At 30.8% G+C, this 116,916-nt stretch overlaps 2 protein-coding genes across 8 annotated transcripts; one reads left to right on the top strand and one right to left on the bottom strand.

Moving 5' to 3' along the window:
- The first annotated feature begins 4,015 nt into the window (after nucleotides 1–4,015).
- Nucleotides 4,016–23,828, top strand: LOC113393094 (uncharacterized). The gene is made up of 5 exons (XM_026629794.2): nucleotides 4,016–4,218; nucleotides 21,013–22,476; nucleotides 22,552–22,736; nucleotides 22,813–23,027; nucleotides 23,519–23,828. The coding sequence occupies exons 1-5, from the start codon at nucleotides 4,191–4,193 to the stop codon at nucleotides 23,748–23,750; spliced, it is 2,124 nt and encodes a 707-aa protein (XP_026485579.2). The 5' UTR covers nucleotides 4,016–4,190; the 3' UTR covers nucleotides 23,751–23,828.
- A 1,112-nt stretch (nucleotides 23,829–24,940) lies between these two features.
- Nucleotides 24,941–95,447, bottom strand: LOC113393095 (sex determination protein fruitless). Of its 7 annotated transcripts, XM_026629797.2 has the most exons (10): nucleotides 95,348–95,447; nucleotides 52,198–52,226; nucleotides 51,647–51,750; nucleotides 40,554–40,705; nucleotides 38,603–38,740; nucleotides 38,420–38,521; nucleotides 35,056–35,283; nucleotides 34,759–34,980; nucleotides 34,265–34,379; nucleotides 27,025–30,445 (listed from the first exon to the last, which is right to left on the bottom strand). In XM_026629797.2, exons 3-10 carry the CDS (start codon nucleotides 51,663–51,665, stop codon nucleotides 30,129–30,131), a joined length of 1,293 nt encoding a protein of 430 aa, XP_026485582.1. In that variant the 5' UTR covers nucleotides 51,666–51,750; nucleotides 52,198–52,226; nucleotides 95,348–95,447; the 3' UTR covers nucleotides 27,025–30,128. The 7 variants fall into 7 exon arrangements, with proteins under 7 accessions (XP_026485586.1, XP_026485582.1, XP_026485583.1 ...); XM_026629801.2 differs by lacking the exons at nucleotides 27,025–30,445; nucleotides 51,647–51,750; nucleotides 52,198–52,226; nucleotides 95,348–95,447 and adding exons at nucleotides 24,941–26,450; nucleotides 41,197–41,501; XM_026629798.2 differs by lacking the exons at nucleotides 51,647–51,750; nucleotides 52,198–52,226; nucleotides 95,348–95,447 and adding an exon at nucleotides 41,543–41,698.
- Between the last annotated feature and the right edge of the window lie 21,469 nt (nucleotides 95,448–116,916).

Here is a 116,916-nt window from a genome sequence, read left to right as displayed (position 1 = left end):
TCAAATGAATTTTTACCTTCCTTACTAAATTAGTTTGAGTTGTATGCTCTTTTCTTGAAGGTCCCTAGTCAAATCAGTTTGGAAAATCCGCTAGCGAAAGTTGGTTTCAAGCAGTGGTTAAAAATTCGGCTTTTGAAGATTTCCAGAGATCGAGTGCTGTGGATAGATTTTCGAATTCTGACGCGATGTCTTGAATGATGTAATTTAACGGCCGGAATTAATCCAAACAATTCCTTGGTACATTGCCCGTGAAAAATGCTGTATAAAATGCAAAGTGATCGACCGGAAAGAGCTTAATCCTCAAAAATTCTTAGCTATATTACGTTGAACGCGGTCAAATGGAAGAAGCTGGTTTTGGGCAGCTCCCGCTCAGAGATTTGAGCAGTACTCCACGTGGGGCTGAATTTGCTCCTTGTAAAGTTTTAGGCGATGCGCCGACGTGAAGTACTCTCGCCTTGCAAAGTACACCAAGATTTTTAGAAGTCATTCTAGGTTTTAGCTTTCAATTGGCCGCGGAAGTGAATGACGCTCGAAATGTCGACGCTAAGTATTCCAATACTTGGCGTGTGGCGACTGTGGCAGCCATGGAATGTTACAACCTTCCATAGTTGCAAATATGTATTATAAGGTGAGATGTTGCTAGCAATATATATTTTTTTCATTATGTTATATATATTTTTTATTATAATACTTTTATTATTAAAAAAATATATGTTATTTTTTTACCTAGAAATAAACAAGACGATATTACGTGATTTGAATCATATTACAAAACATTAAAAAAAATAGCAAAGGTAGACAGATATTTTAATATACCCGTATATATGTACCTATATAAAAAGCAATGATTTTAGTTGTGCCTAACCTATTTTATCCACGGTCGGGGCTTTAAACTATAAAACATACATATATAGGACTTGATAGTTCGAAAAGACCCTCGTTTTGTAATGTATGCGCAATAAAAAAAATTAACGAAGTTTAATTGCATTCCCATACACGATGCACTCCTTCTTAAATTTTCGGTAAGACACCGACCCTCCGAGGAAAAGCTTTTAATGGTGTGTTAGTCTTTTGCCACTGTGCTTGATTGATGGATGCGCTCAAATAAAAATATGGTGGTTGTTTTTGTTTAATGGTCAAAGTTACCTACCTAATTACCTGCCAACCTACCTGCTTGCATGCGGTCACAGGGCGCTACTATCACGATAGGAACATAATCGTCAGTTATGGTGCCCCTAAAGTTGAACCTCGCTTACAACGCAGTCTTGCTCTACCTTCACGATGTCAGCATCGTCTGCTATACGGACGACATATTTTTGCTTGCATCGGGGTAGAAATTCGAGACGACCAAACAGATTTATGCTTTCTTAAGCGAGCTCCACTGAACTACGTGGAGTGCAGTCAAATTTTTATTGTTGCAATAAATAATTACACGTTTTTTCTGTTTCTATGATATGTAACTTATTTTGCTTATACTCCGTATAGTTTATGGCTCCGGCTACTAGACGAAGCTGACCGATTTTTCGATCCAGCTATAAAAAAAATACAAACAAATATAAATATTAACCTATAGTAATTATTAAAGGTTTAACCGAATAATATTCGAAAATTTTTGTTTGATAAATTAATCATACGCAAATATATTTGAATCTTTAACAGCAGTAGAGTTAAAATATACCTACAATGTTCAAATTCATTTATTGAACATAGAAACATTGTGGTTACGTATTAATATTCAAAGTAAAATACCTTTAAATAAAATACTTGAATACTTTGTAAAACATGTCCAATTAAATTTGACATGTTTTACAAGACAACATATAGTTTTACTATCACGTCCTGCATAACGAATGCGCCACAAAAAACATATCTATAATGTATTATATTCTCTATAATATTATACACGATTAACGTAAAATATTCTTAACAGCTTTTGGTATAAAAAGGTTTTCGTAACTCGAATCTATTATCAGAAAACCTTTATGACAACATAAAGGGTCAGCAGCACACACTGCTACTGCTTTTTATTCTAAGTGGAAGATTGTCTACTATGGTGATGTTGAACGTGTGGCTATCCATGACGTAAGGTATTATGTCACACATGTTAGTATACAATAAACAATACATTACATCATTGTTTGGATACGGAATATATTTAGGTCAATAGGTGTTAATTCCCCAACCGTACCTGCACTTGGTACCTACTTTGTCCAACATCGTAATAAGGTCGTACTTCGACTCGTTTCTATGTGTTGTTTGTCATGTCCGTTAACTACATTTGTCATTTTACCAATCAAAAAGGAAAGTTAAATAGTTGAGTCGGAACCTTGTAGTCGAAAAGAAATTTCAAATAATTTAATTAAAAAAAATGTTTACAGGGTTATTCAGATATGTCAGTTCTTATTTCATGGCGTTATCGGATATTAAATTTGTTTTTAAAATTCGAAAAGTATTTGGTGCAATCAAGAAAAATACGAGTACCTGTATCGTTATTATCGTTTATTGATGACTGCAATGCAAATAAGACTGTGAAGGCACTTTCATTACTAATCTATATCGTGAAGTAAATACATATATAATTTTGTAGATTAAGTTCTTACCAAACTAGTTTTCTTTAATTAAATAAGGACTTCCTTAGGATTTTTATAATTACATATATTTTATGAAATTGATTAGAAAAACAGAAACTAATCATACATTAATGACCAAATTTCACAAAACTTGTTCTATAACGACAATTTTTTTAGGTAACTTTCTATATAAAAAGTATTCATTAAATAAACGATATCTTTACTTTATTCTCTTATTTTTTGGTTAGGTATAACAATGACAATTCATAATCAAGTAGCGTCTGGTATTGTCCTCTAAAGTTAATTTAAGTGTGGGAAAGAGGCACGCTAGTATGAATTAATGTTGATATTGTACACATGGTCGTATATGTACATACCTTCATAATACGTAAATCCTTGCACTTCTCTATTGTTTTACTCTAAAAATTGCTACATATTTTCGACTACGCATTATAAACAAATTATTTTTGATCTATGAACATTGTAAATACTTGAGTTACAATCCTAATTTTAAAAGATTTTGTATTTTTTATAAGGATTCAATGATACGTATCTATAGAAGGACTTAGACGGATTTTATGAGGATGATGTCGTCCTGGCCATTTTGGCCATGAATGTCAATCTCGAAGAAGACCAGCAGACTACGCGGAACATAACATAGTGCACAAGTGCGTTTAAAAACGCAGGTTTCTCATAATTCTTTGAGATCGCAATACCTACTCGACTGGAAAGAGTTTAGACACAGGAAGGGTTTTACGTGTTTTCTGAAACTCACTTCCAATTTCCAGACTCCGGGCTATTACTGACAATTTTTCGACAATTTTTGACCTGGGGTACTATCCCAGTGACTCGGGATTAGCAGCCCTATATCTAGCCAACACGTGTTTTTGTATAGAAAAGATTGATAATGATAAAAAAAATAAGAATATAAAATATTTAAGCCTTACTATACTCGTATAGTTGCTAATTGATATAGTTATCAAGCTACCCATAATGTGAAAGTTCAGTGACATACAAAAGATCTGTAAGTTTAACTTTAATCAAAAATTATTTATTTTTAACATTAGTATGATAATTAAAATTACTTTCAGGCTATAAAAGATGGGTATTATAGATGCATATTCGAGATGTTAAGAGTTGATGGGACGACAATCCATCATGACTAGTAACTGAGAATGACTTTACCGGCATTCAAACTCAGGACCTTCGGATCGAATTTTCAAAGGGACCGAATAGGGTCACATTATAGTAATGAACCTATGATGTAAATAAAATAAATTTTTAAACTTTGAATTACTGTTCTTTAGTTTCACGGAAATAAAATAAGTTTAATCTAATTTTTATAAGCATACAATTTTAATTCACTACTTAAGTTATATAGGTATATTTAAAGCTGTCAAAGCGAGAAAAAACTTAATGTTCAAGAGCCAGAGTGTACCGCGTTAAAGTGTTGAATCATTTAAAGTCATTTCTTACGCGAAGCGCGCCACCCGCACGCGAGTTCGTCGCCTTTCGTGTTGCGATTTCTTGATACTTTATTTACGTAAATAAAAAACACCTTCCCAATTAACAGTTTTTGAAAATCAATAGAACATTGAATGTTGGATACAATTTTTTACTATGGAACTCTGGATATTAATATTATGCGGTAAGTACGCGTTTTATCTTTTTATATTTAACTTATTTGATATATGGAAAAAATTAAATAAAAGTAATAAATAATAATAAAAAAGTAATATATTTTAAAATATAAATTTAATTAGACTATAATATGCTTGTCACAGCACATTATAGCAAATCATTTTAAAATATAATGAGCTATTTTTTCGTTATGACTTTCCACTGCGTGACCTTAAAGCGAAGTAAAAAGGCATGTCGAATTAAAACAATCTCAATGCCAATGTCTGCAGTCGAAATTTATTTAAACAAAACAAAGAAAATTATAATATCAGTTAAGATATATGTAACTTTAAGTAATCAATTTTCTGCTGATCACTTCATTGCAATAATGAAAACTAATTAACTTACCTTGTAACAATTGTGTTCTTTTTTTCATTGTTGCAACAAAGGTTTTATTTTTTATATATGATTTTGTAACGACATATATTTATAGAATAATGGCCATATGATTTTTCTATAAATAATTTAATTTATGCAATAAGATTAACGAAATAAAAATATTTACCATGCAGTATACACTTAGTAAAATCCTGTCTAAACGGAATCAAGTACATAAACATGTTATATTACCTTGGTATTTCTAACCCAACTATATAGATTGTTTATTTATCGTGTATTTTTACTATGAGAAATGTAACAGATATAGCGTTTTAATAATCAGTGTAACAACTGTGCTGCTTCGAGCGCGTTGAAGTCGATCACACGTGTATCGTTTAAATCATAGAGCTTATAAGTAACTAAGTACCTATAATCATAAAACAAAACTTACATCAAAAGCAAATTTTTAAAAACAATTTTTTAAGCATACATATATAAAATTTTGCGCCTTAGCAGTTGACTTGCCGGATTTCTTTCGCCTAGAGCATGGATTTAGGCAGTAGAATCAAGTCACGCTTAACATAAAAATACATATATTGTCATCGGAATTAAACAAACACGTGAAATGTAATTCCATAGGATAAGAGCTAGTGGTTATTATTCAGCTTGCAAGTTTTGACTTAAATACCAAACACACGGCAAGTTAAATAAAAGTTTGCAACAAATAGTTATTAATAAACCGTTTCGCCATCAAATATTAAATATACATATTTATTTATCTACAAGATATCTAATTATAAAGAATTAGAGTTCTTTGTTAGAGCGCGTCGGTAACACACTTGACCGGTCCTCTTCGGAGAAAATATTTAGAAATATTTCTCATGTAACATGAGTTACCGAAGAGGTTACGATTTGGCCGGTTAATTATTGCGTTATCTAATTTGTTGGGTTTGTAATTTATTAACAGTGATTGTGGCTTATGAAACTCATTTTAATAGAGATACTAAGACGTAATTCGCGCTCCATCGCTCACAAAACATATTAACGTAGGTAACGGCTATTGATATGTAACGTGGGTATTAAATTTCAAATCAAAAAAATCCATTTAATACAATTATTCATGTAATATTTATTTTTCAATAAGTCTATTTCAAAACAAATACATTTTTGCTTATTCATGCTCATTTCAATTGATGGCTGTTTATTTTAAAAATAGTGTCGCTTCTTTATAGGGCAGAAATAAAAAAAAAAAACAAATTATATACCTAATGTATATGTTGGTAGGATTGAACTTGCGACATTGAGAAGCAACGTGAATCCATTTTACCGTCGAGGCTTATACACATATATCATATTACTTTTACATTTTGCAACTCAAATCTGGATTTGAAGATAATATTTCATCATAGAGACGTTTCTTCACCGACATATCGATGTTTTCTAGTGTTATAATATTCTCATAAGCAGTGCTCTTAAAGTTCATAATATCATAAAAATATTACACTATTAGTAGTTTATTAAAAATTACGTTTAACAGGATGCTATTTTTACAGTATTGTTATTTGTTTTGCCATTTCAATATATGAAACCGTAATGAAAAAAATGTATAATAAGGAAATAATTATAAGGAAAAACAATCCAATGTTTAGATCATAACTATTCTAAGAGTTTTCGAATCTGTTCTTATCTGTTACTATTATCAAATGACTATCAACGTATTTATGGACTATGAATAACAGCAATCGCTTATTATTAAATCGCTATAAAGACAACCCAAACAATACCATAAATTAGTTTTATAATTATTCGTTATTTCGTGTTTATAATTATTCTGATTATGCGTGACCTAATAATTTTAATGACTCATAATTTATATCCATGATTCCGTTTTCATAGATATGATTCACTATAGCACGTAAAAATTAAAAATATACATATAAGTTACTAACAGCTCATAAATGTCCCAGAGTTGGACAACTACTCTAAATATTATTTTTATTTTATTAAATATAAATATTTTAAGCTTAGTCTACCACGAGAAATTGTTAATACTATGTTCAATGCGAATGGACGCGTTTCACTCGTACATACTCTTATGGACTATGTAAAGGTTAAATAGGAATGTTATCGTATTCGTTGTGTAGTGCGCTTTCACTGTCCGTCTACCGTCGTCCGTTACTTTTTTATGACCCTGACGACCCATCGGTGATCACCGATTATAGTCAGTGAAATTGAAAATTAATGACTTAAGAATATTGAACCAGGAAGTTCTTTCATTTTCGGACAGACAATGCATCGATACGGATAATGGAACTAAAATAAACTTAAAAATTATACCGCTATTGTAGAGGAAATTATAAAATGAAAGTATATAGACTTGTGGTCCTTGAATTTACACATTATTTTTAAGATCAGTCATTTTTAAAATATCAGTTATGTAAATACGACAATGCTTAAAATATATGTTGTGAATTTAAAACAGTTGAAAATGTAGTCTTTATATTCTTATTCTATAGATATGTTTGATGATATATCAATTAGGAAAATACTTTTTTATTAAATCGTACATAAAACTTAAATAAAAAAAGTTATATGCCATATTTAATTATTATTAATTTATCAGCACAGTGCAACGATGTGTAGTTTTTAGCTAAGATTTTATTATTAGTCTATTAACATTTAAAGAACGCAATGAATTATCGAATGACGTCATTTAAATTAATATTTGCATTAAATAAAATATAGACTTAAATAACAATTATGTACTTTAAAATGTCTTTTTATTTTGAGTCTGCCTGTAGAAGAAAGTTAAACGTTTAAAGATTTTTTATCGCGCTCCAACGGCGCCAGCGTATGTATTCAATCTCCTTTCGCGATACAATTTAAATGCCTATAATTTTGCGTATTCATAATAACTTCCGCGTCTCGCTTTAACAGTTTTTGGTTATGCAATCATCTCATTGGTTAGGATTGTTATTTTGATTCTCTATTGTTAAATATGAAACAAAGAAATTGTTTTGATGATACGTTCCAACGTTTAAAAAAGCTTGTGTGTAATGATGATACAGATAGATAAGAATAAAATGAAAACCAATATTCAAAAATTCTGGGTATTTTCTCTGTTTTTTTTTTCCAATACGTAGTCAGCTAAAGAACTATTTATTAATTAATTACAACATAGTATGGGCAAGGCGCGTTTGGAATACACTTAACAAATAGTCAATTGCTTCAGCTGTGCCTTACAACACCCTTTACTAGTCCTTAAGTACGAGTTTTATAATTTTTATCAAGAAATTTAAGTATATGAACGATAGAAAAATATTGTGTATATTGTTGATTTAAAAAGGAATATAGAATTTTTATAAATAGATACTTTCGAAATAACTATAAGTAAAGCTAGTAAGTACGTATAATCAACTCGAATTAGTATCAGCCCTAATGGCTGAGTAGGTATCACTTAACTTACTTAAACTTAGTAGCTTTTGTTATCATGTTTTTAGACTAAAATCGATTTAACATTCAGGACCTTCCTTTACTTAACTTTCATTTTCATTCCCTTAATCACAAGGAACAACACATACAAATGATTTTACTGCACAATATGCTATATGTATAAAATAAGAATATCAACACAAAACAACAACAAATTTTCATCGTTTCTCACTGAGAGTAAAAATATAAAAACGTCGAAATTTCTCAAAGTTGGGCCCATTATTTTATAAACCATATATGTTTCTGTGTATAAACGGTACATGAATAAAGTTTTCTGTTATAAGAAAATGAATCAGTAAGCACTGATAGACAGACTTATTATTAGTCATATCAGATTAAAAGGAAACGGAATCCTAATTAGTGCAAATCCAGATTGCAGTTACATATTTGGTTTAGATACTTGATTTGGCATATTTCACAACATCCCGTGTTCTAAACCTGATTCGTTAGTCATTGATATATTTTGAAATAATAAATAAAACATTATTTGCCGTACGATTTTGTTTATAGAGTAGTAAAGGGCACAACTTACCTATTTACGCGTGTTAGTTCTAGTTCTATAATTTATTCGATCTAAGCTCTAACATGTGTGTCAAGTGAATTGACATGCGTATAGTAAGACATGACACCTATTTCATTTTTTTATTAATAAATAATATTAATTACTTAGATCAAAATAATGTGGTTAAAGTCAAATGAGATTTTAGAAATACTTTGAATTAATTTTTAAAAATATAAATATTTATCGCTCAATTAACTGCAGCTAATTAATTAAATATGAGTGTATTTATAGGAATACCTTTTCTGACAAGCCAAGTTTGTACGTTCTCATTCATATGCAGCCTGCAAAATGAAAATGAATGTGACCTCGGCTACTTTATTGCATACATATGTATGAGATTTCGATTCGCTCTCTTGATGGAAGTTTGCTATTAAAACGGTCATAATTAACCCTTTAAGCGGTTTGATACATTTTGGTGTTATAATTAAATATTTATATCTTTTCCAGGACAAAAAAGGAAATAGATTAATAATTGAAAATATATTTAAAACACACATTGACAATTAACTAGCAAACTTTATGCAAAGAACGACGTTATGTTAAAGAAATATTAGTGAAACTAATTATAATAATAATCTGCAAAACCGGTCTTATTGCTTCTTTGAGTCTTAACATCCGGATAATAGCTTTTTTATAGAAGCAAGAGATGAATAGATCCGGTAAAAGTGCGTTTAAAATAACTAGATTATAGAAACTGATAAAACACATAACCATATGTCACAGGAAGACTCAGTTCCACAGCATATGCAGTTAGGAAAGTTAGGCAACTAAATGTATATCCACGAGAATGTTGATCATTTAATGTATCATAATTAATTAACAATATTATCATAATATTATTTAATTACATTACAATTTATTTGTCGTATGTATGGATATCACTCAGTTTCTGATTGGTTCTTGTCGAAATTTATTTCCAAGCCGATGCCCGGTAACTTTGATTTAATGAATTTCTTCGAAATAAAAAATTGAGCAAATATATTCATTATTTAAATTTTGTATTAAATTTTATTTTTTTATAATAACCATTTAATTTTTCACGTAACAATGTAAATGTTATATTTAAAACAATTTTATGCGGGTAAAGAAGCGACGATGTAAACATGGATCACCTTGAACCACTGTTAATAACTGACTTACATCTTATCTGTACATCGTTCTTGATGAGAAAATTAGCATTTCTCACGGTATACTAACAATTAGTAAGAGATATATTTGTGTATTAATCATTTTTAAGGTCGGTAAGGTACAATATGAACTTAATTACATACGTTCCTAGTGTAGCTCGTTTAGTATATTAAACATATATGATTGATTTTGGTAAAGTCAAATGTGCTAATAACAACAGACAAGGGATATATCTGGTTGTGGTGATCGGTGGCGTATTAGTGATGGTTAGTATATCTTACGGGGCAAATATCTCACTTACCATATGTCAATCTATTCTAAAAAAAGGCGAGCATATAGTTCGACCCAGGATTTCAATCTCAGCATCTCGCAATTAGCAGACTTATTAGATATCCAATACACCATACAGTATATGTAATAAGAAAAAATATTGTTTATAATATGTCTATCATAATATTAACACACACTCTCTCTCTCTTCCTACGTTACATTATAACAGGTTGCACTAGTACTCACTAATTATTCTTGCATACAGAAGTTTTTGCTTGTTGATACGTAAGGCCAGTCGTAGTATTTTATACCGCAATTAAATACCCTGTGGGTGATGACAGTTTAAACCATGGCGTTATTAACTATCCAATTATTAGGATCTCTATTTTTTTTGTGTTATATGTACTTATGGTACCAGGTCTCTTTTTTAATAGTCTTTAAATTTAAACGTCCACGTCTTTTGGAGCAGAAGTATTAATATCTTGTCATTATATTTTTAGAGATAATTTTCAGGCTTAGACGTAGATCACAGCATTAATATATATTTTTTGTGTCTACTTAATTACATATAGGCATATTGAAAATTAAACTTGTAACAAAATGGGTTTAATTTTGTACGTAATTACAATTTAATTTAACAATGACTCATTTATGACTATCGTTAAAGCATCTCGGTATGTGTTAATTGTCATGAAATAATCTATTGTAAATAACATCTCGGATTAATTCCCACGCTGACGTAGGTATGCAATGCAACTACAATGTCAACAGTACTACAATTTATATATATTATTATCTCAGTAGACATTTTAACATTTGATGAATGACCTTCAAATATATTTGGAAACATTTATGAAATAACCATTTTTGTACCTACCAACCACCTCGTGACTTTCTTTCGTAAAAAATTAAATCTCACCCACGTGATTTTATTATCACAATGATTAGTATATAGTATCTCTCTTTACTACAATTACGCATTAGTTACTATAATAGTATTCAAATACATGATGATGATCTCATAGATAATTACTACGATAACTATTTAGACTGTCCTGTCCGTGCTTTTGATGATTTATATTATACTGAGTTTACAGAGTCTGCACGTTTTATTTCAAGGTAAGTATTTCCATTTCAGGATTACGATTTTAATTTTACTGCAGACTTACAAGATGAGTCCAAGCCAACTAGCACATACTATTTGGAACTATCTTGTGTTACCACATACTTATATTTTTAACATTACATTCATATTCGAAACAGCTTTTTAGGTATAGATTGAATAATATATGAAAGTTTAGCAATTTCCTCTTTCAAGTGTGAATTAAACGGAAGTTATCTGTAATTGGATATATTAAGTTTGGAGAAATCTAGAATAACATATATGCTGTTTCCGCTTCGCCGGATGAAAGCTTTACTCATTACCCATAATTTGTCTTATATAATTTTATAATATAAAAAAATAGCTTATACTGCAATCTTATCTATTTTCTAGTAGACCTATTCTCAACGAAAGAACTGGAATCTCACCGCAGTAAAAGTTCATGAAATGTTAGATACAAATTTTACGTATATTTTTAGAAAATAGGTGATATTCGAGATAGAAGAGATCGAAAGACAATATCCTGTAAGAGTTACTTTTTTTTCTTCGATGTTTACAAAGCACTAAATTATTTTGCAATGTAATTTTAAAAACATAATACGCAACATAAATTAAATGTAGGTGTTACAGTAGCCGCTCAATTATTTAATATAATGTGGATCAGATAAAGCAGAGTGTTGCTGCGGTGACAGTCATCGACCCAGATGCCGGTTGCAACAACGGGCGCGACGACAGCTGGCCGCTCCACTCTCCTGTTACGTACGTCCTTAGACTCCTTGTAAGCGGTAACTGGAGTACCTTTCGAATCATTTGGCTTCTATGTAAAGGGCAAATGTTTGCATTCATTTTAACAAATTATCTGAATTAATCAGTATTTTTTTATTTGTGTTACTCATCCGAATAATAAATATATTTTTACGACATGGAAATAAAATGTTTTGAAACCGTGTTTTTTTTTGTTTCTAATTAATGTAGGTAATTAGTGTTATTAGCATTGCTCGTTAAAATGTATTTAATAACGACCATTCTTTATTAAGTTGTATTATATTGCTAATTGATCGCGAATGAGTGCAATGTTTTATATGGTGTTACAAAAAAATATTATAATTGGTGATAACTGTGTTTACCAATAATAAATATTATTAGTATGTATTTAATGGTAAATATATCAACATAGGAAAATCTTATAAATTTTAAAAAAAGCAGAGTTTATTTAAGTAACTTATGAATATTTAGTTTATAGTCCGTATCAGAAAATCAGTGTAAACTACTAATACGGCATAAACCCTTAAGTTTTATGAAAAATTCCTATTTTTTTATGCATTTCCTTATTTTTTCTTTCTGTGAAAACCTTCTACAAAGTAATACAAAATTTCAAAGTAAAAAATGAATCAAATCAGTAAAGTCGTTCTCAAGTTTGTCGTGACCAATGGAAATGGGATTCATATATATTTATTTATAGATAAGGGATGCTTATACTTATACTTGACAACAGTCGAGAAATAGAAAAAACGAATAAGTATGTAAGTGTCATGAGAAGACTAAAAAACAAAAATAAATAAATAAGCCCTATTAAGCTAGAGGCCAAATGGTTAAATAGTAATTTGAAAGTAAATAGTAATATTTTGAGTTCTAGTCAGCATGATGAAACGAAATCAAGACAACGTATTTTTGTATGTGTGTGAAACTAAACATATTTCTTGCAACAAATATCTAACAAAATATTACGGTCTAGTGCCTGGCAACGTAATTATATTTCCATTGTAAAACAAATAAATACACGTAAGATATGCAAACAATATTTCGCTGTTTCGATGGCCGATTGCCGTATGTCTGTTTAGCCGCGTATTTGAATATGTAAACGGCATTTAAGAGAATTGCGTTTCGACATCAAGGCAATATACACAGGAACTATGAAGAAAGAATGATGGTATGTCTAATTGTACTCCTCTGAATCTATCAATTAAGTAGTGCCTCTTAGCACACACATGCGATGTGTGAATATGTTCTGAATAATGATTAAGAGATAAGATATATAAGAGTCGAGATAGCCCAATGGTTAGAACTATTTTAAAAAAAAACTCTGATGTCCATCTTTAGCTGAAAATTGTTACATACACGGTTATTATTACGAAATTATTTCCCTTGGCCCGGTTTGTTGGATATGATGCTGCGCTAAGAATGTTTAAAGAAATTTCTTGTTAAGAAATATATTTTTTAATACTGACCTACTTAATTATGAAATAGATGTATTTTAAATATGGGCAATATTTTATAACAAAAGGTACTAAAATACATATAAGTTATTTACGTCAATTCAAATTGATTTGCTTTGATAAAAGGAAAAATATATTAAAACTTAGTAAGTATATATATAAATGACGTAGAAACAAACGTTAATTTCAATAATAATCTGCACGCGACCATTGCAATGCATTGAGTTAAGTTGTGCTCTCGTACAATAAGATTTTGTATGCAATAGAGGTAGATGTCGGGAATCTGGAATTGAACGAAAACCATTTCACTATAAACAAATGTAAATTAGAGAGAAAGGCTATGAGGTAGATGATTTCGCAAGCTACACGAATACTAATCTCGCAAGATAGATGTTATAAGCTCGGCCATAGATAATTCCAAGGCAAAATCCAATTTATTATATTATTCGCTTTCAAAATGGACACAATATTTTGATGGCACACTTAAAGGAATAAATTAATACATATCATTGCTTCATTTCATAGAAATAAACCCGATTATTATAATATAATGTTTGGTGTTTATAGCAATGGGGAAAATTTCAACTATATTATGTATGTACAGCTTATTTTTAGGTAATTTAATGTCAAACTTCGCTCTTGAATAGATTTGACCTTAGTGTTTAATTAAATATATCATATAATTCGATTGAAGCTTATATTTTAAATTTGATAATATTACAGTACAACTATTAAGACACATAATTTTTCCATAACTTTTTGTTATTCATTTGTATTTTAATGTTAAGTTTATCAATTTTGTAATTAACCCACCGTTAACATACTTATATAAAAAAAGGTTCGTGATCAGCTACGCGTTGCTCACTATACACAATCTCACCTAATCAGTAAACACGATTTTGTTTATGTAATAACTTTTGGCGTCTGTTTCCTGCCATAGTCGTGCTTCGCTTTCACCTCAGTAACATGCTTTCTATGCTCTTATTTTACGTGACAATAGTTTTAATTTATTATGTATTTATTTATAGAATAGTTCTCTTCTGCAGAACAAAAATCCTATTAATGTCGACAGCGTTACTCCAAAGGCTATAAGACATTATACTGTATCTATATCGGTCAAAACTTTATTTATTTTTTTGCTACGAAGGCTGCAGTGTTTTGTCTCTCCCCAAACTGTTTATTGAGGGTTAGAGTCTACAGCGATATTAAGGGATTCGGTTATTTCTAAAACTGCGAATTCTTCACAATTTAAAATTATGTATTTTTTTTAAATCTATTTTACAAATCTTACGTTCGGAGTAGTAAATTTTATCTATTTACTGTTTAACAATATCTAACTTATCAACACTAAATGAATGTCCTTTTTCAGAAAGAGTATTGTTCTCATCGTCATATATTGAAAGACGTTTTGTTGACGTTTTTCAGAAGTGACATAGCTGCTATCCTTTTTGACGTCATAGAGAAGAATAAGATAGCCAAATGTTTATAATGCACTCAAAAATTATTGGTTATTGTACTTACTATTTCCTTACGTATTAACTTACGTTTCCAAATTTCTGTACACTTGTTGGGAGTGAGTATAACCCATCCACTCATCAAATATTCGAATAAACAGCAATATTGCACACCTCGAACGTGAAGCGGAATGGTACATAGTTCTGACGGTCGTCAGTTTGTCGTTTGAAGGGGTAACGAGTGTAATTATAGGCGCAAGGGACACAACATCTTAGTTCCAGTAATTTGTGACGCGTTGATGATATAAATTCTTTACACGTTATATTTCTTAGTGTCCATGTCTATGGGCCTTGGGGGCCTCTTATCATTAAATAACTTATTAGATACATATAGCTTTCAAACAAATTGCGTTATCTATTTAGTTTTATGTAGATATAATATTTATGTCATCATTACATTAAACCCGACATGTAAAAAAAAATATTTTAATTAAACTTCTGCTTAATTTATCTCGTGACGAGAACGTTTAAAATAATCATATTAATACACTATCTATATAAAGAATACATATTTAGGTATTGCCGAAAATAGGTTGAAAATTATATCTTATATGAATGCACCGGTAAACAAGACGGACGCGTAATAGGTATCTACTAGGCAGTGCGTGAGCTCGCAAGCCGTGACCGACAAGCAGGGCCGATGTACCGAGTTATCTCCTGTGTTACTCGATGCATCGTGCTCCTAGTTACACTGTACGGTCACACGGATCTTACCAGTAAATATTACTAGGTAAAATACGATACTACTAGATTTAGTATTGATTTGATTGGGCATTCCATATTGTCTTTCGAAATATATGAAACAGCACCAGAGTAAAATAGGTTTTAAGTACGTTCCGCATTCTAGTTTATTTCTAGGTTATTAGATACTTAAGCTTCTGATTAACTACCTATTTTATATTCAAAAATTGCAATTTCAAATTCTTGCGAAATACCACTGTTTTTTACGTTCTTCATTTATACTTATCAAAAGAAAGTATCAAAAGAAAGTCGGCATGAACATACATACATATATTAATCAATTCTATTTAGCCGTCTGATATTTGATCTTATATTTTGATAAGAAAGTATCGACCGCTTCTAATGTGAGAAAACCAATGAAGAATTGATTATGAGCGTTAGGTAATGTTAGGAATATAACAATTGGTAAGAAGTAGTATTTGTCCATGTCTAAATTTTACTGTAGAGTACAGTATATTCCGGAAGACTGTAATAAAAATACCTATTTAGTGTTATTAGTAGATAAAAAAGACAATAACTTTATAATGATAATGATACAGGTAATATCTTTGACTGCGTCGTTGAATTAGTGGCTAGATATAAGGTTGCATATAACGAGGTCCTGTGTTCATATCCCTGATCGGGCCGATAAAAAGTTATTAGGTTTTTCAAAAGAATTTCTCAGCAACAGCCTGGAGCTTGGAAGTTGGAAGTGTGTTTACTCTCGTGCCTCGGAAAGCATGTTAATTCGATGGTACTGCACCTAAACTCTTTTCAGGCGAATCGGATTTGTGGTCCCATGATGAGAGTGGAGAAATAGCGAGTGCACCTGTGTGCGCACGCACTGATGAACTATAATATATGACTTGACTGGTCTCCTATGAGATTGTCGCAGTGCACAAAATCGGCTAGGACGACATTAAAACATCTAACAAAATGTTAGAATAATGAACATAGTATAATAATTATATCTCAGAATAGTCAAATGTATGTTTTATCCTTCATCGAACAATCTTTACAATTAATCTATATATATAAAAGCGAAATACCACTCACTGATTAATTTTTTTTTAATGTTATTGGTGGCAAACGGATTTTAGGAAACTCCACCCCTAAGGAGATAAAACGGGGGTTGAATGTTTGTATTTTATAAATTTTAAAAACGCGCGGGTAAAACTTTTCAGATATATTTTTATGAATGAAAATGATATTATAATAATCACATACTGATACTTTTCCACTAAATAATAACTCTATATTTTTCATTAAAATAAAATATATACATTAGATAAGTGTATCAGTTGGCATAAAATAATAAGATTAATAAAAAATAGAATAGGAAGTCGTAATCAATTAATATTTGTTTAATTTTAATTTTGTTCAGATATTGCATTAGATATTATTAACAAACTAATTGAAATTACGTTTCTTAGTACTCGCGACCATTCAAATCCGTTTCAATTTATTCGTGTGATTATTCTTTAGTTATAATAACAAAATAAACGTCCTCGACAATTTGCCATAGTTCGTGACTGATTGGAAGACAACCAATAGGATATAGGATTGTTTTGTTGTCTATGATATTCTAAAGCAATTCACAAATACAATAATCAGATTTTAATCTTTAATATCTACTCTTATTTATTTCATAAGTATTTATATAATCGGACAAAACGTAAAATACTTATATCAGCTATGTATGTAAATATTATAAGTAGGTATTCATGTAAAATTACACAATAATAAAACCTGATATGATATGTAATTTAAGTTCCGCCAATATAATAAGTAACCAAATGTAGCACTTAATGTTGAATTGAATTTTAAAAAGGAAATATGATCTGATACTATTATGATTAATATGGCTTGTTCGACTGACATTTTTATTATAAAATAACATTCGTTGGACCTTGGCTACCACGATTAAAGAACAAATGCTTTTAATTCCGCCATTCACCGAATTACCGTCATATATTTTGATATATCTAGGTATATATTTCATAAATAATAGGCTCTTAAAGAAAACAAAGGTTTTTCTTAAATATTTTTAGTATATGTTATATTGAACTTTATTGATTCTTTATACTCATTCTTTATCCTACGCCTTAAGGCTCACAATGATGTCATAACTCTTACTCGGCCAAGCAAACGTCTTCTTAAACATAATCTTTGTTTCATACCATTTCTAGAAGAAATGTTTTGTCAATATCCGTTTTGAAGTAGGTTAATAAATATAAGTTATAAATATATTTTAGATTAATGGCATCCACGCTGTTATTTAGTTGTGTTCATAAATAACAAATGAATAAAGTATATGAAACAAAAATATTTTGGATCTTAAAGTTTATACAAAATATCTATAATTGTGTTTTCTGTATCTACCTAATGTGGCTTAGGTTATTCTTATACATATAAACTTCACGTTTAGCGTTTATATATATGACTGTTAGCCTTAAGTCGTGATGAGAGGTCAAAAGATCATGTGTACCTTTGAAGCTTAATAACAATTGGAAATGTCAATATAGATACATAAACCGATATGTAGTATATAGAGCAATATATGTCTTATCTTATCGAAGATTTTATTATAGCAATAATTTGTGCAATACGTGATTTATTTATAAATGTTGCCTGTTACTTACTTAATTTTATATATAAAAATAAGTGGCATTTTTCGTTGTCACTTTACAACTCAAGAACGGGCTCATCTATCCTAACCAAATTTTCAGGGTTTGTTCGGACTATTTAGTAGATGGTTTATGTGAAGTTTGCACAAAATCGGTCGAGTGGTTCTTCATTTATCACATTTTTTGTAACAAATGATTTCAATAAATGCCGGGTCATTTTGTTAATGGAGATTTTTTAGACGGGGGTCTGTCAAATTAAAAGTAAGTATCAATTAAAAATGAGTACACTCATCCACCAGTTTCAATAGGTAATACGTCTTAATTCAATTTATTATTTCCAAATAACCCATGGCATACTGCATTAAATACTGGTATGTAACACAATTTCTTATTTTAAAAATGATTGAGCTGTCATTAGAAATAATACAAAAAATCAATGAGTGAGTTTTCAAAACAATTGTTAGAAATTGGTGATGGCAAAATACAAATCTACAGGACCAATGGATTGATCGCTATACCGAACAATTTTTGTACTATTGTGCAATCGATAGATGAATTGATTGAATGTGTTTTCCGAATATTCTTCAGAATTATATAAATCATGATTGGTTGAGAGAACGCGTCATTTTAGCATCAAAGAACATTCTTATCAATGCTATTAATTTTCAAATTCAAGAGAAACTGCCAAGTGTATTCACGACTTTGATCGAAGCTACGATCTTAACTGGTAAATCTAAAGGTGAAGTTTGTTTGATACCGCATATCCCTATGATTCAAACTGATATGCCATTTGAGTTCAAACGATTACAATATCTTGTTCGTTTATCATTTGCGATGTCCATCAACAAGGCCCAAGGGCAAACACTTCACGTTTGTGGTGTGAATTTGGAAGAATCATGTTTTTCACACGGCCAACTTTATGTTGCCTGTTCCAGAGTCGGTACCCCCAGCCGTTTGTTTATTCACACTCAAAATGGAAAAACCAAAAATATTGTCTATCCAAATATTTTGATTTAATTTTTTAAATAGCTAGCAATTAAGTAAATATATTTATTTAAGAAATGAAGCGATGTTCTAACTTATTTTTGTATTATATCACTTTATACGTAGCGAAGCACGTAGGTACCGGGCCGCTAGTTTAATATAAATTTGTATGCAGAGAATCGGCAAACTTAGAAATTCGATAATACTGTAGTTGAAAATATCAGACTGCCTAGTTGATATTCGGTTCTTTGGTATAAACCTTAAGATTTAATTCACTTTACCTTTAGTTTACCAATAGCTATATATTGGTAAAATTCAATAATATGAACTGTCTTTTTTTATTAATCTTATTTCATCAAATAACTAACGATCAGACGTTAGTTATTTGATATCTATTTGGAGAACACAATTTTAAATAGCATATCATTTTGAGCTAGCGCAAATTATATTACGGCTTTTGGTAACAATAGCTTTCTCGTTTTTATTATGATAAAAAAATGTAAGCGACAATTGGGTATAATCTTAATAAAAGATTATCTGTAACTACTATACAAGCCACATAATCGATAAATGTCCCAACGGAAACATTTGATTAATAAAATTTTAAAATGACTGACATGCCTACAATGCACAGCCTAATTCAATCAGAGACAGATTTCTATAATTCTAAACTTAAAACATTTAAACTTTAAAAATGACGAATTTCAAATAAACATTCATTCTAATTTTCACCTTATTGGTAATTAAAAAAAAAATAACATAAATTATAAAATATATAAACATAAGATTTATATCGTTTTTCATATTTATAACATTAGAAAGAACGAGTCCCTATACAAGTATATGTTTACCATTTATCTGCCTCAGGAGATGTACCTAATTAAAAAATCCTCTTACCTCACCTCACCTAAGGAATTACTATACAAATTGTGGTCCCGTTACTCACCAGAGAAAACCATGCGTTGCATGTCATTTTAAATTTTTATATGATAGTAATATATTAGTGGTTTTCTAGAAACTATAGGAACGGAAAACGTTATTAATATTTCCGTTACTCATGCTACACGGACACTACAAATGTCTTTGTTTTGATTACCTATTATTATTAATGCAACTCAGTCTTGGTTATATTATATCCAGGATACGGATCTTATACTTCTTCAAGGTTTTCATTGCTTAGAAAAAAAACACTACTACCATTCTAAATTTAAGAAAATCGAACACTAATTTTAATTTCAGCTTTATTATATATATTTTCTTTGTGTTTCGTGGCCAAGTAAAGATATGATAAGATATAAGCAGAAATATTTGGGTACCGTCAGTTTACCTACTAGTTATTCTGTCGCCAAAGCAATTGAGTCATAAACAACCGTTGCATAATAAGTAACTTCTAACGCAAATACAGCAATACAAGTACAGTAGTTTAGCAGCGCACTTCACTGTGTAAGAAGTAGTTTATAATTCTTTCAGTGCCAGTGTCTATGGGCGAATACGATCACTTACTATCTGGAGATCCATTTGCTTGTCGGCCTTTCAAAATAAAAAAAGACATTATAACATTTATTATAACTTTGGTTTAATAGTATTGAATTTTTAGATATATAAATTTCTCATACAAAGCGACTGAACCAAAATTTTTCTTTGCGCGGGGATAATGAACGATAATTTAAAAAATATAATACACAACATATTGAACATGTTACAGTTCAGTTTATGTTCATTTCCAAAATCAACTCAACTCTTTAAAATACATATATTTTAATTTGGTTTGTAATTAGTTACAGTTTTGAAATGAATGTTTTTAATAAAATTACTTATTTTTTTTTCAGTGATACCAACAATCGTAACAACAATAACAATCTCACCAAATGGAAATAGTCCAGAAACGAAAATGATCGGTGGAATGATGGTCGATACACACAAGAAAAACACGGAAACTATTGTTAGGAATGAAGCTCCTCAAAAAAATAATATTAAACCGAACAATTTATTAAAAGCTAATTCTTCAAAACTGGCGATTAATGAGAGATATAGGAGACTTATACCTTATATGACGTTTTATTATGCTAACGATTTAGTAACTCCTACTACAGAAACGTACAATAAAAATAATGTTGAAGTTGAGCAAGCGAAAATCTTTGAAGCTGGAACTATCACACCGAACGAACGTCAACCAAAAATAATTTACACGTCACAAAGGCACAACAATAACATTCCAAGATATCATGGGAATCGTCTAACTCAATTTAATATAGCATCATCGAATCCAACTAAATTATTTTATAAAGACTCTTTGGTTCCTGGTCATTATCAAAATCCACCTAAGATAAGTCACATTCAGAATCCTTCTTTGTTAGAACCTAACGTTTATGATAACAGAGACATTACATATGACCGATTTATTCCAAAACAAATTAAAGCACCGAGTGCTCCTTTTAAGGCTCCTACAAGAAATCCATACATAAACTTATATCAGAATGATGATTACCTTCCAAATGTACAATATTTCTCATCTGATGAGGGGGGATCATATAAGTTAATTCCTTATGAACAAACTCCACCTGTTAAAACTTCTAATGTTTTTACATCAAAACAACAATACAGTTCTCCTACATTAAACCATAAAGAATCTATTTATATAAAACCAAGACCATCACTTCACCCGCAGCCTTTTTACACTAGTCAACAAGTACAAACGAGAAAACCACCTGCAACTATATCAGAAATATATTATGAAAGAAGACCGCCGGTGACTAAATTGGTTGAACCCGTTATAGAAAGTGGGTTTAGGCCTATAGTTAATTCAGTGTTGACAACCGAAACCCCTGTATATAAATCAACAAAACAAGAAGCGTCACCGTTTCATAGTTTAAAAAATGAGAAACATCAAGAATTTCATGGCGTTGAAGCAATACCATTTGCTCCCGAAGACAGTACAACCCAACCAGAATATGTAATTGAACAACCTCAATATAAACAGACACAAAACTCCGTAACTCTAGCGGAACTTTTAAATTCATTACAAATAAATAAATCAATCCCAAAACCAATTACAAGAGAAAACGTCAGTGCTTCTATAAGAACATTGTTACAAGTACTGAATACTTTAAAAGCTACTGATAAACAAAACGAAATGGAACCAGTAGTAGTCAGTACACCAAAACCTTTTAAAAATTCTGAAAATTCAGTAAAGATAACGCCTACTACTATTCCATCAACGACATCAGAGCCACAAGATTTGTATGAAGAACCTTATCTTGCTCCTATTCATACTCCTTCACAACATTTAGATGGTAATATAAAATAAAATGTACCTAATATAAATTGATAAATTAAGTACCTAAATTTTACATTATATATATTAACAGATTACCCAACCGGTGGGTCAAGTTCTCAACGGTTTCCACTACCTGTGACGTCTGACGAAGAAGGTGGCACTCCCGGTCGACCTGGTGTAGATTACCCAATTTTAACACTGATTCCGCCAACTAAATTTGATTGCAAAACGCAGCGATACAAAGGTTTCTTTGCCGATACTGAAACGAGATGTCAAGTAAGTATATAAATAGCCTTTTCGTTTTAAAGCAAAAACATATTTTATATTAATATATTTTAAAATATATTTTCAGGTATGGCACTATTGTGATTTAAACGGCGGTCAAGCTTCATTCTTATGTCCAAACGGCACAATATTCTCACAAGCAGCTTTAACTTGTGACTGGTGGTTTAATGTCAAATGTGCTTCCACTACACAGCTGTATGTTCTCAATGAAAGTCTGTACAAGTACATTTTGCCTCATTCACCTAAGTTTCCCGAGGACTACAGTGGTCCGTTAGTTGACAAGTAAGTTGAAAAGTGTAGTAATTATTTAATGTTAAGAATTTATATACATAATATTTAAAAAATGGTATGAGCAAGTTATATTCTCAGCGTTACATGATTTTAATGGCTATAGATGTGGGATGATAGGGTCGATTCCCGTTCAGATACGTTATAGAACGAACGTTATAGAGCCCATACAGACAAACGAAGAAATAAACGTAATAGTAAATTAAATATCTCGTAGGTGTGGCGAGGCCGTATTTTAGTAGAAGATTTAGAGGTTATTCCACCATTCTGTTCCAATAGTGTTTGGTGGTTACACAATATACATGTGCCAGATTTTTATCCTTTATAACAGTTAAGATTCATGGGCTATCTCAGCTCTCTAAGACTATACAAAGAATTTTAAATAAGGGTGTTCTGTTTCTTCTGTTGATGAAAATCATGGATATAATTGTATGAACTTTTAAATAACATAAAAATCTTTAAATATGATAACAATGCTATTTCAGATATCTTACATTAAAATTCAAGGAAATGGAAGAACAGTTTAAAAAGAATAAAAACAAAAAAGTAGCGTCAGAAAAAGTTGATAACGACGATGAATCAACTTCGAATGAAACAACGGAAAATAGCTCTGCTGAAGAAAGCGCCGGAAGTGACAAAACTCTGGTGAACCAAGCTGACGTCATCGTAGAATCGTCTGGAAATAGTGGCAATGTTCAAAGATTACAAGACGACTAAAAATTATCAACTTAAAAAAAATGTTTAGTACTATTTAATTTGTAAAGCTGCGTCTCCACAAAAAAATTGGCAAATTTTTGTGTCGTGTGGGTAATAAGTTTCTATTACCATAAGCAAGTCCGTCTCAATCTAGTGTGCAGGGGGCTAAGAATAACGCGAATATTTATTTATATATTTATATATATAATATTTTCGGAGTTGGTAAAATCAGTAGAAATCTACTTGCCTCTGAGTGCTTGCCGTGTCCATGACAGGGCTGATTATAAACTGAGATAGATAACTATGTCTTCTAATTATTAGTGATTTTCTAAAGATTTTCAAACAAATCAATTGCCAATTATTTTCATGGAAACACACTTTACTCTATTTTTGCTTGTTACTTTATAGTTTAAGATAAGTCCCTGTGATACAGTTTCTAATATACTGTTCTTAGACGGTAAGTATTTATAAAGTTGATGTTATTCACTAATTATTAAATACATATTTTATGGTTGTGAACTTCAACGCATAGATGCAAGATGGATTTGTAGGTGATGCTTGTTCGGTATATTATTTTAGTTAGGGAATTAAACTTGCCATAAACCGCCATGTTTAATTCATAGTAAACACGTAGTAATGTCTGTTATATCGCATTAGTACATTAGTAATACCTATTGTTCAATACTTGCTTTCTTAGTTATGGATAATATGTGACTTTGAGTGTATTATGGTTTAGCGTGTCAAATTAGTATAACATTTTTATTATTTAGTTTTCATGCGTATAATGCAATATTCATTACCTATGTATGTAAATGAGCTTCTAGTTTATAGTTTCAGCTTGAAAAAATAATACTGTAAGTAATATCCGTTTACAGCGTGGTTCCAATATATATATATGTGTATTTATTTATTTGTTAAAAAAGCAAGCTTTTTCGTGTCATAAAAAATACATTGTTTTAAAACGTGATTAAGTGTAATATTTCTTTTATAATTATAAGCTTATTTTTTTTATTGATTCGTGTAATAAAATGAATATGAATATAATTACCATAATTTTGTGATAATACTCAACAATGTGCAATTTTTATCGAGTTATTCTAATTAGACATTAGAGATGTTATATCGTGTGCCTATTTGTGCAATAAATTATTCAATTTTTTAAACATAATTTTATTATTTAATAAGAACCATGAAAAAGAATGAAACTCTAATTCAGTATTTACATTTAATAAAATTATTTACAACATTAATGCAGTAACGTTATCATTTATGTTTCACTAACATTTATGAATATAATTATATTATTCCATTATCAGAATTACTTAAAAAAGGACAAATAAGGTCAGTATTGAGATCATAAACAAGACATTGCAGAATTATCAATGTTTTGTACGTATTTTTTTAAAAATTGTCAATAGATGTTGTAATACGTCAATTTTCTTATAATGTATTATGCGTCTAAATATAAGTTATTTATATACGATTATATTGAATATCATAGAATTGGAGATTCAGAAATTGTCAATATTTACAGAATGAAAATGACACATAATTTTAAGCACGATAATTTACACACATCATCTATACATACATACCTATTCGTACGACATTGGACCATTATAAGCTAGTACCTAAACACTTAATATAATGCAATTTTCAATGCTAATATTTATACAAAAATATAATTTAGGAATAAAATAATATACTTAGAATTGATTTAATGGCTCGATACGATCAAATGTTTAGCGTATTTCAATTTTGAACACGAATTTAGAGCCGAGATTAAATATTAAAGTTTAGCTAATTTAGATTTACAATATATAATATTTATTTACAGACCATGTTTCCTCAATCCTATCCGCAATCACAAGCTGTTGCCAATTCAGTCTTACACGTTACGTTTCCACCATCTTATCTTTAACATACAAAATATTATTCAGTAATAATTTCTTCATTAAAATCGGATGTGCTTTGTGCCAAAGGATATGAATTTAAACAGTTTATGAAATCATTATCATTTGTAATATGTGTTCGGTAAACATATAAATAAAAGTTATCAGCTTTAAACTAGACATATGCATAAAGTAAATATTTATTAACTTTATTTAGTCTTAGAAAGAGTTTAGGTCTAATTCTATTCACAGACAATTAATACTGAATATTTTTATGCGACATTGAGTACATAGGTAAGAGCATCGGGCTAAATTTTAAAATCTCCGTTTCATCAACGGCGTAAATGACGCTCACATTTCATCCAAAATATCTACCCACGATAATTTTACCCTGTAAGTGACAACATTTACCATACACAATTAAAGAACAATAAATAATGCACGAAAACGTGCCATAAATTATTATCTACGTACACGAAGATAAATGTAAATGGCGTCAATATAATGACAAAACTACGTATAACAAGAAATAAAGTCGGCGTCGGGTCGGCGGGCGCCGGCGCGGGGTCGGGGGCGTTCGTGCGGCGCGTCTAGTGCTTGAGCAGCAGCGCGGCGTGCTTGAGGCGCAGGTGCGAGCGCAGCGTGTCGATGCGGCTGTAGGTCGCGGGGCAGTACGGACACAGCGAGCGCTGCGCCGTGTGCGAGTGGAAGTGGTGCCAGCGGTTGGACACCTCCTTGCCGCACGACTTGCAGCGCCACAGCGCCGCGCTCTCGGCCGCCGCCACGAACATGCTGTGGTACGAGTACTGCGGCGCCGCGTGCGCGCGCTCTGCAACGACACGCGCCGCGCGTCACTCTCTGCACTCCACTACCCACTACCCACTACCCACTAGCCCACCCGACCGCCAATAATTTGCAATGCGATGTTTTCAATACTCCTCTCGTAGCTGGCTTAGTAAGTCGAGAGTTTTATGTTTTTAAAGTTTATTGAGGAACTTAATTTGAATTAAATTAGTTTCAACGATGCTTTGTTGTGTAAAAAATCACATAGATCGCTTTGCAAAGTTATGTGGACGGCACCGAAAATTTTCTAACAATGAACATCTATAATGTTGCCACACTTAGGATATATACGAAATGCATATAAGTACTAAACTTACTGTAACAATTAACGGTCCACGGCTTTCAACAATACTTTCAGTTGCACTATGCCATCCACTGTCATGCACCATTAATGTAATTTCGATGAAAGTGTGGGTTTTCAACTAGAAGCATTGCTGTATACGTACACATAGACTGCGAGTGTTCAGGCTGCATGAAGGCCGTGCATTCGTACTTAAACGGTACATAACAATTTGCAAATGGGGTGGAGCGTGTAAAACGCACAACTGAAACTACACGGATTGTAACATACCACAATTTAATGTAAAAATTAGTAATAAATACAACAGATAAATGCAGGAGTTTGCAACATGTTAAAATTGCATTACATAACATCAAACAATGTGAAATAAAAATTGCATTAACTGCTTGCATAAAACAAAATTATTTAAATTAAACTTTTAACGGAGGCATCAAACCAAGACATTAATCAATATAATCATAAACAACATATCGTTCATAAAATTTTCATGTAAAAATATAACAAGACTGATAAACAGCTGTTAAGGTACGATTTGACACCCCCGACCCTATTAGTATTAACTATTGTGATATACGACACTATAACAAATTGGCTAATGTTACAAAGAAGAAACAAAATAAAACATAACTAGACCATTGCTATCCTGAAAATAACCATAGAGCTCATCCTGCACTCCATTGATTCCAAATGATAAAATCACATTCGTGACGTTATAGGTAAATTTTAATAATATACAATAAATTGGAATATTTATTTCAGGCCAAATAAGTGACTAGGTCCTCAAGACCTCATTTTCATAAGACTAAATTTAGTAATTCGTTAACCTTATGTGTAAATTCCATATGGCATAAAGTTAGCTTTCATTAAGTTCAATTACGTGGTCACCGTATAATTATTATTAAGTTGCACACTTTCTGAAAGCTGAAAAGAGATCAAAGGGAGATATTTTCTGAGCCAAATGATGTGATACTCCAAAATATTTTGGCCAGACACTATCATAGTATCCTAACCTAAAATATCTAAAATAAGATTCTATGTTACTAGTTGATTTGCTATAGCAAATTCAATATTTTAAAAATTGGTCTCGATTGATAATAATGTACAAAAATGCGTTCAAGATTAGATGAAGCGATTCTTAAACTCCACTGGTTCCTACTGGGCAATGGAACCCGTACCGGATACCGGATAGCTATGATCTATTCAACAATAGACTTTAACTTGCGCGATAATAAATTAATAAACAGTACATAACTATTACGATTGGCAGAGGTAAACAAGCTAAATATTAATATTACCAGCTATAAAACCTGTACATTGCCGTAACCCAAACTTCGTTTCGCTATGTAGAAGTAGAAATTAGCACTTTACTTATGTAAATACAAATTGGTAGTTACTCTCTTTCAAAGACATTAATTACTTTAAAATATGCTTTAGTTTGGTTACGTTATTAAATAACTAGTAATATTGCACTGAGTATGAAATGTCATCAAATAATAAGCGCCCACATTATTAAAGAACGGTCGATATAAAAATCTTTAATATACTTAAAATTAAATATAAATCTTTGTGGAAGAAACGTTTGGTAGTATAAGATTTATCAGTAGAGGAACAAAGGAGCTTAGTGCTTACATTTCAAGTGGGCCCCTATATTCAATAGACAAAATGTATAATCTAGGTACGAGTTATGACTATTTTTAAAAAATTGCACAAGTGAATTGCATGTTCACAGCTACTAAACAGCACTAATGCCAACTTAGAAAATATGTGAAACGATCACGGTCACTATTTGGATGCGGTCATTTCTCACCGTCAACAAACATTCAATGTTTTTGGTAGAAATAAGATCTGATTTATACAATCGGCGACTTAACAATCTAGATACATTAGTAAATTTTAAGAGGTCCGAAAAAATTAAGATAAAAATCTCGAGTGATACTGTAATCTCTAAGTGTGTATCTATACGCCGAGACGTATGCTTAGTACCCGTTGAACACAGATGCGACCTCAGCCGGATGCTAGACGCCTTACGTTAATGCAAAGTAACTAATCATTAAAACATTAATATTACAATAGGAGTCGAATCGTAGCGTGTTAACACTCTTGGTTCTAGCACCATTCCATTTTATCACATTTCAGTTACCGTACCACTCTAAGTGTTTAGCTAAAAATGTAACAATCTTAAATCTTAAATTGAAAAATACATACATAAACGCTAGGTTAGTCCCAATTGTAGAATGCCAATATTAGTTACTAAATGCGCAACCTCGAATCGTTCCTCCCTACCTTAAAGTAATTGAAAGAGGTCTTGGACCTCCAGCACCGATCACGACTTACCAAAACTAAACCTACCAACGATAAAATAATAAAACATGTTAACATTGCAAGTATTATTACTTCTAGTCGACAACTCAACTCAACTCGATAAACGAAATCAAAGTTACTATATCATGAATCAATAAAAACAAACAACACTAATAAATCATATTACATAGTTATATAAATATAAAATTATATTAAATCAGACAATAGAATATATCTAAGTATAAAAAAAAAACAATCTCCGTAAATAGATCAACTAGTCTAGTATAAAAATCTTTTCGTATGTTTCCTTAGGCGCTATCCGTTAATACATCACAAATCCTTAATAATTATCCATCTTGCAAAGGCCTCATAGAGTTACAAATGCATCTACACTGAGATTCAGTCAATATTTATATGTCGTTGACCAACGACAGATCACAATCTCTTGCCAGTCCTTATCGATCCATTCTGTTGTCGTTCCGCACCAATCATAGGATAATAATATAACATAAATATAATTAGCTACAGGAAACTCATAATTTCCTATCTAATGAATAAATATAACAAGACAATGTGGGCCCGCCCGAGGGCAACCGTTAATAGCCAGCATCATTTCGCGGTCGCACCGCTACTCGACATAGTGTATATTTAAATAGCTTAAGATTTCTATCGATACAATATAAAAAATAATATGGTAATAAAATTAACATCATATTATTGCTTTTGCCCGTTCCCGTATAGCGATTGGTATAGAAAAAAATTTGCTTACCTATTCATATAATATACGCTTCGAGTCGTCGTAACGGAGACGTCAGCTCGAAGGTATACCCCGTAACGGAATAGTCTACATAGTACTTCCTTACGCGGAATCATATACAAGGTCACACTGGGGCAAGTCAAATGCACAACCGAGACAATACTAAAACGAGTGTTAAGAACTCAATTTAAGGCCCGCTTAAGTAATAGCACTTCAGCTTAATCCTAAATAGGAAAACGTTCGGAGGCGAGAGAGCTGGCTGGGCGCGCTCACAGAGCGTCGAGGCCGAGCCAGTACATGGACAATCAGTCGAAGCCGGCGTCCAGGTGCACGTTGTTGGCGAACAGCGGCGCGTGCGGCGCGTGCGGCGGCGCGCCGGCCGCGGACTCGAACTTGCGCGTGTCGGGGTTGTACGCGGGGTGCTTGAACTTGCAGTGCGTGCGCAGGTTGTCCGAGCGCGTGTACGTGGCGCGGCACAGCGGGCACTCGAACCGGCCCGGGAAGTGCACGTGATAGTGGTTGCGGATGTGCGTCACCACCTTCCCGCACAGCTTGCAGCGGTGCAGGTTGAGCGCGCCCGCCACGCGCTCGAACGTCAGCCGCATGTGCCAGCCCTTCGAGCCTGCAACCAGCGAGCCGTCACTCCTGCGCTCACAACCCCGCCCTACTCTACTCGGCCGGTGTCGCCTTCGGTGGCTTTGGTCGGGGCCGTCTCTTTAAAATGGCGTATTCTACGCGTCTTACAATGGTTATTTCAATATTTGACATCGTTTTATGAATAGGCCATTTTACAGAAAAGTCCTTTTTTAATCCAGGGATTTTTATAGCTATATTCGGATAGCTTCTGTAATATCTTTTGGAATATGTCAGTTTTATAATATAACATTTTTAAGTAGTCCGATTTAAACAGCAGAATTTGAATTGAGAAAAAAATTAAAGATAACGTGTTATTAAAAGGTATTTAATTATTTCTATAAACATGTGACGGTTATATATTTCGTTAGTACCGGCGACCGAATATTATCCAAGTTCTACTGTTTTCTCAAAAGACTTTGTAACATATTAGCACTATTGAAAAAGCTTTGATACAAATTTGTTAATGCTATGCTATTTATGCTTTTCCTAGCACTATCAAAAGCGTTTAGTAAAGTATTTAGTTAAAAATTATTGTAACCAAAATAATTTCGAGTAATGATAGTTTTAATAAGAGATCCATGCAGAAATGAATCAATGATTGAAGAAATGGTGTTTGTTATTCGTCAGTGTTAATACATTTGCACGTGATATCGTTTATTACTGTCACCAAGGCTGTATACAGAATGCAGTAGTTTGAGATATAGGTCTACCATAAATAAAGAAAGCATGGAAGGAGGATGAAAATGAAAAGAAAAGAGGTTAAAAATAAAGGAATATATTTGCAACTAACACACAGTAACGATAGACTTACATACAAAATTAAGTATAATTCGAATTAATGAAAATAAATTATTTTTAAAAATTACGGTTCCTAAAATACATAAGCAAAGATCAGTCTTGTACACACCTGACAAGTAGTTTCCTTAAAATTACAAAAGGAACAATAAGAGATCATATACGTGGTTTGGTGTGTATAATTATTATGGACCGGATTTCATTTCATGAACATAATGTTGAAAAACGTTTACCGTGTAAAAAGCAAAACCCGTATACCTTAATTATAAAAAAAATGATATCCGGCCTATTTACATTTACAGTAGGTACACAATATAACTGTAATACATAATCAAATATTAGTAACAATTTAAAACATTTACGTGAACAAAAACCTAAAATATCATTTTCTATCTTCAAGAGGATATTTATACTAAGGATTAAAAATGAATATCAATTTCAAATGGAACTAGTAATATTCATTAATTTGATTAATGTTTAGGTAGGTTTGATTTAAAAAAATATACTTTCGCTGTCTTATTTAATATTTTTATGTTTAATTCGTTTCAAAATTTACTATATTCTACTTTTGAAACTTAAATTGAAACGATTATTATCTGTGTTAAGGTTTTGTAAGGAACTTTTGTACCTCAATAGTACAGTTAACAAAAAACTAATTGTTTGTTTAATAAATAAATAAATGTATATTTGGCTATTTGATTTTTATTTAGTTTTTGTAAATCAAATACACAAATTATAATAAATTAAAACTTCAACTATTAATAACTGATCCTGCTTTTTAATATTTTTCTAAATTTAAAAACAAATGTTTGTTGATTAATTCTAACTTCTACCTAGACATTGATCTGTAATAGTTGCATTAATATTCTTCCTTCATTATAATATTAAATCCCATGTGAATGAATATACTTATTATTATAGTTAAGAGAGATGATGGATGAAGTTCCGAGGAACAGAATAAATAATAATATAATTGTGAACCATATACAATAAAAATGAGTATTGCTTTATTATAGTAATGAGTACAAAAATTAATTTATACCTAGATGTAACAATCTTGAGACAATTGAACGAGTGAAGTATTTCATATTAAAAATACATTGATGACTCTTGATCAAGAAAATATATATTTTATTTTGTTAATGTTAAATAAAATAAACACACCACACCTTAATTCTAATTAATACTTATTAGTATTTAGGTAACTGTTAGAATCATTGAGTAAGCGCACTTTAGTTAGTTATGATTTATTAACATATAGTTTAGTTCGTTATGGACAGAAATCATACCATAGAAATGTCCGTTTCCGATAGAACAAAATAGTACTATTAAAACTAAAAAAAATATTGTTCGTTGTATCCTCGAAGTAAAATAATTTCTAGCATCGATAGCAGATTTAAAAGATTAAGGTATTTTCTTCTAATTCTAATCTTGAGACCAATTAATTAAGAGATAATATTAATACATTTTCACGAAATCAAAAATGTACATTAAATTAAAAAAAGTCTGTAAGATAAGATTGCATTACACGAAATTTTTGGTTTGTCTAGATGTAATCTTAAATTTTCTATCTAAGAGAATTTATCTAACATTTCGTTTGTATATTGGAAAGATTGTTTGGACCTAAGACGGAACAATGTTTCATTCTCAAATGCCTTTTTAAATTGTCGGCACGCGTTAAAATGATCGGACACAAAGGGCACTTATGCTGTTCTGGATTATGAGATTTCATGTGTTTCTTTATATTGCTAACATTTTTACCGCATATTTTACAGGGCATGGAGCCACTATATGGTTTATGATTAAGTGCTATTTTAAAAGTTTTTACTATGTTTTCAATATTTGCTATATTGTGGCCAAATTGTTCCTGGGGTATATCGTTTTCGTCGGCATATTTTTCACCTGTAAGATACGTAACTGCTTGACTGGTGATATTTTCAATCTGACATGCTAGTTTCAAACGTAACGACCTTTTATGTACGTCGACAAACAACTACATCTAGCACACTCCGATTTAACGCTCTGTGACCTCTACACCCAATTTGACATGCCAACATTTTTACATAACTAAACGCTTATACATATCTCGCAAGTATTATTTACAACACCTACGTCCCACCGGGGGCGCCAAATCATATCATTTGATAAACCATTTCACACCGATTTCTTCATAAAATAGAAAAATATCGTAAAAGCATTAAAGGAAAAGAAAGTAAAAAGCATTTAATGTATGATCTGTGCAAATTAGTCGAAATGATAAAGCCACATTACATATCATGCCGAGGTCGTATGCGCATGCATGAAGATGAGTTACTCATATAATTATCTAGGAATGCTTAACCCGGGATTCATATGGGAATATATTAAACCTTCCTTTATAATTATAAAACCTTAAGCAAATAAAAATTAACAAATTAAATAAGCACTGAGAGGAGCCCTCCATTCACGTAAATTACGTACATTAAAAATGTAAAAAAAACCGTCCCGTTTGTATATTGAGGAAGTTGTTAAAAATATATTAAGCACAAAAATGAATTAAGTGCTACTGTGACATGTGACATTACCGTAAGATAGTCATAAATAATATTTTTAATCGAAATAACGGAATAACGGGCTGATCTCAATTTGAAAAAACACGGCAATTTTATATCACATTTTATTACGATCACCAACGAAGACTTATAAATATATAATCATTCAAAAACGAGATTTTTAAATAAATATTCCTGTACTTAAATTTAAGTTTTATGAAAAAATTATAAACCTATTTTATTATAAATTAAATATATAGGAATTTGTTATTTTATTAAAAGATATACTATCTAAAAGTATGTACTACCGAAAATATATATTTCTTATCTAAATACTCTTTAAAGCTTTAGGATAACTAATTTAACAATTTTTTTTTAAATTTATAACATAATTACAAATAACAACATTTTCTATTAGAAATAATTATTTTGTTGTAGTTTCTTTGGTGATCGTCATTTTTAAAGGAATAAGGACTCACCATCTATGGTGTCTGTCTGGTCCGGGTGTGGTTGCATTATAGGCTCGCTATCGTTGCAATCGTTGCTCATTGGGTGTTGCGTCAACATAGAAGCCATTTCATTGACTCCCATACTCTGAAAATTTCACAATGGTTTATTTATATTTTGTACACTTCTCATTTTTAATTTTTGCACAAAATATTCTTGAATAAATATTCGTCATAATATCCCGACTTCACCTATAAAAAAAGTTAAGTAACGATTTTATGAATTTATGTATGTGTTATATATATATAATGTACCTCGAGTCGAGATGCAAATAAATGTTTTAATTAAATTTGATTGAAAAAAATATTGTAAATGCTAAACAAACTAAGCAAAAAGCAGACACAAAACATTATAAAACATTGTTTTCAATTTCGCATTTCAAATGTGAGATCGGTTGTATATCTCTGAAAAGAACTCCAGTATCCCAGTATGCCATCAGTCGTCGCAAGAGACACGGGAGACTGACCGGCAGATGAGTCTGGTCGTAGGGCGCGTGGTGCGGCGGGTGCGCGGCGAGCGGCGCGTGCGGCGTGTGCGGCGCCGCGTACGGCGAGTCCGGCTCCTGCTTCACGAGCGGCGTGTGCGCGGGCGAGCGCGTGGCGCGGCCCAGGTGCGCCGGCGGCGGCGTCGACGGCTCCGAGCCCGACCCCGTCGACCCGCCCTTGCCCGTGTTGGCCTTCACGTGTCCCTGGCGTGTGATATTTGAGTTATATTTGGGATTCGATTAATGATTCATTATGAGCGATGTAACGAGTCTCGATACCTCGTAGTGCCGGTAGGGCAGCTCTATATCCTCGCGGGGCACCGCCGAGTTCTTCCTGCGTCGCTTCTCCGGCGGCACGGCGTGGTGCGGCGCGTGGGGCGCGTGTGCGGGCGGCTGCGGCAGCGGCGTGAGGGCGGCCGGCGCGTGCGCCGCAGGCGGGGTTGCGAAAGACTCGCCCCGCGACGACAAGTTTTCTGCGCTCACGGACGGCGTCGATCGCTCCTCTGACTGTTGACGGGTAATAAATGGGGATTTCACGTATTTTTTTAGGTAATTTTTCTTTATTAGAATAATATAAATTTTAATCTGTTTCAATATAAGAATTTATAATTAAAGATTTCTATATTTATATAAATATTATCTTAGCATAAACTTTCCAAAATAGCTAAGTAAGCCGGATCTCTGAAAGTTTTTTCAAATAAAAACGTTTAAGTAAAATCAATCCAGATAAAAGCTATATTATAAAATTAAGTTAAAAGAGGAAAAGGAACAATCAAGTATTAGACAACCCTTAATAAATTAATCTCAAAAAACAACGTTCCCGAAAGTGGTTATTTGTGCCACAACAAGTGTGAAATAATATGAGCATAGTATGTTATTTAACATAAAAGATACACATACAATTGGAATGTTATCAACTAAATAATGATTACATTGACATAGCATTAATACATTATAAACAAATGAATTCATGATAAAAATAAACAAAACAAAAGAATAATATGATTTTGTTATAATAGATAGTGTGCTCTTTTATATTTCAAAAGCAAAAACAAAATCGCTGGCTCAACGTAAGTTCAATAAATATATGTAGCCTATATAGGCTATAGGCTCAATTCATACTACATAAAGATATCTAAATACGAATATTATTGTTATTACGATTATTATTCGGTATTCAAAAATATTACAGTAATCAAAAGTAGACTTATAAAATTGACTAATTAATGAGAATCACGGTACGAAAGTGCGAAATTTAACGAATAAAATGGTAGAGAATCGTGTGACAGTTGCTTATTATAACCAGTTTTGAATAAACGAGTTCGTAGTAAAGATGCACACGAGATATTTTTGCGTATGCGCATCAATTTAAGGAAATATCAAAATATTTTGGTATAATGTATATAATCAGCTATGTTTTTGTTTGAGTTTTACCTTAATATTTAGGAATTATAAGGAACTATATTCGACGTCAAACTATATAACCTGTAAAAATGTATGTATTTATAAACACCTCTTCTAGTTAGGTATTTGCTTATAATAAATTTTATTTAATAAGAATTAACCACGAAACAAAAGTCCTTATAAATCTTAAAATCATCAGTTGGCATTAACTAGGCAGTAAATTCGTATATAAAGGGTCAATGAGCGTTCACCAAAATTTCAAGGTCGGCGCACCGTACCTACTGTCTCTACGCAATTTACCAGACTTGTCTGTCTGGCACGCTCTATAGTCTATTACGTTCGCATATTGATGCCATTATCATCCTCAAGCTTCGAATATAACACATAAACTACTAAAATTTCGCAATCGTAATATTCTTAAGTTAATATATTTATAACTGTTTTTTATTTTAATTTCTTACTTGGCCACATTTTTTTTACAAGGTGTTCAACAAAGAAACAACAAAGACTAGTATAATCTTTATTTATTTGCTTCGAAATTCTAAAATCTTTTTGCGTTCTATAAAAAATATGCGAATTAAAAATCTATGTGACCGAATAGTTGAATCAATAGGACTTCATTATTCTTATTGTGAACATTGGGAAGCGTTTGTATTTAAAAAAAGTTAAAAAAGTAATAATAAGTTATCACAATATTTTTACTTATTAAGTTTTTTTGCGATATGTTCCTAATATATCTTGATTATCTTATTAAGTCACGCAAACAGTTTTAAGTGAAACGGTCTTTTAAACGGTGATAACATTGTGATTATGTATATCAGATGAATTAATTCAAAGTGTTAAACAGAATTTCTCAAATATTCCCAAATAAAAATGATAATTTTAGATAAATTTACAACTTACAAAGACAAAGAAAAGAAATTTAATGTATGGTTACATTTGCTTTATCCGTCCGGTTATTATAGACTAGAAACTAAAACCGCTAAAAGCTTTAGCGTCCTGTGCCTTCTAAAACTGTTATAATCCTATACTTTTTAATTTGTTTCATAATAATAACAATTAAGAACTATTATAACGAGGTAGATTTTGTTCGTTTTCGACATAGAACTTTCATATTATGGCTTAAGGTTTTGAAAGTGAAGTATAACATAAAATGTTTATAGTTGAAAAAAATAACAGTAAATTTAGTTCGGCCGTATTAAATTTATCAAATAAAATAAACAAGTATTGCGTGTGGTTCATATTCGGACAAGATTTTTTTGCACATCAATAGTATAAGATATTTTTTTAATATCCTTTTTATTACAAATAAGAAAGGAATCCTTTATTAAAAAAAAATATTGTTCAAAAGTCGTTTAAATTTGTTGATTCGGGCCAGTAGTTTCAGAAATATTACAAGATGTACCTATAAAAACAGTACGTGGGGCGTGAGATCTATTAGCACTCCGTATACACTGATAGAATACGAGCGGAGACATCACTTAGCCCTATACCGATTGCTTTAAATGATTCGTATATTTCAATATATTTAATAATACAACACCGTGTGAAGTCAAGACGTGAAGTTAGTATAGAAAAATAGCTACGCGTAAGTTATAGGGTCATCGATCACTCTTGCTAAAAATTGACTCTATTTAAAACTGGACAGCTGAAATGAAATAAAACTCCCGTTTTGAAGCGACTTACACACTACACAGATACCTACTGCATTTAAACATGCAATGCGAAATTTCCTACACGCAAGAATGCTAGGTACAGTTTTTTCAACACACTATTTCGAGTTATTTTCGGAACAAGGCACAAAATTAGGACATGTATAATCTATCTACGAACGAGATAGCAACGATATAAGAGCTAAGAAATAAGATCATGAATCTAAATAGTGTATACATGTAAATTTGTAAACTATATCTTGCTCTGATAGGTTTTAAATTCCTAACATCCGCCGCCCTGACTCTGCCCGCTTTTTTATCCATAATCATGTCTAGATAGTGTCAAAGATATTGAACAAATAATATATGCATCTACCTTAATGTTATCAAATATACATATAAATATATGTATTTGAAGTATTACTATTTAAAATGAATGTATAAATCAATTTAAATTTAAGAATAACAAAAAAATATGTAAGCGTGTGATAAGAATGTAATTCAGAAATATTATTTTAAATAAGGGGAAGGGTAGTTTTGAAAAATATATTTATTTATTAGCAGAATAATATTATTAGGCAGCTCACCTTAGGATTCAATGTATTGTTTTCCGTCAAACCTCTAACTTGTAAACTCTCAGCAGTCTTAAGGAACATCGGTAGCATATTTTGGCCAACATTCACCTCTCCCTAAAATTAATTAAATACATAAAACATATTGCTGTAATCACATGCTATTTTAAGTAAGCTGTTAGGAAATGCTCCGCTTACCTTATACATGAAATCTAACAGAGACTTCATCTCTGAAAACCGCACATCTTTTAGGAATATTATTGGATGTGGGTGATTATTTTGTAGGAAAATACTTTCAAAATATGGGGAACAAGCAGAGAGTATTGTCTGATGTGCCTAAAACAATAAAAGAAACATTCATGTATAATAATGACCAACAAATACCAAATATAATTAAAACTAAAGAAATGCAGATCTATTTGAAGGTCTTTTCTGTTAAGATCACAATATGAATACCATCTAAGGCTAAATTTTTGTAGAACTATTCTTATTTTAATAAGGCTGAACATAGTCATCTTTTCATGGCAAATTTTCATTTTGCACAACTTCAATAGTTTTAAATGGCTCAGTAACACTCATGACCAGTCTAGACAGTTACATATATTCTAGCAAATCATTCTTGTCTTGATTAATATTTGAAGCAATGTCACTTAATCACAAAACATTCATAAATTAATAGTTTATAACATGTTCTACAATTTTATTTCTACTACATATGAGGCCATTCACACAAGAATAATACATTAATTTGGTTTTCTAAACCCTAAAACCTGCAAAACAAGTGTCATAAAATTTAGAAAGTTAAAAACTTGCAGCTTCTCTGCAGACTCCTACCTAAACTGTTCACTGTCGACCTACAAAGTAAATTGCATTTTATTAGCATAAACTTTCATAGATTTTTTTGAGGTTTAGAAACTATATAACAATATTCAAAATTATTGTCTCAGATTGGTAAAAAATATTTAAATTTATTTAATATTTCGACATAAGCATTATTAAGCATGCATTGACTGGACATTACTATGACTGTTGTGATAAAATTAAAACTGGCACAATATTTATCATGCAAAGATTTCACCTACAAGAGATTTACATCTAGTTTCTTTAAATATACAATCATCTAATAGAAATATTGCTTGACATAGTTAATAAAACTATGCATTATATAAATGTATTAACCCTAAAAATGTCCAGAAAATAACAATAGTTTATAAAATAATAAAAATAGCTCCTCATACAAATAAAATATTTCTTAAGTCTTTTTTATTATTATAAGTAACCATTTATAATCAGTAAAGTAGCAGTTGATATGTGAGCTACCTATAAGTTTTTATGCAATATAGCATATCATCATTTAAGTAATGACCTTGTGAAATTAGCAAATATTTAAATCTGCATTGTGGCCTACCTTGGTTAAGTGTCTCATCAAATGTTTAAAGCAACTGGTATGAACCTATGCAAAATATATTCAATATTTGAAACAAAATATTTTAAAGTTATTTGGATAATTATTATGATATTGAGTTATTGTTTTGAAACAGTAAAATTATTGGATGTTGTCAATGAGGTAAAACTTCAATTTTAGTAAAGATGATATTGTTAAAGATATATTGTTGGTAAATAAAGTATGTCTTGCTACTTAATTATGAACATTTATTAATTTAAATTAATAAAATTATTGTTATTAAGATTTGTGCCTACATATGATTCATTGATTATTATGACAAGATGCATAAACATACAGCATTTTGAATAACTGTAACATGGTAAATCATATAACTCATGAATGTTTACATTGTATGCACTTTGTTATGACATAACAATAAACATTGCACTAATATGTCAGTATTTTAAAACAAATTTTTAAGATTATCCTTTCCTTAATATTGCATGATTTAGATGAATTAAATTATTTCAAAACTAAGCTACTTGGCTTTCGCATTGTACATTCAAATTTTACTAATTATATATAAATTTGCAAAACAAAAAGACTTTGCACAATACACTATATAATTTGCTAACAAAAACAATGTTATAGGACTCTTTACTTTTGGTTACCGAGGGATTAGTATTTTTTTTGATAAATTTCTTATTTAAAACTTCCTAAATATTTTATTGCAATTTAAGATAATAGAGATAAGATTATTACCTTGACTGTTTCCCCATCGCAAGCAAGTGTGACATCGCAAAGTGCTTCTCTTTGTAGTAGGCTTGCAAGCACATCTGTTAGGTTGGTTGGGTGGTTGTTCCAGCGCAAACAAAATTGCTGGTCCATTGTTGGTGCTAGTGTCAGTGACCGTGCTGCAAACAAATAAATAAGCCATAACAAATTGATTTACCCTTAAAAATTAAGTTAAATTTCACTACTAACAATAATTCGCAATTTTGCAAAGTGATCTGAATCAGGAAGTAGAGCTAGAATTTAAATGATGCTTGAGAACATACTTGAAGTCTAAGACAAGGCGAAAATAATAAGACACGTGCGCTGGTTACCAAATTTACATTAAAGTCATTAAGTATGTGCAAAAAATTGGCGGCCATAGGCCCTAGATAGTAGAACGGAGAGATAAGTGACATCAGCGGTTCGAATTAATAGGGGCCGCGGGCAGCAAGCTTACTGTACTCCACATTGACAGTTAGACCGAGCGCCGACACATATCTACTTGTTGCATGCTCCAAGCGAGACCCATACATTATGTAATTTAACTCCAGAAAGCAGACGGCGGGGCCACCGACCCTACGGGATGCTAAAACCACTAGTCGTCTATAAAACGAGTTTAGTAAAGTAGTACCGCTGGCCAAAAAAAATCGCAACATGCTGACACCGTTATAATCGCCAAGCTGGATGTGCCAGTTGCTAATTTCCAACGTGTGGTTTCAGGAATTTGATAATGCACCATTACTGCCGTTGCCACTAATCACTCCGCGTGCCTGAAAATTCACGACCGAAGAACAAACGGGATTTCTAAACGCGTAGTTGTTTCAACTTTGACTATTCGTAGCGCCATTTGCCGATCCCGTATCTCAGAATCTTAAAATTATTAATCAACAACGAAATTTTCTCTAACACACAATTAATTCACCATCACAAATCAAAAACAACTAAAAGACACACCAAGTCAATAATTCCTAACTCACCATTTGCAAAATTTTTGCCATCACAAACGCCACCCGACCCCTACCTTGCACTGTCTTTTTGACCACACACACATCTCGATTTCCGTGTTCACTCACGGCACCTCACGGCCTTCGGAATATCTTTCACATCATAATCGGCCAGTATTCGCAACGCGAACTTCATACGTTTCTAAACGACGCGCTAAATTCAAATTTTGCAATAAAATTTTCATTGATATTTTTATATAATCGTTTTGAATGCAGAATCCAACTTGTACAATACATATGTAATAATTAAAAATACAATTATATTTATGATTATACCTTTTTAATTGTAATTTGTTAGATGTTGTAGTTCTTTATTTTTAATGTATTGTAGAAGAGGTTATGAGGCGAATTTAAAAAAAAAAACAAATATGATGAAAAATATGTGTAAAATCAATTTCACAATTTGTTAAAACTATTTTGAATACGTTTAACAATTGTTATTAAATTAAAACACTATAATAGTTAGGTTTATTAACATTGGCCTTGACATTTTTGTTATCACAAATTTGCACATCCTCCTATCTCCCGGTAGCGCCATCTGTAAGAATGTTCTTTTGTTATCATTTGCAATCTTGATACTGAATACTTCGAATAGATGGCGCTGTAACTTTGCCATGCGAAATGTTGTTTCGTCAGAGGACAGCGACCTTCTTAGTTCCTAGTTCTAACTTCGAATGATTGTATGTTGATTGTTGTATATTGTTGCTGTTATTAATTGAGTATGATTTAAATCTAAATTAGCTGTGTATATGTGACCATTATATTAAAAGTTCTCTTATTAATAATGTTATTGTAATATTAGTATTACAACGTAAATCTACTGAATTAAATAAGTATATTAACAGTACCTATCTATTTTTTTGTCTCTTATACCTACAAAATGTCCATCGGGCAGGCGGTAATATGTTGCACGTGGGATTTATATCATACTGAGATTGTAATTAGAATAATTGTCACAACCTGTTGCAATATATTTATAGCAGTATTTACTTAAATTAGGCACATGTTTATATTGGGGGTGTTTACATATATTTTATTTATATATTACATAACCTACAAAATCATTTAGATTTTTTTAAAATAATGTGTCGTTTAGCAGATTCAGCGCCTAGATAGATCGACGCTCGGTCTCAATAGAGTGTGGTTCATTGAACTTGAGAATCAATCGTAAATTCGTTCTTTTTGTTCCTTCATAAAATAATTTAAAAATAGTCAAGACTTCATATTATATACCTACCTTACTTTTTAATGATAGTTTTATTAAGATTATTAATTCTATGTGTTATCGATGGCCATGTTGCATGTGCCTTTGTTATTGTTTATAAAAAATACATTAAAGATTGAAATGCCAATAGAGACTAAGAGCATCTAACTTAGCTAAGCTTATGAGAGGCTACACAATGTATACTTACTAATTATTTTTAAGAACAAAGTATAACTTAGGTTTTTTATCAATGGTAGGTACAACAGTAAAAAGTATCATCTATAATCTATAAATATAAATAAGGTAGTTACATCTGTACATATAAAAAAAAAACCTTTCTAAAATTTCTATGCTAAGTTCGCATCACCTCTATTTGTCGGTTTCATTTTGACTTGTAGGTTTATCTCTTTTTTTATGAAACCTGTTATGATTATTGTTATGCGCTTACACGATTTCTTTTGAACATATTTTGTATATTCAATTATTATTTAGGCTTTAATATATTTATTATTATTTGTATTAACGATGATAATTAATAGTTCTGCTATTGCTTTATGCATAATTATCACTGTTCTGTAAGTTAGTGATTTGTTTATGGAAAGGTGTACTATAATACAATTCCTCTGTGGATAAGTATACACGAGATATGGTTTGTTTTACAGTTGTTCGGGTGTGTGACTGGGATATTCTTACCTATGCATAGTCTATTTGATAGACAAGAGAAGAAAAGTAAAATAAACAACTCTGACATTGAATTGTCCGATATCATTGGTCGTAACGTTGAATTCAATGAATTTTCTACGATATTCATTATGGAATCGTAAAAAATGGCGTTTTGATGTTGAATGTTGTTAAAGTTGTTATCGGACATTTGGAAATAAAATTAAAGTTGATATAAGTAGCGGTACAAGAACCGTCTGTAGTGCATTATAAAGCAGATCTATAAGCAAATGGACTGTGACTTGTACATCTAAAATAGTTTATATTTACTCCTTCGTCGATTGGAATAGGATATATACGTACATACGTGCGTTTACGTCTATTGTAATCTGTGAAAGCAAATCAATTTTTGACTGACGTCTGTCATTTAGTTGACGGTTATATTTCAATGTTAAGCAGTCGACATCAGATATAAAACAGGTGTCACAACAGTTCTTTTTGAAATGGTTTATTAGGATTTCATTTACCAAAAATATGTCACACCTCCCGTTTTCAAGCTATATGATTTAAAAATATTCATGCTATCCTTCGCTTCTTGCACTGGCCGTTGGACTGATGCATAGCGCTAGCATTTCTCTAATATGCTGCTGTCTCTTTGGTGGTACTTATGATTAGGTCGCTCTCTTTGAGTTACCCAAGATTCGTGTTGAATCGAGTCCATTGGATCACTTTTAACTATTCATGGATATACTACAAATTAATGCAAGAATACAAAACAAAAAATTAATATTTATTCTTACTTTCCATATTTTCAACTGTTTTATTTATAAAATTATTTATACTATCGTTGTCTTGACTTTTGACAAATATACCTGCATCTAATATCTTATTTGGAAACTGGAGTATCAAGCCTTTCTCTTATCGGTTGATTGATTTCAAGTGATTGTCTTCATGTAAGATACTTATGAATCTTACATGAATAATTTAAAAAAGGTACCTAGTAATATGGATAGAATTATATAATTTTAATTTAGTTAATATTTTTTGTTGTATAATTCTCTCATAATATTTAGAATGATAAATTGTATTGGCTGCGTTATTTAAAACCTTTCTTTGGTTTCGTTATATAAAACTTGTAAAGCACGTGTTCGATATCTCGCTCATTTGGTCGTATTTTGCTCATATTTATTTGTGCACTTCGAAAGCACAGTACCTCTAATGGTATCAGTTTCATTTCCTTCCTTTTATAAGCTATTTTAGATGTTTACGTTGATACTAAAATACTTATTGACATACTTATTATGTTTCGAACCAGTGGTAGCTTTACATTTAATATTGTCATCTTTAAATAACAATTAAAATGTGCTTTTGATTCACCATCAACATTAATTAACATATTTTGATTTATAGGTATAGATTATAGTAAGTATATTACAAATCAATACTTTTACAAACTTCACAATCCATTAATATATTAAAAAGTACCATAATTAGTAACCAATATTTTTATATTCTAATCAAATTGTAATAATTATATTATTTATTTCTAAATAAAAGATATATGTTAATTGTAAAAGTTTGGGATTTCAATTGTCAATTAACTATCCCCGTTTATAAGATATAAAAGATAGTAATGTATGCAATCATGTTCATTACTGGGATGATGAGAGTGGCTGTCCGTGTCACTCGGTAATGTAATGCAGTGCAAATGAGTCAATCTCCACGGGGCCGGGTGGCCACACAGACCCATTAGGAAATCGATTCGTTCTCAACCCCATCGACATCTAGCCTCCGCTATTTCGATTGTTCCTCAATGGGGGAACGGTTTAAATTAATAATTAAATCCCCGTTCAACTAAATCTGTCTCTGAGTACTGCGGTCTAATATATAGATTAACAATATCATCGATGTACCACATATACACTGAATTTGCCACAATTTGAATTACTTGTCCTCCTTGTGTCAGAACACCTGAAATCTAATAATGACGTGAACCGTGAGCGGAAAAGTCGACCGCTGCCGCTGGTGCACTTAGTTTTCCAATCTAAACAATAGAAATTCAACGGGTGCACGGCCCGCGGGACACTGATCTATCTCTATGTAAATTATGCGGGAAATAACAACGACTTGTGTTCATCACGGCGTCAGGGCACGTGGCATAGATGAGACGAGATGACATAACATTATTTTTTTATATTATTTTTTTTCTATTAGAATTCTGAAAATATTTTTTTGCGTCAATTGCCATTAATATTTTTGTAAACCTATTTTATACAATTTTGCCTGTCGAGATCGTGAAATAAAAAACATATCACATATACAAGTCTAGTTTAAAGCGTGCCAATTGTTTATTAGGTTTTAAAAATACATTACAATAATGTTCATATAAAAAAATATTGCCTCCATATTAATATAAATAAATATTTATTAAATTTTTTAAAGTAAAATATAAGATAACTTACCGTATTAATACAAGGAATCATGTAGCATTCGCAGATGCAATGCACGCACAGCACACTGAGAGTAGACTCGGCAAATACATCATTACACTTCGTTGGTCCATTCATCTTCCGAGCTTCATGTAAATTCAGTTTTGCAAAATTAAGATATGATTTCGCTTTGCATTTAATTAGAAAATGATATTTTATCGTGAATTCATGAGTAAATATATAATTAATGTCGTATGAAGTGTTAAGATACCTTTGGCATAGTACTGGTAAGCACCGTTATTGTGTTTCATTCCTAAAATGTTTAAAAATTAAATTCTTGATAATTGTGAAACCACCCACCCACAAATGAGAATATAGTCTGACTCGTTGCCAAGAAATAACGAAAGTTGAGTCAATTTGCCAAATCGTCTATTTGGACTATTGTCTCCCAGGAAGCTAATAATGTAACTCATGAATTACCAAATTCGATGGAAGGAAGTATATAATATAGCTTTAATGCCAATCTTAAAAAGAGTGATCATTAGTGGTTTTGATTTTATGTCTTATGTTTTTTTATAAATTGATTATATACCCTTACAGTGAGAATGATGTTTTCAATGTATTATATTAGGCTACTAGTATATTATACGATATTGATATATAAGATTGCTTCTGTTTAAAATATGATCAGTTTTGTAAGTAGTTTAAGATTTCGCATTGCAGTCAAACAGGATGCTCTAAACCTGTAAAAAAAAGTCAATGAGATTTTTTATATTAAAAGCAAAATAATAAATATCCATAAATTGAATTTGAAATTGAAAATATGAATAAATGACAACGAACGCAAATTAAAGTGAGTATTTTTTATTTTAACTTTGGACGTTTGACGACATATAATGTTTGGAACCTTTAGTTTTGAACTTGAATTCACTTTTTATAGTCAAATACGTCATCTAAATTGTTTGGTTGTCGAAAAAGTTAAAGTTGCTGCCATTTTAACTTTAGATTAGAACTTTAAAAATTAAGCAATCCTACCACCATTTCACGGGATTTTTTTATAGAGGTGTTTCTTTTAGATTTTATTATGTTTATATTTAGTTAAGTCTATAATTTAGTTAACTTCTTTTAACGAAAGATTTAAATTAATGACAAACTTATGTACATATTTTAATATATATTTTTGTTTATTTTCTAAAGATAGTTAAAAAATATATTAAATTAAAATTAAAAAACATGCTAAATAGAGTCAAATGCAATAACAAAACTAGACAAAAATACATAATCCAGTCTAAACAAAATCGGTAATATTTATTGTTAAGAGTAAGAATTCGCTTCTTCCGTTCTCATGAATTTTTCATGGAGACACAGTAGGCAATAAGTCTATCACTGCGTGCTAGAACTAAGGTTCAATATTGTGGTTGAAAATCTTAGTTAGCCAGCCATATTGTAAAATGTGTGAATATTTGAGATTTCCTTGGAACCGAATTGAAAATTGTACGTCGTAAGAACAAATTTGAACATTTTATCTCGAAATCACATTTTGTTGTTTTGTTTCTTTAGATTGTAAATATATATTAGATAATTATTGTTTATTTTACTATATAAATATATTTATTTAGTTATATCATATCGCTGATTAGAAAAAAAAATCGATAAATTTATATAATATCTAATTTTAAAGAATAATGTAAACAAATTTCTTCATTTTAATATTAATTACTCTATTTTTTATTTTATTTTTAAAAGCTCGTTTTTACTTTATATTATTATTTTATATTTGCATTCTTTGCTAAGCCTTTGAAATATGATTGATTTAAAAGTCTTCAAACGACCCGACATCAAGTCTATTATATGAAAAATTAAAAAAAAACCAAAATGTACCGCGTGTTCTTTTCATTTGGTATTGAGTATTAAAAATAGATTGGATTATGAAGGAAGCATGCGGAATATGGTAAAATTTATACATGTGTTATGAAGTGCTTGTAAAGACGATGAATTAATAAGACGTTTATATGCTCATTTTGTGCTGTAGTTTGTTACAGCTAAGTGCAATAACGGGCGAGTTTTAACGAGAACTGAACTGTTTTATTATCTCAGCGCATTAAATGTGGTCTAACAGTATAGTCGCACTTCATGTAACACCGACGTGGATTAATTACGTGAGTTTGTGTGGAAAGATAAAATTTTTTTTTTGATTGCTCCCATGGCGGGGAATAATTATGATTATTTCCGAATTCAAATTCAATTCTTGATTGAAAACTGTCATTGATTAAAATAAATTAACATTAAAGTTAATTTATCATTTTTTCAGAAAGAGAATACTAGTGTGTTTTGGTATGCGTAATAGCAATTTTATTTGTTTATTTGTTTGTGAAAAGAGATACTAGTAGAAATTTAATTGAAAGAGCGATGGATATAATATAATAAAAAAAACCTCGAATAATAGGCATAATATAAAAGAAGTTGGATAACAGTAATTCAATTTTGGGTTCAGCGTTTTTCATTTGCATTAACAAGTAAGCTAAAAACGTTATCTTCCTAACTTTAGCTTAACATTAAATTAATTAAAATTCCTAAAATATTAGACTGAATAGGATAAAAGTACATTTATGAAATGCTGTAACATTGGAGTTAAACATGGCAATGGGAAATTGCGTAGTGTAAAATGTTCTCATTAATGTTTTTTTTACGTAAAAAAAGTTTTAGCACATCTAGAAAAAGCAGTCCGGCGATTTCGTTCTAGTATATGGATATAGAGTTAATGTTTTTTACTGTTATATACCCTTCTATTTCCGGTAAAAAAAAGTATTATTTATATTCACTTAGGACGTACGTGGTCAACGATCCAGTGATGCATGCTTATACACGTTGGTAAGTAATTTAAAAACACTGTCTGTATTTATATAAAAAACACGACTATGATAGCATTACCGATAATAAGTCTCGTAATGATTATTATCTTTTTAAAATATTTTATAGTAATATCATCATATAATTTATAGAGATATAAAAAAAAATATCTTGTTGAGTTTATATATAAATATACTATAATATACTAATTTTGATAATCTTATTAATCCAATATCTGGCTAATAAAAAATAACACTACTTCAAAATATTATTTTTGAGATACTTTTATTGTTATCACAATAGTTTTTCATGTTTATCGTTCATATTTTGTTATTATATTGTATTTTATGAAAATTCGTCTATTTGTTTAACTTAATTTTCGGTTGTTACACTTAACCTCTCTTTATCGTACTAGATACGTATGAAGATATTATGCAAGTGGACCTTTTAGTCGAATGGACATAGTCCAAATATCCTTCAGCATTCATGCAATTGTTCATAACAAACCGTCTTATTTTATTACTGTATTATATTATTTTATTATTGCATTATATACATAATTTTTAGATTTTCTATCTTAACTGTATGTGGTTATTTTAATCCTTAATACATACCTATGGAAATACTAATATAATATCTATGCATTTGACTTTGAATTTATAGTTACGGAGATATTAACAGATATTTATTTGAATAATACATCAAAAACATGCGAGAACATGCAGTTTTAAGGCTTATGCAAAATAAATAAAATTTAGAGTTGTTTTTATCTTTGTTGTTTTTATAATATTAAGTGTTTTCAAATAAAGCAAGCCATTTAATTATTATCAGACATTGGAAAAAATTAAAATTGTTGTTTTGAATAAAAATCAAAACATTACCTAACTCGAAACTATACATGTAGGGGAAATACATGAAATACAAATAATACCCAGCTCTGTTTTAATAATAGTGAATAAAATTGTAATTTAATCACAAACGGAAAATACGGTAATTATTAAGTTGATTTGTAATAAAAAGAATTACAAACATTTGAATCACACTAATTCTTCAATATTTAGAGTGTATGTTTTTAATTTAATATGTGAAGCTAAACATGGTAATATTCGTATGATTCTACTTTTAATGAATCTCGATAAAAGCGCAGGCAAAATGATTGATGGTATTTTCTCAAAGACTCCGATACAAATAGCTTCCGTGTCCATATACATATAAAATGTAATGTACTGTTACAATAAGATTACTAGCGTGTGTAATCCCCACAGCGTGTCCAACAGCGTATAAAGCATATTCGCTCAATGCAAGCTTGGAAGCTCCGGCCCACTTGCCACAGCGTCGCGCTCCCCACTAACATAGAGCACTGCAGACATAAGTCTTGCACCCGACTGTATTTAATTACATTTAAATATTTCCGGTAAGACAAAAATTGTAAATACATATAATAGTTTTTGATTTCTGAACAAGGGTTATGTAAGAGTGAGGGTTCTTAAAATATTATTTATATTTACTGTTTTTTTTTGTTATTTTTACCAAAATCTCTAGTTATTCTTCCAAGGAATAACTTGCCTTTTGGGAACATAATTTTGCCTAGTTTTGGGACATTTATAATTAAGATATTGCGTCTTACTGTTCATTGATAAAAATTGTTTGAAAAATATATATTATAATATCCCTAATTTTAAATTTTAATTTTATCAATACAATGTACAGAATAGATAGTAAAGTTTTCGTTAAGTTAATTTTGAAACTTTATACAAAGCACTGTCGAGGAAATTTTCTTAAGGTTATTTCACAATGTTTCACCACTTACTTATGATATTTATGCATTACTTCAAGGTTTAGTATGATAGAGTAAATCCATAGATAGTAGATACTTGATATACTAATTCAGCCTTACAATAACGGTAATTATTTGCTTGCGAGATTATATCATTTGTGTGGTTATAATTTTTTTTTTACTACACAGCTACTACTACTAATTACTACTAATACGCATGGATAAAATATTTTGTCCATGCGTCATTTGCCGGCTTTAAATTTATCTTGTCTGAAGTCTACGCGACTTTTAATTATTTATTGACGTATGCTTTACACTTAATTTGACAGCAGATGTGTCGACTGAGCAATTATATCATTAAAGTCCTTTTCATTATTCAAGTTCTTTCGAGATTTTAAATTAACAAATAATTTGATTAACATAGCTAAATACTCGGAATATTCATAAGCGTTTATTAATACGAACATATACGAGTAAGTACATACTAAAGGACTTTCTGATTTTAAAAGTGATTAATGTCGTATTAGTTTATATTATTTCAAAATTATAACTACCAGATAAATATTACGAAACACTCACAATTTTGCTTATATCTAGCATATAACTACTCAGATTTTCTCCGGTTTTCAACTGAAGTTACGTTGAAAATTTAAGATTTCGTTCGTTTTTTAATTAATTATATTAGATTTTGTTTTAAATTTAAAAAACATATTTATATTTTAGTTATTTTTATATTTATAGTTTTTATTGAAATCAAAAATACGAAATGGCATAAAATAAGGCATTAATCAAGAAAAACCTACCAGATATAGGGTATTATAATTTGTTAAAAAAATAGTGTATCTTAGTTCGGAATAATATAGTGTGCAATCAACAAAATAAATTTAGTTTGACGCTTTTTTTGAATTTTTGTAAACTAAAGAGTATTCTTAATGGCATTAATAAATATCTAATGGCAATGATTTTATTTTGTTCTGCCTTATAGCTAACTAGTAAAAATTTGATCGTAATTTTTCGTAAGAAATCTAAATAGATTTATGAATAGTCTAAAATGATCGCTAGGTTGGTAGGTGGTCTAAAATGATTGGTAGGTGTAATTATTAGCTAACATCAAGAATTCGCAATTTGAAGCAATATATGTTAATTAGTCCACTTACCTTTTGTAGTTAAATTCATTCGTTCCTCTTCAATGCTTGCAAACAATCAGTGTCGATTTAGGTTGTCGGCGAGCTTATTAATTTTGGTATGCCAGCTAATTATCCTGTGAATATGCGGAGTACTTGTTCAAGTGTCATGAATTAGATTATATTATTATTGTATATATGGTATGTATTTAAAGTTAAAGGATTAAGTACCAATTGCTTATAATATGATATACATATCTCATTTACATGGAGTACTAGGGTATTAAAATATTTGAAGAGGTTATTAATAGCTGATGATAGATTAATGAACAGTGTAATAAGTTCTACAATTAAAATTTATTGTATCACGACATTTAAGGCCTCGGGACTTTAATAATTGAGAAAGACCCAAGGTAATATTTGATGAACTAGTTCACCTGCTTTTCTACGTGACGTAACTCACATTTGAGGATTAAATTTAGTAAACTACGTTTGCATACTTTGTTTGAATAGTGATTGGATAAAATTAACTATCACAACAAAGCTTGTTTTATTTATCGGTTTGTTTAATAAAAAAATCGTACGTTTTCTTGATATTTTCTGTGTAGTTTATCTGGAACAAATAAAAACATTTATGTAATCATAAATATAACACTTAATTATATCAAATGAATAGATCTTTTCTACATAACAACTAACTTACGTCCGCGACTTCGCCCGCATAATTTTTTGTTTATTTTGACATATTATACACACGAAGAATATGATAATAATTAATCTTATAAAAATAGCAGAATTTAATGGAATATCCTACAGAAAGTTAAGTACAGAATATATTGATATTTGATTAACAAAAATATGAAATGTTTTTTATGATTTTAACCAAAATAAATGATCGATTTAAATCAAGACCTCGGGCAAGTAGTTTTGAGATATTACGGTATGTTTTAATGAGCACATAAAATAAAAATAAAAGGGAATCATGCCGTATTTTTCAAACAGTTGCCGGCTTGAAGACAATTTTCCGAGCATATTTTGGTGCATTTTTTATATTTATTCTTCACCGCCATGCTGGCAGACTGATGATTGAGAAACTTCCGTAATGGATAAGAAGCGCTTAATAAGAAATTCTAAGTCGACGCTTAGGACACCTATTCCCGGAACTAGTTGACAGACGAATATTTGTTCGTTGGAATTAATCATTGTAATATCAATCATATCCCAGACAAACTAATATGAGTGTAACATTTTATTTTGTTTCAATGAGATGTGGCCCAATATATGCTTTTTTTTTTAATTTACGTTTTTCTATTTAACAATACAATTCATCTCATACTCGGCGATGAACTCGTGAACAATGTATGAGTTTTATGAAAATCTGCCATATGTATATCTATCTACCAAACTACTAAAAAGCAACATTATTGTATATATATATATATAGCTCCAAGTATTGTCTTCAAAATGAGAGTAAGTCTTAGTCCAACAGTGGGACATTTACAGGCTGTTACTTGAATTTATAATTCTGTAAAAAATATGACATTCACACAACTTTTGTAGTATCCCACATTCGTAATTACGACTTCATCGACTGACCTTCTGTAACGTCACAATTACGACTAATCCAACGCCACTCGATCTTGGGCAAATACGAGTATATTATCTTTTAAAAAAAATCAAAATACATTGGACTAAATAATCTATTTTAATACTGATTTATAAGCAAAATAGGTAATTGAATACGGAAGCAAAATAGTTACAAAGGTTCTTATGATTTAACTAGGTTCTTGTATGTTTTATGATCAATCATTTATTTCTTTATTAAACAAATTAACATACAACTCAAGTACAAATAGTGATCTCTGATAATGGTATAATAATAACAGAATACGAATCTTAATTAAGAAGTATATTATTTTTAATAGTTTATTTCGTAGATAGACGTAGAGTTAAAAAAAGAAAACCCTTGTATGTTGTAGGTAGTTGTATGATGTCAAAATCACAGTATAAGCGGCTGACCTTTTCATACTGAATGATGCATGCGTGAAGGGCATTTTCTTTCACCAAAGCAAAAAAGCCGCTATGGTAAATATGTTATAAAGAAAGTTGTTGGACTGAAACAGCACTGTACACTATAATATCTGCGGGCGGTCAGATATATAAAAACGTGTAATTTTTGCATCTCATCAAGTAAGAATCAGCCATGGTTAAATCAAGAAATTGAGGGATCTAAATTTATAATTATATGATATCTAATAAAACGAAGTTGATGTTTATTTCCGAATTAATGATTGCATTTATTATTTGCTTCAAACATATAATGTCATAAACGAAAACAAAGAAATAACATTATTCGCTTATGTCATCTGATATATCTCCTCGGTAATACGGACATTAACATGAATTCCTCTCAGATAATGGGTTGGTATCATTTGATGGACAACTTTAACACTGCATGTGCTCATTGGTCAATTCATATAGCGCATGTTTACCCGGATTCCTGTTTTTTTTTTATGTCAGGTGGCAAACGAGCAGGAGGCTCACCTGATGGAAAGTGACTACCACCGCCCATGGACATCTGCAATACCGGGGGGCTTGCAGGTGCGTTGCCTGCCTTTCAGGAAAGAGTACGTAAAATTCAATGTCGCTTTTCACATCTGTCTGTTTGCGGACAAACAGAATGAAGCGGACTTAATTTTTCTAAACTATACGTTGGATTTTGAATTCGGTCTTACCAAAGTTTAGTTAATTATTTCTTGAAATGTAAAGAGCCTTTATGTAACAAAAATAGCAGCAAATTGTTATTTTATCTGTGCAAGCCGTTAAAATAGCTTTGCGACATGTAACAATGATCAATACTGAATAGTAAATAAGAAAAATACAGAAATTTCTACCTACAGTCATACGAGTGTTTTTTTTTTGCTTTTAGAAGTACATCACAATAACAATGTTTTTATTGAAAAGAGCGGAAAAAATAGGACAATAACTTCAATAACATTTATTTCATACACACTAATAACCCATGTCGAAATACCATATATAATTTAAGTTCAGTGTTTTTAAATTATAGCGTAGTCATACCAATTTAAAAAGTATTTGAGAGATTTTTACTCACTTAAACAAAGGCCAAGTGAATTTAAAATTGTTTATATCGATTGTGCTTCTTTCTTTTATTTATTTATATTTTATTATGATCATACCATTGGCTAAAAAGTAAATTTTGGCTGTATTAAGTTAATAAATTTATTCATTGGTGAAAATATATAGGAACGACTAAAAATACATTTTGTAGTATAATTCATAAATAAACGCCATTTATACAGTAACACACTAGTCGTATCGAAATTGGATGTAGAGTTAAAGCGAACGACTTAAATTCACTTGGTCGCTGGGCCGCGTACTAAGCGCACACCCGCTTTCTCGCACAAGCCTTCGTAAAGTTCAGGGAGGCTTAACTATTTCTTTTCATACGTTTTTATACGTTATTGTTGTTATTTTGAATTTAAAGATTTCGCAATATACAGTGTGTGCCAGTCCCATCATTTTTTCTTGTGCTACAATTCAGAACCTGGTTATTGAAAGTTTGGAAAATTTAAATCAGATCGATCATGAAGCAGAATCTGTCTCATATAAGGGTATTACACTAGACTCGATCCACGAGTAACTGCTTAATAAAACTACATGATTTTTACCATTATACATTTTAAAAGAAAACCTGAAAGTAAGTCGGTATTACCTAATATACAATTATTTGTTAGCGATACTATAAAGAGATTTGGAACTAATTTGACTTTTTTTTATGTTACTATCAAATTAAATAAATTTTTGAATTGATCTCCATTAAATTATGTATTATACAACGGTATGCAAACTACCTCGATTCCGTCAACTAACAAGAGAATAATAATAAAAATAGTTGTCAAAATTAGGCGAAAACAATGTTTCGATCGCAAAGCAATCTGAGTCGGATCAGCACAAAAAGGGACTAGTAACCACTAACACGCGTACAAACAATGTCTTTAATTTAAAGGCATTTAATTTAATTGTGTGATAAACTGATAGCAAAGCCTTTACCATAAATTCAGACTCACACCCAAGCAAACTTATGAGATGAATAAATAATTTAAGAGTTACGTCGGACCTTATCTACACAATCTTTAAATTTAAAGCGGTTGCCCTCTACATGTTAACAAAGCGGCCGATCGGTTAATTGCCCCTGTAGTTTGCTCGATTACTTACATTCACTTAACATTATTTTGCCTAACTGTCTTCTATGTGTTGTGGAATTTCATCGTAAAATAAACCTTATTTATATAGCATTACGTTGCATTTTTCTAAACGATAATAGTATAAGGTAAGGTTTATTACACTAAGTTAGTATTTTTATTTTTATGATAAACTTACAATTTCAGTATCAATAAAAATTCAAAACGTTAATTTAACCGATTCTGCTCATTTAAAATTTGACAGATACTGTCTATTAAACCAAAGTGTTTTATTTCTACAGCAATTTATTTAAGAAACTTTTATTATTTTAATTTTAAATTACTATTAACTATTGCTAAACGCAATTTATTAAAGTTTGTGTATAAAATATTTGTTGTTGTTTTTCTTCCTATACAGTTAAACGTATAGTTAACGGTATAATACAACTTTTTAATTTCGAATTATTTTATTCTAATCGATTCAGTAGATTCTGACACTCCTCTTTAGTTCTTCGTCAGTTGTTCGAAATTACTGTCTTATTGCTTTCTATTTATGAAATAAAGACACGTAGGTATATGACTGGGCTATAGAAGTCTGCCATAGCCCAGTCATATACGTGTCATTATTATATTTGATCTATGCTGTTAATTACCAATGCAAAAAGAAGGTGTCAAAAATATACTAGAGAACTATCGGCTAATTTCCAGTACACGCTGGCTAAAGTACTCGTACGTATCGTATTTGACCAATTCACTATATAACAGTATAAGTATTTATAATTGGTTTTATTCCTGGATTTGATATATTAGTAAAATGGAAAAAGAATTCCAGATTGACGGTATACAAAGTGACAACAGTTAGGCTTTCAATTGATTTGATCATGATATACTACTTATTGAATTAACTAAGGAGCGATCTCTTCTGATGATATTTTTCTCAGTAAAATATACATGGCACTATTAAAATATAGTACTAGTAGTAAGTACTATAGTACCTACTGAATAGCTATACACTAACTTAATTAAATGTTTCTTAAGTTATAATTACTGGCACCTTTGCTATTTAATCATTCATTAGAATATTTTTAGAGAAGTAAAAATATTGAAGACCAAATGCTTTTGTAGGAGTTTATTATTCTTTATATTACATATATACATATATATGTGTGTGTTTATAAGTTACTGAATTTGTGATTTATTTTAGACGTGTATGAAATATTTAGTTCGAATTGAGGAATTACCTCCTAGTTTTCTACTTATGGGGAAGTAAGGTAGGTCGTCTCAATTTTTCCCTTGTGTATTTTTATAATTATACTGTTAATACGGTTCTACGTATAAACGTTACTATATCTTATTGTTATTACCTAAGTGATTGTTTTTCTTAGTATATTTTCCTTGTTGTAATGTTTTCCTTGTTCAATAAAATAAAATAACCGCTTAATTAATAATTTAAACAAAAACTCTAGGATCTATTATACAATAATATCTAAATCGTGTAAACTTATTAAGCCATCTAGAATTATAAAATAGAATAAATATATAAATATAAATAGTTTTTATATTTGTGTATAATAAAGCTGTTTTGATTCATTGTAATACCGACAATGTACTAAATGAAACGATTTCATTTGATTACGATGAATAATCATTAATTAGAATTAATATGATCAGAGGAGCCGCAGGTTATTTCCATGTCTATTACATTACCTGACGAGTTTGAGCAAACTGATTATATTATCGGTTAACCTGAACCTTTTATTAGAGAAAGAAAGAAAAGGGGACGAGTTAAAGTTATTTAATAAGTACTAGCTATTCCACGCGGAGTCACTTGCGTTTTTGGACTATTCATGTCGTTCTATACGTTCATAACCAAGTCAATGTCAATAAATAAAATAAGTACATATTGGTTAGCCGAGATAGCCCAATCGAACACCTAACCCTTAACCGATGATTGCGCGTTCAAACCCAGGCAAGCACCACTAAATTTTAATTACTTTATTTGTATCTATAATTGATCTTGTGGTCAGCGAAGCAGCCATATGTGCATCCACCAAATCGTATTGGAGGAGCTTGGTAGAAAAAACTCATAAACTTTTTTCTTTAAAAGGAGAGGTTTTAGCTATGTGACATTTACAAGCTGTTACTTTACTTTACTTTGCTAAACGTACACCAAGCTGCCATGCCATGCCAGCTGTTCATGATGGAAAGTTTCATAGTCTATAAACTTTATTGCTTTAAAAAATTGGGCATTTCTTTGACTAGATTGATAGATTTATAGCATAAGTTAGTTAGTTGGTAGTAGTTAGTAGGTTGTGTTGAGTTTGATCTTAAAGAGACTTACAGAAAAGTCCAAATGTGTCTATCTTCTAAGGTAACAATTTTAACTATAACAAATATTCTTATTCAAATAAATATTATAGTAAATTTAGTTATGTATAATATAATAATATCGATTAAAATTGACTTTACACAATGTCTTCCGAATTTATAGATACTTAAGAAGATATTACCGCTTCAAAATTTCGAGCAATGTAAAAAATCATTCATCGCGAAATGGGTGGTCCGATAACTAACTGTAACTTTGGCAGTTAAAATTATCCCATTATGAATCTGTACTCTTTAGGAAAAACTTATATCTATGTTTTACAATATTATTTTATTAAATAAAGACTTAATCAATTTTTTATTCATTTATATTTCTCATTTAGGACATACTTATAAACATAAACGGATAAATAAATAAAAGTTATAAATTAATATATCCACTTAATATTTTTATGCTAAGCTCATTTACTTTATTAAAAAGACTGCACTCATGTGACGCTTGGGCGGGATAGATACGTATATATTAAATAGATACATTTACCATAGATTAAAGGGGCGAAATTATCAACAATAGCTTAATAAAATATTTATCTGTTCAAGCAAAACTATGAATGTCTGTTAATAATGAATGGTTAAAAAATTAGGATGTTATGTATTTATAAGGGGACAGTTAGAAAACGAGAGTTTCTGTTAATGTTGTTAGCTTATCCTCAAAGATAAGGTCACATGCGCATGTGTAAATTGTATGTAGTCTATATTTCCCTGACAATAGATAGATAAACTGATTTTACAATATCCCTTGGCAGTGTTCGTCAGGGAAGACTAATTTGCGAACTTGCCCTGGTTACGTTATTACAAATTGTGGCAAGAATATTACGTATTTTTGTATGGTTTTTAAGTAATAACTTAGTTGAGTTAAAAAATAAATAAAATCAATATTATAAACAAAATACTAAGTACTTAGTATACTGATCTTATTAGGAATAAAGAAGAATAATTTATATCTATTTAAATAGTTGTGTAGATTAATAATCTCTAGAAAATGCTTAGATAGCATTTCCCATTTTATTAATTCCATAAGTGTTGCAAAGTATGCCAATAACTGGCGGCAATATTAATCGTTATAGCTTTACTCACCCTTAAAACCGGAACACAACAATATGAAGTTTTGCTATTTGGCGGTAGAGTATGAATGTGGGAATATGTATTTTGGGGCGTGATACCAACACAGACACGAAAGCCCTACCACCAAATAGAAACAAAATATGTTATTGGAATATTATTGTTTCTGGAAATAATTATAATATTTGACATACATTTGACTGTGAATGTGATTTTAAAAGAAGGAGTTACATGCTGTTTCGACGTATGTACTGCAGTTATAGAGCCACTCGTTGTCGAGTGTTATTAGTGCCATGTTCGATAATGGCGGCTATGCTGATCGGCGGGGCTGCGGTGCGCACCCGCTCGTTTACTCTACTAGAGATGACCAAACAGAACACGTCGCCATGTATACTTTTTTATACCTCATTAGAGGAGCCAAATAGGATGTTATCAACACCTTGAGCTACTCTCAAATGAAAGGAAGCTTGTTGCTTGAAGAGGATGTCGGATGTTACATGATGTCTCAACATGACGGAGAAATTATCGCTGGTTTTTACTGGAGCGTATGGAACTCGGCCAGGACTTGATCTGACTTTAGCCCAAAGGAAACAGGAACTATTCGGTAAATAAGTCAAATATGCTGAATAGTGAATAAAACCTGAACATTCCGCCCATTCGGTTGAAATTGAAGACGTGGTGATAAAAACGGCATTTATGCAACTACATATTTTCATTGTTTTCTAAATGAGTGCACTTTGATAATTTTATAACATTACTTGCAATGATAGATGCCGAATTGAATCTAAAATGAGTATTTGATACCGACTATGACTTTTGGGGTTCAATTTGGACAGCAGCCAATACACGCCTATACACTTATTAATCGATTGCTATTCTTTTTTGTTCCCTTACAAAGCCGTGTAATTAAACGTTGGGTGCATTCATGTAAAAGCTGTGCTTGAATATATTCAACATTACGAACCTACTGTTAAAATATCACACAGAGAGTATTTTCACGATCTATGATTATATGTAAGGTACTATTTCTTTGATGTACTGGTTTTTTATTGATAATTAGAATTAAAATGGTTGTTTTGGTTAAAGAAACGTGCTTGCGTTTAATCGAAAATCTCCAAAAAAGAGTTAAAATATATGATAATTATTTTATAAATAAAATAAATAAACTAGTTAAATATATTTAAAGGCGAGAGATCACCTTTGTCAGGATTAGTCATGATTTATGACTTCTAGATGCAATTGGATAACAAGATAAAACGTCAAAATCAATTGTATAATCATTTATTTCTTCAAATATGATTAAAATCAGTGTTTAGTCCAAAAGTCAAATTAATAGTCACAATATTCACTTTATATCACAATTGAATCGAAATGAACCCTTATGTTCATTTCGGATAGTATACCATACGTATAAAAACTATACTAACTATACGTATAACTTCACAAAAATATATAATCATACCAAATTTTTTTCAACTTAATTTTATTAAACACATTTAATTATATTTATAGACGTATCTTTATACTTTAAAAATAAAAATAGTAATTAAACTGTCATAATTTTAAATCAGTTGTGAAAAATAACCGTCAAGATGAACCGTTCTGATTTATCCAAGGTAAGTTTTATTATATTTTTTTTATTGAATGCCTTAATGTGTATTTTTATTATAAAATAAACATGCCTAATGTTTGTTCTCACATATTTTTTTAGAAATGCTGTTGTCGCTATAGGAATTAACATGATTTTGACGTATTTTTTGCTAACGTATATTATACTATACAATGCCGCAGTAGGAGTAATTTACCATTCATTTTTTGTGTATAGAATAATATACACAGCTAACTTAACAGGATCGATATTTTTGAATTTAACTATAAAATAAAAATTGCGATATTTGCAATTTTCCTTTCTGTCTGAACTATTGAACCAATTTTATTACAATTTAAAAAGTGCTACCAAGAAGGTCGTTGTAGAAATCGTCTGCTGACACACAAACGACGTTGTAGGTTCGATTCCCATAAAAAATACTATATTGTTATTATTATTTGGTTTTAGTAATTTTCTGTGTAAGAGGGCAAGTAATAAATGGTTTACCTATCTATAATAGACTAATACATGGCTTTACTAACATGATGGTTAGGATGGTTTCCTTGCATGTTTCTTTTGCTTTGGTTTTAGAGTACTATGAGTGATAGAGCAAGGCACATTTTATCCTTGGTGCCTGAAAATAATGCAGATTTTGAATCAAGTGATGGGGCAAGTAGTGGAGATAAAGCTGGAATGATTGAATCGGCAGAAGGTTCTGAAGCACCCTCGATAAATTCCAGTTACGAAAGGTGAATCCTCCTACAATGTTCTGATGATGAGTCGGGAACGCATATAGAAGTTATTTATGCCGAAACAACTATTCTAAAAATATTAAAAAAAAGCAAGTTTTATATATTTCTATAATTATTTTACTTCTTTGGAGCTGGTGCACCTATTAAGGGGAAAATTATGGTATATTTAATTTGGGAACAATCGGACAAAATAGATTCAAAGACGGTGCTACTAAACTGCTTATTGAAAAGGCTTTGAAAAATAAAGGAATAGGTGCATTTTGTCAGGTTTTTTGTAATACTAATAAATTAAATTGGTTTGATAATAAACAGGTCACATTGGTGAGTTCTTATGATGATGCATATCCTGTCGAAAATACAAAACGATTCAGCAAAAAAGCAAACTCTCGTGTTGATGTAGTATCCAAAACTTGTAAAATACTACAATCGTCACATTCGAGGTGTTGATTTGGAAGACGTGACATTGGAAGACATTTTGATTGCATTATATTGCACTGGAATAAGATCGCACAGATGGCAGGTATATGAATATTTTCTCGCAGCTTTTAGATATACATCAACATCGCATGGTTATTACGTCGGAGACGTGACATGATAATCAAAACCACCAGAAAGCAGGATTGCCTAAAGGATTTCAGGAATTAAATTTACAGTGGCTTACTGAGACGGGGTCGTAGTGTTAAAGTGACAATGTAGATGCGATTTCCGATAAAAAAAACGGTAATTGTACGACCATGTGATGCTGTCCGGTACGACAAAAATGGCTGGATATCAGAGATGCATGTACTGCAAAGCTGGCCGATTTGCACGAAGTGTAAGGTTTTGTTTCGTGAAGAACCGAAATTGTTCTTTTGAGTAACGCCGCCACAAGGAATAGGGTCTATGTTTTTTAAAATAAAAATATTTTATGAAGGATTTTGTTCAAGAAATATATGTTTTTGTTAAATATATCTTTACTTTGACTAATACATGTATTTTTATTTAAAATTATGTTATTAATGTTATTTTTTGGTCTATGTTAAAAGCTAGCAGTTCAATTCAAACTCTCCCAAAACATGGCAATGTATAGCATTAATATACAGTCCCACAAATGCGATAATCACTGTAAGTGTAGCAATGTATATCATAGTATACATATTATTTTTCCAAAATTTCCATATCATGATTTTTTTATTTATTTTTTCGATGTTTTTTATGATCCAAAAAAACTACCCATATAACACGTTTTTTCTTTTCTTAAAAAAAAAAATCTTGCCACGATAAGGGTTAACAAAAACTATCGTAGATTACACGGAACAAAAGCGATTCGTCGTATTTGTGGTGCGTTTACGATGACGGTTTCGTTTCCCAGTTGAATGCCGCCATTCTGTGTGTGCTAACCATCTACACGACGCTCCGCTAGATTTTGACAGTGACGAGTAGTTGTCAAATCTAGTTTCGACGTAATTCAACATATGACGTTACGCATGCGCCGTCATATTTATCTCTTAAAAGTCATGAAAACAAATAAATGATATTTATTACAAAATAAGATGAGATTGCTGAATAAAATAAAACATCCGGTACACTCGTATAATCCTTAATTTTTAAGTTAAATTTTGTAATATTTTTAGATTAGAGAATGTATAAAATGAAATTATTCAATTCAAAGATAAAACTTAGTTGCGATTAATTGGTCTTGGGTGCAGTTTATACGAAGTGGTTCGTTACGTGTAATCGCAATCGAAGCCGCGACAAAGGTGTTTTCAATGAAATTAGCCGGTCGCGTTGACCACAGATACCTATAGGTACGTGTCTCCCCACGTTCCCCTTTATTGTTACATCTGTTTGCCTACATTAACTCACTCGTACGCTCTACCCGATTTAATATTATAATCAAGATTTGCATGTCACAGAACACAAGGTATTGGCGAAAGCGTCACGGCAAGGGGACAAATTGTATTGTATATACGTGATATCAATATTCGCACACCTGAATAACACAATTTTCGTTGTATTAGCATGGAGTCGTCGATTCCGCTATAGGTAATTGATAATAGATGCGCTGTGACCGTACCGTCGACGACTGTAATACAATAGTGTATTGTGCAAAGTTGTTTATGACTACAAGTTTCATTAAGTCTTCCTCTTTGTAAGTCTTCGTTTCTTTTTTCTTAATACATTATTCTAAACGGCGACTTATCTTGCCTTTTAGAGAATATAATTATTTAACTTGAATAGATATAATAAAAAATATTCTATTTTCCATCAAATAAAGAGAGCTGAGACGGATTCTAGCTACTGGAAAACGTGAATCTTAGCTGAAATTGCGGGTTCCAACCCGGGCAAGTAGTTTTCTTGTGATTGATTTTCGTTTTTAATTAAACTCAAGAGCAAACCTGGATGTGTTGGATAATGTTTAATTATTTATAAATGTACTTATCTACCAACCAGCATTGGAGCAGCGTGGTGGAATACGTCTACAACCACCTAAAGGGAGAGAAGGCCATTGTTTAGCAACGGAAAATTTACAGACTATTAATTTACTTTAAATATTTAATGCTAATATATATAGTAATATATAAAATAAAGTAACATATGGGTCCTTATTTTTTTACTTTTGGATATTATTTTGACTTGTGAAGTGCGTTAGACAAAAAGTATATAATATTTAAGATCAACAAAAATATGAAAAGGAAAAAAACTTTATTTTTCAAACTTAGTATCTTTTAGAACGCATTTTATGAATTCCGCAGTGAATCCAAAAAAGCGGTAATCTCGAGGAGCCAGAGTTCATTTCATCACCTAGGTCGGCGCTAAGTTGCGCGTTTCAAAATTTAAATTCGTATTTACTTTATTTGTAAATCTCTAAATAAAATTTTACATTCAGCTGAGAAATATTTGACGTTGTTGTTTCAATTTCATTTGTTTGATTTATGACTGATATAATTTCTCTAAACAAACATAGAATACATTTAAATTTACATTATTCATAAAATATTGTCTATAAGGCTTAAAATTGATATAAGATTTTTCAAATTTTAATTTAAACATTTACTACAATTTAATTATATTTAAAATAAACGCTAGCATAGCTAATATATATCATATTCAGTACAATATAATAGTAAATGTTATCATATTGTTTTAATATAATTTTTGTGACGTAACTAGTATGAGATATATTAGTAACTACATCGTGGAAGCTAGCCAGCAAAATTCACGTTACATACTTAGTTTGTAACAAGCTCACGAGGCAAAATACAAATCTATCTGAAAAACTATATAGGCTTCCTGGCGCCGTACGTATTCAAGTTATCATAGGTGTAAAGCTATAAGAATATTCAGAATTCGCATATCTACTTGTGTTTAATAATAAAACTATTTGTTACACGTTATAATACTAGATCAAAATTAACATCCCTATTATGATATATGACTTTCAAAAAAAGTAATCGTAGGAAATGCTATGCTTGTCTTAAAGGATCATACATGCCGTGGAGAAAAGATTAAGGCTCAAGTCTCATGTGTCAATTGAGCATAAATTAGCATATTTACTTTAGCAGCCTGCAAATTTCCCATTGCTGGGCTAAGGCCTCGTCTCCCTTTGAGGAGAAGGTTTGTGAGCATATTCCACCACGCTGCTCCATTGCGGGTTGGTGGAATACACATGTGACAGAATTTCGTTGAAATTAGACACATGCAGGTTGCCTCACGATGTTTTCCTTCACCGCCGAGCACGAGATGCATTATAAACACAAATTAAGCACATGAAATTTCGGTGGTGCCTGCCTGGGTTTGAACCCGAAATCATCGGTTAAGATGCACGCGTTCTAACCACTGGGCCATCTCGGAAATTGAGCATGCTTTTGTTTTATTATGAAACGCTCAATTGTTACTGTTTATTTTACATAGTGTAGTAGTTATATAGTGTTGTATTGATATTCGTTTCAAATTAGTCCTTAGCGAAAGTTTCCGAGTGGTATATTTGTCTTATATTAAATTGGAAAATATTCAGTATTTTTTTTTTTTTCGTAATTAAGATGATTTTAACTATATAAAAAAGATATATCAACAATTTATTTAACAATGAATTTTGAAAGCTTGTTTTTGGTTTGCCTTAGGCCTACACTGCTTAATGGAAAATGTGATGTTTTACTTCACATTACTAAATATTTTATCCAAGATTTTATTTCATTACGTTAACTTATACTCATTAAGTAGACTTTATTATTAATATAAAAAAGTCATTGTCCGTTTCTGCGTGTATGTCCGCTTTCTTCTTTTAACCGGATTTTGATACGACTTTTACTAATACAGAGAGAGCAATGAAGCAGGAATGTTTGTGTAAATATACAACGTACAAAATTACACAAAATGGTTGAACTAGGTCGGTGTTTTCGTGCGGTTACATATGACTTGACATGACTTTTTTTTTTGTTTTTATAAAATAGGTTGACAGGCAAATGGGCCACCCGATTGTAAGTGGTCATCGCCGCCCATTACATTGGCGTGTAAGAAATTTAAATGATTCCTCACATCTTCAATGTGCTACCAACGTTGGGAATAAAGTTATTATGTCCCTTCGACTGTAGTTACACTGGATTACTCACCTTTCAAATCAGATAACACCAATACAAAGTATTGCTGCTGACGTAAAATAGAATGGGTGATACCTACCCAGAAAGGCATGCACAAAGCCCCACCACCAAGTAAAACCAAAAAAGGAGTTAAGAGATACAAGAAAACAGGTCTAATTCACACTGAAAAGTCAAATATAACATAAGTCTCTCTTATAAAGTATACTCATAAATGAGGAAGCGTAATTTTTTATAATGCCAAACAAAAAAAACTTCTAAGCAAATGTACATAGAACTTATACCAGTAGAATAGTAGAATTCGCACATTCTGTCGTATTTTTTATTATATTGTGTTATCGTTTTACATTCATTCTTAGTTATGGTACTTCTTTTTCTTTCATTTTTTTCTTGTTGAACATTACTCTACCTTATTTCTTTATTGTATATAGTTAATTCACTGTCACAAAGGATACCTGAAAGAGATTTGTAGCGATAAGGCTATCAGTGCACGCTTTTTACTTCATAATAATACTATAGTGTTTATAATTCATCTCGTGCTCGGCGGTGAAGGAAAACATCGTGAGGAAACCTGCATGTGTCTAATTTCAACGAAACTCTGTCACATGTGTATCCAAACTTTCTACTTAATGGGAGAGGAGGCCTTAGCCCAGCAGTAAAATATTTGCACAGGTTGTTATACTAGTAGTAAAAGTAGTCATTTTGAGTATTTATAATTCAACCTAATAAAATTTAATGTCTGAATAAATTAAGGTATGTTACTTTGATTTTTAAATTATATAATACTATGCGTATATTTGGCTATTCAGTACAGGGTGTGTAGGCGAAAGAATTCTTTGAAAGCTCGAGACGTCTTTATTCTATGAATAAAAGATAAATAGGATTTGCTGCGTTTGGACGTAGAAACTACGTAAACAGATCTTGACTGAAATAATTGGTACAATCAAAGACTTACATTTTTAGGCAAACATCAGGTTGATGTAGGATTCGGTCTAGTTAATTAAAACCGATTTTAACCCGTTTTTGTATGAAATATGTTCTTTAAATCTGAAAATCTACTTTACCTTTTGAACTATGTGTTTAATGTGCACATATATTTGTGTATTATTTTTAAAGATTATATTTGTACTTTTTAACATAAATACGCTTAAAGGGTCGATTTCAAGGAACTGATTCTCTTTTTCCTTTGGGCTTATTTAAAACGTTACCTATTGTCATGATATAATTTTAATGTGGTGGTCAGTTTAATATAGAGTGGAAATATTCATATAAAAGCATTGTTAATACTCCTTATTAGGGGTAAATTGAATAATTTAACTGAAAAATTCGAGGTTTATCGGATAATCCTCACATCCCCAAATTGGTGCATATTTCAATAATAATATATTTTTATATGTAAATGAACAGATTAGAACAGTTTCCAACTCCGGAGTATTAATTTATCTACATAAATTTCACTGCTATATTTTGTTTCAGATATAATATATAATAAAACGAATATAAATATTTATAATTAATTAAAACTGTACTAAACTTCTGTATGCAATAATATTGCAGAATTTGTACATAATACAGAAATTGTTATATTTGTGTGACAAGGGAACTTTTTGGAAATACTTAAATTACACATAATAAATATGCATGTCTTCAGACCACCTCATTTGTCAAAGATGCTTTACTTCAAAAACTCCATTAACATTAATCATAATTGATTTTTTTTATCTAATTTTATACAAAAACTGATCTTTTTTAATGTTAATATGCATTTAAGTCGCTTTTAAAGTAATTCACCTAAGTTTGTTTTGTTAATTTGACATGGCAACAAAACGATAATGCCTAGGCATGCAGGCACTTGAGAATCTATTAATCAATTTTAAAGTATCAAAAGAAACAATTTTATATGCAACTGTAGTGATTATCCAATTTATTTGTATATGATAATTAAAAACTGCGGGTTTTGTAAGGTGAAATTAAAATTGCCGTCACGTACTCCTAGTTGGTTCCGAGTGTCCACATGGACTTTCTGTTCGGTACTTAATCAGCCACAATTTCGGCTCGAGATGTTACATAATCCCTCGGTTTCAGTTGCGATCGTACTTTAGGCTTTGTGCCAAAGAGAATGTTGTAAATAGCAAAACTCAATATAGTCGTTGCTAAGGTTTGATTAGATGTATTGAAGACTTTTTTAATTTACGTGTATTATTTTATATTTTTTCTGACCACTTTTTTTTTTTGCAACAATATTAAGAGCAGTATCAATACATTGCACTACTATAATAATATTTTAAAACTAGTATAATATTTAAGTTCTTACAGGCTAATATTGCTTTTAGGTTGTGTATTGCAAGCCTAGAAAGATTTTCGCTGCTTATGAAGCGTTAAAATTAAGTTATCAAAATTGTAATAATTTCTTGTTAGCTAAATATTAAATATTATTAGCTTTGTGAGCTTATGTTAATATTTTAACGAATCTGTTATTAAATACGTTGAATTATGAACATATCTAAAAATAATAAATTTAATTAAGGCTCATACGTGTTTTCAAATTTACAATGAGGATATGTATTTTGTAACAATGGAACAAATTGACCGGATGCCCGGAGCGATGAAACAATAGCACAATCATGAATTCAGTTTGTCACAGAACGAACAGAAAACAATTACATTATCACAAATCAAAGACTAGCTTAGGATTTTATAAATTATTAATAAACACATTGATTTCTGATACATTCATTCTTAACAAACTATTTAGACTTCACGTACCGATACGCAAGAAATATTCAAGTCAACAACACATGCTGTTTCCTATTTATGGAGCTTGCGTCATTCAGGTTCTTGGTCGATAAATAATAATGTAAAATATTGCTACTTCGATCAGCCGATAATAATGGTATCAAATTATTATCTATTTTCAAAAATGTTCTTTAAAAAAATTTTTTTTTTACTTTTACATTTACACTTGGTCAGTCGAGTAAATGGATAGATCAAACTTTAACCCTGAATCAACAGTGTGCTACTTTAAAAACTACAAGATAATTACGAGAAAGAGACGCGATCCTGCTAGGCCTGTGAATAACCTAACCTAGTTAGCATTAATGGTACGGAGGTCAGAAAGTTGTTGCTTTGAATCTGTAAGTAGAATTATATTTAGGTCAAGCAAAGAGACCTTAGCCCTGAGCAAGTTTTAAGATATTGTGGTTTGTTTTGAATCATAACAATGAGCCGGTGAACAATAAATATTAAGTATTTTGTAGAATTATAAATATTTAATCTAGAAGATGCAGCGTCGTCAAATATCAAAGTTTTAGGACCCAGTACAGTCTAATAATGCGAGCAGCTTTCGTTTGTTTATTTCGTTCCGGATTAACGACTACAGTAATGAGACTACAAATGTAACGCGTACGGAAGTTTGACCAGCCATTGTTAGCAGTCTTTATAAATATACTTACTAGTGAACTAGTTGCTATGTTATATACTAAGTTGTCACTAAAAGATGAAAAAACTTATATTGTTATAGAGTAAACATATTTTCAAATTTAGAATAAATTAATAATAATTTTTAAATTTATAATTATAATGATTGCAAAACTAATTGACAAAATTGTTGTAAACGATTGAATTGATCATTCCGATTTTAATATTTGTTTTTTTTTTATTAATTAATTAAGTGTCACAAACATTAAGTCGATTATCAAAAACATTTCATAATAATTATTCACTTTATATAATATGGAGTTCGGGGGAATTATTTTGTATTATATATGTCATTGGTAAGTAAAATCAAACTATAATTATCGCAGGTAAGAATGAAAACACGAAATATCAAACCCGGCAGGTATATATATAATTTCAAAAGGATAGAGTAACTGTTGTGACTTTTTAAATTATTTTAGAAAATGCCACTATTCGATTACTGTTTTTATAGACTTCGTCCCAGTGAAAAAATAATTTTATTTATTTTCGGATTATAGCACGAGAGCTGTAACTCTCCTTAACTGCTACTCCGGTTAAGGAGAAATTTATTTACTTCCCTACATACAGAAAATTAATATATATATAAAGATAAATCTCCGTTATACTGCAAAATAAATGCGATTTACTAATATAAACTTTGTTATGGTAGTAATGGTTTATATAAAGAAAAGGGTCTTACATCTCTCAATATAGGTACAGAATACTTTGTTCTATATTGAAACGTAAAGTAAAATGTTTTACAATTATTTGTCGATGTGCTACAAATAAAGCAACTGAAAAGAAATTGTAAAGGTTTGTGCAAGCCCGTCTGTGTAGGTACCACCCATTCATCATATATTCCATTACCAAACATTAATTTAGTTTTTTTGTATTCCAGTTTGAGGGGTAACCTTAGTTTCTAAGGTTGGTAGTGCATTGGCGTTGTAAGAATTGTTAGTATTTCTTACAGCGCGTAATCTCTATATATGCATATATTATCTATCAATGTTATGAATTATTTATTAAATTATTATGTTTATTTTATTATAAAATAAACATAACACTGGTTGCAAGTTGTTTTGATGTAAAAAGCTAGGTGGCAATTTATTAGTTATAGTTAGTTTATATTTATGACATTGATCGTTTACTTCTGCTCTAGCTTCCTTTGAATTTCATGATATTACTTTTGTATATATAAATGATGGGTTTTCCCTTACTGTTATCATGACTTAGTACTTTTACTTGACTAATTGTTTTTTTATAATAGACTAGCTTATTCCTGGCAGGGTCAGCATGTTGCAATATTTTATTTATTATTCTTTGCTGCTGTACTTTGAAGATACTATACCTTCATGCAAGTGCCCACAATAACTGTAAAAACTTTTAGTTTTCATTGAACGATGCGTGAAGGCATGGAATAGCGACGAGAACTAGGTTTAAGTTTTATATTTTTACAATTCCTCGAATAAAAACTAAATGCAGATTACTTATTACTCACAGTTACTTAAAAGTACAATAATTTAAACACAGTATGTTATCTGAATGGCAAGATAAAAAGTTCACTACGAGTCAGTCGCCGCAACTACCAGTGATTTAAGAGGCAACCTGGTTTTTAGTATGTACACAAACGTTTCATGACAATTTACAATAAATTGTTTTTTGTACTTAATATATAAAATATGAGTATCGGTTTCAAACATATTGCTTTTTTATTATTATATATAAATGCACGTTGTGACATTTAATGAACACATTAATATGTTCGACCTTTTTTACATATTTTTACACAGTAGGTACATACTATTGTAATTAAATTATGAAATGTTCTAATAACATAACATTTCCCACGTCGATAACTCAAGGAAACACTTTCCACTATAAATCCCGTAAAATGGTCGATATGGGTTAATGTAATTTATATACTTATTTAATTAAAAAAAACTGCAATAGCCTTCATCAAAAATACATATAAAAATACAAAATACAAGTTTATTAGGCAGCGTTTAAATGTACCCCCTAATGACTGGAGAATACAACATGCAACACCAGAATGGAGTCGATGACATTAATAAGGTAAAATTAACAGAACGAAATTATGTGTCATCTTCATACAAATAATAAAGTAACAGAATACTTTGTTCTTTATTGCAACAATATAATGAGTTTAAGTCGCTTACACGAATATATATACATTTTATTGTAGTCAAATGTATTTCAATTGTTGAATTTAAGTATTTCCATCTATAAGTATATATCTTAGGTAATTTATAGGTCTTGATAGAGTTACGCACAATGGAATTAAAACACACGTGCCAACTTTGTTATCTTAGTGTGCGTGACAGCTACGATTGACACTCGCGAAATTTCATTCTATTTTACTAGTGTACGTACTTGGTCAAGAATTGGCGAGTCGTTTCTTCGAAGCATGCCCAGCTTTGACTGTCTATCTAGACATAAAAGTAATCTAAGGTATGCACATATTTTTAGCGAATAATGTCATGAACTTATTGGTAGAAATAAATTAATCGTTACGAAATAAGAGTAAAAACTGTCGCTTTTCACTTTAAGGATAAGATTTCTGGATCATATTCCACTACGCTGCTCTAGTGCGGGTTGGTGGATGTAAGTGGATAGAACTAAATTTTATCATTAATTAATGTTCGAGAATATAAAGAGTCCTTGGAAAGCAGCATTACTTCAAAGTAATTTTATTTTATTATGTAATCATTTTATTCTAAGGCAATTATGCTATTGTCCAATCAGCAACAGATAAAAATATAGAAGCTTAATTTCTCCTTGTTAATAGAAAAACAATCTCTTTGGGATGGAGCCTTTAGCCAGAAATAGGACGCTTTCGAGTTAAGTTAGAATTTTCTACTTGTATTAAATAAATAATTAATTGCACAGTAATTATTAATATATTTTATATTCACTATTCGTTCCGAGGTGCCTTTGCGTTCAAGCCATTTATTTTTATCATTTAGAAAATATTTTAAAACTAGTCTTGCGTAACTTGGTTTAAAGCTTTTTATAACCACGTATTACCCTTACAACATCGACTAACGAACAGAATTTCTCATTTAAAAAAAGCTGTAATGTTTTATTCACTATGTGCGTTGAACAGGGCACTTGGCGTGGTTTCAAGAAATCAGTGAGGGTTCACACTTTCTAACCTCAGGTCGTAATAACGATAAAATTACATATAATGTAATTATTCCTAGAAAGAGATAATCATCTAACATCATGGAGATACTCTTTTCCTGAGATATACAGCTTAGGACATAAACACAAATGAGTCACACTTAAATTAAATTCTATTTATATTTTGGCTGAATATCGCTTTATTCGCATGATATAAAATAATTTAGGCGTAAAAGTAGAAACGATTACGAAAAAACATTGAATATGCTGAACCAAAATTATGAAAAATAGAAAATATTGGTCACGGTCTTATTAGAATCGTAATACTAATTAAGTAATTAACTAATAATTATTAAAAATAATTGTAATGGTCAGAATAAAGTTTTCGAGATATCCTAGCCCTTAAAGTAATGGTTTTTAATACTCAGAAGAAGAATTAGTGAAGCTTTTGAGCTTTGAACCACACTATCCTACTGCGGGTTCATGATTACAAATGTGGTAGAATTTCAACCAGCAAGCAAGCTTCCTCAAAATGTTTTTCTTAAATGCTGAGCTTGCGATGAATTATAAATACAATTAAGTACATGAACGTTTAGTAGTGGTTGCTCGGATTTGAACCAGAGTTCTTTCGGTTAATTTTTACATCTTGGTTAAATTAGTCATATGTGTAGATAGTTCTCGTCAAATATTAAATTAGTATTTTTTATTTAATTGGCAACCCTATCAAACAGACACCCAATGTTAACTAGACAGGGTATTTTAAACTGCTACTCAACATACGACGAAGTACATGCAAGTTACATAACAGAGACATTTATTTACATATTGTAATGTTACTGCACTATTATCTATCAAGTTTCACAGGGTAATTTATTTGACTAGTCCAAGAACAGGAGGTATAAGAACTTATCAAACTTATTTGTTTTTGAATATATTTCAGACTCATTCAATCATTGTCAGCTTATTTTTTCGTAATTTAAGGAATAATTTTCAATATCATATTGTAGGAAAATAAATGTGTCCTTGGAAAAATTTAGTTTTATAAGTAAAATATAAATGAAGTTATTTCGTTAAGGTAACTCTGTTTACCTGAGTTAGCTTGATAGTTTATTTATTCATGTAGTAGATATAAGGATCGGCAGTCGTGTCTGCTACATATGGTTTGGTTACTAAACAAAATTAAAAAAATATAGCGAACTAACTTACGAGCATTGAATAAAATTATAACATATGCTTGTACGAGCAGCGGGGCGTATTAAGTTTTCAACTTCAGTGGAGTTGAAAACTTAATGCGTGTGACAATGAGAAGTCTTTCGAAAATACAGAGCGATATCGATACTAACAAGTCACCATTTTATAAATCCCTCCGTCTCAGTAAATTCCAGTTCAAATCATTAAATATCAAGATTTATTATTTGATATTATGGAAGCAGGTTTTTTCAAAAGTGAATATATCTTAGTCTAACAAAATATTGAAAACAAAATAAATATTTATTTTCTTAATACGAAACTGAAGAAATACAACAAAAACAACAAATACTTAAAGTAATACTTCGTGGGACTTAAAACTTTACATTTTCGCCAAATTCATTTGAGTCTCATTTTTGTATGAAACGTATATCGTGTCAAGTAAATTACTTTTCCATTTCGATAATATACAAAAAAATAAAATAATAAAACAAACATAAAGCTGAAACTTTATAAGTAATGGCAATTGGCAGTGCTGTAAAGTGTAGACTGTAGAGCTATCGTAGACATCAAGAGGTTACGAATGCGCGTAGAGAGATTTATACGACTAATTTTATTTGCGTGTAGCTCCAGCCTTGTATCATATATAGAGTGGTATCTTTGGTATTGTCGAGGTTGTTTATTCCAAGAGTACTTTTATTATCTGTTTATTTTTTGTAATCGTGAATCTAATAGATATTTATTTATCTCTCACAATACAGCTTATAAGAGTTATACATGCCATAGAAGCGTAAACGGTGAATTTACCCCTTACGTAATTACTTATGTTTCGCATTTTTCAAAACAATCTAGTTTCTATTATGTATGTATTAAAATTAAGTAATGACATAGTGAAACGTTTACGTAAATTAATGCTCAGTAAATTTCATATAAATCAAACAAACTATCCAAAATTGCGTTTAACAGCATCCGCTTATGTAACGGTAAAATGCGTATTTTATTTCATAAAACTATAAAAGCTCTCACTGCATAGGATTTTCCGCAATGTTTTCGTTTAAGTCTGCATATATTAAAAGAGGGAGAGAAATTTATTTAATATTGTATTAAATTAATGTATTAAAAGTTTATAGACAAATCAGCTTTATATAAGCTTATTCGCTGTAACCGCTGGTTCACGGCCACTTGAGAAGAGCCTTGATTGCAGTTCGTTTACACATTTGTGCACACTACGGGAGCACGCACACTGCTACGGTTAATGTGACACGTGGAACATGATATTGAAAACCACGTAAAAGTTCATACACGTATGCAGAATACCATTACGTAACGCTACGTCACTATGTGATATGCACACGCAGTTACAGACAGTTAAATTAATATTATGTAACATATTCTGATTATTTAAAAAAAACCTTTTATTATTTAATTAATTGAAATAGAAGGAAATAGTCAAAAATTTTATATATAAATATAATTGTGGATTTATGTAGTGTGTCGGTAACATGCTCTGTAAATCCAATATCTGGTTTGTGAGTGTTCCAACATCCTACGGATATAAGTTTTCCATTGAAATAAATATATTTATTTCGATGGAAAACTTATAGGAATATTAAAAGAATTCAGTCTAGATTAAAAAAATAAATTAGAATTCATTCACTAACAAATGTTAATTTGCACCCCAGTTGATGTATAAAACAAATTCCGCTTCAAAGTTTCATATACAAGATCGCTTACAGCGCCGAGAGAGGCGTACCAGGAGAGTAGTAGCGGAAAGAGGTCGGCTGGGTTACACGTGGCGCACTCACACATTTTAAATATTGCAGATGTGGGGGCATCGTGCCTACAGTTCACAATTACAAGCGTGCTAGACTGGAAAACGCATTTAGCCGGAAAAGATGAAACAGATCGATGCATTCTATAAAGTTTTGTTAATACATTATTAACTTAAAATGACATCCAAATTTTAAGACTTTATTTTTTTGTTATTTTGCGTTGATTAAATTTTTTATAATATATAAGTTTAAAAAAATGTATTATATCCGTGGACGTAATTACTTCTTAAGATATCGGTTAACTTTTAATATACCTCACTGATTCGAGTTCGAGTTCTCTCTGATTTAAAATGAAATGAAAACACCTGAGTGAAGGTCTTGACTTCTTTCTAAAGCTAAAGCGTAGTTAACGACTTTCTAGCTGCGTTTCCGGTTTTATTAAGCAATGTAAGCTGACGGAACGAAACGTGACGCTTAATTAGTAATTGGATTTGAAAATTTCTGTACAGTTTTAGCTTTTCTAGTTTCCCTGTTTACATCTTAATTTAAACATGTTTGTTTAGAAAATAAATAGAAATGAGGTCATAAGGTGACCTCATTCCAAATTGAACGCAATAAAAAAAATTAAAGCGAGAGTTAAATTATTTATAAGTTGCAATTAATGATTATTATATGGTGGTCTGATATGGATAATCAAACGAAATCGTTACAAAAAATTATCGTATGGCTGGCGTAATAAATTTCGTTACCAGTTACATAAAAGAACTGTGCATTCAGATAATAATTTTTCATCCTCATATTGAAAATTGCATTTACCCATTCAGACTTCATTAATTGCCAGACACATGACGTTTGTAGGGAAGTTGTATTAACTAGCTACGTGTAATCCAATAACACTTAAACTTGAAAAAAGTATACGTACATAATTGATTGTGTTACATATTGATTTACTTTGGATACTCTGAATAGAAATGCGTGTCATGTAGGTGGCATTTGAATACTCCTCGATCCACCTTTTGGCATAGACTTTTAAAGCTGTGGATATCGTTTAAAAATTGGCACGTGCGGAACCAAATAGAAATATCGGAGGCGTATCCCGAATCGAATGAAACCCTTCAAAACACTTATCACGTTCGGCTTTCAAACGATGATTCCAGTCATTGCATCCAATACTTTACAGACTATAGCGAGTACGAATAACCCTACAAATACAATATAAACGAATTATTTTTAAATATAGTTTCTTTTCGAACAAACAAACGCATGTTGCTGTTGAAATGTTCTACACAAATTTTGCAATTGTGACGAACTACAGGCGGAACAAAATTAACAAGTTACAGTTAACAAGCCCCAGTGTTTGTGTAAACTCCACTAACTAGCTGCTTTTTACGTCTATGTGAATAGACCTGATGTGTCTCAAACATATCTTCCGTCTACAATTTTTATATAATTATAAAATAAATATTGCAGAGAATCAATGTGCATTATATGTATCGTGAGTCATCTCATGTTTTGTTTTGTGAAATGTATTATACACTAATTTCAGTCGTCTAGTCGTGATTTTATTAGATTTGCAGTTTTTTTATGAATCAGATATTAGAATAGTTTTGTATCACTACGAAATTGAGAAGAGATGTCTGTAATATATGGAATTTAAAAATCAAAAGGTTTAATAATTCAATCTTTATATTTGTATTTAAACAAAGAGTACTTGTTTTTCAAGAAGCGACGTAAATCGTAGTTTGTTTATACTTCGTTAATACTTCGCTTTATTTCAAAACATCAAATGTCTTCAGCGTAGCCTTCAGTTTAGCTTCATTATTTTAGTTTAAAAGAATTCTATCTAAATAAAATTAATTCAAATAGTTTAATTGAAACGTTGTATTTTTCGTAATTTAATTTTATTATTGAGTTTGTATTTTCGGAAATAAGCATATTTCTAGATAAAATGTAAATCTAATATATAAAATGCATATTTAACATAAATCAAATAGTCACTAATTATAAATATCAACTTTAGAAAAATAATGATAAGCTACTAATAACAATCATTATTGTAATGATAATAAAAAAATAGTAATTTGTGCCTCATTAAACCAGATGTACGCAGAACGAATATAAAATATTATACATGGTTATTTTTAGAGATTGATTTCCCAATCTAAGTGAGGTTTTATGGCGGCTACAATCTCGAGGCTTGGTAAAAGGACAAAAAACGAGTTATATATAAATAACACATGGTCCCTATGTTTGTAAAGAAATATGAAATATTTATTTGGCGATACAATAAGGAATGTCGAAAATCTGTCAAAATACATTTAGCGATGATAAAAAATACGTACTATTTTTTTTATTATCTAACATTCAAATTATGACTGTAAAATGTGATTCTGTCTTTACCTATAAAAATTGGCACACTGCTTGCGTCTTCTTCTCGGTCTATTAAAATAAAAGTTAATTTATTTAAAAATGTATAAAACATATTTGTTAAAATAATCATATTGTAATGGAAATTTAAAAGAGTTTTTATTATCATCGAATTTCGAGAGACTATTAATTGGTATATACATGGTGCGTTTTTTGTTGCATGTTCATTATTGGCAAACCGAAATTGGATATGGTTCATAAGGTGCATATTAGTTTGTCCCTTACTGGTTGCGTTTATTATCGGGTGTCTGTCACTGGCTTTTCCATTTTCGATGGAATATCTATATTATACATGTATAAAGTAAAACAGATAACGGATTGATTTACACCACATTCAAAATTAGAATGTTAATATTTTGTTGAATATTATTCTAAAGCGGCCAAGGATTTAAACGGTTTTTATTTCAGGGGGTTTTATACTTCGTTTGCTTTTAATGGCCGCTATGTCCTAGTACCAGTAGGCTAGTGGTAAAACACACACTGCGGGTTCAAATCCAGGCAACCTGCAATGAAGCAGTGCGGTGTAATAAGCTCCAAATCTTTTCCTCAAAAGTTATTAGCCCAGCGGTGGGACATCTAAAGGTTTTACCTTTTACGAATAATATTGTTTCAAGAGTTGAAGAGTTGAATCATTGAGTCGATGTCGAATAGAGTAAAAATTATCTAGGATTTCAGATTAATACATTGAACTATAATAGCTTTTTTGTTGTAACGGATTAATGCAATAATATATTTGTATAAATAATTTACATAAATTTAAAAAAAACAACGTTAATTTAATGTTGTACGGCTATAAGACACAAATTATTTTTCTCAAAAATTAAAATAAACCAAACTTTATCTCACGAATAATTTAATCGATTAAAAATCGATTATAATTAGATATATTCGTTCTAATACAGATATATTTTTTACAAGATAGGTTGTTGGTACAACACAATGTGACAAATCATTTACATTGAGTGATCGCATAGACTGATATCGTGACATCAGTATTGATTGTAATACAGCACCGATGTGATATAAATCAGCATTCAGGTATAGCCGGCACTATTGAAGATTAAAATATATTTCATTTCACTTTTTTGATTTTTTGTTTTGGTATATTAAAAGAGTAGTAGTACTTGGTAGTTAATTTTATTGTCATCGTCAATGTTTTATATTCTTATATATGATAATCATTGACGGTAACCGGCACTAAGTGTTATATGTGATGGAGATTATCAGCTGGCTTCGGCTTTATGGATCATCACTTACGTCGCACGTAGAACGAATAGTTCGGTATCTATTAGAATTAATTAAAATGTACTTTTCGTCATTATTTAAAAAAGAAAAACGACAAGTGGTATATTTCTTTGGAAAACTAATATATAAAAAAGAAAAAAACGTATACATGTGGCTATCCATATACATATCATATATAAATTGTTATATTTTGAAATATTAAGATTTATTTATTTTATACAATTTATAATTTTTATTTCCAACCTAATAAAAAAAAAATCATTTTAATGAAATTTGTATATAAATGATGTAACCAAATTTCCTTTTATTTATAATCTGCATGTCGACGTCTCTGTCGCTTTTAGCCGCATTTATCGTTAGTCTAGAGTAATTGCCTAAATCACGTTCTCTTTCGACATTCATTCTAACATTTGATTGGGTACTCACACTTTATTTCACTTTTCTGCCTTAAACATATTTACTTTTAATACCTCAGCTACCTAACCTTAGACAATATATATTTGATATAATATTGTAATATGATTATAAGATACGAAATACTACCGTCTTTTTAAGCCATTAAAATATCTTTAAATGGCATATGAGCTGCAACAATACGTTATACGGTTTTTTCCAGATGAAAATCTATACAGTGAAGCTAACATAACTCAATAAGATGTAATTAAAATCCAATCATTTGTAGATAGAAAGCTGTAAAAGAAAATGTATAACGCGTAAAGATTAAAAAAAAAAACAAAATTCTGATCATCGACGTAGCAGCAATCCGCAAACTCAACGGTAGGGTTTGACATCTGTCAGAGATCATTTTCTCTTTGTACTGGGTAACCAATAGATAGGTATTTTTTTTCTTAAAAATCCTATTCATTACTAAGATACATTGAGTTATAATTAAAATGCATGTCGCTTTGCTTTATACGTTTTTATTTGCGTCTATAGGCTAACAGTATAATATATTTCGTACTTTAGGCATATTGCAAATCGCGGGGACGGCAGCTTAGAGGTTTATTGTGATACGAGGGTGAAAAACCAGAAGCCGCGTAGGCCGTCAGCAAATAGGTTGATACCCAGACGGGCTTGCACGGTTAATATATGATGAGTGAATGGATTCGTTCATCATATATTATATATATATCCAAGCGGCAATACTATTGTTGTTAGCAGGCATAAGGTACACAGATCTTACTTCCCAAGGTTGTTGGCGTATTGGTTAAGTAAGAAAGGGTTAATTCATACAGTGCGAACGTCTATAGGCAGTTCTGAACACTAACCATTAGTTTGCCTGTGTGCCCGTCCGTCAAACTATACCATAACAAAATGTATAATTTTCCTGTGGCTAGATAATAATGCAATTTATGGTAATTTGTGCCTTATATGTTTAGATTCTTTATGATAATTTATTTTATATCGTTAGAATCAATGATATGTAAATACGTCAACTGCGTTTACAGCATAGTTCATTAAGCTTCGTAGCTCATATAATTATAAAGCTACATACAGTGACGTGACAAAATTATTAATAATTTTTTTTCGTTATTTATATGATAAAAAAACAGTTATTTGAATATTTAATAACTATATAAGGTATATACTTAACAGTAATGACGTTTGGTAGATTTTCATAATATTTATCTTTTTAAACCTACATAACTAAAGGTCGGTCACATTTTTGGAAATATTTTTTGTTACCTGTCAAGATTATATTGGGTATTTTTTTATGTAAGGAATAAAACTTATCTATTGGTAGACATACCGTAAAGGCAATGTAATTAATACCAATAACGATGATAGAGCTTTGTGTAGGTCCGCCTGTATATGCAACACCCACTCATCATTCTAACGACAAACACCAGTACTTAGTTTAGCTACGATCTGGTTAAAGGGTGAATGTACCGATGTAATTATAACTCAAAACACGATAGCTTGGATTATTTCGGCTGCGCATAGATGGGTCAAGGAGTGTGTTTTATATTTCTTAGAGTGTCAGTATCTATAGCCAAAGTTGACTTATTTTTACTAATTAAGTTGAACACACCTTACGGCGATGATTTAATTCCTCTTCCGTAATGCTGTCAATATATTGTAAATAAATTACTTTTATTATATGAATGATAAATTTATTTTAGGATTGATCTCATGTATTGTCTTTTAACATAGAAAGTTAGCACGAAACTTTTGATTTATTTCTATTTCTCTGCATCCAACTTCAACGAACAAACTCTGTGACTTGTTCAACATATTTCTCGTTAATCCGAATGGATATGATGAATGTCATCCGGATATTTTTCCCAGATGTAATTGAAAGTTCGCGGCGTTGATTTATAGGGTTGAACGATCTACATCACTCTACTGAAATATGGTTGTTCTAGTCTCAATAAAAGTCTGATATATGTCTGTATGTCTACATACACATATTAAATTATGTGTCATAGCTATATTTGATTAAAATAATATAAATAGTTACTTACTGATTATTATTATTAATAACTTTTACGTATTACATTAAACCATTACTATAAAGTATATAATTCGTGTGGTTTCCGTTTAGGAATTAAAATTTTTCAATCTTAAATTGCTTTCAACCATTTAGATTCTTGGATATTAAAATAATATTTTTTATATCACAGATAGGAGTGTTATGATTTAACAAAGCAAATCAAGATCTTAAATACAGAGTAAAAATAAAACGAGATGAAAGAGAAATATTAAAATAAACCGTTTTAGTATATCAATTTTGTAGGTGACAGTACTCGTCGGGACCGATAGCTCAATGAAACATTACAAAGAGCTTACAAAGAGGCTTTTGCATAAAAAGAAACCCAACTTTTTCCTCTTTTCTCATCTTGTCTGCACTTTATAAAGTTGTAATCTAAAGGGCTTTATTGGAACAAGCGTTAAAGATAAGTGGACTGAAGTGACGTGAAGAATTCTTTTTTAACGAGAGTCGATTATAGGTTGCCACATTAGTACACTAGTAGTAATAATTATTAAATCATTTATTCAGTTAAATAATAATCAATGTACTTACGTGCTAAAATATAAATAAATTATTGATTGAAATTACGTTCATTTAATGGTAAAGATAAAGACATAATAAAGGCAAATAAAACGATATATCGCGAGCGAGATGACTATAGTCTTCTGTGTTTAAAACGTTTGAGTGGTTAAAAGTTCAGGAAAAACTGTAAAAAAATAACTATACCCTCTGTCTAATTTGCTAGTAATTTATAAAAAAAATACGTTAAGTACTAAACAACAGTCTGTATGTATCCCAAAGCTGTGCTCTTCTTGTGGAGAACAAATACGTGAACACCGCAAATTGTCGTACATCAAGAGGAATTATACTAATTTAATTCGAAAGGATGTAATAGTAAAAATAAAGTACGATCACAAGAATATACATCTTAGTGATTGCGTGATTGCTATGCTTTCTATTTTTAATCAATACTTATTAATTTACTTTACTAGTCGGCACTAGTATGATCCGATTTTTTTAAAAATAAAGTCCAGATTCCGAATGTTTTGAATGTTTTTTATAAAAACAAAATAAAAATAGTCGTAAATATTTTATAAATTCTAATTCGATTCTTATAATAGATAAAGAAAAAAGATAATATGTTTTTTATCTGAAAACTTAATGGATTATAAGAAAACTCTCATTATTTTGTATTATTTTCTTAATAAGCTCAGAAACCTACTTAAAAGATTTAAAGAAATTATCCTTTTAACATAAAACAAAAAGTGTGGCAAATATAAAGATTTTAAAAAAGTTTATATTAAGTGTTCTACAGGGCTACAACATATGAAATAAATTGTTATAATATTTCATCAAGATAATATAGTGTAATGTTTTCCGTAAAAAAGTTTTGCATAAAAATATCCATTGAGGTTTATCAATCCGAATAACGCAATCGGAATAACGTAAAACAAACGTTAGACTGACTCTAAAAAGTTAAATTAGGATTAAAAAAAACACACACACACACATTCAGGAAATGTAGATTGTATCGCTTGATTTGGTTATACGATTATATAAATAGACAAAAAAAAAAGAATTACAAAAATCGTGTAAATAAGTAGTTTATCGAGATTTTTGGTTAATCGATTAAATTAATAAAGCGAAGACAAAAGTATTTCAAAATCAATAAAATTTTCATCGGAGTTCCCAACAAACGCATAGTACCTACTATCTATTTTAACTTAGTAATAGTCTACGGTCAAAGCAGGTAAATATCAAGAAAGTTTACATATTCGGTAGGAAGTATGCGAAAATACCAAGAATCCATGGTCACAGTTTAGTCAACACTGTATAAATCGCAACATGAGGACATAGTGCCGATAACTTAACATGACTTTAACAAGAATGTTATTAAGTTGACCTATTTAATAAGTAAGTTGGAAAGTGTTAGATACAATGTCATGTTGATAGCACATGTGAAATTGAAGTAAAGCGTTGGTATGCACATTTGAATATATTATACTAGAATATTTAAAGCCTTATAGATAAACGGTAGACAGAGCTAGCATCTGCCTTCCTGCCTACCTTTCTACCCAATATGCAAGTTTACGTAGATAGAAATATTGAAATTTTAGTACTTTCATTTTGATAGGATAAATTCTACTATTTTAAATTCTACTACTTAAAAAACATAATCAAATTATTTAAAGTAAATTAATTTATTAGACTTAAGATTGTTTTCTGAAATAATGTTTATATAACTAGAAAATAATAATATATAAATTTGGTTTTCTAAGCGATATTAAAGTTTTAGCCGATGGCGACACTGTTTTGCACAGAGAGTTTATAAATTATTTGACTTAACAAAAACAATGAACAGTCTCCTTTTCTTTCCGTTTTCGGTGCATTCACTGTAAAGTTATCACAATTTATTATTATCATCGTTGCTTTTAATATAGAATTTAGCGAAGTAAAGATTTATTGTTCTTTATAGTGTAAAATTTGCTTTCGGTAGCATTCCAGTTGCGTGAACGTATGACAAAAATATTTACACGCGCCTGCCACATAAGCTTAAACTATTATGAGAGTGAAACAGCTTAAATAATAACTAGTATTATCAGTAATATGCCATAAATCATATGTAACATAAGTATATTTAAAATAAACTTTATGAAATTTTATTAATAAATAAAATAAATCTTACAAAATCAAACTCAACTATCAGTTAATGAAGTCACTATAAATGCGTGTAGTTTATTAAAAAAACAACTCAGTCATAATATCACCGTCTCGCGGATAAATATTTAATCAGGACTATTTGATGGGCATTCGAGTAGCGATGCAATTATTGCAAATCGAATAAAGTTCTTCCCCTATCATCAAATGCTTCATTTTTCAATTACACTATGATTTTACTGGGGACGTTTAAAGTTGACATGAGAATAAAATTACTGTTTTGCAGCCGTGTCTTTCTCGTTTATCGTTATTGTCATTACATTTTTAACAAGCTTATGATGCTAATTTTAGTAATATAACTGTGTTTCAAATGGTTAGGCAGACTGGCAGTTGGGCAACCTGATAGTAAGTAGTCCTTAACGCACGTAGACATTCGTGATGTAAGAAATATTAAACATTAATTTATCGCTTGATTAACCAACCTTGAGAACAAAGATCTTATGTGCCTTATGTCTGTAGTTGCATTGGCTACCTTTCTTTTCCCCCGGAATACAACAACACACATATCTTGCTGTTTGGTATTGGAATAAGTGTTCCGTGAGACAGAGAGACAGAGAGAGGTTTCCACAGAACCTTACCCATAGGTAAATAATAATAAATTATTGGCGCAAAAAGTAAATATTACAAAAAGAAGCTTATATATACGAGTTTACAATATAAGTATGACTATATTACTATTAGCTAAGTATTCTATTTACATGTGCTTTGGTACTTTAAAAAAAGTGAAACATATATCCTTTATTGGTTATTTACATAACCTGTATTAGGTAAATGTCTGTATATCTTATGTTAGGAATCGAACGGATAGTTTTTTTGACAGATTTTGTTTTTGTAAATAACGAGGTAAAGTTTTATGTAACAGATGCTATTACATGTATATTGAAGGACAGAACAGTCTAGTAAGGCCAAAGTTAGTTAGCTCACTTGGCAAATCTCCATGCCACGAGGCGACATTTGGTATGGGAGGAATTTAATTTATTGGATATCAAGAGATTCGTTATTAGCTCGGTAGTAAGGCTATCGCTCCATTGTTTTACAACTTACAGCCTGAAATTTTTAATGATCATTAATGTACCACGATAAAAAAATACTCTGAAATGATTCCGATATTATTCTTAGTGGAGATGAAATCAATGTTAAGCACTGTACGCTTTCAATATAATTAATATAGCACGAGTTCGTTGTCACAGGATTACATGATGTCGACTTGTAAATTTTTCCTGTATTGTATAACCAAAAGTTATAATATAGCACTTTGTTAGGTTAGGTTGTTAAACAAAGTAATGTACTTACTTAAAACTGTTTGCATGTGATAGATTATTATGATTATAATGGCAATTGAATCATGTTTTTATGAAAAATATTTAAGTTACTAGTTCTAAGTTGAGTACTTCAATTATTTTTTTATATAGGCTGTCCACTATATGGTTACAAGGCATTATAGTTCATGACTGTTTGTATTAAATTATGTTTATATATAACTTGCTACTTAAAGGGAGCTTGTATAGTTACAGGATAGTTAGCTATAAGTCTTTTCAGTATAAGATTTGATAAATAATATATTAATATCGTGGAAGATAGACAACAATGCGTGTCTAAAATAACATAAGCTCGTTAACCCTTTACAGAGGAATACACCGTGCGTTGAATTAGAAATTGTCGACATGGGTTAGTATATTATATACTTTATATATGGTAGAAAACTAGTTATTTTTGTAAATAACTCCATAAGTTGACTTAAACGATCAATTTTCAAAATTGAGATACACCACAAAAGTATTGAGTCGAATTTGAATTAAATTGCTATGTTCCAATGTTAAAAATAAATCATATACGCAAAACTAACTAACTTTCAAACTAAAATACATATATTATTAAAGCAGTCTCTTGTAAGTACTAAACTAAACTTTTGAATAGTCCTTTTACAATATGTTAAAACTGCATACCACTTATTCGGAATGTATATACCACAGCAAGGATCCGGCAAGAAACAACGTAGGTTATTGTTTAATAATAATTGATTGTTTAATCAATTTTTCAATGTAGGTTGATAAATAAATAAATTTATATAACTTGTATGAAAATCAACGAATATTAACTCGAAGATATTTTATCATCTATATAATCTTGTATAGAACAAATATGAAACCTTAATTTATGAATTGGTCAATTATTATAAAATGATTTACGCGGTGACATTACAGAAACATTGCCCCAGAAGGGTTTTACTCTGCCAAGTAAAAAATTTGCTGCTAACAAAAAAATTATCTATACATATGTTTATACAGTTTTCGTCGTACAGCGTACGTCGTAGCACTCGATTATGCCCGATACTAGTAGCTCACGCTATTAACATATGTATGTTAAGCGGGTGTGCAAGTCCTTAGCCTGCTAGGAGATCACCCTTCGGAGCCGTTTGATTTTCCGCAAGGAAACGTGGGTAGTGTCAGTTACAGTATCTTGCGATATTGTGCAAAATAGGTTGTAACTTATTTGCTCGAGAATCGAATGCAGTTACAAGCGCATGCATGTTGCCCAACCCGTACTTCACAAACTGCATGCATTGTTGAGCATGTTTATGCATTTAAACAATAAAATGAGGTAAAGTAAACAGCATGTTGGTTTGTCAGTGCCTAGTATGTCATCTGAAGGCATTTTTAAATAAACTACGTCACAAAACTTTCTCGTTAGATTTTAGTTTTTTTTATAAAAATAGATTTGAAGGATTATTCGTTAATTGCACCCTAAGATTTACGTTCATAAGATAATAGCATCGTTAGTAATAATTACTATAGAACGTTTGCTTAACTTTAGCTACACCTGTATGAGTTTCCTGTAACTTCATGAGCCCACGAACAACTTCGCTCTCTTGCGGCCAATAACAATTTGTTAAATAAGTTTTCCGTTGCTAAAACAATTACACTGATTATTTTAAAATTATTATTAGGTCTTTAATAGTGTTTATTACTTAAATTTAAATCAAATATAAGTTAAGATTCCACCATAAGATATGTATTTCTAAAGTACTTACAAATAAAATCCTTTTTGTTTACAAATCAACGTCTCTGTATTCAAATTTGCAAATTAAAAAACACTAGCCCATGTCGAGGGAATAAAACCGAACAATTCAAACAAATCTACTTAGAAGACATTTCTGGAAAAAACATTTATTTACTTAAATATAATGTTAACACTCGTTGATTAACAATAATATTAACGGTACGATTTGTGCATTATGATACATACTAATATGAAGAGGTATATCTTTAGATAGTTTGCGCTTTTTCTATCGAAGCTTACTGATTGAAATAGAATTTTCAGATAATTATAGTAAAATCAAAAACATCATTAAATATATCTATCTCTAGACGAAGTCGTTTTGCATTGTGTTTATTTAATTTATTAAAATTTAAAGAAAAATAATTGTAAAAAGTAAAATAACAGCCCGTAAATTTAATTACTGCACCAAGGTTTCCTTTCCTCTTAAGAAAGCCTGGAGCTCATTACACATCGCTATTCCAGCTTGTAAATGTAGAATAATTTTATAAAATACATGTTATTTACTCACGATGGGTCTATCGACGACTAACACGCGACATATTATTAAGACAGATAAGATTTGAACTCGCGGTGTTTTTATTAAGATTAATAATTTCTATCTGCAAGACAAAGCTATAGAGTAATTTCGGTTCTTTAAATTAGTTATTATATTATATTAAAGTAAGTAACTGGTCGATTTCTGGATGTTTACATTTTGAAATTCTCCCAGAGGGAGGGATATCTAGTATTGTTTCATATTTTTAAAATAATTGTATGTATTTTACATTCAACCCCTAACGGAGATATAGTTTCATTTAATAAAGTTTATTTCATAATAACAGTTAAAAGTAGGTACATGTAGGTCATGTAGGTCTACCTCGGGAACCCCGAGAACCCCCTCTAGGTGTTGGAGGCCCGCATAGGCGGGCCGACCGTCAGGGCGTCACGGTAGCATGCGCAAGCGATCCCGTGGCGCCCACCGAAAGACGGAGAGGGTACCGCTGGTTTTTTAGTGGGTAAACCCGGCGTACCTGGGCGCACTCGGCGTCCAGGGCTCCGGGGAGTCCCACACACCCCCCCACCTTCCATCACATGGGGGAAGCGCGTAACGCGTTTTTCCAGCGAGAAAAAAAAAAAAAAAAAGGTCTACCTCGGGAACCCCTCTAAGTATTGGAGGCCGGCATAGGCCCGACCGTCAGGGCGTCACGGTAGCATGCGTAAGTGATGCCGTGACGCACGCCGAAAGACGGAGAGGGTACCGCTGATTTTTTAGTGGGTATTCCGTTGACCGGGGCGCACTCGGCGCCCTGGACATCGGCGAGTCATGTCCCCAGATACCCCCCCCCCCACTTCCATCACGTGGGGGAAGCGCGTAACGCGTTTTTCCAGCGAGAAAAAAAAAGTTCATGTAGGTCTCCTTATAATATTTTCTTTCGCCGATAAGCATGAGATTAATTATAGACACAAATAAAGCTCATGAAAATTAGCGGTGTCTACCTGGGTATGAACGCACAGGAATTGGTTAAGCTTGGTACAGTTGTTGTAGTTACTAGGCCAATTATACCGCCTCGATATTTTACTAGCTGTTGCCCGCGGCTTTGCTCGCGTGGAAATTGATTATATTACACAATAATATAAAATATTACGTTAATTTAAGACCTCATTTGTGGTTCGACTTTCGAGGGCTAGATACAACAGTCTGTTTACGTCTGTTTACTCAGGGTTATTAGACTATTTAGAGGCTAATAGACTATATAGGCTATTTAGAGATGGCCATACGAAAAACAATTCATTCTCTTATATCTACTCCGGCCGTTTTAGAAATTTGACCTTGTACTTTATTAATTGTCATGGTAAAGCATACTTTAAGTGTGAACTTAAGAACTTTTAACTTTTAAAAGAGTGCACTTTCTTGAAATTAAAGGGATATTCTGATGTTATCAAAGATATTCTTAGAATATACACTATTTTTCCTTTAGTACAGTGATAACTGTAACCTATGACATTACGATAGAGAACCCTTCATATTAGTCTGGTGTCGTAATTGAAAGGTGTATAATTTTTGAGGTCTTAAATTCCTCAGTAACATTATTGGCGCGCCAATCTCCTAACATAAAAAATGACTGGCTTCAAGATGAACCTATATACGAATTTTCAACCCGTATTTCAACACATAGGGGTAGAATATACAGAAACGTTTAAATACATATCTATTAATTTCTCAGCAGTAGCTCAAAAATAAAGATTAATGCTTATAACTTCAAAAACTAAGGACTTCCATACAAAATTTCATCTCTTATTTCATCCCATTAGAGGTAGTATATCCAGAAACGCTAAAATACATATGTACTCATTTTTAATCAGTATCCCGAAAATAAAGTTTTGTGTTTCTACCTTAAAAACTAAAGGACTTCCATACAAATTTTCAACCCTTATTTCACCCCCTTAGGGGTAGAATATGCAGAAACGATTAAATACGTATCTACACATTTTCAACCATTATTCTAAAAATAAAGTTTCGTGTTTCTATCTTAAAAAATAACGGACTTCCATACAAATTTTTAACCATTATTTCACCCCCTTAGGGGTAGAATATCCAGAAGCGCTTAAATACGTATCTGCACATTTTTTATCAATATCCCAAAAAGTGAGTTTTATGTTTCTACCTTAAAAAATGAATTTCTAATCAGTATCCCAAAAATTATGTTTCATTTTTCTAACTTCAATAATGGCGGACTTCCAGACTAACCTATATACGAAATGGCTACTCCTATTTCACCCCTTAGGGCTAGAATATCCAGAAACGCTTAAATACGTATCTACTTATTTTTAATCAGTATTCCAAAAATAAAGATTCATGTTTCTAACTTAAAAAAATGACGGTATTCCCTACAAACTTTCAATCCTTATTTCACTCCATACGTATCTACTCATTTTTAATCAGTATCTCAAAAATGAAGTTTCGTGTTTCTAACTTAAAAAATGACGGACTTCTATACAAACATTCAACCCCTATTTCACCCCCTTATGGGTTGAATTTTCAAAATTCCTTTCTTAGTGTCTACTCAATAAATAGATCCTACTCACCAAATTTCAAGGCCCTAACTTTAATAGTTTACGCTCGGCGATGATGAATCAGTCAATCAGGACTTGTTATTTTATATATATAGAAGATGACAATATTATATTTTGAATATCGCCAAGTTAGAATATATTATCTTTATGATGCCCATCTGATAGATTACAGCCACGGCAGCGGTTCTTAACGAGGTCTAACCGAAGACGCGGGTGGAATATATTATAGTGCACTAAAGTCTGCGCAATTTTTCTCACTTTTACAGTGAATAGGCGCAGGAGTAACAATTAAGTATAATGCGAGCTATGCTGCTCTGAATGTTTAAAAAATGGCAGTGTGCAGAGTACTGTAATTGGACTGATCCAAACCTGGTTTGGAATCCAGGACCTCGTAATCAGTCAATAAAAACTTAGAATCATTAAAATAGTAGTAGTATATTATATTTATTGTTATTACAATTGTATTTTTTGATACGGTGTCGAAGCATTTAATTTAAATATATATATAAATTATAGAGTGTTATAAGTTAAATAGTCAAAATCGTTCAATGGCGGGATACGTTTTGTAAACTGTAAGCTGAGATTAAAACACGAGAACCTCAATCCAATTCACCAACAAATTACGTAAAGCCTCAAAGCTTCTGACTCCTAACTACTACGTCCGCATTCATATACGTATTCACACTCACATAGACACACCGTGTAAGCGACTGCAGCCTTCGCTGGTTCAATGTAACTATGTATCTCGTATGCCCTATATCAAACGACTGTTAAGTTCATGGCCGTCCACTTCTACACGTGTATGCTTTCCGGGTCTCGTGTGAAGTTGGTGGTGTGGCAATTACAATAGATTGTAGTTTTCCTATGAACGTCTTAATTTTTTTTATGGTAACATTTAAAAAACTATATTTACAATCATTGATAAAAATATAAATATTAAAAAATATTATTTACATATGTACTGATACGAATTTTAATTTATTCGTAAATATTTTGAAGTAACCAACTAGGTTATAATAGAGGATTAAAATTTTGAATGAAGTGAATAAAATGATAGAAAATAGAAACTTATAAATTGTATCCTAATTGTATCGGTATTTTATACTTATTGATGTTTTAAATCATAAGAAATATAAATCAATTAATAGATACATAAGTAGAACAATGAATATTAAACGAAATACTCGTTTTTATAAACAGATAAAGTTGTTTGGTTTTTAAGAGTTGTCAACAGGATCGCGCCACCTCCATGAAGCGAGAGGTGAGAGGCAAATAAAGCCGATTACACACAGACTACGTTCCTCCCTAAGAGTATTTCCTCTCTATTGTCGGGCAACTTTCTAAGAGCAGCACAATATTTGGAACGGAGTTTGTATGAACACAGGGGCTTTTATATTTAACAAATAATAACTCTTTAGTAAATGTCCAGCTAGTATAAGAATAGAGATATTATTTTCACCGTAGACCCGTTCTTTGAAATCATTATTTTTAATTTGCTATAGCGGCATGAAAGGTTGAAGGTTTTCATTCAAATGTTTCTTTTTAATCAACCCCACTTTAATTGCGTTCCTCTGTAATGTTTACAGCAGCCGCACCTGAATGGGTATTATGTTTTTTTTTGTTATTGTTTCAACCAATAAAGGAGCTTATATAAATTGAAGTTAAACGATAGTTGGTGGGTTTCTTGTCACATTAAGTGCAATCAGCCGTTTAGTAGAACTTCGATCGGAACGGCAGAGCCGCTTTAACTCGTTTACACAATTCACGAAACAATCTTAAATGCAGATCTGGATAAATCCTGTAACGACTACCGCTCGCTGTGTCTGTTCCATTTTCAAAGTTTTAAATTTTAACAATTCTCATCTTTTTAATTGTGTCCACGTGTGGATTGGCACATCTATTGATTTTTTGGATAAAAATAATTGATTGTTCATTAATTTGGTAGACTTAGGTTAATGCTCTTTAGTCATGTACTTGTTTAATATGCACGATTATGTATTTGTTTTAAATAACTTAACGTACATTTTTTAAATATTTATAATGAAATGTAAATTACTATTATAACAATGAGGTTATTTTATTATATATATAATTATAAGTACAACTTTAAAGTTATCTAATAAAATCCTTTTGATAATTATAATAAAAATAAAATCAGAGTTGATATAACTTTAAATTTTTTCCTGTTGTTCAATTTTTATATCCATTGTTCTGAAAATACCTATAAACTGAAATTTGAAACAGATTTAAAAAAATCCAAATCATTTTTTTAATAGATATTAAAAAGTATATCTTGTTATTGAATACAAACTTTTTAATAAAATTATAAAATGCGCCTTTTATCCGTACAAAAAAATGTCTATACGGATTATTTTTTATATTTATATTACTATTATATATTTTTATACAAATAAAATGATATATATATATATTATTATATATATTTATATACAAATAAAATACATAACAAGTAATCAAATGTTCCGAATTTCATCTCGCTCCGGTATTTCTTTTAGAATTTTCACAAGTAAAAGGAAATAAAAACGTTAAAGAACCGACGAATAAAAGAACTCCGCTAATAGGGCCGTTACCGTTTTGTTGGAACCTCCGGCCGAAGTGACTAAAATTTGTTTTGCCATTGACATCCCAGAAGTATTATAAATGTGGTTATTAAAATCGATAATTTGCAACCGTATTTTTTGTACCGACACTGTATATTAAATTTTATCATTTTTATTTTTGGTAGTAGTAGGTTGCAGATGTGAAGCTCGATATGTATATTCTACTGAGAAGAGCTCATAGGAATCTCAAAATTTACTCTTTATTTAAAAAACAAAATACGTTTTTTATAATATTTTTACATCACAGAGCTATTAGTCATTAAATCTATTCCCTTTTATCGGATATATAATTTGATTTGGATTAATAGACTTCACTAATTAGATTATTCTTAATAACAAATTAAAGCTTACTTAGCGGCAGCTTAAGTATAAACTACGGAATTTTATTAAAAATGTGTGGGTATACCTTGCCCTAAAAACTATTTATTTACTTTATGAATTCTCGGAGCGATAATTCTATTTTTACTAGTATTACAATTATGTATATATATATTTTATAATGATTAATCTTTTTACATATATATATAGAATAGTAACGTAAAAACTGTGATGCAATAACTAAAAAACCAATTTTTTTTAAAACATAGCTGATGCTAGTGTTTTAAACATAGGAACCGGCTCGAATCGATGACATTTTTGTATAAAACATTTTTATAAACAACAATTGCAAAGGACTATTTGGTGAAAAATTATGCTGGATGAGGGATATATTTTTAATTTACCTATAAAATTTGAAAAAAATGTTGGTAACTGAGACAATTTTAAAAATACTATCTCATTTATAATGTAAGTTAATCCTTTCACTAAATACAACTGAAAAGTTTATAGGATTTTCCCTAAATTCCGTAGTTCATTTTATTAGACGGCTTTGATTTCGAGCCAATTTTTTTGAAGGAAGTATTAAATTCAACGATACATAATTTAAAATATTTTTTCCAATTAATAAAAAAAAAGTCGTAATATTTTTATCCTATTAAGCATTTTAAAAATATATTCATAAGTTGAAATTAGATAAAAGAGATATTAAGATTGTTTATTTTTAATATTTGCATACAACGACCAAAAACGATAAAAACATAGCAAAACAGCCCATTGAGCTATCAATAGATATCAATTTCATTAAAAGCTCCGCTATTATCACCTGAACGATCAGAACAATCGCATCAAGGGTATAATGAATTAAATCGCGAAGTAATAACATTACGCGCTGCTCGAATTAAGTGTTAACCGCATTCAGAATGACATTTAATTTTATATTATCAAAGATATATTAAAAAAAAATGATTTTTCACTCAGGCTTTGAACCTCGTCCCTATTAGGGAGTGCATACGGGTTGCGTGGGGTACTGACAACGCGCCTAATGGCCCCATTGCTGTAACCGAGCCTTCTCATAATTTATGTTCCCCTGGTACTACTTGGCATTGACTCGGGGGAGATATCCGACGATTTGTCCGCGATGACATCGCTCATATTTTTTAAAGCTGTTTGTTCAAAATGCACTGTCTTGTTTATTAAACTTATATACTTAAAAGACAAATTATTTTGTTAAAATAGTGAATTGAAAATTAATTTACATTTTGTTTATACTTTTTATTTTATTTATTATCCTTCTTATTTAGCATTGTCATTATAAATTAGCCTGTAACATGATGAAATTAATTGATGTTTAAATACAAATTTACAATATTGATGAATATATTATGTTTACGTAACTTATTGTGATTAGTGATTATTAAGTACAAACTCATAAAGAATCACTGAGAGTTCGTTTTTGAAAAGATCACTTCCGATCTCACATCTAAAGCTATTTCTAACTTTATTGTACCCCTCTCAATCGTCTCAAAGTGGTTACAAATTGAAAGAGAGAGTTAGGACACCAAAACCCGCTTTCCCACATTCCAACGATAAAAGGGAAACTAGTGTTAAATTCACCGAGGGTCGAAAGAGACGCATATAAGGATACGGTTGAAGTGCGAAAGTGTGGACGATAGAAATGTAAGGGTGACTTACCTCCTCGATGCCTCTAGTATCCTGGTAACTCGTTACAGGTCGCGTAACGCGAGCACAAAACTGGAACAGTGCAACGGGCGAGCTGTTGCGACGGCTCTAGAGCGCGAACTGCAATTGCAATGCATTCGGTAAGGGGTGGTGCAGTCTGTGCAAGCGAGACTGCAACGCCCGCCCATTCGCCTCTTGCCTCACTTTCCCGCCCTAGTGTTCTTGAAAACTTACAACACTTAACAGGTGGTGAGATTTCAATATTTTACCTCACAGTAATAAAGAGTGCGTTTAGTAAGACTTTCCTACATAATTGGTACTTTTGTTGTTTTAATAAAATCAAAAACTTGTGCTAGATTTATAACTTTGAGCTAAACTCCCTTTTTTATTTGAATAAAACTCTAATATTCATTAGACATCAATTTGGTGCTGAAGCGAGTCATAATCTAAAATAAATGTGAAGCTGTAGTTGGTATTGTTTGTTACAGGCCGGCGCCGCCTCCGCTCGTCGTCGTCCCGGCGACCGCCCGTCGCAACGCTCTCCACGTGTCACAACTCTTTCTATTCACATAATTTTTATTTAAAAGAACGTAATATTACTAATATTACAAATCGTATAAAATCCTCTATTTTATACTTTATTTAATAAAGTAAAATAAAGTTTAATAGTAGTAAGTAAGTAATGAACATTTTATTATTTTTTAAATTGTATGCATCTTATTCTGTAAATAATAATATGTAGGCATATAAATATGTTTGTTTATTTATCCCTACTACACTTTAAAAAGATTATGCTCGAACTTATAATATAAATGTAAAAATAGTGTCAGTTATGCCTAAATTATATTTATATTAGATTAAGATTAGCAGAAATTCGTTCGTATTCATAAAAATATTGCAATATTTTTGTAATTTTCTCTTTTTGTCACATGTATTTTCTTAACTTTAAAAAGTATATTCGTATTCAAGATACGGCTACAGAAAACTTCATGCGTATGTTAAGAAGAAAATACTTTGTATATTATTACAAAACTGATGGTGTGGAAGTCATTGTAAAAGTTTCAGATAGTGGTTATATTATCACCTTAAAGTTATTAAAGTATCGATAAGTATAAAAAAGATTTATTAATACACAAATGCTTACTTTTTGTTTCATAGCTATGTTCTTATATTCAAACTAGCTGTTACCCGCGGCTTCGCTCGCGTAGAATATGAATATGTTTACAAATTAATTTAAAATATTACATTAATGTAAAGACCTCATTGTATACCACATTGGTGTGTGTTTCAACCCTTAGGGTAGAATATTCAGAAACGCTTAAATACGTAGCAACTCATTTTTAATCAGTGGCACAAAAATAAAATTTCGACCTTATAACTTCAAAAATGACGGACTTCCAGACTATCCTATATACGAAATGTCTACCCAATTTTTCTTTTTAGGCGTAAATTATCCAGAAATGCTTAAATACGAATCAACTCTTTTCTAATCGGTAGCCCAAAAATAAAATTTCATGCTTCTTACTTCAAAATAAAGGACTCCCATAAAAAAACCTTCAACCCTTATTTCAACCCCTTAGTGGTAGATTATCTAGAAACGCTTAAATACGTATCTGCTCATTTTTAATCAGTATCCCAAAAATAAAATTTCATGTCTTTAATTTAACAAATGACTGACTCCCATAAAAACTTTCAAATCTTATTTCATCCCCTTAGTGGTAGAATATCAAAAAACACTTAAATACGTATTTACTAATTTTTAATCAGTATCCCAAAAATAAAGTTTCATGTTTATATCTTAAAAAATGACGGACTCCCATACAAACTTTCAACCCTCATTTCACCCTCGTAGGGGTAGAATATGCAGAAACACTTAGATAAGTATCTACTCCTTTTTAATCAGTATCCCAAAAATAAAGTTTCATGTTTCTTAAAAAATTACGGACTTCCATACAAACGTTCAACCCCTATTTCACCCCTTTAGGGGTAGAATTTCCAAAATTCGCTCCTTATTGGGTGTCATGATATGTTAGTTTATAAGTGTACAGCCTAAAATATAAGTTTTACGCTTCTAGTTCTAAATAATGACAATACTTACAACATACAACTTTTCACCCCCCTTTTCAACCCTTTACAGCATTTTTTTCCAAATAAAATGTAGCCTATGTCCTTTCTCAGGCTCTAGACTATTTGTGTACCAAATTTCATTTAAATCGGTCCAGTAGTTTTGGCTTGAAAGCGAGACAGACAGATAGACAGACAGAGTTACTTTCGTATTTATAATATTAAGTATGGATTGTTTCATTTTATTGAGGATATTTATCGAATCAATATAATACAAGATAAGACTATATAACTTAATAAAAAATAAAAAAAAACAGATTATATTTTTCTTGTTTCTATTGGACGTACCTTATATAATCCTTATATAACTTAAATTGTATCAAATAAAAAAAAAACATCAAATGTCATCATTAAACTAGAAGTAAGATTACTTATTAAAATTTACTTTTTTCGCATTGGGTTATTTCTTCAGTTGTAAACCACGAAAATGTTTGATAACTTAGATATAATTAATAAATAAATATTTTTTCGATAGTCACTGCTTCCATGGAAACTAATACTCTAATCCAATTAAAATACGTAAGCTTAATAAATATTTTTTAAAGAAGAAGGATTTTTTTTAATTAATATAGGTACCTATAGATATATTGCTGGCATGCAAAATGGTGTACGGGGTAAGTTAAATACGGCGTAACATACTTCGCGTGAACAGCCCTCATACTTACGACATACTTAGTTTCTATAAAGAGAATCGACGGCGCGTGATCCATCGATATCCAAGGGAATAAGCTGACTTATAAAAAGTGCACATATAGGTTATGCCAGCTAGCAAATATATCTGCTCTAATTTTTCAATTATAATCGTGTAGTTTTAACTTACTATAAAAAATACTAGTGGGTGTAAAGCGAAACTTCGCGTTTAATTAAAAAAAAATTTTAGAAAGTTCGAAACCTATGACAGGTTTTGATTTCATTTCATTGTAAACTGCAAGTAAAACTCATCTACATTTGGCGCCAAAATGATGAAATCTCTTTTAAATAAAATTTTTGATATCAAATAGTATACATAACATACATTACTTCAGTTAGTATGTTTACGTTTTCATGTTTTTTTCTTATACAGCCCTATTACCGCTCTCTAAAATTAATTCTTTGTTAAATCGTAATAATTTAGTAAACTTCAATCAAGAATCACCTTTAATTTTCTGCACATCTACGGCTGGAGCTCCTCAAAATAGCCGAGACTATAGCAGATTTTTTATATCTAGCCATCGTCCCATAATCACTGGGACAAAAATGGGCTTACGCTATTAATATATAAGATTTTGTAAGATACGGAACAAAGAGATCTGTTTATACCTTTAGCACATATTTCATCCGTATTGTTTTATACATTTTATAAAAAGCCATAATGGATTGTTCTACGCACAACGCTCGTGGAGCGTTAGTTGTTTTCTTCTTTCTCTTAGCATGTCAGAAAGAGGAATTTATGGCCTACGGATTTGGCAAGTTTGTTACCCCCAAGTATTTGATGGCAAAGATTTAAGAGCTACCCTCTACTAAAGTTGATTATCTTAACATTAAGGCAACGAGATTCTGATGAAACTATTTCCATACATTTATAAAGAAATCCGCTTGCAGACTTAGTCATGATTCAATGTAATAAATCATTTGTAGAAGTTCATGGGTTTTTCTTATTTAGCGATTGAAAATATATGTTAAACAAAACATTTTGGTAATTTTTCTAAACAATAAAATTACTAGGGTTTCGTGAAAGCGTCGGGGTTGATACAACCCACTCATCAAATATTATACCGCCAAATAGCAATACTCATTGTTTGTGATCTGGTTTGGAAGTTGAGTGAGGCAGTGTAACTACAGATACTCTTAGTTCCTAAGGTTGTTGGCGTATTGGTGATTTAAGGAATGGTTAATATTTCTTACAGCGACAATAAATTAATACATTTAAGTTAAATATTCCCACATCTCTCATTTGATAGTCATGAAACATTTTTAAAACGTAAAGTAAATGCTACGATGATGTAACGCGGCTAATCTCAAGGGAGACTAGCTGACTACGCAGGCGATACTACTACTTCCAGACTTCAGGTTGCTACTGAGAATATGTCGACAGAAAAACTTAATTACTTTTTACTAGCGAGACTTGGATTTTGAACCCAAGACCTCGGGCTCTGCAGTCTTATATTAGCACCCACTAGACCAACGAGGCAGTCAAAATAATATATTTTTCCAATGTTAATCATCTTTATAAATAGCTCCTTATATTTTTTGTATCACTGTACAGATATGCGACAAATGGCCCAGTGGTTAGGAAACCTGAATCTGAATCGATAATTACTGGTTTAAATCTAGGCATGTTTCACTGATTTTTTATGTGCTTAATTTGTGTTCATAATCAACTCATCCTCGGCGGTGAAGGAAAACATTGCAAGAAAACCTACATGAGAATGTCTGCCACTTGTGTATACCTCAACCCGAATTGTCGTAGCGTGGTGGAACAATTACCAAAATGATCGTGATAATAATTGTTTTTTTATTATTATTAAATACTTCTTATCTTTATCAAGTAACGTTATCTACTCCTTGTCAAATGTTGGCGTATTTTTCATTACAGATGATATAAAAAATATATATATCTGTAACGAAAAGCCGATGAATAATTGTCTGCTTAATGCAACAGCCACACTCGCTGCTGGATATGGATGTTAATCGTGATATCATCTACTTTTAACAAAAAATCGTTTTCAGTTACAAATTTTCATTTTCGGTTTCAATTTTCCGACCTGCAAACGCAGCTTACACTCGACTGGCTTTCAGTTTAAATGGCTGGTGAAGAACAAAACGATAATACTTCTGTAAAAACAGCTGCCTGTAGTCTGATTAATTCATAATACATGAAATAATCTATCATATTTTTGTCGTTCGTAGTAGATGTATAATAAATAACAAACAAACACTTCCTGTATCATATTCCTGAAGCCATTGCAGCCATTTACAAGGAACACTTACCAACTGCGTTAGATACATTATAATGCACAGGCTTGGGCGGGCGCAAGCTTAAGTGAATTTTCAATTTTCTCACTATCATTACCTTATGGAATGACTAATCCAAAGTGCCTACAAAGAATTCAGGCCTAGGACCAAGCCAAAAATCGAATTATTTTTAATTGGCCTGACCTGAGTTAAAAAATATATATACCCATATATACACCAGATGTAAAACTACACATGGTACAAAACTTTAGTTTGAGTAAAAAGTATTGTCAATTGTATAAGTAAAATTCTAACGATAACTACGTATAATTATATTTTTTAATTCGCTTTCGTAATTATTTTTAATTTCTTCTCTTTAAAAAATATTATATTGCTTATAAAAAATATGGAAAGTTTTTTTGCTGAATTTTGGTTATAATAGTTACTAACTCAGTTATCATGGAAGAAAAGCTTGAACGGAACGTGCTACAAACGCGTTCATCAATATTTTACATTCCTCTATAGGATTTTTTATTCGTTTTTATTTTTATTGAGTGAAGTTTTTTCTTTTCACTCGTACAGCGACACCGATTTAAATACTTCAGAAACAATGGAAGATAAAATCTAATAAAAAAACGTTTTCACAGAATGAATCATGAAAATAATACTATTTTGTATTTAGTAAGTTTGAATCTTTACAACGAAATAGTAACATAACTAGTTCTTTTTATCAAAGATTTTGTCTTTAAATAATATATATCTAACACTATTTCTCATGCCAATAGAAGCTCAATAAAAGTAGATTTTTTCTGGGCATCTTTCTTCTTTAATATAAATATTTTATAATTTCAGATTAAACTGTTCTAAAAAAGTAGGTATAATGTGTTTTTTTTTACTTTTTATAGAAGTTAGAATACTTCTATTTTTTTGCTTAAAAAAATCATTAATTATTCAACTAACAAAAGGCAATATTGCACTGCTGTGTTTATCTGACTGATTTATCGATCTTATTTGACTGATCCAATGTAATTTTAGAAACGTAAGGGACGTAACATAAGGGATGAAACGCATCCCATGATTGGCGATTGATGGTGTGACTGATTGCAGTATCAATCTATGCACATATTGGCACAGCATATCAAAATCAAATCAATTACATCGTCAATGGGAACACGGTGACCACTTAACATTAGAAGACCAGTGCTAACTTTCGTAAAATGAAATAAATTCATGATTTTTATAAGTCACACTTTTTATCATCATTACGAATAATGTATATAATCCACAAGAAAATCGTTATCTACGTAATTCGATATGAACTCTCCACGGTCCCAAATCTATACCTGTCAAATCGTAAGCTTTAATTGCTTTATAACTGTCCATTTCTCGTCAACATCAATTTCGAGTTATTGATTTGAATTGTGTCCACTATAACAAAACATCCTTCAATTCAAATACGTTATGGTTGTCGCTGTTAAATCAGTTAGTGTTTATTGAATATCGTTTTGTTTCATCATAGTTTTATGCAGTATAAGACCGAGTCTGCGTAAAAGAACACGAGTTAAAATGGACATTGTTGTCACGTGTTTGTTTTTTTAAATTATATTCTACAAGGAATCCAAGAAAAAATCTTAAATTAAATTGATTTCACATTTCAAATTTAAAAGAGCATAATCTTTATTGAGTCTACGCGCCAACCCACATTCGAGCAGCGTGCTGGAAAATAACCTTTGAACCTTGTCCTTAAAAAACCAGTGGAGGTCTTAGTTCTAGTAGTTGGACATTTATAGATAGTTTGTTTACTTTTCGAATATTACTTTATTAATCATCTGATTATTTTACTTTTTACCCTGAATAATATTACTTTTTTTTTAACGTTGTCAGGGGGTATAGAACTAACCCTTTCACTAATTAACCGCTGGCGGAAAGTAGTATTTAATATATCGAAATTAAATTAAAAATCAAATTAATTTTATAAAACATTAAACACATTAAAAGTCAAACAAAATTAACAATAGCTGTTATGTATGTATTTTTGAAGATGATTGCTTTGATTAAATTGTTATCAATTTAATAACAATCGCAATAGGCATAGCTAATATTTTATTATATATTCTATCTAGCCTTTGGTATATCATTTATTATTGTGAGATAGGCCTAGGTTACATAAATTTGTATAACATTGTCATTTTTTTATTTTGTTTCGGTACTAAAACAGTCAACCCTTACGTTGTTAGCGCTTAGGTCCACAACGCACAGTTCCCACAAAGATCGTGTCGGAATAGTTATTATAGGCTAAAATTAGATGGCTTAAAACAGTTTGTGCAACCTTCTCGCTTAGGTATTTATATTCTATACTAACCCCTTTCAAATTCTCAAATACAATATCAAAGGATTTATCTCTTTCATCACGCATATCACGTAATATAACAATATTTACTGTTAATCCAGAGCAGATAATTATTATGTAGCATATGATGTCGCAGTTCCGTGTAGAATTTGACAATAAAATTTCCATGCGATGTTTTCCAGTTGTTCTCTGTAAGTTTTTGCATACGGGAGGATTGATTGAACGGTATTTTTTTGCTCATTTCGAAATACAACACAAATAAAATATATACTATCGTAATTATTAAATTAATTATAGAAATACATTTAAAATAATTGATTAAATATATGGAATACTTCTACTTATTATTATTTAATTTGTATTTTTTAAAGTATTTCACTCAGTCAAGTTTCACTCAGTCTTCTGATTTCGTATCTGAGCAATCGGATTCAGAGGGTTGATGTAAATGGAAAGAGATCTCCCGGGTCTCCAGTTACTGTGGGGGTCCCTCAAGGATCAATTCTTGGACCATTCCTCTTCCTTGTTTATATAAATGACCTGCCACATCTCCTAGGTGATAAACTCGAGATAGTATTGTTTGCTGATGATACTTCTTTAATTTTTAAAATAAAAAGACGTCTTTCAATATATGACGATGTGAACAATACTCTCTCTGAAATAGTAAATTGGTTTAATGTTAATAATTTAATGTTAAATAGTAAAAAGACTAAATGTATTAAATTCACTACTCCCAATGTAAGATGTGTCAAAACGAGTGTATGCTTAAACGGGGAAGCATTAGATGTTTTAGAATCAACAGAGTTCCTTGGTATGACAATAGACTCTAAGCTCCAATGGGGCCCCCATATAAATAAGTTGGCGAATAGACTCAGCTCTGCAGCCTATGCGGTAAAAAAAATTAGACTTTTGACTGATGTGGATACGGCTCGCCTTGTGTACTTCAGTTATTTCCACAGTATAATGTCGTATGGCATCCTACTCTGGGGTAATGCAGCTGACATTAATACTATTTTTGTACTGCAGAAGAGGGCTATTCGTGCAATTTATAACCTGGGCCCAAAAGATTCGTTAAGAGATAAATTTAAAGAAATTAAAATAATGACTGTCGCTTCTCAATTTGTTTTTGATAATGTTATGTATGTACGCAAAAACATAAACGATTTTCCCAGAAATTGTGACGTACATTCTATTAACACTAGGAACAAGAATAAACTTGTTACTCCAAGTACCCGATTACACAGGGTTAGTAACTCTTTTTTGGGGCAATGTATACGTTTTTACAACAGGATCCCAGAAAACGTTCAAAATTATTCAATTATAAAATTCAAAAGAATCGTTAAAGAGCGTTTGTGTGCTAAAGGATATTACAACACTAATGACTTTTTAGTTGACTGCACACCTTGGGAATGAAATGATCGCCTCCAGGCTGTTTCAAATAACTAAAATATAATAATTATTGTACATGTAAAATGAAAAAAAAAAAAAATATCCCGCTGAGTTTCTTTCGCCGGTTCTTCTCAGGTCCGAGGTGCTAAATTCCGAACCGGTGGTAGATTTTTGACAATCAATAAGCAAGTGTAAACACTTCTATATTGAATAAAGATTTTTGATTTGATTTGATTTGATTTTAATATTTTTTAATTTTCTTTAAAATTTGATACAAAAAAATGATTGTTATGTTTACTTTAAATATACTAACTATCCATTCCAACTACACACGGGTAAAACTAAGATTTTACTAGCATAATACTTTGTGATTTTTTTCTCACTCGTTTTTTATAAACATCTTGTAATTTCTCTAAAATTATTTTTGTCACTAATATATAATAGATTCTGTATGAGTAACATGTTGTTACTTAACAAGTTAAATTATTTTATCTATCTGAACAATTTTGATTAAAACAATTTTGAAATTTATTAAAAAAATAATAAGTTACTTACCTCTTTTATTAACCGCAAAATTGACCAGTTTAAAAAAAATATACACTCTATATTCCCTTGCATCTATTAGTTGTCATTATATGCAAGTTTTATATCCATCGTTTAGCGTTTGAGTTAATCCAAAATAAATAAATGAGCAAACATAAAAAAAATTACCTCCTCTTATGACAATTATTTATTACTTTTCTCTGTGTCGAAAGATTAATAAACACAGAATTAGGAACAGTTATAATAGTGACATCAAATACTCATTAGTTTGTCCCAGACAAAGCAGCTTAAAGATAACACAAAACTAAATTGCCTATCGTATAAAACGCGAAACACCGAATCAATTAATTGCTTATAACATTTTCGAATTGATGGCGATACATAAGCCTAGTAACATAATTTATAAATATAATTTATTATTAGTTCAATAAACATTGGATAAATTATTTCTTTGGACAGATGGAATCGAGTTTTATTTTTTAAATGATATTTAAATATAAACTAAAACAACACGTTTTATTTTAATAAATATTTCATTACGCATCTAAATAAATTACGCTGTGTGTAGTTGCTAAGCGCTTCTGTCTTTCAAGTTCCATACATTTTTCAAGGCTCATTATAACTACACTTCATTCAGGGTCACGCTTGCTTTGTGAATTGACTTAAACCAATTAAAAAAAGTCCATATTATTTTTTACAAAAAAATAATTTACGCTAAGTTAAATATATACATATACATTTAAATGTTTAAAATTCGTAATACAATACAAGTATTTAATATATTTGGTGATACAATAATCTGTCCTTTTTAATGAAAAGGACATTTTACATTTAATAAATGATTTGATTTTTCAACAGAAATAAAACCAAATAGCCAATTCTTGTATTGAGCTTTACGCGATATATGAGTTTGGTATTTGTACGTAAAATGACGAAATACGTCGTCCACTTATATTTGTGGATAGAAGAACGTTGTAAACTCCAGCAATTAAAAGTTCTGCCTGACCTCTAATTGGCTAATTTGAAATTCGAATGCATACATACGTGATGACCTAAAATAAAAATTCACGATAATCAACTAATTCGCACACTAGAAAGTTCTTTGGAACTGTCAGCTCAAAATTATCCTTAACACTCATTGGACATACAATTTAAACAGAGAAAAAGCTACGCACAATCGCGTCGCTATGAACACATTTATAAACGTATGGCGTTAACTGTGTGTTACCCCTCCGACAAAATATTCAGCTACTCTCAGCAAGAGGACAAACGAGTTTGCGCTGAATTGTAAACGGACAAATAAAACGGTATCTATCCACTTCTGGAAAGATAATTTGACTGAGATCCTCGGGAAAAAATTGTTAACACAATTACTAAAATTTTAATAAGACAGATATATATTACAGGATTAATTTTGCCGTCTTTTTGTGTGACTTTTAGAAATAGTATTTATATTTTAACCTCAGATTTTAGAGTAAAATTTTCAGATTTATAACATAATAAATATACACTGATCACGTATTGTTCAATGATACTTAAAAGGCATAAATCTACAAAGTAAATAATAAATAAATACCAAGAGAGTATATATAATATAAAATAAAAAGTCGACTGTGCTGTGTACAATCCGTCCTTGGTGACAAACTAAAATAAGAATTTAATAAACCGTACTCTCAAACTTTTTTTCATCCGTAAACCGTATCGCATTTTATTCCGGCTCTTTACAATGTGAAACATATTTATTTTTTTAACATGGAAATTAAAAGCTTTTAGAGGACTAAAGCGCTTAATAACGAATTAAATGAAAATAGGTCATATTTATGCTTTGGTAAGAGAAACTTGACTTTTGAGTGAAGTGATTTGGGTTGGCCCGACTACCACGCATTTTGACTTCGATATATGTAATTGAACATTAAAATCTATAAACTTCAATATTATAATAATATTTCCACACTTTACTGCTACTAACCGAACTTTATATTTTACAATCAATAATGCTGAAAGAAAGTAGTAATTTTCTTTTAATATTACTGAATATTTTAAGCAAAACATTTAGGTAGGTTTCGTGAATATTTTTAATATATGACTTACTAGTTGTGAGTGAAAATTTAATCTCGGGCCACCATAATGCCAGTCAATTATTTCTAATAGTGCAATTGTCAGTATGAGATAATTGTATAAAGAGATTGCTTGTTAGCTTGTCTATCCACCAGTGTTTCAACAAGACCTTTTGATCGTCGGTCTGCCTCCGCCCTGCACCAATTTGGTTCAAAATAGAGCCGCGACTTTGAGAGTATCGTCCACCAATCCTATCGTTGAAAGCCAATGCTTCGCTTCCTCAGTCGACATTATGTATGCTCTACTTAAAATTTTTAAATCCGACGTCGAGACTGTTTCCGTCGACCTTTTGCTACTTATTCGGATTACGGCATTAATTAACACTAAATATATACTAGGGAATAATATCGGCAGACTCAAGTCTCAGAGATTAGTTTCATAAGATAATATTTGATTGTTTATACTTTTCGAATTTGTTTATATGAAAATTACATTGTGTTCCAAGTTCCTCCCCAACACAAGAACCGCCATCGAAATGCCTATCACCAAGCGAACCGGCGCGCCAATAATTGAAAACTGACAATCCTATTTCGATGATTACTCTACACTCGCCCTGTAAATTGTTTTACGCTGATTGTTACGAATTGTGCGAAATTAAATTAATATACCGTGTATATCAAATGCCCTGAGCCTGATTGATATTTTTGGATTTAACTTTTTTGTCAGGGATTTTAAAATGTGCTTATATTGTTTTTAGTTTATTTACTTAACTGACTCATAATTAAATGCAATATATGGTTTTTTGTGGTACTTTTATATATTTTTCATTTATAAATATTTATTGTCTTAACTTTTTGTTTGCGATTCAATTACACTATAATAGTTTTAGTGTTGAGTGTTCCTTGAAGAGATTTTTTACTTAATCATTGAACAGATTTAGGACCTATCTCGGAAAGGTAATTTTTTTTCTTTTAATTTCATACACAATTACCTTTTCCAGTCACAGATAATTTTCAACGGAAACTATCCTTTAGCAATACAGTGCAGCAGTGTGCACAAACATAGGTGCACTCTTTATATTTACATTCTCATAATCGTTGGGACAGCATTCTTATACAATCGAAAAGAGTTTAGGCGGTTGACTTATCGATGCACGAGAATGTAAATATTGCAAACGTTCAAACTGGACAAAAAAATGTTTAGTCGACTCAAATCAGAATTTGAAAACAGGACGTTAGGATCTCCAGGCGTATAAGCTAGCCACTAGACAAACGAGGCTGTTATTATTATCTGGTCAACAATAGTCGTTTAGTAACAAATATTCAACCTAGTGTTTGTTATCGGAATTGAATGGGACTTCGCACAAAGACTAGGTAAACCAATTTGAACGCGTTGAAACATTTAATCAGTCTCTAAATAAATCAGAATTAAGCGAGTTTAATTTGCAAAAATGTTGTGGTCAACAGTCAATGGAATAAATTATAGTAATGTGTCCATTTTAGGTAAACCATATTACTCTTTCAGCTAATTTATCAATTAACGCGAAAATAATTTTATTATCGACGCTTATTAAGCAGTACAATTAATTACACTAAAATTTGTCACCGTTGTAAATCAGTTTGTTGGTTTTGTTAATACTGTTTGGTTGCATTAATGATAGACTAGTTTCGATCTCTTACTTTGTTAAACTTTACAATACTAGGTATCGTCCGCGGCTTTACTGACGTTTTAAGCGCTGCTGGTCTGGTGCCAGGCATAGAAAGTAAAGCCTTTTTTCGGTTTCGAGCTTGCTTCATACCAAATTTATTCAAATTAAGTTCCGTGGTTGGGTAGTGAAAGAGTAACAAACGGAGATACAGAGTTAATTTCGCATTTATAATAGTAGCATAGACATATTATCTGCAAACTTTAAGGCAAGTCTATAAGTCAACAAGTCCTCTTAACATTCCGAGAATGCATTTATTTGAATCAGACTCTGTTTACACAATGTGTAGAATTATAAGTTTCTTTTTTATGTATGGCTGAAGTATTGCGTTCAAGGATATTTATATACAAAGAAAGTATTTAAACATGCTACTATAAGTTCTTAGTTCTTTAGTACAAGAAAATTGTGTTTTGGAATATAAATCAGTACGCATTAACATGTTCTACAGAAATACAATACTAATTAAAAATAAAACAAATGAAGCGAATGTTAAAAACACGAGTTTTAACATCAATGATAATTATTTGTGTGCGTCGGAAATAACAATTCCCTGTTTCCACTGACGAAGCCGATGTATGCTAATTGGTATTGGGGTCATATCTAACGAGTGTTTGTCGTAAGTGAATCTGCCTGCGGCTACGTGAACCGCTCCGGGCTAATTTCTGCACAAAATTTACCCAACTATCGATAAACCGATGTGTCTATCAGATTAACTCAGATTGAAACGTCAACGTGTTATGAAAGTGAGTTATCCCTTTGACGTTACAATGATTGTGTGTGTACAATTAACCTTAATAACACACACATGCAGTATGATTACACGATACACGATACACGATGATACAATTTGTTGGATACGACTAGGCCTTGTTAAGTTTTGATCATTTGCTCATTCGTATCTACAAGTATTACAGTTATAAAGGTAACCTTACGGACTCCGTTTTTTTTTCATTATTATTACATACTTTTTATAAAAAAGGGGTTGCTTCTAAGGGAGATAGTTTGGCGTTCTTTTTGTAAATTTGTATTGTGAACGAATTAAGAAAATTGTCTGTATAGTCAAATCTTAAGACACGTGTTGAATTGAACGCACATGAGCTTAGTATAATTTAAGTACAAGTGCCACCCGTTGTAGGTTCACAATAAAATACGATATTTAAATTATCAACATTTATCTTATATTGTAATAATTATGTGCAAGAATTAACTTTTAGTACCTTAGCGTTCTGGGAAAACTGTAAATACTTATGAACCATTTTAAATATATTGAAGATGAACAGGAATTATTCCTGATGGCACATACGTATATACTTACATACATAATAGTGGATATTCTAATAAATCTTGAGGTACAAGTATCGAGCCCGCGTATGTGGGCGGACTTGTTTTTACGTCACTCATTCTTCATAAGAGAAAACAACAATGCGGCGTATTGAGAGCTGATAACTGTGAGGTGATCATATATGTTAACATGGCATAAAAGTCTGTATTTCAAACAATATAAATCTAGTCTTTATATTATACAGTTTGTGTAAGTACGTGTATAATAAATAATGTGATGTAATATCATGCAATGCGCAACGTACGTGCAGATAAGCTCTTAAGCGGCCTAACTACATCTAATATTTGATGCCCCGTTGGCAAGATTCCCTCGAGTGAGAGCTCAATTATTGGTTCATTCACTTGATACAATATTGTTACAAAAGTAAATTAAAAAAAAAATTTAGATAAATACGTATTTTCAATAAATTAAATTAAAATAATAGTTAAATTTAAAAAATAATAGATAAAAAAACAACAATAGTAATCAATATTTTAATCTAATTTTATCTATTTTTAAGTGAACTCCATTACGAAAATTAGTATTATGGATTTCTGTCGCCGTGACTTCACCGTGCATGGTTTAAAATTATTTGTAATCAAGAGCATTTACAATTTTATGATTAATATAAAATAAATTAAATATAGCCATATATTGTTTACAAGTATATTGTATTATTGTATTTGTATAAGTTATTACAATTTGTGTTATATAAAAAAGCGTAGATATTAATTTACCAACAACAGGTTTTTCTCATTATCTGAATCAGTTTCATCCGGTGCGTTCCAGCACTTAAGTTAACGAAGGTAGACGCAATACCAGGCATAGAGTCGTGACATAGTTCCATCAAATTTGTATTTTAATCAGTTAGGTTACAACGTAATAGATAAAATATTTTTATATAATAATTGTTTTATTAATTTATTTATTTATTTTTATATAATAATTGTTTTATTAATTTATTATACTCATGATATTAAAAAATAGCAAACTTTGGTAGAGTCATTAATCAACCAAAACGCATATATATAAATTAAATTACTAATTTCCAATGATGTAAATAATGATTTCGTTTGTATTTGATCGAAATTAAAGAAATATTATTAAATAGACACCAACAACTAAGTATTTTTATATTCCGGATTTTAATATATTTGCTAGTTAATCTATAAACATTTAGAGTCCGCAGTTTTAGGAAAGCTTTGTTTAATAGACTGTGCGTCACTTATAATAGGTAAAATAGTTTACTAACATTCATAAAATCCTGCTCAGAGATCAAATATATATTCTTCAATTGATAAAGTATAAGTTTTGATAACACAGCCATCATCAAAACAAACTTTACCTAATATTTTTTTAATGATTTAATATAAAGCTTATTTATCAAAACAAGCAATGTATATAAATATACCTAATTATTAATAAAACACGAGGGCGTTAAACAATCGTACAGTTAGTATCAACTCTCAACACGTAAGCCGATTAAAATCTATTTGTCGTAGCAACTTAGAAATTTTGTATCTAAATGAAAACTAAGCATTTATTATATACTAACATGGTATATCGCAAAAACTTTCGATGCGAGCATTTTATTCGTAAACAATTTATCCCAGATTTCACGCTTTGTTTTAATTAAAATTATTATTTTTGCATTTAATAGTTGTGTGACTATTCCCTTCCTATCTTAGTTAAAATATAATTTTACGTTTATATTTCTAATATTTAAATATCGGTTTGGCTCGTGATTTCGTCTAGTTGGTTAGGATCCATATAACGTTGATTTTGTGTGATAACCGTGTTCTTTTAGAGCGTCAGAGATTATAAGTTCAATCGACTATAGAGGAGTCAAATAAAACCAGGTTTATATTTTAAATGCTTTATTAATATTTTGTTTAATTATTTTAATAATAATAATCGAATGTATGAGGTCCCATTTCCTTTAACACCTCTTACGAGTAGTTGAAGGATGTCGCTCCTACCCATCTTCATATATTTAACTGTTTTGAAAAATATAAAAGGGGGAGGAGGTTGAATTGGCCCCGCGCCCGCCATCAACTGTAGATTCCAACCATAGATCGGCGAACCTTCCTCGAACATGGGAAGTGCAATTTTATAGTGTGCCAACACTTTGTTAAATAATATATGAACTAGAACTAAAGTCCAGCAAGTATCACAGCCGTAGCTGAGGTGTATAAAAGACTAATAGTCTTATTAATAAACTAGACCGTAGTCCAGCGGATAGCACAGTAATAACTGCGTTATTCAAATAGACGATTAGACTTATAAATATATCAACAATCTAGGCCGTGGTCCGGTGGTTTTCACAGTCATAACTGCGGTGTTTGTAAAGTAGCCAATGCTACAAAAATAATAATAAAAATAAGGATCAATGTCCCATAAATAGTCAATCAGTCATAGCTCAGAAAATCTGTAATCAATAGGTTAAACCCTGGATTATCATTGCATTATATACTGTTTCTCATACCAGTTCAAGTGCACGACCATCAGGCGGCCTAATGCAAGCAAAACGTTATTCGTTGCTATATCCACTGTCGCAGAGTGTCGTTTTATCGTAAGATAATAAGTAATAAATCCAAACATAGTGGAATAATATTCAATGCAACTCATAGATTACCATGTAGTAATCATTTAAGTGGATTTAACATAATTTGTTTTATTTTCTACCGTAGTAGGTTATAAAGTATGAATATATATATATCATATATCACTAACGTATAATCGTATTCTTCTTATAACTAAGACTTATATCTAAGATTTATAACTAAATCGAACGTTTTCTTAACTAGCTTAATATATAAACCTTATATACGCTTCACGTATTACGTTTTACTTAATTCTATAACTATACAGTGGATATGCTTAACTCTAGCCTACAACAGGCACACATCCGATAGTCGATTACCTAAACCAGCTTAGAACTCAGATCATTATTTGCACGTGATAACCAACTTCAAAGAGATATACGCAGTCTTATTATTAAACTAGGTGCCCTACTACAATGTCTCTTATAATATCCTTAACACTGAGCTAAGAAGGCGTCCCTAAAAGGACGAACATTTTGCTACAAACGACACTTCTCGTATAAAGCGATTAGTACGCCAAATATTGCCAGCCTGGATGAAATCCATTATTTGGGTCCTTCACCGCATGAACGTATCACTTCAGCATTATTACAGTCTCCGTAACGCCCTGCAACATTCGGTCGTGAGTCTGGTACTACTGATTGATGAGAGACATCAATAACGACATCATAACGTCAACCAGCCATAGCTCAGTACCACATAGTACACACACTATTCAAGCAACCCGGTAAGACAGAGTGAGGGACACTACCATATCGCCAAAGACGTTATACAGTAACCTCAAACCCAGAAACTATCTCACGTAGGCAGCCTCATTGGTAACAGAAGGAGGGACACTACCGTATCGCCGAAGACGTTATACAGTAACCTCAAACCTCGCAACTGTAGCGAACTGTGTGTAAGCAAATTCAAGACGACATCGCCACAAGGGACACAAATGCAGCGACTCTACAGCGACAGTACAGTACTCGTGCGCAATCATTTTGCATGTACATAGTACAAATATATTATAAAGGTTTTGTTATTTAACAATAAAAATCTTAAAACATCAACATCATTAGATCGTTGTCGTCGTTATCTGAAACTTGAATCTGTTTACTGATAATAATTGAAGAGTCTTATAACGACCGCTTTACGAACTTGCGTTCTTCGATCGACACAGTTTTACATGAAGAGTGTTCATTTCGACCACTATACGAACGTGCATCCGTCGATCGTCACAGTTTTACAATATAATATCGCTACAACTTGCTTCGCTTACTACGGTTCACAAGAATCTGCAACATGGAAGACAAAGTTGACAAGCAATATGTTTAGTTATTTTAAACAAATTAATTATTATTGAAAGAAGTTCAATAATTATTTATAGCCTTATTGCTATTTGTTAATATACTTGATTTAAATTTCATAATTAATAGTCATCGAGGTAGCCCCCTACCATCAGTATGTATCGCCCAGTACATACGTATTTTTAATTAGATATTCTCGCAAGTCGGCTACCATCAAACCGTTTCTATATCATATTAATTTTATTATTATACTTTATACGAGGTAAACCCCGACCTTCTTTATATCGCTTTTATATAATAAATATGATGTCTCATCGAGAACACTCGTTTATTCTACTCGATTATTAATAGGTAAAGTGCACGAAGCACATTCTCATTATAATTATATTTTGCCATGCATCCACCGTTGATATATGAGTAGGCACTACACCGATACACGGATCTGCGCCACTCCTATATTTCAGAAAAATCAACCATAGCTAACAGCCTCGCAGTATAACCCGCACAGCTGCACCGCCTAGTATCATTTCTAATTATGTAATTTGATATGCATTATTGCACGCGGCTGATGCGGCGAGCGAACCGAGCTGTCAAGCATTTTACCCCTATATATGCTCCGCAACAAGTATGACATTCGGCGCGGGTCAACCTAAAATCTATAGAATTTTGTAGTGGCACGTCATTTTCTTCGGCAATACACGAACATATCCTTGAATACACGAACGATTTCACCGAAAACATGAAAAAAAGGAAGCTTAGTATAATGTCATTCCTTTAAATATCCTTTATTATCCCATGTATATGTATACATATACTATGCAATCTCATGAATTTATTTGTATGTATGTTTTATGTTTCTATATATGTATGTAAACTCTCCAAAACTTTAATAAATTTTAATATGTGCTTAACTGGGTCTACGGACGGCTTATATTGAACCCGGTAGGTGGCGCTGCGACCGATGTTATATTTTATATATAAAAAAAATGTATTAAAATAACAATAATTCATTCTCACGTATATATGTAAATAGTATAGTATAATCCGTTACAGTTGTCGAAATTCATTGTGATTATATTTGGAGTTAATGAATTTCATTATATGACTATGACATAATTTAATTAATGAATACATACGTACATAAATTTAAAACAAAAATTTGTTTATTTAATTTTATTAAAAGAAATAAATATTGTATGTTTGACGATTCGGAACCATTCTGCTTGTTACGTCGCAAATACATCTTTACGCTTATTTTGAGAGGAAAGAGCGATGCCGTAAAAGTAGTAAGCACTTTAAAGCTATTTATTTTAAAGTAACTAATATTATTATTTTTATTCGATTTACGTAAGCCGTAAACATCTAAATATTCGTACGAGCAAAGTTATAAAAATAATTTGAATATTTGAGTAATTTCGAGGCTTATATTCAATTAAAATTAACATAATATTGATACAAGATTATAATATTATGATATAAATTGAAAAGTTATTTGATTGTATGTTGATTTTCACGCAGGATATATTAATGTGATTGTTATATTATTATTTACTATAGTTTTTAAGGTTTTCTTAGGTATAGACAACAACAAATGTTTTTTCGTTCAAACAAATTACAGATAGATAAAATCAAAATCAAAATATTCTTTATTCAAGTAGGCTCATAAAAGTACGTTTGAATCGTCATGTTACAGTGCTGAATTAAATGTAAATCTACCGGCGCTTCAGAAAGTAGATTCAACCGAGAAGAACCGGCGAGTAATATGCCTTATTTATAAATGTTTTTAAATGACCTTTAAATTTTTTAATTGGCTAAGTTAAAAATAACCACGAATAGTAGGAAAATGGACTGCATATATATGGATTAAACAAAACAAAAATATATGACAAAAGTGAATTGGTCATGTGTAAGTAAGATATAAAACTATTTAAAGTTATTGTTGATTTTTATTCAAATTATCTTTAAAACAACGATGAAAGTATTAATGATCACTTATTGCCGATAAATATAATCTTCAATAATTTATTAAGCTTATTATTGCTCTATTAAAATTATAATCATTTAGCATAGGAACAATTATTATAATGTAAAATTTAAAACCTCACCCAAAGAGTGTATTTACATATGTTTAAGAAGACGCTGTTAGTTTAAGACGTGTAGTCTCTAATTACAGGTGTATTTACATGCAGTCGCTTACAAGGTACTCAGTGTGTGTTTTCAGAAGTCACTCTGCTCACTAATGAAATGTTATAAAATTATTGCAATTTTACCATGCAAGCAAAGTTTAGACAAGAATATGCTCTTGACTATAGCATTTGTAAATGTAAAAATTTGTATTTAAAACGGTTTGGTTTTGGATTTATTCCACTACGCAGCTCTACTACTTATGATGGAAACGCGCAAGAATATCATCCGACCAAAATAAAATAAAACTGATTACCCGGGTTTGAACCCACGATCTTTGTTTTACATAATTCAATATTTTATGTGAAGAGTTTTTCCTGTTTCTAAGACTACTTTTTAAAACAATCATTTAATATAACATCACATTCTATGAAACAATTTTGAAGTACAAATTAGCTGTGCTCAGTCAATTTATTTTATAAACAGATATACAAAAATAAAAATGCCTTTTATATGAACTTTATTTATGTTATGAAAGGTGTAAAGCATAAACACATTTTCCCGTCCAATAGTACATAATAGCTTCGCGATAAAACTAAAAAAAACTCTCCTGTCAATAGCTGGAATAGGATTTTCATTTTCCAATTAGCTTTGCGAGAGCCGGCTGCGAGTCATGGTACCGTTTACCACTATATTATATTACATGACAACTTACTCGATAAATACACTTTCAAACGCATAATTCAAAATAAGTAACTATATATATATATATATTAAATAATAATAATATGATAATTAATAATGACAAAAACGGCAAAACTGTTTTTAAAATTTTTCAAAGAAACATATATTATTTTAAATTAAAAAGTCAGACATAATTTCTAGAATAACTTGCTAATATTAGGTTTTCATTTTCAAATATACTATATATAAAAATGGTACATGAAATTTAAATCTTTATTAAATAATTATTAAAATTTTAGGAGCTAAGTTAAAAATACTGGAATAGCCTGAAGTGAGAAAATTCCGCAAGACTAAATTGTATTTATATCGGCTACATTACCCGAAAAATTAAATGCCTGCGGACATTATGTCTATGAAAATAACTAAAAAATACCAGGCGATCCGTGTCTACGTTCCCCTT

This window comes from Vanessa tameamea, chromosome 12 (genome assembly GCF_037043105.1).
Source record: "Vanessa tameamea isolate UH-Manoa-2023 chromosome 12, ilVanTame1 primary haplotype, whole genome shotgun sequence".
NCBI classification, from domain to species: domain Eukaryota; kingdom Metazoa; phylum Arthropoda; class Insecta; order Lepidoptera; family Nymphalidae; genus Vanessa; species Vanessa tameamea.
Note: the sequence above shows the minus strand (reverse complement) of the source record. Positions and strands in the feature narration are given on the sequence as shown.

What these genes read in the sequence shown, in the direction of transcription:
- LOC113393094 (XM_026629794.2), top strand. Translation starts at nt 4,191, where the DNA reads ATGGAACTCTGGATATTAATATTATGCG. An exon ending in CTGGATATTAATATTATGCG is followed by an intron (nt 4,219 to 21,012) that starts GTAAGTACGCGT and finishes TTTTTTTTTCAG; the next exon opens with TGATACCAACAATCGTAACA. An exon ending in TCCTTCACAACATTTAGATG is followed by an intron (nt 22,477 to 22,551) that starts GTAATATAAAAT and finishes ATATATTAACAG; the next exon opens with ATTACCCAACCGGTGGGTCA.
- LOC113393095 (XM_026629796.2), bottom strand. Translation starts at nt 41,221, where the DNA reads ATGTTGCGATTTTTTTTGGCCAGCG. An exon ending in GCGATGGGGAAACAGTCAAG is followed by an intron (nt 38,741 to 40,553) that starts GTAATAATCTTA and finishes TTATTGTTTTAG; the next exon opens with GCACATCAGACAATACTCTC. An exon ending in TGTTAGATTTCATGTATAAG is followed by an intron (nt 38,522 to 38,602) that starts GTAAGCGGAGCA and finishes AATTAATTTTAG; the next exon opens with GGAGAGGTGAATGTTGGCCA.